The following is a 121,896-nucleotide window of genomic DNA, read 5'->3' on the forward strand; positions in this document are numbered from 1 at the left end:
TTAGGCAAATTTGCTGCAAAAGATCTTTTTAAAGTGTTGAAAAACAAAGATGTCACCTTGAAGACTAAGGTGAGCCTGACCCAAGCCATGGTGTTTTTGATCACCTCATATGCATGTGAAAGCTGGGCAATGAATAAGGAAGAGCAAAGAAGAACTGACGCCTTTGAATTATGGTGCTGACAAAGAATATTGAATATACCATGGACTGCCAGAAGAACAAACAGGTCTTTCTTGGGAGAAGTACAGCCAGAGCGCTGCTTGGAAGCAAAACTTCATCTCACATACTTTGGACATCTTATCAGGAGGGATCAGTCCCTGGAGAAGGACATAATGCTTGGTAAGGTAGAGGGTCAGCGAAAGAGAAAAAGACCCTCAATGAGATGATGGATTGACACAGTGGCTGCAACAATGGGGTCAAGCATGACAACTGTTGTGAGTTTGGCACAGGAACGGGCAGTGTTTTGTTTTGTCGTACATGGGGTCCCTATGCGTCGGAACTGGCTCCATAGCACCTACCAACAACAAAATATGCTTCACTGGTTTTACTCCTCTAGAAACCCTAGCCTAAAATACTCCTCAGGGGTAAGAAGAAAAGAAAACCAAACCTGTTGCTGTCGAATCAATTCTGACTCATAAGGACCCTATAGGACAGACAGAACTGGCCCATTGGGTTTCCAAGGCTGTAATCATAGGGTTGCTATGAGTTGAATCGACTCGATGGCAACTAGTCTTTTTTTTTTTTTTTTTACATAAGTAGACTGCCATATCTTTCTTTCAAGGAGCAGCTAGTGGGTTCAAACCACCAACCTTTCAGTTAGCAGCCGAGCTCTTAACCGCTGTGCCACTCCTTAGAAGATGAGAAAGAGGATTTAAATAGCAGCAACGGAGCTCAATGGACAGAGAAGCCCTGAGTTGCTGACCCCCTTCTCCGTCAGAGTAGAACTGTGCTTCACAGGGTTTTCAATGGCTGATTTTGGGGAAGAAATTCATCAGGCCTTTCTTCCGAGGCACCTCTGGGTAGACTCCAACCCCCATCCTTTCAGTTAGCAGCTGAGTGTTTCAACTATTTGTACTACCCAGGGAGTTGGTTGTCATTAGTTGGAGTTGACTCAGTGGCAGCTGGTTTACTTCACAAGAGTTGTGGGGTATTCAATAAGATAATATCAGTAAAGTATTTAGAGTAATGCTTGTCACTATTAGCTATGAACAGCTCAGTGGTCTAAGTCATTATTGACCAAGGATATTGAATCCATTAGGACGCTTTCAACTGTAAAACAGAAGATCCAACTAAAATTGGCTTACATAATGACATCCATTACAGCCCACTGCAAGAATCTGTAGAAGTATCTCCCCCACCCTCACTTCTTCTCACATTTCATTGCTAGAATTAACACATATGCCCATTATATAACCAGGAATCAAGCTTATCATCAAGGCAAACCTCCTCTTTCTCCATATTATCTTCATCATTTTATTTCTGACACTAGTTCATAGGTGTGTCAACTAGCTATTGCTGAGTAGTAAACAATCACTACAAGCTTTAGTGGCTGGCTCTGCAGATCTGAGCTAAGCTCACTCATGTGTCTTTAGGTTGGCTAATATACACTAGGCTTCACTGAGTGGCTCTGCTTCAAACCATAGGTCTGCAAGTCGACCAGGTATATCTGTGGCACCTGTCCCTCATCCTCCTTGGACCACCACTCGCTAGCTGGGACATGTTCTTCTCATGTCTATGACAGAGGCACAGGTGTCTAAAGTCTATGCTTGAAACTGGCCCATTCCAGCTTCTGCCCACACGCCATGGGTAAGTTACACAGCCAAATCCAAAGTCAAGAGGCAGGGCCATACACTCCACCATGAAGCTACAAAGGGGTGTTTGCTGGGAGAGGGTGAAGGAGGGACCAATCATTCATTCCTCCAGAATAAATAGGATTGTCAGAACAAATAACACGTAGGTACCCGAATGAATTCTCTGAATTCTATAGCATTTGTGTTTCGGCCATCAGTTCCTGCACTGTTCAGTTATACCTGACAATTTCATCTTGCAGTCCCATGTAAATAAGCTGTTGCAAATGAGCACGGAGAGAGCATTTGTCAAATGAAGGGGTTGCCCAAGGGCTTGGTGACCTTCCTGCTCTAAGCACCCTAGGATTTGAAGGTTGTAAGAAAACCTAGCAGAATATTAAAAACTTAAACAGAAGGTAGCAGTCTCACTAGGAACCTGCATCCCCGGTTCCCATGTTGACTTCTCAACTAAATTCTTAGATCCTGGAGAGCCCGCAGGTACCACTGAAACCAATTCGGGGCCTGAAATGGATAATGGTTCTTGGTGACTCCGACAGAGGGGACTGAACTGCATCTGGGGAATGTTCCTGTTGAACAAAGCGCAGAGGATGCGCGGGTCCTGCTGGAGGCGGGTCCCAGCCAGATGTGCATGGCCCGCCCTCCCTGGCTGGCTCGCCCGGGTCCGCTTCTCAGAGGAGCCCAAGCGCGCCTTCCCCGACGTCCCAGCCTCTCCTGAGACGCGCGCGCCTCGCCGGAGCGCCCGACCCGGGAGCTGCGGGAGGAGCGCAGCCCTGATCGGCCGCAGAGCGAGCAGGCGGTAGTCCCGCTGCGCCCGCATCCCGCGTCCGGGCACCCTCCTGAGGGGGTGCAGGAGGAGGAGCAGTTGACCGCAGCAAAGGAGGGAGGCCCCGCGCCAAGATGCGACCACCCTGGGGGCTCGCGCTCCTGCTGCTGCTCCCCTGGGTGGCAGGTGGATTAGGGAGTGCAGCCAGGTGAGTGGCTGGCTTGCGATCGGCCCCTTCTCTTTGTCCCGGGTTCCTCCAGGCATCCCCACGCGTGTGTGGGTGTGTGTGCATGCGTGTGTCTGTGCACTCTGAGACTGGATTTCTCGCAATGCTGCGAGGCCGGAGCGCACCCGGACTTTCCTCCAGCGCCCCTTTGGCTAATCTTTGCACCCAGTGCCCTTTGCATCAGCTGCGCCCCACCTGGCTGCGTCCAGCAGGTTACTGGAGGGAGGCCGGGCGCTGTGAGCGCAGACCTCTGGGCGGGTGTGGGTTTGGTGGTCTGCAGACATCGACTGTAGGTAGGGGCGGGTGTGTGAATATGCGTGAATGTGTGCGTGGCAGGCGGGGGGGGGGCCGAAGGTCTCGTGTGTGCAGTTATGTATTCTCCACTCTGTACGGAGGGTTCCAACTGGTTGTCCGTCTCTGCTTTTGCCGTGGAAGAAGGGAAAGAAACTGAGGGGCTAGAGAGTGAGCTTGGGCTGGGTTCCCGCTCACAGGACCTGTTGCGGGCGGACTCCTCCGCTCGCTGCCTTTTTGAGGGTTGATGAACTGGTAAGAGAAAACGGGGTCGTCATATGAAATCCCCTCGCTCTTCTTGATATACCAATTCAGAATCTGAAGCCATTTCCTTACTTTTCTAAGCCCTGAAACTGACTTTTCCAGGAACTTATTTTCCGAAACCCCTTAATAAACACCCACTTATGTGTTTTTACACAGTGCTCACTGTGGGCCTTGCATTGTTGTAAGCACTTTGAGAATATTAAACCATTTATACTTCCTAACAACCCTGAGGGGGAAGTACTAGTAGAGAAATAAGGCACAAAGAGGTTGAGTAATTTGCCCGAGGTGGCACAGCCAGTATGTGATGGAACTGGAATTCAAATTCAGGCAGTCTGGCCCAGAGTTCTTGATCTTAACCAGTACACTAGGGTGACCTCTTGAGAAACCTCAGCTGGAGAAGGCTTCCTGCTTCTCTGGCTCCTATGACTTTTTGCTACTTAGATGTCTACTGGGTCAGCACCAGGCACTATTGACCTTTGGAGCTAGATAATTTGTTGGGCTTGGGGCTGTCCTGTGCACTGAAGGATGTTCACGAGCATCCCTGGTCTCTACCAACTAGATGCCAGTAGCACCCATCCTCCAAATTGTGACAACCCAAAATGTCTGTGAACATTGCCCAGTGTCCCCTGGGGAGGGCAGAATCACCCCCAGGTGAGAACCCTTGAGCTAGAGAGACCTTTAGTTTATGATTCCCAGGCAGAGCAAGATGAGAGCTTCCTAAAGGGGAGCTGGACTCTCTTTGCTTGACTTACAGGAAAATATCTTTCATCAGAGTCAGCCAAGGTATTAAGGGATTCTGAAGTTCAAACAACAAACCAGGTTCTGAGAATGTAGGATTGCAAGTTTCAATTTCCTTTTCATGATAAAAACGTGAGCAGATGCAATTTGCTCATAATCACAGTTTCCTTGCACGTTGGAAGTTCTTGTATTGCTAGAAAGTCCACTTAAGACAGACCAAGTGCTATTTGGAGACAGGATTAATAGTTCTTTAGCAGTCAGCAAACAGACCTCCAGAGCTCCACTTTCAAAGTGCCACCAAATTAAAATAAAAGCCGAAAAGCTCCTGAATCAACCAAAGAATATTAAACTGGAGGATCCGTGTCAGGATTTTCCAATTCTGCAGTTTTCAAGATGTAAGAAGTGGTTTCCTTGCACAGTATCAGGTTCCTGAGCTGGTGTGGGTATTATCTGCTCCAGCATGCTCCCAACTGTTAAGTGGTCCACTCTTCAGGAACTGCGCGGGAACCACAGGTAATCAACTCCAGACTCCAAGCCACGCCAACACAGTTACAGAGAAGGCAACACACCCTGCAGAGATGTGTGCCACCTGGGTATTTCCTGGGGTTTCACAATTTATCCTAAAAACTGTGGCTACTATATAGAGATGTCTAATGTATGCACCCTGGTGACATAGTGTGGTTAAGAGCTACGGCTGCTAATGAAAAGGTCAGCAGTTCAAATCCACCAGGTGCTCCTTGGAAACCCTATGGGGCAGTTCTACTCTGTCCTATAGGGTCCCTATGAGTTGTAATCAACTCAGTGGCAACAGGTTTGGTTTTTGATTTTTGGAATGTATGCACTAGAGTCCCTGGGTGGCACAAACGGTAAAGTGCTCGACTACTAACCGATAGTTTACAAAGAGTCCAATGGAGTCCCTGGGTGGTGCAAACGGTTAACACACTCGACTGCAAACCGAAGGGTTGCAGGTTCTAGTCTACCCAGAGGCACTTTGGAAGAAAGGCCTGGCCATCTACTACTTTTTTTCCTCTCCCTCTTTTTTTTTTTGTATTGTACTTTAGACGAAGGTTTACAGAGCAAACAAGTTTCTCGTTAAACAATACACATATTGTTTTGTGACACTGGCTGGCCATCTACTTCTTAACCACCGTACCACCAGGGCTCCATACAGCGCACTAGATAAAACATATTCTTAAAATTAACATCACCTTTTAAAAATTTTTTTTAATGTGATTAGAAACAGTTGCTCTACTAGAAAATTTCAAATGCCATATGTGGCTATTATATTTCTATAAATATAGACAGCACTGGTCTAGACTATTTGTCCGAACTCCATCTTGTGTGTTCCAGGTTCTGACATGCAGGTTTCTTAAGGATTTTTTTGCCTTGAGCACGTAAGATAAATATATTAACTTTGCTATCCTTGAGAATCAAAATTGGAGGAAGTCCCTACTTCTAACAGATTCCTATTCTACATTTTTTTTCTCTATTGAATTCAAGTAAAAATCACATGACAGGTGAGGGAATGACTAGGTACATGGTGGCTCTGCATTCATTGAGAGGGGCCTGCTGACTGCAAACCACATGCTATGTTAGGAATTGATTCTTCTCAGAGCCCCATTTTAAGGCAATGTATTCATTTCCTGTTGCTGCTGTAACAAATTACCACAAACATAGTGGCTTAAAAAAACACAAAGTTATTCTCTTGCAGTTATGGAGGTCAAAAGTCTAAAATAAGTCTTGTTGTTGCTGCCTGCCTTGCAGTCAATTCTGACTCATAGTGACCCTAAAGGACAGGGTAGAATAGTCTCATAGGGTTTCCAAGGTTGTAATCTTTATGGAACAGATCACCAGGTCTTTTCTCCCATGGAGCCACTGGGTGAGTTCGAACTACCAACCAACTACCAGCACTTAACCATTGCACCACCAAAAAAACCCAGGGCTCCCTAAAATAAGTCTTATGGGACTAAAATCAAGGTGTTGGCAGGGCTGGCTCCTTCTGGAGGCTCCAGGGGAGAATCTGTTCCTTATCTGTTACAGCTTCTAGAGGCTGCCTGCAATCATTGGCTTATGGCTGCATCACTCCAGTCTCTTCCTCCCTTGTCACAATGCCTTCTCCCTGGCTCAGCCTCCTCCTGTGTCCCTCTTACAAGGTCACTGGTGATTACACCAGACCTACCAGGATAATCTCCCCATCTCAGTACCCTTAACGTGATCACATCTGCAAAGTCCCTTTTGCCATGTAAGGTAACAAACATCCGCAAGTTCCAGGCATTAGGATGTGGACTATTGGGTGGGGTGGGGGACATTATTCAGGCAGGCTACCACAGGAACCCTGAGTTTTCTGTCTGTTGTCCTTGGCTTTATGGGCTAGATCTTATTTTTTAACATGATTTTAGTGCTTTTTTTTTTTTTAGTGACTGGCATATCATTCTTTTTTTTTTTAAATCAGAATTAGTGGGACTATGCTCAAAACTCAAAAGCTCAATATTTCTAGGAAATAGTAATCATGGAACATCCAATGAACACAGAAATCATCTCAGAGACCTAACTGCAATATTGCCACTGGCTTGGAAGGCTTAAAGTCCTGTTTATATGTAATTTATGTGCATAAATCATGCAGATTTCTTAAGGTGCACTCAGAAAAGACTGAAACCATGTGGAACCAAAGAACATAAGTACACCTGGACTTGATTTTCAGTTGAATGAAGACTGTGAAAACTGTGCTTCACAAGCTATTTGATTTGGGGAGTTTTAAGGAGGAAATATCAGAATAGGAGTAACTGGTTTATTGAAGCTAGTGGTCATAGCAACATCGCTTTTTGATACTTTGATGTTGGCTGCAAATGACAGAAAATTCAAATAACCTTGGCTTAAAGAAGATAAACAGTTGTTGGTATAGTGCTCCATGGAATCAGGGACCCAGGCTCCTCCATCCTGTGTCTCTACCAGAAGGGACTCACCTCATGGTCTAAGGTGGCTTCTTGAGCTCCAGCAAACATGTCTACATTTCAGCCATTTCAGCCAAGAGGAAATAAATGAGAAGAACATCCCTCTTCCCTTTACAGCCACTTCCTAGAAGTTGCACATGCCACTTCTGCTTACATCCCATTGGCCAGAACTTAGACGAAGGCTGGAAAATGTAGTCTTTATTCTGGGTGGCCAGGTAATAGCAATCTTATGACTAAGGAAGAAGGGGAGAAGAAATATTGGGTGCCACTCACCATGTCCGCCATGTGTGGAATACAGATTACATCTCCAAATTTACAGATGAGTAAACTGAGTTTCAAAAGAATAAGTGATTTTTCAAGAATCTCACAGTGACCAAATGACAGATTTAAAGACTGTGGTTATCTCCCATGGAAAATTAAATCACTTTCCTTCAACTATTTTGTCGAGAGGGATCAGCAGTACTTCCAGTTTTATCAGTTAACTTGCCAGGTCCCAGTGTATGAGCTTCGATAACTAACCTGTTTTAAATCTAAAGACTTCATTTATGGAAAAAAAGAATTCTAAAAGGAGTTAAAATTAATGCATGTCAATTCACCAAACATTAACTGAACAGTTAACATGCCCAAGCATTCCCCTGAATGCTAGAGATGCATATCTATCAGCTACCCCCACTTGACAACTTGGTCTGGAAGCCAACGTCTTTTTATTTTATTTTGGGTGGGGGGCGGGGATTATAACTCCAGCTCCAAGCCCAGTGCCTGGCACATGGTAGGTGTTTACTAAAAATTTAGTGAATAAATGATCAAGGGAGGAGGATAGGGAAATAACGTATTATTTACATGTAAATAATATATATGTATTTTTATTCACATCTATATACATCTATTATGTATATTCAAAACACACATAAACATATAAGACACCCCACAGAATACAGATAACACAGGACTTGATTCTGCTAAGGAAAACTCAAGGCAGGGAATGACATTTAAGCTGTCTTTATAGAGACGATGTGAGTCCACCTGTATGAAACAAGGAGGAGAAGGAAAATAGCTCAGTGCTTAATGCATAGTATGTATTGCATAGTACTAAATGGATGGATGGATGGATACATACTTGCAGAAGGTCTAACCAGAGACAAGGCCCAAGGCCCAAGACACAGGAGAATATGTGAATTGGCCAGCATCAGAGGTCATGAACCCAGTGGCTGCCAAGAGGCAAGGAAGGCAAGGCAAGCCAGAACCAGGCTTCCAGGAACCCGGTATGTTGAGCCAAGAAGCTTGGACTTGATTCTGAGAGCAGAAGAGAGTGATGGAGGCCTTGCAGGCTCTGTGTGCTTAAAAGCCAACACAGTTGTGACCAGTTCATGCATTGCACAGAATTACCATTAAGACAATGAGCCACAGTTTAGTTTAATTGGCAGCATTTTTTTCCTAATGTATGTAATAGTGTGCTTATAATTAATGGCATCTCAGATTTGAAGAATACAAATGCAAAATTAAAAATCAAAATAGCAAGTATCTTTAAAACATCATGACCTTGCTCTTCAGTTATCAAGTATTATCAAGTCAGCTACCTCTGTTGGCAACTGAAGCATTGAACTGAAGCATTTATTCTCCATCAAATTCATTCATTCAGAGTAAGCATGGGGGAGAATCATACAAGATAAGGCTAGAGAAGTAGGCAAAGGCCAGATCAAGCAGGGACTTTTATGCCATTTTAAGTAGAATGGACTTTATTCTTAACCCAACGGAAAGCCGCAGAAAGATTTTATAGAGAAGGTTAACAGGATCTAATTGAAATTTTAAGATGAAAACTGAGGTGTGGGCTGGAAGGGACAAATGAAGAAGCAAAGGGAAGCTATGGTAGTGGTTCAGATGATGGCTGTGTGTCTGGGCGGCCAGGAGGGAGAGGAGGACATGGTCTGGAGCCCTGGTTAGGAACAAGACTCAGCACTGGGCTGATGTGAGCAGGAAGGAAGAGGGAGCTATCAGGAATGATGTGCAGGTTTTTGGCTTCAGCCAGTTTGGATGCTCTCTGCTCTGGGATGGGCAGGAAGGGGTGAGTTCTGCAGAGACAGTCAAGAGTTTAGTTGTTTTTTTTTTTTTAATTTTGCATTTGTATTTATCAAATCTGAGACACCATTGACTATAAGCACACTAGTATTATGTACATTAGGAAAGAAAAAATGCTGCCAAATAAATGAAGCTATGGCTCATTACCTTTATTGACCACCTTCCCTTCCTATCGCATTTCCCTGTGCATTTATCAATGTTCCCTTTGCCTCCTAAATAAACCACTTACATTCACATCATTGTCTAAAGGTCTGCTTCTGAGGGAGCGCAAACTAAGGCACTCCCCATCCCCAATCTCCACCCAACTCCTGAGCTTGGAAGATCAGTAGGAGAGAGGGAGAAAGCAATAAAAGTTCCAAGTTTTGCCGGATGTTTGCTACTACCCCTACCTGTTACGCCATGAGGCATCTGAAGATACATCAACATATACCGGTACAGGAGAGTTTGGTAGCCTGGGCCAGTTTTTGTTGGGCTCTTAAACTGCTACACGTTCGGGAAGGTGATAACTCTTCTGAGGAATCTCTGGGCCTGCTGAACTTAGGCTTTGTCCCCTGAGTATGGGTAGGAACCCAGAATTAATTTTAACTGGTTATGCACAAGGGACCTGCCATATTGAGCACTATGGTCAAAACAAAACCTCATGGCCGGACCTTACTATCCCTATGTAGAAAATGTTATTCTACTTGCTGGGCAATATTTAAACGTACTTAAACATCAGCAAAAGAGGTTTTACCTTCTCAATTTGTCTTGGAGAATATCATGAGTTTCCTGGAACTGGACCATAAACGAGCACACTAAGAATTCTGGCACAGTATATTTTTGCAGAAAATAAGGAATCCCACGAAGAAATACTATACCACTTACAGAGTCCCTGGAATGTTTTTAAATTAACTTCAGCTGTGGAGACAGTGATTTTCTGATGAGTTTCGTCAATGTCGACAGCAAGCTGTATAATGCATTAAAGGAACTCTGGGCAAGTCAGCATTTAGCTCAGACTCCCACCACTCGGGGCCTCCTCTCTGCAGAGATGTGGTCACTGGGCTGACACTTTCCTGCCTCGGGACTGGGTTCCCTGGGCCTTGTATATGACAAACATTGCTTAGGGAGAGACTTAAGAAAAAGAGTGAGAGGATGCGCGAGCAACTGGCAGGTCCACCCAGACCTCCCAAGGTGGCAGAGGATGTTGGTGGGATCGGTTTGGTTCAAGCCCAGGCCATTCCCTTTCCAGGCTCAGAAGTTTCTTCTTATCAATTACTCTCAATTTATCTGGCTCTAGGCAGCTGAGTTCCTCCAACTCAATGCATAAAAGCTCGTTTATATCCAGGCATCTTTAAATTCCAAAGAGTGATACTATGCCTTACCCATGCATCCTTGATATTCCAGAATGTACTGCCCAATTTTACACATTTAAAAAAATAGAAATGATTCACTAAATGTGATTCACATTGCTAGCTCTGTAAGGCTTTTTTGCTGTTGTTTTGTTATGAATGGATTCACATATAAAGAAAAAATGATGTGTACTAGATTTTAGTTTGGGAAAGGAAATGGCTTTCAAAATACTACTGTGTTGCTCAGTAGTTGGTGACTTCTGCATCAAACCATCTCACAATCTCAATGGCTGAACACAGTAAACATTTACTTCTTGCCCACCTCGCAGTACGAGGCAGGTTTGATAGACTGTACAGTGTGCCTTCACATGAGACTAGGCTCCATCCATCATGGCCACCATCTTTCTCCAAGTTGCAGACACTTCTTTATTCAATGGGCTGACAGGAAAGCAGAGCATCATGGGAGCCTCTGTGAGCCTGGCCTGGAGATAGCATGTCCCTCCCACTCATTGGCCAAAACCAGTCATGTGGCCCCACCTAATTGGCTAGCTGGCTAATAGGTACAGTGCAGCCTCCTGCACAGGAGACAAGCAGGTTGGGTGAGTACTTGGCCTCCTCTTCCACACTGGTTCAACTGCAGCTTATGCAATTACAGATATCTGGCCATTTTTTACTTCTAAAAATGGCAGTTTCATATGGTGTAACCTAATAGTTTATCTTCCATATCCAGGATACTTATAATTAGGTATCAAAGCAATAGAATTATTGAATTAGTGATGGGAAAGCTAGTAAAAAAAAAGTCAGCATGGAATTGGAGCAAAGAACAGGTAGAAGAGAGGATGCTGGGAAAGTAATCCGAATCATTTACTAACATTGACTTGGAACATCACAAGAAGTGTGTAGAAACTAAAAGTTAAAGCTTTTTTTTTTTAGCAGTTTAAAGGAGATCTTACAAGATAATGTGCTCTTCTTTTATAGTCAACATCATGCTTGCCTGTACTGGATTCTCTTCTCCCCCGGGATATTACTGTTTTGACTTAAACATAAATATTTTAATAATTTTCTTTTTTATCCATAAATTTTAAAAAGCTGTATATGTGCATTAAAAAAAAACTGGTAAATACAGACTGCAGAGCTGGCTTTTTGGTGTAATAAATCAATTTCCTCTGGCATCCACAAATCAGCAAGTAATTACTGGCAATTCTACCCACTAGTGAGTTTCCCCTTTTAAGCTATTTTTCCATTTTCATGACCAGACGTAGAATTCGATGATTAAACTAGTAAGAGCCCAGTTGTGGCGGGCCCTTTGAAGGTATTTCTCAAAACTGGTGGAATACGCGGACTGCACATCCACTAATTAAAAGGCATGTAGCTTGTTTATGGACCTGAATGGTTTTCTCCTGTTTCTTCCTGCATTTTTTTCTTTTTTATTGTTTAGCTGGTTTATGGACCTGCATGGTTTTCTCCTGTTTCTTCCTGCAAAGTTGTTTCAAGCTGCCTGCTCTCCTTTAGAAAATATGTACAGAACATGTAGAGCAGCTGGTGCAGAACTGGGTTTTTCTGATTTGTGTAGCTGTCAAAATAGGAGAACCCATTTTATAGTTCTCAATCATGAGTTGACTTGTAAACACACACACAAGGCTAGATTAGGTGACAAACTTCCGATATCTTCCAACAGAGCAGTAATACTAAGATGCATTTGTGGCTGGGGAAGGAATCCCTTACAGTGGATCAGTAATCTTACCTTATTAACTAGTTTTTGATGGCGCAAGTGTTAGTCATTAACATTTTGGAGCGTTTTACAAGTGGCGCTTTGTACAAAGCTAAAAATGATGACTTGGGAGAAATTAATGCACCTCAGATTTCTCAGTTTCACCTAAAGGCCACCATGTGTAAGCAATAAAGCTGGAGAAAAAGTAGATCTCTCTGGAGAGTTGTGGTAATGTGCAAACAGTATATGAATTTCATCTTCTGGTAACTTCCTTCTGTTGTTAGTTAACCCCAGGAAGTATTCTTCTCAAATAATTGACTTTAACCAACACATACGAAATGGGTTTGGCCATCTGAACAATGAACCCTGGGTTCTTTCAACAAAGTTTCGAATTAGGCTTTTTATATTTATATTTATATATATATATATATATATATATATATATATATATATATATATCATATTTCAACAAATTTCAATTCGCTTTTGTGAGTTTTCTCATCTGTTTCAGGGATCTTGTTGGGGCTTATTGAGTTCACCCTACTTCTATGGAGGCTGTTTTCTGTATTGCAAAATCTTGGATATTTCCAACAATTTAAAGTTCTTCTATAGGTCTCCAAAGGCTTCAGGATGGACAAAATGTTCCACGTGGACACAAGGCCTTTTCTATGTAGCCTTTGCTTATCTCCCCGCGCCTTCTCCATCCCACTATTCCTTCTGCGGCCCTTCCCATTCCCCTGCTCCAAATACACACCACTCTGTATGCTTGAATTTACAGGCCACCTACTCCCCATGCTCTTAGTGGTTCCATCCTTGACACAGACTATTTTCTCTGCCTGGAACACCCTCCCCACCAGACTGCCTCCTCCACTTCACCTGGGTACATTCCCCAGTTACCAGAATTCATATTAGACACCATTTCCTCCAGAATCTCCCTCACCCACCCATCCCAACCTAACCGCTCCAATATCTTCCCCTTTGTTACTGTTTGTTAGCTGCCCTCAAGTCAACTCCACCTCATGGCAACCTATGTATAACAGAACGAAACGTTGCCTGGTCCTGCATCATCCTCACAATCACCAGCATGTTCAAGCCCATCATTGTGACGATTGTGCCAATCCATCTCTCTGAGGGCCTCCCTTGCCTCCTCCAGCAATTGATCCTCCTGAGGATGTGTCCAAAACAAGCAAGTCGGACAATGTTCTATTGTGATCTATAAGGTTTTCTGAAGTAGATCTCCATACCTTTCTTCCTAGTCTGTCTTAGCCTGGAAGAGCCACTAAAGCCTGTCCACCATGGGTGACCCTGTTGGTATTTGAAATACTGGTGGCATAGATTCCAGAATCATAGCACCATGCAAGCCACAATGACAAACTGACGGATAGGAGCTGGATATCTTCCTCTTGTTCTTGAGAACTTAGCCTTTTGGTAGGGTTCATCTTGCCAGAGTTACTTGCCCATCTTCACTCAGACTATAAGTTCTTCATGGGTAGACGCTGTGCTCATACAGCTCTATAGTCTCGGTGTCCAGTACATTTTGGGGGGGGAAATGGATAGATGGGTGCATGAATAGTTTGGTGAAGTGTGTTCCTGTCTGGCTACTAATATCACTGAGAAGTCACCCAGTCTTTCATGGCCTTAGTTTCTTAATTTGTAAAATGGTAGGTTGAAACTGGATGCTATCTAAGGCCAGTTTCCTCAAGGTGAAATTCTACAATAATCTCCCCTTACAGTGAAAATCAGTTCCTACATACAAAAAAAATAAATAAAAGCAGTTGCTATCAAGTAATTTCTAACTCTTGGCAACCTCACGTGTGTCCAGTAGAACTGCGCTCCATAGGGTTTTCATTGGCTGATTTTTTGGAAATAGATAGCCAGTGGATCTTTCGAGGCACCTCTGAGTGAACTCAAACCTCCAACCTTTCAGTTAGCAGCTGAATGTGTTAACTGTTTGCACCACTCAGGGATTCCGAAGTCACATGGAAACTGTGGGGGCCACGAGATCTTATCTCACTGCCTTCTGACTTCAGGGAGTATAACTGACCAAGGGCCCAGTGCTCCAAAATCCATCACCGCACTTGGGTGATGGCCACGCCTCCCACGGGCTGCTCCTGCCAATGGTAGGGACACTAAAGCAGGCTCTTTTGTGGGAAACATGGCTCACTTCTGAAGGGCGACTTTGGCTTCAGGACTCTACCCACACCCCCACCCACCTCAGCTTGCTGAATGTTCCACCAACCTTTCTTCCCTGTCTCCTTCACTTGGGGTCAGACTTGCATGGTGGTGGCATGGCTATCCCAGCTTTCCCCCGTTCCCCCCTCAGAGAAACTGGACTGAAGCAGAAACCTAGTTCAAACTGAGATCGATTTAATTGGTTATGAGTCAACAGAAGTTTAAAACTCTAGACCTTATTCAACACATCTCATAATAATAACATTAATCCTGATACTAGTACTAATAAACACAACCACTTATGGAGCATTTACTGTGTCAGTCACCGTTTAAAGTCCTTTGTTGTTGTTAAGTGCTGTCAAGTGGACTCTGACTCACAGCGACCCTGTGTACAACAGAAGGAAATGCTGCCCGGTCCTGAGCCATCCTCGCAATTGTTGCTGTGTTTGAGCCCACTGTTACAGCCACTGTGTCAACCCATCTCACTGAGGGTCTTCCTCTTTCACACTGACCAAGCATGATGTCCTTTTCCAGGGGCTAGTCCCTCATGATAACATGCCCAAAGGACACAAGACGAAGTCTCGCCATCCTTGCTTCCACACAGCCCTCTGGATATACTTGTTCCAAGAGTACAACACATTGAATATAGTAAAATCCACCGAAGTGTACCCTTTAAACGGTTATATTATGTAAATTATGTCTCAATTTTAAAAATGCTAAAATAAAAAATATCTTAAGGACGTTACTCTGTGTGAATCAGCACTTGCCACTCACGCCACATTCTGCTCAGTAGTCCGTGGTTTCTTGTTTGGGAATTGTTAGTTACGTGCAGACTGGGTGGAGATTGTGGCATTACTTACAGAATTGTTAGTAATGTGAAGATTAGATTATGCCAGGCATTATTTCTCAGCCAAAACTCCCTCTCAGAGCATTGTAATGACACTTCCCACGCTGTTCTATACTGTCATCTCTCTGTTTCTAATAGATGGTGAACTCGTCAGCACAAAGACTGGGTCTTTTTCATCACTGTACTCTGTGCCTAAGACGGTGCTTAGAAAATAGAAAGTACTCTAAATCAGTGGTTCTCAATTAGGGAGGGGAGGCTTTTGCAGCCCAGAGGACATTTGGTAATACCCAGAGACATTTTTGGTTGTCACTACTTGGCGAGGGGAGGGGAAGGAGTGCTACTAATGGATAGTGGCAAGGGATGCTGCTTAACATCTTACAATGCACAGGACAGCCCCCCACAGTGGCTAATAGTGTCAAGGTTGAGAAACCCTGTTCTAAATGGTTGAGTGAATGACTGAGAACCCCCCCAAATTAATTACATTAAGGGTGAAAAAATGCCCCCTTTAAGAAAGAGTAAATAATAAAATCATCCTTGTATTTGGTGCTTTAGTTAATGAAATGTCCCAGACCATTCCTTCTGGCTTTTAACTGAATAACCAAGTTTGTGGGAGAGGCCGACCGTGAGGGAAACCTGCAAGGTTTAACTTCCCAACCTTGAATAAGATATTATTAACTTGCATACAACTCAGCCCTGCAACTTAAAGCACATGATAAATGGTGCATTCTTTGTTAAAAAGCGCAGGAAACATTTTACAGTGTATTTAATATGCATGAGGAAACAGTCAGTCATAGCCCTGCACAAAATATACAACAGCACAAGTCTTTTCTCTCAGAGTCTAGTAGCACCCTGTCGAACACCGGGACAGTTCGTAGGTAACGTGCAGGGATCTCCACTCATGGCCTCCCCATTTAAGGGTACTTGATGGGGAAGGTTCAGCATTCAGGCCTCTAGATCAGTGGTTGGCAAACCATAGCCAACAGGGCCAAATAGAGCTCAGTGGCTGTTTGTATGTGGCCTGTGAGCTAAGAAGGACTTTACATTTTCAAATGGTCGAAGAAAAATCCAAAGAATATTTTGTGACACATGAAAGGTATCTGAAATTCGCATTTCAGTGTCCTTAAATAAAGTCTTACTGGCACACAGCCAAACCCACCATTTCCATACTGTCTATGACTACACTGCACTATGGCAGAGTTAAGTAGTTAAGATAGACACTGTGTGGCCCCCAAAGCCTAAAACATTTACCATCTGACCCTTTATGAAAAATATTTGCCGACTCTTGCTCTACTGTTAAAGAGTTCAGCAAACTGTTTCCAGGAAGCCGTGTGGAACGAGAACGAGCCCTGGGCTGGGATCCCTGACACGTGGCTCTGCTGGGGATGAGACTCCATTGGGCTTGGGTTTCCTCTCCAGTAACATTAGAAAGCTTCTCAGAGGGATCCCTTGGGTACTTCCAGTTCTGAACAGTCTTGATTGTGCAGAGATTCTAGTTTGTTCAATGGTTCCCTGGTGGCCAACAGGGTGGACATGCAGTGCTCTTGTCTGGGACAAAGCCACAGGGCCAGGCAATAGCGTTACCACACTCAGCACTGAAACAGGGATGGAATTGGCTAGCCACTGTGTCTTTATGGGATGGATTTGAAAACTGGCATTCTATAAGTCTCAGAGGCATAAATTTTTGGCCATTTTCATGTACTCTAGTTTTATAGATTAAATCTTTTTAGTTGCTGTCAAGGTGGCTCTGACTCGTGGCAACCTTCCTTTATGTACAACAAAATGAAATGTTGCCTGATCCTATGCCATCTTCACGACCACTGGTATGCTGGAGTTCATTGTTGAGGCTATTGTGTCAATCCATCTCACGCAGGGTTTCCCTCATTTTCGCTGATCCTCCAGTTTACCAACCATGATGTCCATTACCAGCGATTAGTCTTTCCTGAGGATGTGTCCAAAGTAATCAAGCCGAAGTCTCACCAGCCTCGTTTCTAAGGGGCCTTCAGGTGATATTTCCTCTAAGACTGGCTTTTAATCTAAAACTACATTAAATAACCCCATTCTTTTAGTCTTGGGAAGGGAAGAACGAAATGGACAAAATCAGTTAGGGGGGAAGGCTGGCAAGGGATAGTAGCAGAGACTGGCAACCCATAAATTCAGGTTTTCAAAATCTCATTTAGTACTTACGATGTTTGTTGAAACTAACCGGGTAACTGTCATCTCTCCAGTTCGTTGAGTAGCAGGGAAGAGTCTCTATTGCCCTTTCTGCTTTCTCCATCCTAATGTCTGCTTCTTTATCCCCAGTCCAAGGAATCACGGGCTGTCGGCATGGGCGGGCCAGCCTGGGGTCTGTCACTATGCAGCTAAACTGGCCTGCTGCCACGGCTGGAGAAGGAACAGCAAAGGAGGCTGTGAAGGTAATTCTGCAAAAGTTCAGACTCACCCTGCCCTCGGGTACGATGTCAGAGCCCTTAGGTTTTTATCTGTGATACCATGAGCTACTGTCAAATTGCCAGCAGACTCCCCAGGGGACATAACTACAAAACACCCATGGTCTGGGTTCCCAACATATGAAGGATATTTTAAAGGCCAGGAAAAGAGGCCTATGAGATCTCCTCCTATCTAAAATGCATGTGACACCATCACCCTAAACCAGTTGCCACTGAGTCGATTCAGACTCATGGCAACTACATATGTGTCAAAGTAGAACTGTGCTAGAACAAAACTCATTTTTTTTAAAAGGCCAGACTTACTAGACTAGAGGAACCTCCGAGACTGTCACCTCTATATACCCTTTAAACATTGTACTGAAACCACACCTGGAGGTCACCTTTCAGCAAAATAACTGATTGGCTCATAAAACAAACAATATTACCCATGAGTACCATGCTCCTTTACAAAACATCATCTATATGAGACCTACTGGTCAACCTTTACCCTAAAGCAAAGATGAGAAGGTAAGGGGGGAGGGCAGGGAAGCTAGATTAATGGAAATGGAACAGCCAGAATAGAAATGAGAATGCTGACACATTGTGAAAAATGTAACCAATGTCACTGAACAATATGTATAAGAAAATGTTAAATGGGAACTTAATTTGCTATGTAAACTTTCACCAAAAACACCATAAAATATTATTTTTAAAAAGAGCAGAACTGGTTTTCAATGTTTGATTTTTTTAGAAGTAGATCACTACACCTTTCTTTTGAGGTGCCTCTGGGTGGACACGAACCTCCAACCTTTCGGTAAGCAACAGGGTGTGTTAACTGTTTACACTACCCAGGGACTCCACCATCACCCTAGCATGATCTATTTTAAGAGGGACCTACCTTGTCAATTATTTCCGTGTTATTATCTTAATGAGTATGGCTGGGTTGTCTGGGTTTTGGTTTTGTTTTTAATCTAAAGAAACAAAGATGGGCAAAAATAGGCCAATAAAGTCCTTCTCCGTATAAGGAGTCGCTGCACGGTGCAAGCGGTTCACGTGCTTACTCAGCTGCTAACCAAATGGTGGAGGATTGAGTCTACCCAGAGGCACCTCAGAAGAAAGGCCTGATGATCTACTTCAAAAAATCAGCCACTGAAAACTCAACGGAGCACACTTCTTCTCTAACATACATGGGGTCACCACGAGTTGGGGTCAACTTGATGGCCACTGGTTTTCTATTTATAAAATCAAGCCCCTCAAAGGTTTTTTTCCAACTGATTTATAATGAAATACATTTTTAAATTATGAATCACCCAACCAGTAGGCCTCAGTGCCAGTTTCCAAATGGTTTCAAGGGACACATACATCTATGCAAAAATTGTAAGTATTTTTCTGATTCTGTTGTATAAATTGCAGACTAAGGAACCATAATTGGCCATGGACATTGTTTCTCAGACCATGTGTTAGGAACTCTGAGAGAGGTGTTTGATAATTTCAGGAGGACTGGTAAGGACAGAGATGAGCACAGAGTTTTGTGTTCTTTGGGTTTTCATATGCCTTTCTGTAATGACCAACACTTGTAGGATAGAGGAATTCAATCTGCATTCTTGCTAGCTGACTGACTGAGCCGGCTGTGCTTTCCTTCGGGGCAGGAATCTGGTCTCGCTGTCCCTGAGTCCCCCGACCAGCTGCCATTTGCCTGAACCTCAGTCTCTTATCAGTTAAGTGGGACAATAACATGGCTACATGTCCCATATACTTTAGGTGTTGGTGCGGATCATATTGGATGATAAACAGTAAAGCACTAAAATGTTAGTTATTTTTAAGAGTAGCAGTGCTGCCTTATTTTTGCTGCTCTATTCCTGCTCCAACCTCCTCCTCTACAGCCAGTTCAAATGCATCTAGAGAGACCATAGGTGAGGGTAGAGCCGGATCATACCTAAAGTCCGTGAAACAATGGAAGATATTGATACTGCTGCACACACTCAATAGCATGACAAGCCTTCTGCCATCACAGTCTTACTGTGATGAAGTGACAAGAGCATACCAATACCAGAAAAACTATTTGAAAATCATTATTGCCAACCTAAGTCAAGAAGGTCAAAACATCCCTCCAGGACCTGTCAATTAAAAACAGAGGCAGGGGTGGATCCTCACACTGATCTAATTTATAATGTCACAATCAAGGGCATCTTGAGAACCAGATCTGGGTGACTTTGAGCAAGGTATGTAACCCTGCCTGGTTTCCTCCTCTGCAACACGGAGAGAATAATACCAACTTCAGAGGGTAAGGAGCACATGCGTTAAAGGGTGCTCATGACTTGGCACCCACAGGAAATACCTCATCCATTACCGTGGCTTCGGAAAGGACCAGTAACTCCTGGCCTGGACTTGTATCAGTGAAACCACCAAGTGGCAGGGGGATGAAAGGTGGCTTGATTCTTTTTCTAGACACAGCATAACACTTTGATTGGAAGTTGGTCAGGTGGAAAGGGGCAAAAACCACGTGGGACCCATGATTTGGAAACTCTCTTACAACAGCACAAACCTCAGCCCTGCTGCCATAAAACTTGGAACCCCTGGCGTGTCTCTGGTGGGTAAATGAGGGCCAGCTTGGACTTTCTGGAAGGGCTATTTTGAAGAGCTGAATCGGAGCAGTGAGGCACGCTGCATCCAGCCAATCACATTCTCTCTTCATGCTTTTGTGCGCTCTAATACCACAGGCACGAAAGAATTTCGAATGGAACATTAAAAGTGCAGAGGGTTCGAGCAAAATGCTTGCTATACAACTTTCGCAAACTGAAGAGTCTGTCAGCACCCCCACTGCCCTGGTCTTAAATTGCAGTGATTTTTCATATCTAAAACCTGTATCGTGTTTTATCCAGTTTGCATGGTTCTTCATAGTAAAGTTGTATATTCCTTGAAGCATCAAATAATAACGTAGTTTGTCCTTGATTGCCGGGTTTCTGATTTCTAAACCAGAGGGTGGTGTGTGTGGTGATGGTACAGAGGCGCATGTGTGCCGGCCTGAACAAGCAGAGCCCAGCCCCAGACTGTGAGCCCAGTTGCCCTGCCCTCCGCCTCCATTCATCCATTCGCCCTTCATTCCTTACGAGGCCCGGCCTCAACCCCCGAGCTCTCCAGCTCTTGGCCTCTGCCCTGACCAACTCATTCTCATTAACCTTAAACTGTGTGCCACTTACCAAGATGGAACAAAGAGTTGGATCTAAACAAATCCCTAATGAAAAGCTGCAGATGGAATTGAACAAGAGCATTTTACTTGGTCTAAAGCAAGCTTAAGTCTCAGGCCACTTTAGACTCAAGCTGAATTTCCCTTTGTTGTGGATCGGATGTTCAAATCACAGACCCAGAGTTGCTGTAAATTGAAAATATCTTTCTGGAGCTTCAACCTTATACCAGCCAGGATGTTACTCACCAATTCTTCTGTGTTCTATTTGGCATTTATCCTGGGCTTTCCTGTCTGGACCACACTGGAGGTCAGTTTCCAGGGGAACAAACAGAGGTCTTCAGGGCTTACCAAGAAGATTTATTTTTCTAACATCTGAACTTAACACTGTATCTCCAAGAACATATCCTTAACTAAATAGACACTGGAAGTCAAATTCCAGCCCCAAAGGTGGAAGGTTTTACTGGGGGAGTATTTTTTTCCCTACCTCCTCACTTATGATTTGCCCGGGACCACAAAACGTTCCCGTTATAAGTTCTACACCTATTACTTTATTCATTATTCAAAAATATTTGAGTATTGAACATGTTCACAACACTCTATTAAGCACTGCAGAAGAAACAAAGATGAATATTTTAAGTTCCTGTCCTGAAGATACTTAGAATCAAGTAGTAAATATAAGTTAAGAATAAAAGCCAAATAAATGTCTAACTCATTGCCATCAAGTCAATTCTGACTCATAGTGACCCTATATTGACTCTATAGGGCAGAGTAAACTGCCCCATAGGGTTTCCAAGGCTGTAATCTTTACAGAAGCGGACTGTCACATCTTCCTCCCATAGAGCAACTGGTGGGTTCGAACCTCAGACATTTCGGTTAGCAGCCAATCGCTTAACCACTGTGCCACCAGGGCTCCTTAAATAAATGTCTACTTATTTAATAAGATGGAGACTGGTCAGTTTCACAGGAGAGACCTGCCAAAGTTCTTGGAGTTCTCAAAGTTGAACAGAATTTACATATGGCTGGAGAAATCTGGGAAGGCTTCTAGAAGGAGGAGCCAGGCCAGGTGGTGAATTGCACCACTGCATCCTGCTCAGAGATAAGGGACTAGGCTGTTAGACCCCAGCATCAGTCAAGTAATGGTCACAGACCACGGTGGGGAAAAGGGGGGACAAAGGAGGGTATAGCGCAATCTCCTAGGTATCTCTGGGCAAGGCAGTTCCAATTAGCTAAATAAATACTTGTTCAATGAATGAACTGGTGGTGGAAACGGATAGGATGTTGTAACTGACTGGTTTGAGGACACGAGAAAAGAGAGATGACTGAGATTTTGAGTCTAGGTCACTGGGAGAGGAATGGTGACATTAACCAAAAATTGGGACTAGGGTTGAAGGGGAAGATGATGGGGTCTTTAACAGCAGATTTACTTAGAAGTAGACCTAAGAGCCAAGGGAAATGATGGATAGAGAAGCTAGCAGCATACCTGGGCACTTTCTGAGTCATTCTTTCATACTATGGCTATTTCTTGAGTGCCTACTAGATCCAGGAACTGCTCTGAGAGCCCCTGATGCACTACACACATCCTTTCTCTCTTAGTCATTTTTTCTCCCTTTCCCCTTCCCCTGGGTTTCCCCATCTTCCTTTCTCCCTGTCTGCTGCTTTTTCTCCCTATATTCTCCCCATCAAATGGAATCAAAATCCCCATCTTCATTGTCTATTTTCTTGCCTCAACCCAATCAGTTATGATATCCTATCCCTGTTGTTTCTATCACCACTTCAGTCATTGAACAAATATTTACTGAGTGCCTATATTGTGTCAGGTGTTGGAATACAGCAGTGAATTTTTATTCTCTTTTGAGAAAAATAAACTCTGCTCTCATCTTGCTTTTTCACACTGCCACCAACACCACCATCACCACCACCACATCATCATCATCACCACCATCATCACCGCCACCACCACCACCACCATCATCGCCACCACCACCACCACCACCATCATCACCACCACCATCACCACCACCACCACCATCACCACCATCACCACCACCATCACCATCATCACCACCACCACCATCACTATCATCACCACCACGATCATCACCACTATCATCACCACCACCATCACCACCACCACCACCATCACATCACCACCATCACCACCATCACCACCACCACCACCATCACATCACCACCATCACCACCACCACCATCACCACCACCACCATCATCACCACCACCACCACCATTACCACCATCACCACCACTACCATCATCACCACCACCATCACCACTATCATCACCACCACCATCACCACCACCATTACCACCACCACCATCACCACTATCATCACCACCACCACCACCACCACCACCATCAGCACCACTATCATCAGCACCACCACCAGCACCTCTACAAGCACATCATCACCACCATGACCACCACCATCACCACCATCACATCACCATCATCATCACCACATCACCACCACCACCACCACCATCACCACCATCACCACCACCACCATCATCACCACATCACCACCACCACCATCATCATCACCACATCACCACCATCATCACCACATCACCACCATCATCACCACCACCACCATGATCTCCACCACTAAATCATCACTACCACCACCATCACCACCATCATCATCATCACCACCACCACCACCACCATCATAATTACCATCACCATCATCATCTTTAGTTCCAATCCTTCGGGCTAAAGGTAGTGCCCCCACTCCTACCTGCCCCGGAATCCATGGGTTGTTCAGTTTGACTGCCAATGCACAGCATTACAAAGATTCTGATCACCTAAAAGAAAAAATAGAAAATACAGAAGAGAAAAAAGAGCCAAGCGACAGTAAGAAAGAGAAAGAACTTGGCAATTGGCCCAGGATTACTCTGGGGTCTCTCCCAGCTCAAATAGTATACTTCTTTTCTTAAATGTCTTGTGTTTACATGCAAAACTGGCTGACTGGGGTCCCGGACTCTTCATTTTTCTTTGATTCCTGCTGGAGGCATGCAGCATTGCTAAGCAAAGTTGCACACACGTGTTGGGGTGGAGGGGTGTGGGGAATGATCTAGTTCACAAACCAAACTTTCCAGATCCTAAAGGTGAAAACAGACTAGAGAGAAAGCAGACTGCCGTCTATAATGCCCCGTGGATTTCTCTGCAAAACAGGTGGCAGTGACATTTGACACTAGTGCATGCCACTGTACTAACTACCCCTGCTCTTGTATCATCAATATTTCTTCTCCTTCCACAGCTACGTGTGTCCATGGATGCAAGTTCGGGGAGTGTGTGGGACCAAACAAATGTAGATGCTTTCCAGGATATACTGGGAAAACCTGCAGTCAAGGTCAGTACGACAGACCAGGGTGACATTATAAACCTACACCAGACCTTTCAGAAGCAAATTAGACATTGTTGTGGGGCTTGTGACACAATACATTGTTGTTGTGAGCGGCTGTCAAGTTGGCCCACAACTCATGGGGACCCCATGCACAATGGGATTGGACTGTTGTGATCCACTGGCTGATTTTTAGAAGTGATTGCCGGGCCTTCCTCCCTAGTCCGTGTTAGTCTGGAAGCTCCACTGAAACCTGTTCAGCATCATAGCAACACACAAGCCTCTACTGACAGATGGGTGGTGGCTAAGCTTGAACTGCAGTAGCAGGGAATTGAACCCGGGTCTCCCTCATGGAGTTGACTCTGACTCATGGCGACCCCATGTGTGTCAAAGTAGAACTATGCTCCATTGGGCTTTCAATGGCTGATTTTTTCAAAACAGATTGCCAGTTCTTTCTTCTGAGGCACCTCTGGTTGGACCCAAACTTCCAACCTTTTGGTAAGCAGCTGAGCGTGTGAACCACCCAGCGACTGTGTGACACAATACAGTGCTCAGGATTTCTTAGGTTCTCACTCAAACCTTCAAACGACAGTGGCTTGAGCACTAGGTTTTTCAGTCAATCTTCTTGCCTTGGAAAATATAAAAGTCATTTTGATGTTTTTCAAGATGCTCAATAAAAGGCCTTTTTTTTTCTTTAAACAAATAAATATTCATATTTTTTACTTAAAAAAATCCAACGATGCAATAGGATATAAATTTAAAAGTGGGCATCTCCACCCGCAGTCCCTATTATAACCATAGTTCGCAGTTTATTCTACAGCCTCACATCCTTTGCTGTCAAAGTACAAACATAACTATTTCTCATGGGCACCTTACATGTCAGCACATACAGGGTTACCTCGGACTTTTAAAGGCTGGCTCATAGTCCACAGTATGAATACTTGAATCTTTTCTTGCAAAAAATTCTTTATTTACCCATTATCATTTAAGTCGTCTCCAATTTTTCACTATGGCAAACAATGCTAAATCAAACATCATTCTACAAAGATCCTTGCACCCTTTTCAGGATAAATATCTAAAAATGGAATGGCTGGGTTGAATGACACGCATATTTTATTGTAACTGAAATATTTTAAAAGGCAATTTATGGCTTTTATCATAGCCAGTTCATTTGAAGACATTCAAGAATTTAATTTTGACATCAAGAACAGTGCTTCTCAACTGAAATGACTTTGCTCCCTCCCCTCAGGAAGAGTTGCCAGATAAAATACGGACTCCTAGTTAAGTTTGAATTTCAAATAAACAAAAAGTAACATTTTAGTATATGCATGTCCTAAATACTGCATGGGACACAGTGTACTAAAAAAGGATTAGCTGTTTATCTGAAATTCACATTTAACTGGACAGCCTGTATTTTTATTTGCTAAATCTAGCAACCTTACCCCACCGAAACTCAAACTTGTTGCTGTGGAGTCAATTCCGACTCATAGTGACCCTATAGGATTGAGTTTCCAAGGGGCACCTGGTGGATTTGAACTGCCGACCTTTTGGTTAGCAGCCATAGCTCTTAAGCACTACGCCACCAGGGTGGGCACATAAACCAGAAAAAACAAACCTGTTGCCATTGAGTCGATTCCAACACATAATGACCCTATAGGAGAGAGTAAAACTGCCCCATAGGGTTCTCAAGGATCGGCTGATGGATTCGAACCGCTTTTTGGTTAGCAGCCGACCTCTTAGCCACTGCACCATTAGGGCTCCAGAGGGCATATGGCAACATCCAAAGACATTTGGAGGGGGTGTGCTACTGGCATCTAGTGGGTAGAGGCCAGGGATGCTGCTAAACCCAAATATGAATAGTTCTGAGGTTGAGAAACTGCTGCAAATATTATGGTGAATAAATATACTTCATTAGAGCAGGAGGTCTCAAGTGGGGTGAGTTTGTCCCCCAGGGGACACTTGGCAATATCTGGAGGTATTTTTGGTTGTCATTATTTGGTTAAAGCAGCCACTTCTTTATTTTTCAAGGATCTGATTTACCTATTGGTATGCTACTGGTATCTAGTTGGTGGAGACCAGGGATGCTGCTAAACATCCCACAATGCACAGGACAGCCCCCGACAACAAAGAATGATCTGGCCCCAAATGACAATAGTTCCAAGGCGAGAACCCTTGGCACGTGGAAACCCTGGCATAAGGAAACCTCCAATAATTTGAAAAAAGCATTCCCAGGCCCATAATGAAGTTGAGCCAAGAGCAGCAAATCAAGTTCAACTGCCCTTAAGGAAAGCTGCTCAGGTCCTAGAAGAAGGGAGAGCCAGAGTTTCAGAGACCGGGCAGGCTCCCACTCCCCAGCCCTGTGCTCCAGGTCCTGAGGTTAACTGCACACACTGAAATTGCCTTTCTTTGGGCCGCCAGCCCTGCAGCCTCAGACAGGAACCTCTGACTCTCCCATCCTACCACCAGCGTAGAGGTCTGAGCCCCTAAGGTGCTTCTGAGAACCAAATCCCACTGCATGAGAGGTGTGCCAAGAATTGCACTCTCATAAGCAATAATTCAGTCATATCCCTTACCAAGGGGTTCACCCCAGAAAACTTGTTTTTCCATATGTTTTGGATTGTGTATCAACATACCTTCTCAAGAGAGTTGGAAGAGCAGTATTTTTTATGCTAGTTTTCAAGTCCCAGTAAAATATTAACGTTGCAGGAGTGACCCAGTTGGCTCAAGTTGCAGGGCTGTCTGACTTTCCCCCCAGCCTCCCTAACCTGTGGCAGCCTCATCCAAGTTCATGGTTAGCCATTAATCGCCGCAGGCCCTAGCCTTCAACTGATGTCTTTCATAAAAATGCTACTTCCAAGAAATCAATGAGTCACCTCTGAGTTAGGGCCAAGCGATTGGGGTATTCCTGGGATTCCCATTATGTACAATCAGCATATTTCAGTCCCCCTTTTGAAACAGTTAGGATCCCTGAGGGAGATGGTAGGGGAGAGGGAATGGAGAAAGGGACTTCCAATGTCCAGCTCCTCCCATAGGAGGTATCTTTCAGAGGCAAAAGCAGCCACTTTTTTATTTTTCAAGGATCCGTTTTGCCTGTTGGCATGCTGAATTCTTGTCTTAGGTGGAGTCCCTGGGTGGTGCAAATAGTTAACATACTCAGCTGCTAATGGAAAGGTTACAGGTTTGTGTCTGCCCAGAGGCACCTCAGAAGAAAGGCCTGGCCATCCCTTTCTGTAGAAATCAGCCATTGGAAACCCTATGGAGCACAGTTCTACTCTGACACACATGGGGTTGCTATGAGTTGGGGTCAACTCCGTGGCAACTTTTTTTTTTAATATATTTTCCTTCGGGGAGTTAAGATATGAGGCCTCTGTGTGACCACATGTTCCAAGACAAAACCATCTACCATGTTCCCTTTAAAGTTTACTTTTCTACACTGTATAGTTTTTTATTTGACTAGCAAAGTTATTCACTCTTAATGTTAAGACTTTGTTTTAGAAAACACTGAAGAGCCCAGAGAAGAACGTCACCCTCAATCCGACCACCTGGAGAGAACCATTTTCAGCACTTAAACATATCCTCCCAGGTTTTTTCTTTCTATATATTTTTATTTTTATAATTTTGGGATCAAACCGTATACATACTTTTGCAACCTTTTTTCACTTAATAATAGCCTGTGCGTATCTTTACCTGGGATTTGATAGGGAGAAGCTTTATTTGGAAAGAAAAGGGGGAAAGGCACTCTCCCAATAGGGGGAGAGGTCTAGTGTAATAGAACATAAGATCAGCAAGCGTCTCAAGAGTTTGGGGAAAAGCGTTTTTCTTTTATAGAGACTGAGAGTAAACAAGGCTAGAAAAAACCCAGGTGTGGGGAAGTAGATGAGAGGGTGATGTCATCAGATAGTAAATCAGAGACTGCTTAGCTGAGGCCAGCCTATTCTCCAGGAGGGGTCCTGAAGGAGCGGCTGTGTGTTGGCTCATGCTGAGGGTGGGCCAAAGTTCAGAGACTTGGGGGAAGGAGAGGAGCTTCACCAAAGTTTGGTTGACAAGCACTTTGTTTCTGATTGCTCAGTGAGGACAGGCAATCCAGTTACTCATTCATGAGGCAAGGAATGGGGATTTGGAGGGCCTGTGTCTGGCCTTGTCCTAGGTAAAGAAGGAGACATCGTGAGTCTCATCTAAGTCCTACAGGAAGGGTGGTCATTTGCAATAAGCCATCTTCCTGAACACAAAGGCTAGGAGGATTTCTTTACCCGTCACTGTCTTGCAGTATCACAGGGTTCAGGTAAAATTCAACATTATCAGAATAAATAAAGCCCTACAACCTCACTGTTAGTAGCTGCTTGGCAGAGGTAGGGCTCCCTCTCGAACGGTGTGTTGTTTTTGGGTGCCGTCAAGTTGATTCTGATTCATGATGACCCTACAGGACACAGTAGAACTGCCCCTGGAGCGACTGGTGGGTTCGAAACACCGACTTTTTGGTTAGCGGCCAAGCATTTAACCACTGTGCCACCAGGGCTTCTTCTCAAAGGCTGTAAACGAGGGCCATTCGGCAGGTGCAGGGCCCACCCAAGAGAATCATATTTGAAGGGAGGCTGTGCTGTGGGTAGCTGTTTCTAAGGGCAGGCAGAAATATGTACATGGTTTGTCCTTAACTTTTAATTGAAATGTGATACACACAGAAATGTGCATATGTCAGAAAAAGTACAGTTCAATGACTTTTCACAAAGTAAGCACCCATGTAACCGGTACCCACATCACAAAACAGAAAGTTAGACCCCCAGAAGGCTCCTCACACTCTCTTCCAGTCGCTCAGGACCCTCCCCTCACTCCCCCTCTCCTGCATGGGAACCATCTCTTGAACTCTGAGCTGTGCCTTTTTTTTTAACTTTAAGTAAATGGAATCATACAGTAGAATGTCCTGTTTGTGTCCAGCCTCTTCCACTCGATATCACGTTTGTGAGATTCAACCATCATTGTGTGTAGCTCGTTGCTATACAGTATTCCATTGCATGAGTAGACAAGTCATTTGCCCATCCTTCTGTTGGGAGACATTTGGACTGTTTCCAGTTTGGAGCTATTATGAATAGTGTGTGTCTTTCAGTGAGCATATAGCCACATTTCTGTTGGGTATATACCCAGGAGTGAAATTGCTAGGTCATGGGTATGTATATATCTAGCTTCAGCAGGTTCTGCCAAATAGTTTTCCAAAGTGGTTGTACCAATTTTTTTTTCCAACAGTATATGATAATTCCATTTGCTTGATCTGTCTTAGTTTCCTAGGGCTGCAGAATACCACAAAATGCCATAAAGTGGGTGGTTTTGCACAATAGAAATTTATCGTCTCATAGTTCTGGAGGCTAGGAGTCTGAATTCAGGGTGTCAGCAGGGCCTTGATGTCTCTGAAGGCTCTAGGGGACAATCCTTCCTTGTCTTTTCCAACTCTGGTAGCCCCGGGAGTTTCTTGGCATTCCTTGGTTTGTAGATGCATCATTGCATGGCTGTTTTCCCCATGTGTGTCTTTGCGTCTGTTCTCCTCTTTATAAGGAGAGCACTCAGACTGGATTAAGATCCACCCTACTCCACTGTCTCAGTTATCTAAAAATAAAAAAAAGCCAAACCCGTTGCTGTCGAGTTGATTCCGACTCATAGTGACCCTATAGGACAGAGTAGAATTCCCCCATACGGTTTCCAAGGAGCGCCTGATGGATCTACTACTGCTATAACAGAAATACCACAGTGGATGGCTTTAACAAACAGAAGTTTATTCTCTCACACTCTAGGAAGCTACAAGTTTGAATTCAAGGTGCCAGCTCCAGGGGAAGGTTTTCTCTCTCTGTTGGTTCTGGGGAAAAGTCCTTGTCCTCAATCTTCCCCTGGTCTAGGAGCTTCTCAGCACAGGGACCCCAGGTTCAAAGAACACACTGCACTCCTGGAGCTTCTTTCTTGGTGGTATGAGGTCCCCCATCTCTCTGTTCACTTCTTTCTTTTATATCTCAAAAGAGATTGACTTAAGACATAACCTAATCTTGTGGATAGAGTCCTACCTCATTAACATAACTGCCTCTAATCCTGCCTCATTAATATCATAGAGGTAGGTTTTACCACATAGGAAAATCATATCAAATGACAAAATGGTAGACAATCACACAATACTGGGAATCATGGGCCTAGCCAAGTTAACACACATTTTGGGGGGACACCATTCAGTCCATAACGACATCCTCACAAACGCTTCAAAACAGAATCCTAATGATGGTCAGAGACCATGACCTCACACGTGGGGTCCAGGGAAGCCAGCCCAGTTGTCCTTTGAAATATTGAGGTTCAGTATCCCACATGCACATGTTCCCAATTCAGTTCACCTTTCTCTGTTTTCTAACTGACCCCTGCAGATGTGAACGAGTGTGGCTTCAACCCTCGGCCCTGCCCACACAGATGTGTGAACACCCACGGCAGCTACAAGTGTTTTTGCCTCAGTGGCTACATGCTGATGCCAGATGCCACATGTGCGAGTAAGTAACAGCCAGGCTGTTCTCAGGCAATGTTAACAGTTTGGCTTTGGCCATTTGATGTTTGGGGGAACGTTGACTCGGGTGCTTTAAAAAAAAGTCTCTATTATCACCTTGGGCTAAAACATCTTACTTTGTAAAATACACATAACGTGAACCGTGAAGGTCACCATTTTAATGTGTACGATTCAATGACATCTAAGGACACTGGCAATGTTGTGCAGCCATCACCACTATCTAGTTCCAGAACATTTTCATCACCCCAAAAGGAAACCCCCATAGCCATTAAGCAATCACTCCCCATTCCCGTCTCCCCAGCCCCTAGAAAGCACTAATCTGCTTTCTATCTCTATAGAGTTGCTATTCCAGGCACTTGCTTTTTAAATAAAAAGACTAAATGGGGGAAAGGGGAGTAGATATACACACAGAATCAGGGATGTGTTGGGTTTCTTCGTAAAAACCAGCATGTTGAACAAACTAAGCATATTGTTTTAGGGAGGTGATAAATCTCATGCAGGGACATCAAGTCTTCCCGCCAAATGACTACCTTTCTCACGCCCCTTGCTCCACTCCCAAAGATTAGTGACTCTTGTTGGAAATACATTCTGACTCACACTCCTGAAAAGAAAAGCCCTTCAGTGATAAAGAAAACCCATGTCCTGTGGGAGGGTGAGAGTCTCTCTCCATTCATTTGCTGAGAGGGAAGGCTTTTCAGGTTTTATATTGCAGCTGAAAGGCAACCCCACACTCCTGCCATCCCTTGTCCCCTCCTCCCCCTCCCATCTCTGTTTTCTCCACCCAGCAAAAAAGAAAAAAAAAAACAGTTGCCATCAGTCAACCCCGACTCATGGCAACCACATATATGTGTCAAAGTAGGACTGTAGAGCCAGGTTTGGGTGATTTTTCAGAAGTAGATGGCCAGGCTTTCTTCTGAGGTGCCTCTGGGTGGACTTGAATCTCCAACCTTTTTGCTAGCAGCCGAGCTCAAGGGTGTTAACCTTTTGCATCACCCAGGGGCTCTCCTCTGCCCAACACTCCCTAACAAGCTCAGAGCTCCCATGCCTCTTGCCACTTGGCCAGCTTCCTTTGGTGGCAAACGCAAGGCCGTTAGCCCAACCTGGGCTTCCCGGTGGTTATAAAATCTCGGCGAGTTAGTGCATGGCTCACTGCTCCCTGGCTCCTCCTCATCCTGTCTCTCCTTGGCCTAGGGCCCCAACACCACCAGTCATCCAGATCCTCCATTAGCAAGTAAGCTTAAGAGATAAAGCAGGCACTCAAAGGGCCTTTTTTAAAACCTTATTATTATAAATTAAATAGAAACCCACACGAAACAAATGCATAACTTAATGAATTCTTAGAAGGCGAGCACCCTTGTAACCACCACCAACTAGAACTTTGCCAGAACCTTCCCCCTCCGTACAAAGGGAACCACTATCTAGGCTTTTATAGTACTCACTTAAAATTTTCAAAAAGATATATGCTAATGGATGTTTCTGAAACATCCCATGGAAGCCTCATCACTGCCAAAAAAGATATCGTTCCCCAGACGGAAAGATAAAATTAGGTTAATCTTGAAGATTTGTTTTAAAAGAAGAAAACTAAAGAGAAGAGCAGAAGAAATAACCTAGAAATATAACCATCAGTAGATGTTTGTTATATTACCTTGACTTGGGTCTCTACCCCTGTACCCTATTTGCCGACGCCTCTCTGTTTGTAGCTCCAAGTATCCCGCTAGCCCTGGACCTCTCTACTGGAGGCTGATTCTATTCCACTTGGCCCCTTGCAGTCTCTCTCTTTTGTCCAGCTGGGTGATTGGCATGTTATGGGGACGTGGTGGATGGAGGGGGTATAAGCATCGTGCTTTCCTGATGTGGACATCGGGTTGGAATCATTTGAGCTGTTGAGTGCCTGTGCACTTCTGATCCACACATGCTGGACCCTTGCTAAGGAAATGCATTTCTGTGAGCTATTTAGGATATGTTCAGCAAGTGACCAAAATAATCCAACTAAGTTATTTTCTTAAAAAAAGCTGGAGGCAGATAGTTCAGAGACTCAAACTCTGTCATCCTCAAAGCATTAGTTTTATTCTCATGCTTATGGCCTCATGGTCACAACACGGCTGCCTCCATTCCGCAGATCACACCTATATTCAAGGTAGGCAAGACTAAGGGGGAAGAGGTGATGAGAATAAACACCTCTTTCATGCTTGTCCCTTTTATCATGAAGCAAAAATTTTTTTCCAGAACCCCACTCCCCCAAGCAGACTTTATATCTCTCTGGCCACAACTGCGTCACATAACTACCCTTTGCTACAAGTGAGGCTGGGCAGAAGACAAGTACCTGGCTTTCCAGCCTCAGTGGTGGGAAGTGGAAGAGAAAAGTGGGTTCAGAATGGTTTTCAGGCAGCCGATCAGTTGTATCTACCCCATGTTTTAATACAGGCACCTAAAAACCAAGTCTCATGACTCGGATGACTCATTGGAGAACTCACTAGAATGAATGCTTTATCCTAATTACTCAGGTTGATAATCTACATCAGAGGTTACATTTCAACCTAGAGAGGCCATTCAGGTGACATAAAGGAGTGACTGGAGCAGTGCACAAGAAGAGAGAGATGCAGGCTTCGGTAACAGAGGCGTGTGTGCCCTACCAAAAGACGGTCCAGTTCAACGCACTGGCCGCAAAATGAACCACAGGCAAGATTCAGGCCACGGCCTCCATTTGGACTGAGACAATGAAGCTTATCCTGCAATGCGGTCCCACTTGTCACATTTAACGTCCCTGCATTCAGAGACAGTTCCTTGGGAAGCACTTTCTAGCAGCTGTGAGGAAAAGGCTAATGCTCGCATGCTTTTTTCAGACTCTAGGACGTGTGCCATGACGAGCTGCCAGTACGGCTGTGAAGACACGGAGGGAGGGCCACGGTGCCTGTGTCCGTCCTCAGGACTCCGCCTGGCCCCCAATGGCAGAGTCTGCACAGGTAGAACCCCGGGAATCATCTCAGTGTCCACCACCCCTACCTTGGCCACCCTTTGCTAAAGTCTTTCTTTTTCATTCATCACAGTCTGCTTGTTGACTAGACACTGAAAGCTCTCAAAAGTGCAGATTTATATCCATTTCTGAGATGACATTTTTAGCTACACAACCTCTAGACACACTCTGGGGTGCCAGAAAGAACACTACTATTTATTTTGGATTGCCTAATGCCTTGGTGAGAAAAAAGATCAAGGTGATTTTATTTTAGTGTATGTACCCTAAACATTTTACTTCAGTTACCATCTATCTTAGTTACCTGGTCCCTGAGTGGCGCAGTTTGTGCTCAACCACTAATCGACAGATGAGCAGTTCAAGCCTACCCAGCAGTGCCACGGAAGAAAGAGCTGGTGATCCGCTTCTGTAAAGATTACAGCCAAGAAAACCCTAGGGAACAGTTCTATTCTGTACCATATGGGGTCATCATGAGGCAGAATCGACTAGATGGTAATGGCTTTGGTTTTTTTGTTTGTTTGTTTCTTTAGTTACCTAGTGCTGCTGTAACAGAAAATACCATAAATGGGTGGCTTTAAGGAACAGAAATTTATTTTCTCACAGTTCTGGAGGCTAGAAGTCCAAGTCAGGGTCCTGGGCACATCAGTTCCTCTGTGGGCCTCTCTCCTGGTTTCTGGCATTTGCCAACAATCCTTGGCACTCCTTTGCTTGTAGACGACCCTCGCATATCATCTGCCTTCCCCGTGTGTGTGTCTCTGACAATTCTGCTCTTTTTATAAGACACCATTCAGAAGTGACTAGGTTTAGGAGGCACAGTTCAGGAGTCTGATATGACATTATTAACAGAAGAAACCCCCTTTTTCCAAACAGAGTCACATTCACAGGTACAGGGGTTGAGACTTCAACATAACTTTTTGGGGGGCACAAGTCAAACCATAACACTATCCAACAGAGACTCAACCATTTTTATTTTTGTCATTCAATGAGTAAGATCCTAAGGGCCATTGGGCTTTAGTCTGGGTTGCTAATATTTGCCTGGAAAAAAAAAAGTATTTACTTATTTTTTTAAATATAAGATTATTGAAAATAGTATCTACCTTCTACATTGTTTAATAAATAACAAATGTCTCATTGTCTTTTAAGCATGCTCCAAATTATATGAACTAAGTGTTCCGAAATTAATTATTCTTGGACAAAATGAGCAGATTAAATCCATATGAGAGAACCAGATAAAACCTTTATTTATATCTTTGCATTTAGTCAGATTGATAGTTTAGAACTTTGGCCTCTTGCTCTCCCTTGTCTTACTCCGTGCCTTAATTTTGGGTCTAGTAGAAGCTGACTCTGAGAAAAGCGTTCAAGAGCAAGTAGTTTATTTGAAAGGTGATCCTAGAAAAACTGGTTGAGAAGTAGGGAAGTGGCCCAGGAAAGGGAAGCAACCTGAGCAGGGTGAGCTCGGTGAGCGAGTTAGGTGAACCACAAGCATCTCTGGGAGACCCTGGGGAGAGAGTTCTGAGTATTATCCACCAACTCCTTCCCTTCATTGATGGGGAGCTGCTCCCAGGGGCATTAACTCCCCAGCACTCCCAACCTGGCCTGGGTGGGGGTTGGAGCAGAGAGTCACAGGTACAGCAAACAGCCTTCGGCAAATATCGAATGCCAAGAGGCTATGTGCGCAGCACCCACAGGGCACCCACAGTGACTGGTACAACACTTCATTCTCTTTGTGCCTTGGTTCCCTTGTGGATTTGGATTATACTCAACCGCCAAATTGTATTAATCATAATAATTATATTGCACCAAATATACAAAAAATTAGAACAAATGAGCAAAGAACACTAATGTTGTTGTTGTTAGTTCCGACTCAGAGCGACCCTATAGGACAGAGTAGAACTGCCCCATAGGGTTTCCAAGGAGTGGCTGGTGGATTTGAACTGCCGGTCTTTAGGTTAGCAGCCGAGCTCTTAACTACTATGCCACCAGGGCTCCATAATATACATAGTTAGGAAAAATATCTATGCATTAAGCAACATTTAACGTATATGTGCCAAGTGACAGACACACAGTTTCTGCCCCAGAAGAGCCAGGGTCTAAGAAGAAAGAAGATGGAAATATTAGTAATGACACTACAGTGAGATTATCAGCCCCTCTAAAATAAGATGGACAAGGTAATATAAATACATGAAGGAAAGAGCCATGAGCGTGCCTAGAGGGATCCAGAACACTTCATGGAGGATGTGATGTTAGCACCGGAATAGACACAGCTTTCCAGGCAAAGAAACTGTGTGGCGGGGGGTGTGTGTGTGGGTATTTTGGGGAAGAGAGGGCACTTTTCTTGCTGTCACCAATATCTCCTGCTTCTACATCCTAGATATTGATGAATGTGCCTCTGGTAAAGCTGTCTGCCCCAACAATCGAAGATGTATGAACACATTTGGAAGCTACTACTGCAAATGCCATGTTGGTTTTGAACTGAGATACATCAGTGGACGATATGACTGTGTAGGTAAGATTTAGGCAGCACCTTGTCCTCCCTTCCTCTCGCCACCAAACCTGCAGGCTTTCTCTACAGGTCTTTGGAAGTCAAGTCAATCTATTAGTTGAACAAGCAATCTTCTATATATAAGACCAGCTTAACACCACATAAAGTTATCTTTTTAAGGTTTGTGGCATTTAGGGTACTCCAGTGGCATGAATTACATGAAATCAGGTCAATAAAAATGTAAAGTAAGAAACTTTATACTGCTCCATCATGGGGCAAAATATCTTGAGATGGTTTTCATGGGTTTTTTTTTTTTTCATTTGGTTGGTTTTTGTTTTGTTTGTATTTTTGGGTCTGTCTCTGGGTACACATCTAAAAATGGGAACAATAAAGCAGTACTGTATTTATTTTTCATAAAGGAAGAATAAGTAGGCCTCTCGAATCTTGATCTCTGTGCTTTGTTCATAACTTTCCACAGGGGTGGATGTAGAAAAATTCATGAAGGAGATGAAGGCTTATGCTGTCCCACCTCTTCTCCTGCAGTCCTTTCACACTCTGGAAAGTTCCCATTCCACGGCCACAGAAACCACTCTCCAATAAGATTGTGGTATTGGTTAGCTATTGGCCTAATGGGAACTGAATAAAACATTTTATCCCTCAGTAAAGGGATTGCAGGTCTCAATGAGCCAGTGAAATGCAGTCATCTTGGAGTCCTGGATGAATTTCCACTGACATAATGTAGGATAGGGCCTGGCCTACAGTAAAGGGAAATTCTGGCTCCCTCTATATTCCTGTCCACATAATGTGGGTAACAAAAGTATGCACATGATGGTCCCCAAACCCTCTGTTGGCACAGGACAGGAACCATCCCCAAAGACAACTCATCAGACATGAAAGGGACTGGACAGTGGGTAGGAGAGAGATGCTGATGAAGAGTGAGCTAATTATATCAGGTGGACACTTGAGACTGTGTTGGCATCTCCTGTCTGGAGGGGGGATGGGAGGATAGAGAGAGTTGGAAGCTGGCAAAATTGTCACGAAAGGAGAGACTGGAAGGGCTGATTCATTAGGGGGAGAGCAAGTGGGAGTACGGAGTAAGGTGTATATAAACTTATATGTGACAATCTGACTTGATTTGTAAACGTTCACTTGAAGCTCAATAAAAGTTAATAATAAAAAAAAAGTATGCACATGACATGAAAAGCTAGCAGTTGGAAAAAAAGAGTAGGATTTCTTTCAACCCTATACTCAGGTACTTCCCAGGACACATCCTGTGTAATCGTGTTGGGGCAACACTTGGTTCCTGCGTTTTCAACAGTCTTGTGATGCCTCCACAGCTTTTCTCTCAAATCTTCTCAAACACAAAGATGATTACAGACAGGCTCGTAAAATCCTTATTTCTTTGGGGCCCGACGGCTAGCTGTGGGATTGGTGCTCCATGCCCTCTTGCAGGCCCATCAAGCTCGGTAATCCAATGATGGGTTAACCAAAAAAACCCAAACCCGTTGCCATCGAGTCGATTCCGACTCATAGCGACTGTATAGGACAGAGTAGAACTGTCCCGTAGAGTTTCCAAGGAGCGCCTGGTGGATTCGAACAGCCAGTCTTTTAGTTAGCAGCCGTAGCACTTAACCACTACACCACCAGGGTTTTCCAATGATGGGCTAGGGGCACGTAATCCTGTTCCCTGGTACCTAAACAGAGGATCACGGGACAGGGTGAGAATTCACATGGACAATTTCAAAAGGAAATTAACCTTTCTGATTTTAAAAATGATTCAGATTAGCATCTCAGTGCCCTTTGTGGCTAAATTAAAAAGAATAGGCTATTTTGTATGCATATGTCTACAAATGCATAGTAGAACTCTGAGATGGAGAATAGGGTTGATGAACTTCTAACCTGAGTGGAATTTGACAAACTTACCAAGTCTAAATCCAGCAGCAAGATAAGACCAGCCTAACCCTTGTTCCCGGCAGTCTTTGGAACAAAATGCTTGTGCCTATAAGTTCAGATTATGTCAATGGTTCCTAGCACAGCTTGTCCCTTGTTTTGTTAGGGGCTCCAAGCTCTTCCAAATATAGAATTTATTTTCTGATATTGTTATTTAGTTTTAAATTAGACAGGTGGAAAAGTTAAGGAACAAACCTAAACAGCCTACAGATTTCAATAGCATCAATAAGGAGGAGATAGAAATTGCTGGAGGAAAGGTGAGCTGCAAACACACTTGGCACATGGCAGGCATCAGCCAAAGCCAGGGTTCTCAGCCAAAGGACCTGGAGTTTTGAATGCTTCTCATTCTTAGGCAATGTTTGGTCTGTTGGGGGTGTTGAGTGGTTGGCCCTGGAGTTGCTCAAGTATAAGGGAGGGTCTTTTGGCAGGCTCTGTGACCACTAAGCTGTTCACTGGAATGTTCACATTTTTAGATATAAATGAATGTGCTGCAAATACTCATACATGCAGCCTCCATGCCAATTGCCTCAATACCCAAGGATCCTTCAAGTGTAAATGCAAGCAGGGGTATAAAGGAAACGGACTTCAGTGTTCTGGTAAGTAGCATTTGGGCATGGCCTCTTAGCTAGTCCAAATAAAGCCTTCTCTCCATATCTCTTTCCTCCCTTCATTTCTTTGTGTGTGTGTGTGTGTGTGTGTGTGTGTGTGTGTGTGCGTGCGCAGTATTTGCATTTACCTGGACTCTGCCTCAGCCTTGTCTTCTTCGCTAATTGGACCACACCTTCAACCCTCCCTGAAGTTGTAGGCATTAAACTTAAAGAACAGCAACAGTTCTTGACTCTTTTCTGGTCACAACATACTTTCAAATACTGAAAATGGGATTTAAAGACAAAAGACACTCAGCAAATGTGTGAGGATAGGCTAGGTTATGGTGCAGCAACAAGCACTCCTTAAAATGTCAGTGGCTTGAAACCATTAAGGTTTTTCTAACCATGTGAATCACGATTTTTTCTAAAATGCACCACCAGAACAAAGGATGATGAAGCTGGCATTGTTCTATCTAGCATCCTCAAACCTGGATCCACATTTATTAATGTATAATAAGAGTTCCATTGTTCTTGCTGGTGAACTTTTTAATGCTTATGTGTTGTATCTTTATATTTATAAATCAAATGTAGAGCAAGAATATGTCACTGCTACTAGCAACTACAGCAACAATAAAGGTTTATGTCTCAAGCATGCTATACCCAGAGTGTCTTCTCAGTATAGTCGCCTAGTGACCCAGGCTGGCCGAGGCCCCACCATCTTGTGGCAGCCCTGTATCAAGCTGCGGCCTTAGGGTTTGTCACAGCCAAAAAAGCAGCTTGGGCAATCAGGCACTGACTCTTAATTAATTCCACCTGGAGGTGCTTAACTTCAAGGGGCAGAAAAATATAATCCTGTCATGTGCCCCGGAAGAGAAGAAAAGCGGAAATCACAGAGAGCACTCAGAATGTCTACCAAGGCAATTAGCATAGATTACAATTCAATTGCTACCTAGGTAAACAATGTTTTATGGTGTCTAAAAGTCATCCATGTTTATCCTCTGTTCACATCCCTTTGAGCACTGGCTCAGCACGTGACTAGACTTGTTGGCTGCCCTGATGCAACTCTCTCACATACCCTTTAGCCAAGTTCCCACATGTTCTAATCAATACGGCTGCCAGTTGTACCTTGACCTACGTCCCATCCCATGACCCCTCTGCTTGTTGCTCCTGGTGAAAAAAATGGCTGTAAGAGAATATCCATTCGGTCATGACTGAAAGAAACTTGACATATGTTGGTAGACATTTGGCAGCATACCTGTAAAAAGTTCACAATATGCCAGCATGCTATGGCTGAATGTCATTGGACGAGAATGTACTCAAAAGAATATAACCAAAGAAAACGAGTCTGGAAATGAATTCTATGAAGAAATGCTGAAAGAACTTGGCAGCGTTTAGTTTGGAAAAAACAGTGTGGAAAAAGCATACCTCATGCCTGTAAATATTTTAAGAAAAGTAAAATAAAAGTGGCTCCCCAAAGCAGACTAAGACCAGTGGGAGGATGTTAAATTCTATTAAAAATGACCACCATGGTGGGGCCAAGATGGCGGACTAGGTGGACGCTACCACGGATCCCTCTTGCAACAAAGACTCGGAAAAACAAGTGAATCGATCACATATATAACAATCTACGAACTCTGAACAACAAACACAGACTTAGAGACAGAGAATGAACAAATACGGGCAGACAGCGATCGTTTTCAGAACTAAGAGCCAGCGTACCAGGCAGGTGACCTTCGGAGCCTGGGCTGGGGCAGAGCCCAGGGGGGCAGACGGCACAGACAAGGGGCCCAGCCCTACCCCCCCTGAACCCATCCCAGGAGGGAGTCTAGCTGGTTGGTGCGGGGGGCGTAGCAGCGCAGCCGGTGGCAGAAACACCCGGGAGGCAGTGACTGATCTTGGAGCAGGGAGAGCAGCGTCCCAGTCTGGGAGCCGTCCCACTGGGAGTTTGGCGGGAGGCGGGCGAGGCGCGAGCGTGGGGATCACCTATATTTCCCTAAAACGACCCCGGGGGGGACGCCCAGACGTTCGTGAGGGCCACGTCCACCCAGTTCGCGCGAGCGGTGCGGCGCACCGGAGGGAGAAATCCCCGGGAGGAAGTGACTGGTCTTGGAGCGGGGAGAGCAGCGTCCCAGCCGGGGAGCCATCCCGCTGGGATCTTGGCCAGAGCGGGTGGGGTATGAGCGCATTCCCCTGAATAGCCCCCGGGGGCGGGCCCAGCTGTTCGTGAGGGCCACGCCCACCCAGTTCGCGTGAGCGGTGGGGTGCACCGGAGGGAGAAATCCCCGGGAGGAAGTGACTGGTCTTGGAGTGGGGAGAGCAGCGTCCCAGCCGGGGAGACGTCCTGCCGGGATTCTGGCGGACGGGGGCGGAGCGTGAACACGGGGATCAGCTCTATATTCCGTGGTGCTACACGCCTAGCTCTCTGATCCCTCCCCCGCCCTCCCCAGGCGGCTCCATTAACATCCGAATACCCTGAGCCAGAAGGAGAATTCAGATAGGGATCTGACTGCATTTTTTTTTAGCTGATTACCTGGAAAAACTAGTTTCCCAGTGATGGCTCGGAGACAGCAGTCCATATCAAACCACATAAAGAAACAGACCATGACAGCTTCTCCAACCCCCCAAACAAAAGAATCAAAATGTTTCCCAAATGAAGATACAATCCTGGAATTATCAGATACAGAATATAAAAAACTAATTTACAGAATGCTTAAAGATATCACAAATGAAATTAGGATAACTGCAGAAAAAGCCAAGGAACACACTGATAAAACTGTTGAAGAACTCAAAAAGGTTATTCAAGAACATAGTGGAAAAATTAATAAGTTGCAAGAATCCATAGAGAGACAGCATTCAGAAATCCAAAAGATTAACAATAAAATTACAGAATTAGACAACACAATAGAAAGTCAGAGGAGCAGACTCGAGCAATTAGAATGTAGACTGGGACTTCTGGAGGACCAGGGAATCAACTCCAACATAGCTGAAAAAAAATCAGATAAAAGAATTTAAAAAAATGAAGAAACCCTAAGAATCATGTGGGACTCTATCAAGAAGGATAACTTGCGAGTGATTGGAGTCCCAGAACAGGGAGGGGGGACAGAAAACACAGAGAAAATAGTTGAAGAACTCCTGACACAAAACTTCCCTGACATCATGAAAGACAAAAGGATATCTATCGAAGATGCTCATCAAACCCCATTTAAGATTGATCCAAAAAGAAAAACACCAAGACATATTATCATCAAACTTGCCAAAACCAAAGACAAACAGAAAATTTTAAAAGCAGCCAGGGAGAAAAGAAAGGTTTCCTTCAAGGGAGAATCAATAAGAATAAGTTCAGACTACTCAGCAGAAACCATGCAATCAAGAAGGGAATGGCACGACGTATACAGAGCACTGAAGGAGAAAAACTGCCAACCAAGGACCATATATCCAGCAAAACTCTCTCTGAAATATGAAGGAGAAATTAAGATATTTGCAGATAAATACAAGTTTAGAGAATTTGCAAAAACTAAACCAAGACTGCAAGAAATGCTAAAGGAGATTGTTTGGCCTGATGACCAATAATATCAGGTACCAGCACAATACAAGGTCACAAATCAGAACGTCCTGATATCAACGCAACTCAAATAGGGAGAGCACAAAAACAAAGTAAGATTAATTCTAAAAAATAAATAAATAAACAAAATAATACACATAACAGGAAATCATGGAAATCAATAGATAAACGATCACAATAATCAAAAAGAGGGACTAAATATAGGAGGCATTGAACTGCCAGATGGAGAGTGATACAAGGCGATATAGAATGATACAAGTTAGGTTTTTACTTAGAAAAATAGGGGTAAATAATAAGGTAACCACAAAAGGAATATCAATTCCATAACTCAAGAAAAATGTAACGACTCAACAAACATAAAGTTAAACATTATGAAAATGAGGATAGCACAATCTACTAAGAAAAACGTCTCAGCACAAAAAAGTATGTGGAAAAATGAAAAGGCCAACAACACACACGAAAAGGCATCAAAATGACAGCACTAAAAACTTATTTATCTATAATTATGCTGAATGTAAATGGACTAAATGCATCAATAAAGAGACAGAGAGTCACGGACTGGATAAAGAAACACGATCCATCTATATGCTGCCTACAAGAGACACACCTTAGACTTAGAGACACAAACAAACTAAAACTCAAAGGATGGAAAAAAATATATCAAGCAAATAATAAGCAAAAAAGAAGAGGAGTAGCAATATTAATTTCTGACAAAATAGACTTTAGACTTAAATCCGCCACAAAGGATAAAGAAGGACACTATATAATGATAAAAGGGACAATTGATCAGGAAGATATAACCATATTAAATATTTACGCACCCAATGACAGGGCTGCAAGATACATAAATCAAATTTTAACAGAATTGAAAAGCGAGATAGACACCTCCACATTTATAGTAGGGGACTTCAACACACCACTTTCGGAGAAGGACAGGACATCCAGTAAGAAGCTCAATAAAGACACGGAAGACCTACTTACAACAATCAACCAACTTGACCTCATAGACTTATACAGAACTCTCCACCCAACTGCTGCAAAATATACTTTTTTTTCTAGTGCATATGGAACATTCTCTAGAATAGACCACGTATTAGGTCACAAAACAAATCTTGGTAGAATCCAAAACATCGAAATATTACAAAGCATCTTCTCAGACCACAAGGCAATGAAGCTAGAAATCAATAACAGAAAAACTAGGGAAAAGAAATCAAATACTTGGAAAATGAACAATACCCTCCTGAAAAAAGACTGGGTTATAGAAGACATCAAGGAGGGAGTAAGGAAATTCTTAGAAAGCAACGAGAATGAAAATACTTCCTATCAAAACCTCTGGGACACAGCAAAAGCAGTGCTCAGAGGTCAATTTATATCAATAAATGCACACATACAAAAAGAAGAAAGAGACAAAATCAGAGAACTGTCCCGACAACTTGAACAAATAGAAAGTGAACAACAAAAGAACCCATCAGGCACCAGAAGAAAACAAATAATAAAAATTAGAGCTGAACTAAATGAATTAGAGAACAGAAAAACAATTAAAAAAATTAACAAAGCCAAAAGCCGGTTTTTTGAAAAAATTAACAAAATTGATAAACCATTGGCCAGACTGACTAAAGAAAAACAGGAAAGGAAACAAATAACCCGAATAAGAAACGAGAAGGACCACATCACAACAGAGCCAAATGAAATTAAAAGAATCATTTCAGTCAGCCTAATTGGACTGGACTAAAAGCAAAGAGGTTTCCGGGATAAAATGAAAGCTTCAAAGGTCAGCGGAGCAGGGGCTGGGGTCTGGGGAACTTGGTTTGAGGGGACTTCTAAGTCAATGGGCAAAATAATTCTATTACGAAAACATTCTGCATCCCACTTTGAATTGTGGCGCCTGGGGTCCTAAATGCCAACAAGTGGCCATCTAAGATACATCAATTGGTCTCAACCCACCTGGAGCAAAGGCAAAGGAAGAACACCAAGGCCACACGACAACTAAGAACCCAAGAGGCAGAAAGGGCCACACGAACCAGAGACCTACATTATCCTGAGACCAGAAGAACTAGTTGGTGCCCAGCCACAGTCGATGTCTGCCCTGTCAGGGCGCACAACAGACAACTCCTGAGGGAACAGGAGACCAATGGGATACAGACCCCAAATTCTCATGAAAAGACCGTGACTAGAGGAATCCCAGAGACAATGCTCCCCAGAACTTCTGATAGCACAGGACAGGAACCATCCCCGAAGACAAATCATCAGGCACGAAACGGACTCGTCAGCGGAGGGGAGAGAGATGCTGATGAAGAGTGAGCTAATTAAATCAGGTGGACACTGGAGAGTGTGTTGGCAACTCTTGACTGGAGGGGGGATGGGAAGATAGAGAGAGAGGGAAGATGGCAAAATTGGCACGAAACGAGAGACTGAAAGGGCTGACTCAATAGTGGGAGAGCAAGTGGGAGAAGGGAGTAAGATGTATGTAAACCTACATGTGACAGACTGATTGGAATGGTAAATGTTCACTTGAAGCTTAATAAAAATTAATTAAAAAAAAATGGCCACCATATATCTTACAGTGGAGCAGGCTATCCCACAGAGTAGGGCCCGTCCACTGCCACAGGCCTTCAGGCTGGGGGCTCTGGGACAGATTCCTGCACTGGACTAGAGACTCAATTAAACAACCACTTGTTCTCCAGCCACTTGATGCTGTGGTTTCTATCCCTCTATACGGAAGTGTCCGTGGGGTACCTGGGTAGTGCAAATGGTTAACGCACTCAGCTGCTACCCAAGAGGTGCCTCAGAAGAAAGGTCTGGTGATCTGCTTCTGAAAAATCAGCTATTGAAAACTTTATGGAGCACAGTTCTACTCTGACACACATGAGGTCACATGAGTGGGAATCAACTCAATGGCAACTGGTTTTAGAAGTGTGTATTATGTCCTTCTCCCTCTGAAACTTTATTCAGAAGGAGAGAGACTGACTGACCGTGGGGGACTGTGAATGGGAGGGTCTCAGGGAGAGAATGCCACACCTTCCTTGGGAGACCCCAGAAAGGAGACTGAATAAATCAACTTTCTGTATTGGATGAGTGGTCAAGGGGCTGGTGCCCAAGGCTCCTTCATGCCACCAAATTTGAACATGTGTATTCCCATGGGAAATCCTGGTGGCATAGTGGTTAAGTGCTACAGCTGCTAACCAAGAGGTTGGCAGTTCGAATCCACCAGGCGCTCCTTAGAAACTCTATGGGGCAGTTCCACTCTGTCCTATAGGGTCGCTATGAGCCAGAATCGACTAGATGGGAGCGGGTTTGGTTTGGTTTGGATATTCCAGTGTTTTAGTTTCCTAGTGCTGCCATAACAAAAATACCACAAATGGGTGGCTTTAAAGAACAGATATTTATTGTCTCATGGTTCTGCAGGCTAGAAGTCCAAATCAGGGTGTCTTAGGCTGGGTTCCCTAGAGAAGCAAAACCAGTGAAGCATATATATATAGAGAGAGAGATTTGTCTCAAGGAAATGGCTCACGCAGTTGTAGAGACTGGCATATCACAAGTCAGTGGGTCAGGCGTCAAGCTGGAGGGGAGGCTTCTGCTGATTCACGTAGTTGCAGGGGCTGACGAACCCAAGATAGACAGGTCAGATGGTAGGCTCTTGGCTCATGGACTGTGGAGGCTGACGAATCCCAAGATCGGCAGGCAATACGGTGGGCTGCTGGCTCAAGTCCCAAGAACCAGAGGTCAGGTGATGATGAGCCAGGTACAGGGTCCAGAGTAAGCGAGCAAACATTGTCAGAACATCCATATATATAGTGGATGCAGACCACACCGCTGAGGAAACTCCCCTTATAACTGATTGGTTGATCACATCAGAGCACATCATTACATGACTACATCATTACATAACTGCCAAACTTCACCATTACGTAACAAATTACATCATTACATAACTGCCAAACCACTGAGAATCATGGTCCAGCCAAGCTGACACAACCTGAAGCATCACACAGGGCACTGGCCATGTGGATTCCTTCTGAGGCTCTCAGCTTCTAGCAGCTTGTAGATTGATCTGCCTCCACTGCACATGGTCATCCTCCTCCTGGGTGACTTTCTCTGTATCTGTTTTACTCTTTTTATAAAACACCACTGAGAAGGGATTAGGACTAGGACCCACCTTACCCCCCAACCCATATTCCAGTATGGTCTCATTAAGATAACAAAAAAATTCCTCTTTCCAAGTAGGGTCACATTCACAGGTGCAGGGGTTAGGACTTCAACATAACTTTTGGGGGGTGTGATTCAATCCATAACATCCAAGCTCACTTGTCTCAGACCACGTAGTATAATAGTCAACAGCTCAGGCTTCCAGTTCCCACATCTTCTAGCTGTATGACTTTAAACCATTACTTAACTTCTTTTTGCCTCAGTTCCTCCATGTATAAAATTGGGTAAGATTAGAATTTTTTTTTGAGGTTTAAATGAGTGGTGCCACCACCACCAAATGAGTGAATATAGGGCAATGACTAAGATTAGTGCCTGACACACAGTATAAGGAGCTGCGGTTATTAGTTATCGCCACTATTATCATTTCAATCAGCCACTCTCTACACTGAAATTCTGTAAAGGTACATGCAGAAATACTGTGCATATACAAAAGAAGTTTCAGTAAGTGGGCAACTCACCTCTACATCCCCACCCCCACCCTCAGGCCTAAGAATCAAAGAGATTTGGAAGAACAGCCAAGAGTAAATTTGGAATCATCTTCCTTCCTCATCCTTTGACCCCTTTAAACCACCACGTCTTGTTAATGTCTAAATGGAGGCAACATCTTCAAACATGCGACTGGGTCGTGGCTTGTGGCCCATGTTTTCTATATTGTAACCCAGTGTTTCGAAATTATAGATCTTACATCACATTCACACAAACATTTTTTATATCAAGAAAACTTCTGCTTTTCTTCAGTCCTCCAACTTTAAGTATATTTTGAAGTCAAACAAATTTTTCTTTGAAACTTCCAACTCATCACGATGTTATATTTGATATCTGAAAACATGCATTTTGTTATTACCCTTTCTGCAGCTGAATTCTTTAGTCTTTCACTAGTATGTTTACTTAAAGGTGAAAACTATCTTTGGGTCATTTGCTATATTATTTGCCCAACTTTTTTTCGCTTGGCGTTAATTCTCTATAAAATAAACAGCTATGTTTCTGTTGAAAATTGATCTCCTTAACCAAAGCTTACCCCTATCTCTTAAAAAAGGATTGCCAAAAATCCACGTTTAGGTGCATGGAAAACTCATAAAAACAAAAATGAAAGAATCTCATCCAATTAGTATTCAGCACTATAAAATGTAACATTACAAAATATATTCAAAAGCACCTGGATAGTTATTGTAATGGTATTGTTGTAATGATACTGAATAATATTGATATAGCGATTTTTTGAGTTAATTGCTTTGCAAAAGTCCAGACTCTACACTGCAATACAGAAGAAGAGTTAGATTATCGTTACATAAGATGTGTGTACTTTTAACTGCTCTCATATATGCGAGTATTAGTAATACACTGCTAAGTAATTTGGTCTTAAGTTGATGGCAGCTATATCTCATTCTAAAAAAATCAAAATTTAGGTAATACTCAGTTTGGCAACCCATGGTTATTTTAGGAAAGGAAACTAAGTAGTTTAGTAACTAGGAGCACTACTGAACACAAATCATGTAACCTTTCAGTACCTCCATTTCCACATCTGCAAAACTGGAATAATAGTATCTATCCTTTTTTTCATCCCTTAGTATTGTTTTGAAGACTAAATGAAATAATTCACACATAATACATAAATGTCCACATACAGGGCTGAGCTCTGGCCTAGTATATATTAAGTTCTCAACAATCATGCACTAGTAGTAGGAGTAATGGTGAGAAAGGTTTCTTCACCAAAATTCAAAAACTGCTCCCATTAGAAAGCAACCTCCTTAAAAATATGCCTACGACTTCATTCAATTTATATACCGTGTATTCAAGAACACAGGTTTTGGTATAACCAGGGTGTTCTTTTTTTCTTTCAATTATAATAGAAACATGAGAAATTTGGAAGTATGACCAGTAACATTTTTTTTTAATCAGTAAAAGATTTTAAACATTCTGGTGATGAATTCTAAAAACAATAGCAAACACTTATATGTACCGTGTATACTGTGTGTCAGGCACTAATCTTAGTCATTGCCCTATATTCACTCATTTAAACCTCAAAAAAAAAATTCTAATCTTACCCAATTTTATAAATGGAGGAACTGAGGCAAAGAGAAGTTAAGTAATGGTTTAAAGTCATACAGCTAGAAGATGTGGGAACTGGAAGTCAAACCCAGGAACCTGGGCTTCAGGGGTTCTGTGCTTGAACATAGTGGTTAAGAGCTTGGCTGCTAACTAAAAGGGTGGCAGTTTGAATCCACTAGCAGCTCCTTGGAAACCCTATGGGGCAGTTTTACTCTGTCCGTTACGGTCCCCATGACTCAGAATTGACTCCACACAACGGGTTTGGTTTTGGTTTTGGTTTTGCATGACTGATCGCTAACCCTCTGTGATGAAGAACTCTCCTGTTCCCCTTCCTGACAAGCTCCACACTCAGCCTTTCTTCCATCCTATTTCCTGGGTTCCATGATACAGCACATTCCTCATCCATGGTTAAGCTTCTCCTCTAAGGACTGTGCCCAGAGCTCATGTTGTTGTTGTTATTAGATGCCATGGAGTCAGTTCCAACTCATAGCGGCCCTATGTACACCAGAATGAAACACTGCCTGGTCCTGTGCCATCCTCACCATCGTTGTTCTGCTTCAGCCCATTGTTGCAGCCGCTGTGTCAATTCATCTTATTAAGGGTCTTTCTCTTTTTTGCTGACTGTCTACCAAGTATGATGTCCTTTTTCAGGGACTGGTCCAAAGTACATGAGACAGTCTCACTATCCTTACTTCTAAGGAGCATTCTGCCTGTACTTTTTCCAAGACAGATTTGTTTCTGTGGTATACTCAATATTCCTCGCCAATACCACAATTCAAATACATCACTCCTTCAGTCATCCTTATTCACTGTCTGGCTTTCACACGCATACGAGGCGACGGAAAACACCAAGGCTTGGGCCAGGTGCACCTTAGTCCTTAAATTGACATCTTTGCTTTTCAACACTTTTTTTTTTAATAATTTTTATTGAGCTTTAAGTGAACATTTACAAATCAAGTCAGTCTGTCACATATAAGCTTATATACACCTTACTCCCACTTACCTTCCCCCTAATGAGTCAGCCCTTCCAGTATCTCCTTTTGTGACAATTTTGCCACTTTCGAACCCTCTCTACCCTCCCATCTCCCCTCCAGACAGGAGATGCCAACACAGTCTCAAGTGTCCACCTGATACAAGTAGCTCACTCTTCATCAGCATCTCTCTCCTACCCATTGCCCAGTCCCTTCCATGTCTGATGAGTTGTCTTCGGGAATGGTTCCTGTCCTGGGCCAACAGAAGGTTTGGGGACCATGACTGCTGGGATTCCTCTAGTCTCAGTCAGACCATTAAGTCTGGTCATTTTATGAGAATTTGGGGTCTGCATCCCACTGATCTCCTGCTCCCTCAGGGATTCTCCGTTGTGCTCCCTGTCAGGGCAGTCATCGATTGTGGCCGGGCACCATCTAGTTCTTCTGATCTCAGGATGATGTAAGTCTCTGGTTCCTGTGGCCCTTTCTGTCCCTTGGGCTCATAGTTATCGTGTGACTTTGGTGTTCTTCATTCTCCTTTGATCCAGGTGGGTTAAGACCAATTGATGCATCTTAGATGGCTGCTTGTTAGCATTTAAGACCCCAGACGCCACATTTCAAAGTGGGATGCAGAATGTTTTCATAATGGAATTATTTTGCCAATTGACTTAGAAGTCCCCTTAAGCCATAGTCCCCAAACCCCCGCCCTTGCTCCGCTGACCTTTGAAGCATTCAGTTTATCCCAGAAATTTCTTTGCTTTTGGTCCAGTCCAGTTGAGCTGACCTTCCGTGTATTGAGTATTGTCCATCCCTTCACCTAAAGTAGTTCTTATCTACTAACTAATCAGTAAATAACCCTCTCCCACCCTCCCTCCCTCCCCCCTTGTAACCACAAAAGTATGTGTTCTTCTCAGTTTATACTGTTTCTCAAGATCTTATAATAGTGGTCTCATACAATATTTGTCCTTTTGCCTCTGACTAATTTCGCTCAGCATAATGCCTTCCAGGTTCCTCCATGTTATGAAATGTTTCACAGATTCGTCACTGTTCTTTATCGATGCGTAGTATTCCATTGTGTGAATATACCACAATTTATTTAACCATTCATCCGTTGATGGACACCTTGGTTGCTTCCAGCTTTTTGCTATTGTAAACAGAGCTGCAATAAACATGGGTGTGCATATATCTGTTTGTGTGAAGGCTCTTGTATCTCTAGGGTATATTCCGAGGAGTGGGATTTCTGGGTTGTATGGTAGTTCTATTTCTAACTTTTTAAGAAAACGCCAGATAGATTTCCAAAGTGGTTGTATCATTTTACAGTCCCACCTGCAGTGTATAAGAGTTTCACTCTCTCCGCAGCCTCTCCAACATTTATTATTTTGTGTTTTTTGGATTAATGCCAGCCTTGTTGGAGTGAGATGGAATCTCATCGTAGTTTTAATTTGCATTTCTCTAATGGCTAATGATCGAGAGCATTTTCTCATGTATCTGTTGGCTGCCTGAATATCTTCTTTAGTGAAGTGTGTGTTCATATCCTTTGCCCACTTCTTGAATGGGTTGTTTGTCTTTTTGTGGTTGAGTTTTAACAGAATCATATAGATTTTAGAGATCAGGCGCTGGTCGAAGATGTCATAGCTGAAAATTCTTTCCCAGTCTATAGGTGGTCTTTTTACTCTTTTGGTGAAGTCTTTAGATGAGCATACGTGTTTCATTTTTAGGAGCTCCCAGTTATCTGGTTTCTCTTCGTAATTTTTGGTAATGTTTTGTATTCTGTTTATGCCTTGTATTAGGGCTCCTAACGTTGTCCCTATTTTTTCTTCCATGATCTTTATCATTTTAGTCTTTATGTTTAGGTCTTTGGTCCACTTGCAGTTAGTTTTTGTGCACGGTGTGAGGTATGGGTCCTGTTTCATTTTTTTGCAAATGGATATCCAGTTATGCCAGCACCATTTGTTAAAAAGACTATCTTTTCCCCAATTAACTGACACTGGGCCTTTGTCAAATATCAGCTGCTCATATGTGGATGGATTTATATCTGGGTTCTCAGTTCTGTTCCATTGGTCTATGTGCCTGTTGTTGTACCAGTACCAGGCTGTTTTGACTATTGTGGCTGTATAATAGGTTCTAAAATCAGGTAGAGTGAGGCCTCCCACTTTCTTCTTCTCTTTCAGTAATGCTTTACTTATCCAAGGCTTCTTTCCCTTCCAGATGAAGTGGGTGATTTGTTTCTCCATCACATTAAAAAATGTCATTGGAATTTGGATCGGAAGTGCATTGTATGTATAGATGGCTTTTGGTAGAATAGACATTTTTACTATGTTAAGTCTTCCTATCCATGAGCAAGGTATGTTTTTCCACTTAAATAGGTCCTTTTTAGTTTCTTGTAGTAGTACTTTGTAGTTTTCTTTATATAGGTCTTCTACATCTTTGGTAAGAATTATTCCTAAGTATTTTATCTTCTTGGGGGCTACTGTGAATGGTATTGATTTGGTTATTTCCTCCTCAATGTTCCTTTTGTTGATGTAGAGGAATCCAAGTGATTTTTCTATGTTTATCTTATAACCTGAGACTCTGCCAAACCCTTCTATTAGTTTCAGTAGTTTTCTGGAGGATTCCTTAGGGTTTTCTGTGTATAAGATCATGTCATCTGCAAATAGAGATAATTTTACTTTCTCCTTGCCAATCCAGATGCCCTTTATTTCTTTCTCTAGCCTAATTGCTCTGGCTAGGACTTCTAGCACAATGTTGAATAAGAGCGGTGATAAAGGGCATCCTTGTCTGGTTCCCGTTCTCAAGGGAAATGCTTTCAGTCTCTCTCCATTTAGAGTGATGTTGGCTGTTGGCTTTGTATAAAAAAAATAAAAAATGCCCTTTATTATGTTGAGGAATTTTCCTTCAATTCCTATTTTGCTGAGAGTTTTTATCATAAATGGGTGTTGGACTTCGTCAAATGCCTTTTCTGCATCAATTGATAAGATCATGTGGTTTTTGTCTTTTGTTTTATTTATATGGTGGATTACATTAATGGTTTTTCTAATAATATTAAACCAGCCTTGCATACCCAGTATAAATCCCACTTGGTCGTGATGGATTATTTTTTTGATATGTTGTTGAATTCTATTGGCTAGAATTTTGTTGAGGATTTTTGCATCTATGTTCATGAGGGATATAGGTCTGTAATTTTCTTTTTTTGTGATGTCTTACCTGGTTTTGGTATCAGGGATATGGTGGCTTCATAGAATGAGTTAGGCAGTATTCCATCATTTTCTGTGCTTTGAAATACCTTTAGTAGTAGTGGTGTTAACTCTTCTCTGAAAGTTTGGTAGAACTCTGCAGTAAAGCCATCCGGGCCAGGGCTTTTTTTTTGTTGGGAGTTTTTTGATTACCGTTTCAATCTCTTTTTTTGTTATGGGTCTATTTAGTTGTTCTACTTCTGATTGTGGTAGTTTAGGTAGGTAGTGTGTTTCCAGGAATTCATCCATTTCTTCTAGGTTTGCAAATTTGTTAGAGTACAATTTTTTGTAATAATCTGATATGATTCTTTTAATTTCAGTCGGGTCTGTTGTGATGTGGCCCATCTCATTTCTTATTCGGGTTATTTGTTTCCTTTCCTGTATTTCTTTAGTTAGTCTGGCCAATGGTTTATCAATTTTGTTAATTTTTTCAAAGAACCAGCTTTTGGCTTTGTTAATTCTTTCAATTGTTTCTCTGTTCTCTAATTCATTTAGTTCAGCTCTCATTTTTATTATTTGTTTTCTTCTGGTGCCTGATGGATTCTTTTGTTGCTCACTTTGTATTTGTTCAAGTTGTAGGGACAGTTCTCTGATTTTGGCCCTTTCTTCTTTTTGTACGTGTGCATTTATCAATATAAATTGGCCTCTGAGCACTACTTTTGCTGTGTCCCAGAGGTTTTGATACGAAGTGTTTTCATTCTCGTTGCATTCTATGAATTTCTTTATTCCCTCCTTAATATCTTCTATAACCCAGTCTTTTTTCAGCAGGGTATTGTTCAGTTTCCAAGTGTTTGATTTCTTTTCCCTAATTTTTCTGTTATTGATTTTCACTTTTATGGCCTTGTGGTCTGAGAAGATGCTTTGTAATATTTCGATGTTTTGGATTCTGCAAAGGTTTGTTTTATGACCTAATATGTGGTCTATTCTAGAGAATGTTCCATGTGCGCTAGAAAAAAAAGTATATTTTGCAGCAGTTGGGTGGAGAGTTCTGTATAAGTCAATGAGGTCAAGTTGGTTGATTGTAGTAATTAGGTCTTCCGTGTCTCTATTGACCTTCTTACTGGATGTCCCGTCCTTCTCCGAAAGTAGTGTGTTGAAGTCTCCTACTATAATTGTGGAGGTGTCTATCTCACTTTTCAGTTCTGTTAAAATTTGATTTATGTATCTTGCAGCCCTGTCATTGAGTGCAGAAATATTTAATATGGTTATATCTTCCAGGTCAATTGTCCCTTTTATCATTATGTAGTGTCCTTCTTTATCCTTTGTGATGGATTTAACTTTAAAATCTATTTTGTCAGAAATTAATATTGCTAATCCTGCTCTTTTTTGCTTATTGTTTGCTTGATATATTTTTTCCCATCCTTTGAGTTTTAGTTTGTTTGTGTCTCTAAGTCTAAGGTGTGTCTCTTTTAGGCAGCATATAGACGGGTCTTGTTTCTTTAACCAGTCAGAGACTCTCTGTCTCTTTATTGGTGCATTTAGTCCATTTACATTCAGCGTAATTATTTTTTTTATGCGTTTAGTGCTGTCATTTTGATGCCTTTTTATGTGTGTTGTTGACAATTTCATTTTTCCACTTACTTTTTTGTGCTGAGACGTTTTTCTTTGTAACTTGTGTGTTCCTCATTTTCATAGTATTTGACTTTATGTTTGCTGAGTCGTTACGTTTTTCTTGGTTTTTATTTTGAGTTATGGAGTTGTTATACCTCTTTGTGGTTACCTTAATATTTTTCTAAGTAAAAACCTAACTTGTATTGTCCTATATCACCTTGTTTCCCTCTCCATATGGCAGTTCTATGCCACCTGTATTTAGTCCCTCTTTTTGATTATTGTGATCTTTTACATATTAACTTCAATGATTCCCTGTTTTGAGCTTTTTTTTTAATTTTTTTTTAATTAATCTTAATTTGTTTTTGTGATTTCCCTATTTGAGTTGATATCAGGGTGCTCTGTTCTGTGAGCTTGTGTTGTGCTGGTATCTGATATTATTGGTTTTCTGACCAAACAATTTCCTTTAGTATTTCTTGTAGCTTTGGTTTGGTTTTTGAAAATTCTCTAAGCTTGTGTTTATCTGTAAATGTCTTAATTCGCCTTCATATTTCAGAGAGAGTTTAGCTGGATATATGATCCTTGGCTGGCAGTTTTTCTCCTTCAGTGCTCTGTATATGTCATCCCATTGCCTTCTTGCCTGCATGGTTTCTGCTGAGTAGTCTGAACTTATTCTTATTGATTCTCCTTTGTAGGAGACCTTTCTTTTATCCCTGGCTGCTTTTAAAATTTTCTCTTTATCTTTGGTTTTGGCAAGTTTGATGATAATATGTCTCGGTGATTTTCTTTTTGGATCAATCTTAAATGGAGTTCGATGAGCATCTTGGATAGATATCCTTTCGTCTTTCATGATGTCAGGGAAGTTTTCTGCCAACAGATCTTCAACTATTCTCTCTGTGTTTTCTGTTGTCCCTCCCTGTTCTGGGACTCCAATCACACCCAAGTTATCCTTCTTGATAGAGTCCCACATGATTCTTAGGGTTTCTTCATTTTTTTTTAATTCTTTTATCTGATTTTTTTTCAGCTATATTGGTGTTAATTCCCTGGTCCTCCAGATCTCTCAGTCTGCATTCTAATTGCTCGAGTCTGCTCCTCTGACTTCCTATTGCGTTGTCTAATTCTGTAATTTTATTGTTAATCTTTTGGATTTCTGAATGCTGTCTCTCTATGGATTCTTGCAACTTATTAATTTTTCCACTATGTTCTTGAATAATCTTTTTGAGTTCTTCAACTGCTTTATCAGTGTGTTTCTTGGCTTTTTCTGTAGATCGCCTTATTTCATTTCTGAGGTCATCCCTGATGTCTTGAAGCATTCTGTAAATTAGATTTTTATATTCTGTATCTGGCAATTCCAGGATTGTATCTTCATTTGGGAAAGATTTTGATTCTTTAGTTTGGGGAGTTGTAGAAGCAGTCATGGTCTACTTCTTTATGTGGTTTGATATCGACTGCTGTCTCCGAGCCATCACTAAGATATTGTAGTGATTTATTCTATATTTATTCACTGAGTCTTATCTTGTTTTGTTTTCTTTCAATATACCTAGATGGGCTACTAGATTGCGCTGTCTTGAGTGTTGTAGCCCTTGACTCACTTATGTCCTATTACCAGATGGTTTGGGCTGTTACCAGATATATATGCCTGAGTCCATTCACTATTCTTGTGCAGAATCTGATTTTGGGTCATCAAGTGTGTGCTGCACCCTAACACCTATCCACCTCGAGAAGTAGTGGTGATAGTTGTGTGCACCAGATTCTATTAGCAGCTGGGGTTCACACTCCAGGGGGGGCAGGATGCTGACAGGTTTCCCCCAAGTGTCAGTGAGGTAGGTGTGTCTCTATTCCTAAAGCACCTTGGTGGGTGGGCTCTGCAGCTGTACCTTAGGCCCCCAATGCAAGTACCTCTACAGATTGGTAGGTGTCACCCTCCTTAGACCCCTAAGGCAGGAGGCTAGGTGGTCTGCAGGGAGCTTCAGCCCTCAGTTCCCTGTTGTGGGTCAGTGAGGGCTCTGTTGAATAGGCAGAGATATCAGATCTGGGAAACTTGTCTTTCCAGTAAATCCGCTAAAACAATTGCAGTCAGATCCCTATCAGAAATGCCTTTGCATTATAACAGCTGCCTTGTTCCCTGTAGGGATGAAAGCCCGAGACTGCGGATCACATATGCTTGGCTAGAGCTGGTTCTGTGTTTTTAGTCCAATTAGGGAAGGATTTTTGGTCCCTGGGTTTTTTGTAGTTGCTTCTCTCAGGCCAGGAGAATGGGTTAGGAAAAGACAAAAACAAAACGAAAGAAAGAAAAACTGCAGAGCAGTTTACTTTCTGGCTCAGGAAATTCCAATGTTAATGAAGCTGCCTGGGAAGGGGAGGGGAGGGTTCAGATAAATAGGAGAGAGTAGCACCCCGGAATATAGACAAAGTTACTTATCTTGGTTGGGATGACTGTTTTATCTGAGATTCCCGAGGGGCACATCGTCGACTGTGTGCGCTGGCTGGGTAGAGATTGCCCCCGAGGGTCAGACCCGCTTCCCGTGCTTGCGCTGTCTCAGAAGCCACGGTTAGTTCCTCCGCTCCCAGTCCAAAGCCCAGCGCCAAGGTCCCCCGGCAGGGACACCGCACTTCCGGCTCCAAAACCAGTCGCTGCCTCCCGGTGACTTCTCCTCCTGTCAGCCGCGTCGCTGCGCTGCCTGCGTGCACTGGCTGGGCTTCCCCTGAGGTCAGTTCAGGGGGTTAGGGCTGCGCCCCGTGATTGTGCCCTCTCAGGATGCCGTGCTCAGCTCCCCTACGCCCAGTCCAAAGCCCGGCGCCAAGGTTTCCTGACTGGGACGCCGGCTCCAGGCTCCGAAAACAGTCGCTGCTTCCCCGTGGTTGTTCGTTCTCAGTCTCTGTCACTCAGGTCAACTCTTTAAATCTGTGTTTGTTGGTCAGGGTTCGTAGATCGTCATGTATGTGATCGATTCACTTGTTTTTCCGAGTCTTTGTTGCAAGAGGGATCTGAGGTAGCATCTACCTAGTCAGCCATCTTGGCCCCCTCCTCTCTTTTCAACACTTTAAAGAGGTCTTTTGCAGCAGATTTGCCCAGTGCAATACATCATTTGATTTCTTGACTGACCTCTGTTTCCACAGATGTTGACTGTAGATCCAAGTAAAACAAAATTCTTGATGACTTCAATCTTTTGTTTATCATGATGTTGCTTATCGATCCAGTTGTGAGGATTTTTGTTTTCTTTATGTTGAGATATAATCCATACTGAAGACCATAGTCTTTGATCTTCGTCTGTAAGTGCCTCAAGTCCTCTTCACTTTCAGCAAGCAAGGTTGTGTCATCTGCATAACTCAGGTTCTTAATGAGTTTTTCTCCAATCCTGATGTCCCGTTCTTCTTCATATAGTCCAGCTTCTCGGATTATTTGCTCAGCATACAGATTGAATAAGTATGGTGAAAGAATACAACCCTGACACACACCTTTCCTGACTTTAAACCATGCAGTAACCCCTTGTTCTGTTCGAACGACTGCCTCTTGGTCTATGCACAGGTTCTTTGTGAACGAGATTAAGTGTTCTGGAATTCCCATTCTCCATGATGTTATCCATAATTTGTTATGATCCACAGAATCAAATGCCTTTGCATAGTCAATAAAACACAGGTAAACATCTTTCTGGTATTCTCTGCTTTCAGCCGAGGTCCATCTGACATCAACAATGATATCCCTGGTTCTACACCCTCTTATGAATCTAGCTTGAATTTCTGGCAGTTCCCTGTTGATGTACTGGTACAACCACTTTTGAATGATTGTCAGCAAAATTTTACTTGTGCATGATATTAATGGTATTGTTGGATAATTTCCACATTCTGTTGGATCACCTTTCTTTGAAAGGGGCACATGTATGGATCTCTTCCAGTCGGTTGGCCAGGTAGCTATCCTCCAAATTTCTTGGCATATACAAGTGAGCACTTTCCCCCTTCCATCCATTTGTTGAAATATCTCACTTGGTATTCCCTCAATTCCTGGAGCCTTGTTTTTCACCAGTGTCTTCAGTACAGCTTGGACTTCTTCCTTCAATACCATCGGTTCTTGATCATATGCTACCTCCTGAAATGTTTCAATATTGACCAATTCTTTTTGGTACAGTGACTCTGTGTATTCCTTCCATCTTCTTTCTATGCTTCCTACGTTGTTCCATATTTTGCCCATAGAATTCTTCAACATTGCAACATGAGGCTTGAATTTTTTCTTCAGTTCTTTCAGCTTGAGAAATGCTGAACGTGTTCTTCCCTTTTGATTTTCTAACTACAGGTCTTTATACTTGTCATTATAATACTTTATCTTCTCAAGCCACCCTTTCAAATTGTCTGTTCAATTCTTTTACTTCATCATTTCTTCCATTTGCTTTAGCTACTGGATGTTCAAGAGCAAATTTCAGAGTCTCTTCTGACATCCATTTTGGTCTTTTCTTTCTTTCCTGGCTTTTTAATGGCCTCTTGCTTTCTTCATGTATGATGTCCTTGATGTCATTCTACAGCTCATCTGGTCTTCGGTCATTAGTGTTCAACGCGTCAAATCTATTCTTGAGATGGTCTGTAAATTCAGGTGCGATATACTCAAGGTTGTACGTTGGCTCTTGTGGAGTTGTTCCAATTTCCTTCAGCTTCAACTTGAAATTGCATAGGAGGAATTGATGGTCTGTTCCCAAGTCGGCCCCTGGCCTGGTTCTGACTGATATTGAGCTTCTTCATTGTCTCTTTCCACAGGTGTAGTTGATTTGATTCCTGTGTATTCCATTTGGCAAGGTCCATGTGTACAGTCTCTGTTTATGTTATTGAAAAAAGGTATTTGTGAAGAATAAGTCATTGGTTTTGCAAAATTCTATCATGTGATCTCCAGCATCGTTTCTATCACCAAGGCCATATTTTCCAACTACCGTTCCTTCCTTGTTTTCAACTTTCCCATTCCAATCACCAGTAATTATAAATGCATCTTGACTGCATGTTGGATCAATGTCAGACTGCAGTAGTTGGTAAAAATCTTCAATTTCTTCGTCTTTGGCTTTAGTGGTTGGTGCGTAAATTTGAATAATAGTTGTATTAACTGGTCGTCCTCGTAGGTGTATGAAGCACTGTGTTTCAGGATAGATCTTGAAATGCTCTTTTTGACGATGAATGCAATGCCATGCAATGCCATTCCTCTTCGAGTTGTCGTTCCCAGCGTAGTGGACCATATGATTGTCTGATTCAAAATGGCCAATGCCAGTTTATTTTAGCTCACTAATGCCTAGGATAGCGATGTTTATGTGTTCCATTTCATTTTTGACTAGTTCCAACTTTTCTAGATTCATACTTCGTACATTCCACGTTCCTATTATTAATGGATGTTTGCAGCTGTTCTTCTCATTTTGAGTCGCGCCACATCAGCAAATAAAGGTCCTAAAGGCTTGACTCCATCCACGTCATTAAGGTCGACTCTAAGAGGGCGCCTCTTCCCCAGTCGTATTTTGAGTGCCTTCCAACCTAGGGGGCTCATCTTCTGGCACTATATCAAACAATGTTCTGCTGCTATTCATAAGGTTTTCACTGGCTATTTTTTTTCAGAAGTAGACTGCCGGGTCCTTCTTCCTAGTCTGTCTTAGGCTGGAAGCTCAGCTGAAACCTGTCTGCCACGGGTGATCCTGCTGGTATTTGAATACCAGTGGCGTAGCTTCCAGCATCAAAGCAACACGCAAGCTACCACAGTCCAACAAGCTTACAGACGCGAGCTCATATTAGTAGAGCGCTTCTCCTGCCAGATGATAGGAAATCATCTGATTAACTAAGCATAGGCAAATGAATATTAAAACCATATTTCCTCCTGGGTAAGATATTCCCACATAATACTGATCTTCTAGAAATAAAGTCTTATCCCAAAGAAATGAAATTCAAATTAGGATTTTCAAGTAGGCTGTTCTTTAACATAGAAGTTTTTGGCAAAGTGGGCCTTTAAAGAAATCTCAAATCTCTCCCAAGAGAAACTGCTAACTTCATCTATACAGAAGACCAACCTGTGAACCTGAAGTATGTATGAGATCCCCAAACATGCCAAAGACCCTCTAACTGCAACTTCCTCCCATGTTTTTTATATTCTGGAAAAGATAATGCAATAATAAGGAAGAGTATTAAATGAAAATAATCATTAGTTATGTCAAATTTGAAACAAAAATACCTAGACAGTCAAAGCCAAATCTATTCTTTCATAGACACACATATGCATCAATTGACTGCATTTTTATCCTTATCCCAGCCTTCTCTTTACATTCTAAGGTCGTGAAATCATTGACACCACAAAGGTTATGATGTTTTGATTTTTTTGTCTGGTTGTTTTTGTTTTCAACAGGAAAATGTCAAAGCAGAAATTGAAAGCAGATGTTTAGGTTTGCCTGATGTGGACTGAAATCCACTCTCATTATTTATTAAAGTCCATAGTTTTGGTACTGATTGCATAAAGGAAATTTACAGAGGATGCATGTTTCCTGTTAATTTTTCATGCTAGGTACTGGGAAAAAATTCAGGGAACCATAGATAGAAGGACATAGTGGGGCCTCCAGAGAAGGATCAGCACATTACAATCAAAATTTGGCATGCAACCTTTGGCAAAGTAGCTAAAATAGGCCATCTGAAGGTCAGGAAAATGAGTGATGATGCATTACTTGTATTAGCACCAGTTAATTTTGTACCTATAACTACAGACTGTCACAGTGATAAATAACTAGAATATTCCATTGAAAAGGGAAATGTATCTCTTTTGTCATAACAGCCTTAGATTGAAAAGTAAAAGCTACATAGTTAATTAGCAGCATAGGTATTTTCAAAGCTTTTTTCTAACTCCTTTTGGTTACCCAAAATATTGTAGACTTTTGTTTATTTTTCTAGTACCTTGGTACAGATTGAATCAGCCAAGAAGCTGAACAGAAGGAGATTAAAACACTGCCAAGAAATATACTCTAATAAAATCCGAACCCAATTTCTTTTTATAATACGCTTTTGGGGACCCAACTTGATATCTACTCCCTTATTTCATTTCTCTCTAAACTATATCCAAGTAGTAGAATTGAGTGAATTGATTCAGGTGTTGTTAGAACCTGTTTTGCTTAGTCTCAGACTAGCACATGCCTAGATATTTTATAATAGAAAAATACATTTGATTTTAAAGATCAGTTTTTTTCATTAATAAAAATTAATGACTTTTTTACATTAGTTGGATAATCTTAATTATCATGACTATATCCCTCAAAAAAAGACATCCAACTTTGGATTCTAGATCTCGAGGAATTTAAACCAGTCTAGAGAAACGCGACCCTTGACCTTCAAGCAGTAATAAACCTGTCAAGGAAACAGAACTGGAAAAGGAGTCATTCATAAACTTTACCCTCAAATCCTAGCTCTGCCTCTAGGTAGCTCAGTGATTTGGGACAAATTACCCAGTTTCCATATCTACAAAACAAAGACGTTAGGGTAAATTACATTTCTCTACCTCTGGAGTTCTACACTCACCCCCCCGCCGCCGCCCCCGGCCTTGAGGGTCACTGATTCACTGGGGATGGGAGGAATCAATCTAGAAGTTAATTTTTCTTTTTAATTTAATTTAGCAGTGAGAAATCAGAAATAAATGTGAAACAGGAACTAGAGAAGCCTCTATAAATACTGAATAAATAAAATCACTTAGCTTTGGATAGTAGTTGATTGAGGTGAAGAAATTCAAAGGGAAGAGAAAAAAAGGAAGGAAATTATGTATGTATACACTGAAGCATACGTTGCCATTTATACACATCACAAATGGACCATTACTGACAATTTCATATGGTTCAATGTATATAGCCATGGCTAGAATCTTTGAACGTCAAATTGGGACAAATAAATAGGGTTACTGGGACAACACCAGCTTTGGGGACTATCAGCATGAAAGCAGAAATATTAGAGACCTGGCAAATCCATCACTTGGGATCTGTAGCCCAACTGGGTAGCCAATAACCAATAACCAGGTGCTATTGAGTCAGTCCTGACTCATGATGACCCCACATGTGTCAGCGTAGAACTGTTGTTCCACAGGGTTTTTAATGGCTGGTTTTTTGGAAGTAGATCACCAGGCGTTTGTTCTGAGGTACCTCGGGATAGACTTGAACCTCAGCGTTTTGGCTAGCAGCTGAGCATGTTAACCATTTGCACCACCCAGGGACTCCAGCCTAACTGGGTAATAGCAGGTTATTTCACTAGTCTCTGAAGCAAAACGAAGGTGTGTCCTCTAACTCTCTCCTCTCACTATCATAACGTCAAAACTGCTAAAAGCAGATGCAAATATAGTTTTTCCTAAAATGTTAATCAAGAGAGCCTTAAATGGATTGGTTCTGGAAGCAACCTTATGGCACTTTAACACTTTTTAAATGCTCCATTTGTAATAAGTGATCAAATCATCAACCAATTTGGAACTTTCCACCTTTTTTGTTTGTTTTAGTTATCCCTGAGAATTCTGTAAAGGAAATCCACAGAGCACCTGGTATCATCAAAGACACAATCAAGAAGCTGCTTGCTCACAAGAAGAGCATGAGAAAGAAGGGAAAAATTAAAAATGTGATCCCAGAATGTACTGGGACTCCTGCCCCTAAGGTTAACTTGCAGCCATTCAACCATGAAGAAAGTGTTTACCGGAGTGGGAGCTCTAATGGAGAAAAAAAAGGACCTGAAAAGAGAAAGGACGAGGAAGAGAAAAGAGATGAGAAGGCCCTGAAGAACCATGTGGAGGGGGAGCATAGCCTTCGTGGAGATGTGTTTTGTGAGTATCACTGTAATTTTGTACATCTTATGGAAAATGACTTGTAGTTTCTCCTACCAAATGAAAGATGAAAAGACAGTTTCATGACCTAATTACAATGCTGTTGTTGTTAGCTGACATCAAGTTGCTTCCAACTCATGGTGACCTTATGAACAACAGAACATTACATTGTCCGCTCCTGCACCATCTTCATGATGGTTGGTATGTTTGAGTCCACTGTTGTGACTATTAAGTACAAGAGGTTTGGCCTTAAATCCTGAAACAGAGGGCTTTCCATAAGGTTTGGAAATGTTAACATATTACTCAGATAGTAAATCAAAGAAGCTGCTCTGGAAAGCCGGTAGGGTACATCGTTTTCCCTCTGGGGGGGGGGGTTCTTGTTTGATTACGACTCTCCTTCCCACTTTCAGCCAAGTAAAGTACTTGTCCCTGAAACACAGTTCTCTGGCTGCCAAGCTATCCATGCAGACTCATGGCGGCCACATGTGTGTCAGAGTAGAACTGTGTTCCATAGAGTTTTCAATGGCTGACTTTTCAGAAATAGATCGCCAGGCCTTTCTTCTGAGGCACTTCTGGGTGGACTGGAACTTCTACCCTTTCAGTTAGCAGCAAACCATGTTAACAGTTTGCACCACCGGGGACTCCTAGCCATGCAGGGCACCTCCCCATCAGAGGGACCCTCCCACACGGCTCTCTTTTTACTTCTTGAAGGTGTTTTTTACAGGCTCGCCCTATGAAAAACTGCGCAAAAGGGGAACTTCACAGTTCCGTAGTTATGATTTAAAAAGCCAAAATTACTGGCGGGTAGGGGGGGCCATAATGAAGCCTAAGATTTCTGCCTTAACTAGATAACTGTCACATCCTCCTTTTTCCTTGGCTGCTAAGCAGAACCCACTGGAAGTCTCAGCACCTCCAAGAAATTTTCCATATGAACCCACCCTGGGTCCCCCATACTGAGACTCTTCCAGCTCATTCTTACAGGGCATTCATTTCTCCCTCTGTATTTTGCTTTGTCTGGTCTTGGTTCCCGGAGCCCTGGTGGTGAAGTGGTTAAGAGCTCAGCTGCTAACCAAAAGGTCTGCAGTTTGAATCCACTAGCCACTCCTTGGAAACCCTATGGGCAGTTCTACTCTGTTCTCTAGGGTTGCTATGTGTTGGAACCGACTCAATGGCAATGGGTTTCATCTTGGCTCTATGACTGGGGATCATATATACAAATGCCAGCTGAATTTAACCAAATGAAAAGTAGACACAGACCACTCATCCAAGAAAGTATATTTCTAAAATCTGGTGAGAAATCAGAAATTTTAAAACCATATACTCAGCAACAATTTTCCAGAATTCTCTTTCATGTTTCCCAAACTATAAACCAAAAAACCAAACCCACGGCCATCGAGTCGATTCCGACTCATAGCGACCCTATAGGACAGAGTAGAACTGCCTGATAAGAGTTTCCAAGGAGTACCTGACGGATTCGAACTGCCGACCTCTTGGTTAGCAGCCGTAGCGCTTAACTACTATGCCACCAGGGTTTCCATCTCGAACTATAGTGAAGGTGAAAACAGCTCTTTTTTCCTCTTTTCTGACTTTTTTTTCTTTTTTGGACAATTCTCAGGGAATATTTATTGTATTCTGTTTAATTTTATTACAATAAAAGAAAACTTGTTTCTTGTGAGGCAAATCTACTTACAGAAACGTATTAAACGCATATGTACAGATTACTTCTTTTAAGTATAAAAACTAAGCATCCTCTTTGTTGGCATAGCAGTGCCATTTTAGAATATAAACAGTTGCTTTGGCCATTCCCTCTGGTTTCAAGATGTGCAGAGAAGATGAGCTGGAGGATGGAGGGCTCCCCGAGATTCATGGACTCTTGAACCACCCCAGGGGCCTTCCCTCCTCCATCAGTCTGGGGCGGGGGGCTTTGCTTTGAGAGGTGAGCTTCTGTGCAGAGAATTTCATTGGTCCAGACAAGGGTCTGAGAATGACAGCTTTGTCTGGGGGCGGTGGCAAGACCACAGATGTGCCCTCCCAAGTCTATTAACCCCAGCTTGCCTGGCTGTGGGAAAAGGCTATGCAAACCCAGGGTGGGGGCAAGTGTCCTAACCACAGACCCCATCGGGAATTAGCAGCTCTCTTCCCACTGCCTGTCCACCTGACACCTGCCTTAGGACTATTTACTTGGCACTGGACTGAGCCTGGAATCCCTGGGTCATGCAAATGGTTAACTCACTTGATTACTAACTGAAAGATTGGAGGTTCAAGTTCACCCAGAGGTACCTCGGAAGAAAGGCCTGGCAATCCACTTCCCAAAAATCAGCCATAGAAAACCCTATGGAACATAGTTCTACTCTAACACACACGGGGTCACCAGGAGTCGGGATCAACTCCACGGCAACAACTGGTGGTAGTGGTGGTGCTGGACTTAGCCCAGGGTGCAGCGGAGGAGTGAGGAGAGGGGATAGATTTACCATGAGACTAATAAAGTTTATAATTCACAGGTCCTTCCAAGTTGTATGAGGAGGTCAATTGGACTAGAAAGCTCTTCTTTTTTCACCTCTCATTTTTATTTATTGAAAAGATAATATAATAACATTAAAATAAATTTCACAAGAAAAAATTTACCCAGAATTCCAGTTTCCCAAAACCTTTTTTCTCCATATTCGCTACCATTTCTGGTCCAGATATTAAGTTGAACCATATGAAATTGCATTAGTTGGAAAAGGTAAAATACCTGCAATGGCTCAACTGAACATATCCATCATTTTTATAGTTGGAAGGCAGGATTCCTGGGGGGCACAAACAGTTAAGCACTCAACTACTAGCTGAAAGGTTTGAATACACTCAGGCCTGACAATCTGCATCTGAAAGGTCACAGCTTGCACACGTGGGGTGGCCAGGAGTGGGGACCCACTCGATGGCAACTAGCAACGATGATCATAATGCCTCTACAATTTTATATCAGGGTTTTTCCATGTATCATGACATCTTAGATATCTGCCGGGTTGTCATATAATCTTCACGATTATTATTTAAATGTCATTCTTTTCACATTTTATTACCCAGCTGTTGTCACAACATAAAATTGAGAACGGAATCATCTCTAATCATACACCCTATCAAAGACAAATTTTTCTTTTTTTTCACATGCATTTTGACACGTTCTCTATTAGTATACATGATACTAGGTATTACATTCTCCTGTTTTCACTTAATAGTATATCATAAGCAAGAGCTTGGCTGCTAACCAAAAGGTTGGCAATTTGAATCCACCAGCCGCTCCTTGGAAACCCTATGGGGCAGTTCTACTTTGTCCTATAGGGTTGCTATGAGTTGGAATCGACTTGACGGCAACGGGTTGTTTTTTTAAAAAATAATATAATATCATAATCTATTTTGTATGTCACAATGGCTACATTATAATTTCACGTTTCCAGCACTAGAATTTCCCTAACATTCTCAAATCATTTAGATTGGTCCCAGTTTCTCAAAGTAAGTGACAAAACTACAAAAATTAAATAAATGAATAAATAAACATCAGTATTGCTGGGAACAGGTTGTTTGATTGCTTGTTTTTTCTTAATATAAGCTCTCAATGGAGTCACAGGCCAAAAGCTCATCTTTCTAGAGTGATCTAATACCTAGATAGGGAGTCACAGACTCTCAATAAATACTCAGTTTTCTACTCTTGTGCCTCTCATAATTCAAAATACCATCTTTAGACCTTGGAACAAGGGTTTCACAGCCCAGCCCAGGACTGGGATGGAGGTAATCTTTAGGCTCTTTGAGTCTCATTTCGTCCGACATCGATCACAGAGTGTATAGTAGGGATACTGAAAGATTGGAATTATTAAGATTTTTTTTTTTAACAATTTAATCAAAAAGACGTACTTACGGAAGTAAACTTCAATTGTCCCTGGCTAGGAAACTGGGTTGCCTCCAAGTGCAATTAACTTGGGGTCAGTCCTTATAGCATTTTTTTAATAGCACTTTTGCATGAGTTAGAAAAAAGTGTCCTACCATACTAAAACCACCATAATAATAATTGATTCAGGCTCGAAGCCTCCATGGGTGCTAAAGTCATTGGATAAAAGACTGTTGGGGAATAAGATAGTCATAAACTCTTAAAGTATCTCAAAATCTCACTCATAGATTACTTATTAATTGGAAAAGGGAAGTGGTACTCTGGTAATGAAGAAACTGGCAGACGCTGCCTAAACCAAATGCTTGATCTTGACATCACCAATGATAGACACACTGACAACCATAAAATAAAACATTAATTCCTTAATTTATGTAGGGTAGGCCTGCATGCGTTCTTAAATATATGGTGTTTTTGGTTTCTTCGAACTGAGTGTTCTTTATTAGCCCCTAAGGTTAATGGGGTGGGTGAATTTGGTCTGGTTCTGGTCCGAAGAAAAACTCTAATGTCCACATTGGAACACACAGGTAAGTAACACTTTCCCCAAGTATATGTTGTTTCATGCTGTCTCGGGTTATGTTCATTTCTTCATAGGATGAGACAATTGTTTATGAATTCCTGACTCATTGATAAACACCCAAGGGAAAGCTCATGGCATCAGGACACACAGTGACAATATTAAAATTATAAGTCCTTGTGTGATTGATAGCAACGATTACAATATAGTAAGGCTACTTTTTTCTCTTCACCACCCTCACCCTGACACTGGAGATTTCTGCTGGTTCACAGGGCTGCAGGGGCTGACGAGTTCAAAATCCGCAGGTCAGGCGGCAGGGTGGAGACCTCTCTCTGCTGGCTCACAGGGTTGCAGGGGCTGGCGAATCCAAAATCTGCAGGTCAGGAGGCAGCCTGGAGACCTCTGTTGGCTTACATACCAAGAACCTAGGTCAGGCGATGAAAAGAGTGCAGGTTCAAGAGAGCTTTGCCAGAACATCCATTTAGATACTGGAGGCAGGCCATACCTGCCTAAGGAAACTCCCCTTTCAACAAATTGGCTGACCACATCAGATCATATCATAGGAGATGATTAGATTACATTATATTACATTACATTATGGAAGAGCAACCAGTCCAGTGACTGCCAAACTGCTGAGAATCATGGCCTAGCCAAGCTGACACATAACATTAACCATCACAGGCAGGATTCCAAAAAAGAAAGTGGAGGCACGCAGGGCCTTTGAGGTCTCAGCCCAGAACTGGTACAATATCACTTCCACCATATTCTGTTAGCCAAAGCAAGTCGCAAGGCCAGGCTAGACTTAAGGAGTGAGGAAGGAACTGCAAAGTCATGCTGCAAAAAGCACTGCTACAGAGAGGGGTACAAAAATTGGGGCCAATTGTGTGATCAGTCTACCAAAGCTGCACAATCTGGAATTCCATGGCCATAATCCCAAACTCCCTCCCATTTTATTTTGCCTTGTCTCTACCCATGACAAATTATACGTGGTGTCTCTGCACAGACATCAGGGAAAAGCCTACTTAGATATTTATCCCTTCCACTTATGTAAGTATAAAAGTCTCGATCTTCTCTTTCCTTCTCAAACTTTCTTTTACTTGCCACTATAATGTCATAATCTCGTGCTAATTTGATTCTCGTTTGTGCTTCCCCTAGGAGTACATTCTCCAGTTCTAGCCCTTTGATTTACAGGACAGTCTCTCTGATGAAGCAAGTGCCTCCTCTAGTCTGTTTCTCCAAATGTGATCTGAAAAGCTTCTACTAAACCTCTCCAAGGGCTAGTGCTGCACCCATGGCCCAGCTCCTACAGGCTTCCTGTTTTCCTCCATATTTCTCCTAGAGGTTTTATTTTTTTTTTCTCTGCATTAACCGTCTTACTGTCCATTTTCCTCATTAGAAGAAAATGTTTCATAGCTCAGAGGATAAGTGGTGCTCTCCAGGTGCTCACTAGCTCCGCCCCAGCTGCTTTCATTTCCATTTGCTACATGACATTAATGAATGACTTGAGTCCTCTTTGGTTCCCCAAACGGACTCGGCTCTTCCTCTGAAGGAATATTTCTTATGTTTTCTTCCATGATCCTTAGTGAATTACAGAGAGTTTAACGTTTTGCACATGAACTCTGTGATTTCAAGAATCCTTGAGTGAGGTGTTCTGGAGAGCTCAGTCCTAATCAGAAGACTCGGGTGGCCACCCCAACTCTTCCACTTGTGGTTTGCCTTGGGCAAATCACTTTGTCTTGTGGTGCTTCACTGCTTTCACACGTAAAGCTGGAATAACATTCCTCTTTTAAGGTGCTGTCTTGGGCTGGGTTTCCCGAGGAGCAGACCAGAGACAAGAATATATGTGAAAGACCTTTATGTGGGAGGTGGTCCCAGGAGACAGTGGTAGAGGAGCGAGGAAGTGAGACAGAGAAGGGAAGGAGCCAATAAAGGGCACATTATCAAGCAATTTTCAAGTTTCCACTGTGGGCAACTGGAGCTCAATCCCACTGGGGAACTCTGGGAGACAGTTTCAAACATATCGCAGAATTATCCTACTGGAGGGGCAAGGGAGCCGGGGTATTTATACACCAACTCCTATCTGACATTGATTGAGGGCTGCTCCCAGGAGTGGTGTTAATTTCCTGGCGATCCTGGCCTGTCATGAAGGCAGGGAAGGGCACCACTGTGGCAACTGGACTCCTGTCCCACTTGGACCCTCTGCAAGACTGCAGAACCTGGATTCCCATCTGACTTCAACATCCAATTCCATCACTTCACAGTCCCACCCAATAGCAAAGAAACTGAGGTATCCTCCATGACCTTCTGTTCAGCATTGGTTGAGGGCTCTCCCAGAGAAATAACTCCCCAGTATTCTGACCTGCCCTGCTTGGGCCAAGCAGGCTCCAGCCAGAGAGCACCCTCACATAGAGAATTGCAGGTGCTTGCAGTAAAAAGCTGTGTACCTGCAAGGGAACATAACTGCAGACAGATATTGGTGGGGCACCAATAGCATCTGCTACAGGGGTAGGTGAAGATTAAACTTCATATAGTCATTGAAAACACTTTGCAAACCATAAAGTGCTATACAAATGCACGGTCTCAGAATATTGTGCTCATGCATCCAAAGCCTTGAGTTTTATCTCTTTATAAACTAGTTTGCTATGTACTACCCCATTGCCACAGTTTACATTCCCAGTAGCTTGTGCAGTGAGGAAGAGGAAGGAGACCAAAAACACAAACCCATTCACTGCTGTCAGGTCAATTCCTACTCACAATAGCCCTATAGGACGGAGTAGGACTGCCCCATAGGGTTTCCAAGCCTATAAATCTTTAAGGAAGGAGATCTCCAGGTCTTTCTCCCTCAGAGTGGCTGATGAGTTCAAGCCGCCGACCTTATAGTAAGCAGCCAAGCGCTTAACCACTGCACCATGGGAGCTCCTTAGACGAAGGAAAGTTTGGGTCAAATGTGCCACCACAATTATAAACCAACTGAAAAAACATACATTCTGTTTGTGGGTTTGTACTCTGTCCTATAGGGTCACTATGAGTCAGAATCAACTCGACGGCACTGGTTTTTTTTTTTTTAACATCAACGTATTATACAGGTAATAACACTCATTAAGGAATATCGAAGACTGGAAGCAAGTATTCCTCAGCATCTTTTAATTTTATAAAGCTAGGGGGTAAGAAGAAAGGAAAATGAGAAAAGGGGCAGTGTGTTTGTGCTTAGGAATTGTGCAGGTGGACAGACCTGGATTTCAGTCTGATCTGGGGTTCAAGTTCAATTCCAGCACTTAGTGTATGAAGGACTCTGGACAAATCGCTTATGAGCCTCAATTTATTTGCCTGAAAATGGGCCTGAATTTTCTGTGACAATCAAATCAAATAACATAATATATATGAAAATATTTTGCAAATTGTAATGATTCAAGTATCAATTGCTGCCACTTTGCTCTCTAGCTTATATCCCCTTTCCTTGTCATTCCCTTATTCCTCACAGCTAAGCAGCTAACACCCCAACATCAGAGCCTCCAGAAGCTGTAGTTAGTTATAAATCAGGAGTATCTCAATCTTCCCCCTCTTTTCCAGTGGTATTTTTTACTATCTGCAGCAGGGGTCAGGAAACTTTTTCTGTAAAGAACAAGATACTAAATATTTTAGGCTTTGTGGGCCATACTCTGTCAAAACTGCTCAAATGCCATCTTAGCTCAAAAGCAGCCACAGACGATATGTAAATGAATGGGCATGGCTGCATTTCAATAAAACTTTATTTACAAAAGCATGCCATAGGCCAGAAGCTAGTTGCTGATCCCTGATCTACATAAAAGTAACCAGAGGCACTGGTTCAAAATTTATATTAGCAATTCAACTATTATATTTCTCTGACACAGCTAAACAAGGCAGTCATTCTATCATAAGGTACACAATAGCAATTTAGAAACTGGCTCTTGTGTCAGCTTATCTGATCCAATATAATGGCAAATTCCTAATGGTAATGTTGGAAGCACAAAATAAAGAAAAGAATGTTTAGTTACTCACATACTAAATGAATCTTGGTAAGTCATGGACCGTATGAAACTTAATATTCCACAGATCATCTAGAAAGTTCTGGCAGGGTCTTCACTGATTTATTTGGGCAGCAGAGGTTTTATTTTCTGGACTGAATTTTACAAACACTTGCTTAAATTCTCTGTTTTACTGTGCTTACGGGGATCTTGCCAATTATTTCTTAAAAACAGGTTTGGCTTTTATGTGTTGTTTTTTTAAGATCACAATAGAATTTGTTCAGAATGACTTCATAGGTTTAAGTGAAAACAGGGCATCTGGTATGATGCTATCCTAAAGGGTGTTTCAGTTGCCAGGATCTGTACTCTGTGCAAATGAAAACGCAGTAACGTGCGTTACCTTCCAAAGCTCCAAAAGTCAGACATTTTTCTGATGTTCTTAATGGTTATGAATACGCTCTTTTTCTTAGCAGATTTAAATAACTCAGCTGACTGCAGCTTTGATCATGGGGTCTGTGACTGGAAACAGGATATAGAAGATGATTTTGACTGGAATCCTGCTGATCGAGATAATGGTATTTTGATTTCCGTTATTATTTCATATTCTGCAATATGATGAAGGTAAAGAAGAGTGATTACTTTTGTCACTCATTGGGTCAGGGTTGCCTGGCATCTGTGGAAACCTTTACACCTTCTAAGATCTCCCATGTGGATGACTAACTTGCTTCAGCAAATATTCTCCTCCTAAATCCCTCTTCCATCCACCCGACCCCCTAAAGGATGCTCCAGTAAACCTCTTCCATAGGCACTCTTCTGCCGCTGAGAAAGAGGTACTGGAATGCATGTAAGGTTTGGAAGGGTTGGGGAAAAGGAAGAAAGAAGTTGCTCCTTTTTTCCAGTTTACCAGCCATGATGTTCTATAGTTTTCATTTTGTTTTGGGGGGGAAATAAATCTTGAAAGGAGAGATGACCTTCACCTATATCTGGAGTTGGAGTAAGTCACCCCTCAAACATCAAAACAATACTGAGGCTCAAGTCAGTGACCTGAACTCTTGGAAGGAGTTTTCCCTCCTATTGTTTGAGGATTGCCTTTGGGCCGCCTGACCTTGCGTTTTCTTAACCTCAGCTCTGGGCTGCAGATTTCAAGCCCTTTCCACTGCCTACTTGAACGCTACTGATGGGACTCAAGTTTTCCCCCAGGAGCCCCAGTGGCACAGTGGTTAAGCACTCGGTTGCTAACCAAAAGGTCAGTGTTCAAACCCACTAGCTGCTCCATGGGAGAAAGATGTGGCAGTCTGCTTCCGTAAAGATTACAGCCTTGGAAACCCTATGGGACAGTTCTACTTTGTCCTATAGGGCGGCTATTAGTCACATCGCTAGGAGGTTTGGTTTTTTTTGACGTTTCCCCCAGGGTAGAAGGACTGGCTTGCAGATCCCATTTTGAGTGTAAATCCAAGCCCTAGCTCCTGAGGGCTGATGACATAATTAGGGACAGCTGTTAAACCTTCCCGGACTAAAGTCCCTTACCAATAAAATGATTTCTTGGGAGTGTACAGGCTCAAAACCAAACCCGTTGTCACTGCCGTTGAGTCAATTCCAACTCATAGCGACCTTATAGGACAGAGTAGAACTGCCCCACAGGATTTCCAACGAGCAGCTGGTGGACTTGAACTGCCAACCTTCTGGTTAACAGCCAAGCTCTTAACCACTGTGCAACCAGGGCTTTATAGATCTCTAGTGCAGGTAATGTCTAACTGACAGAGAGCCTGTGTTCCAGAAGTCCATTTCCCCCTTGGCTGTTTGGAATGTATTTTTCCACTGAGTCAGTCCAAGTGTGGTATTTAATCCCACACATGCCAGCATTTGTACTGATGGTTTCATGAAGCCTAACCACCACATGTAACATAGCAACTCCAAGTTCCGAAGGCTGGTCTTTCCCTCCAGAGTTAAATATAAAAAGGAAACATGGGATGAATCAGCAATATAACAGGTCAAAGTGGGCTTTAGTCAGGAGATGAGGGGAAAGCTGCCACAGTGGGTCAGAGAAGAAGAAAGTGTTCTTAGCTGGTAGGCTTGCCAGATAAACTAAAGTGTAAAGTTAAATTTAAATTTCAGACAAACAGCACATACTATTTTAGTGTATCTGTGACATGTTGTTTATCTGAAATTCAGATTTAACCGGGCATCCGCTGTTTTGCTGAATCTGGTAACTCTGTGAGTTGGGGAGGAAGACAGGACAGTCTCTGGGTCCAGTGCAAACTAAGGCAATGGCAACCTGGGTCCTGCAAGTGCCTGTGGTGATTGCACTAGCAGAAAACCCCACCCCTCCCCACTGTCTTTCTCCCAGTCTCTGTAGAAATTCTTCCTTCTTCTCAACTTTTTCAGACTCTACTCTGCGAAAGTCTTTGTCCAAGTTCATCAAAGCCAAAACCACAAGACTGGAGGTGAGCAAAAGCCCAATACCACTGGTTAAAGGATACTTAGAAGATGGCAGGAGTAGATGCTGATGTGCTCCTGTCATCCTAAATTGGAATTTGGAGTGATAAGTTACACATGGTGGTTGGCCTCCACAAAACCATCAGTACAAATGCAGGCGTGTGTAGATTAAATACCATGCTGTGGACCAACCCTAGCCATCATACATGTCATTGACTCAGTGGAAAAATGCACTCTAAGGTTCAGACAACCAAGGTGGAAATGAACTTCTGGAATATAAGCTCTGTCATTTGGAAATTACCAGTAGTACTAAAGGCCGTTTTAATTAGATTCTTCCACTGTATTGGCCACTACCAAGCTTTGTGAACATGGACAAATTCCTTAGTTTCTGTCTGTACAACAAAGGATTTCAACTGTATGATCTCTAAAATCCATTTTGGCACGAAACTGTTTTTCCTATGCTCAAAACGAAAAGGACATCAATTTTCCCCCTAGGAGACTATGGTTCATTTTTATACCTATTTTCTATATTATAGCCAAACCCTTTCTAATAACCTTGGAAACTGTGCATTTTCTTCTCTTAAAGCTGTTGGCTATTACATGGTAGTTCCGGCCTTGGTGGGGCACAAGAAGGACATTGGCCGATTGAAACTTCTCCTCCCCAACCTGCAGCCCCAAAGCAACTTCTGTTTGCTCTTTGATTACCGGCTAGCTGGAGACAAAGTGGGGAAGCTTCGGGTATTTGTGAAAAACAGTAACAATGCCCTGGCATGGGAGGAGACCAAGAGTGAAGATGAAAGGTGGAAGACAGGGAAAATTCAGTTGTATCAAGAGACGGATACTACCAAAAGTGTAAGTGGCAAAAATGATTAAACTAGATATTTACATTCCTTTTTAATGACTGAACACACACCCTACCCAAACCCACTGCCTTCAAGTTGATTCCGACTCATAGCGACCCTATAGAACAGAGTAGAACTGCCCCATAGGGTTTCCAAGGCTGTAAAAGTTTACAGAAGCAGACTGCCACATCTTTCTCCTGCAGAGCAGCTGGTGGGTTCGAACTGACAACCTTTGGGCAGCCAAGTGCTTAACCACTGCACCACCAAGGCTCCTTTAACACAAACACATATACACAAACACATATACACAAACACTTACTGAAGTGCCTAGGCACTAGGGATAGATACAAAGATGAATAAGGCTTGTTCCCTACACTTGAAGAGCTCACATTCTGGAGTGATGTAGGCAAGGTAATGAATAACTAGCATAACTAATGATAATACTTGTCAGGTACATATCACATTCTATGGAAATGATCTGTTTGTGTGTCAGGCTCCTCTCACCAACTTTTCCCCAAAGCAGACTATAAACTCCTTAATCGGTAAAAGAACAGTTTGTTCATTTGTCTTATGTCCAGCACTTACCACAATGCACGGCAGCTAGAAGGAGATTTTTAAAATGTTTTTTAACTGAACTGAACTGTGTTGTCGGTGTCCCCAAGATCTCCCTCAAGTTCAATGATTCGCTAGAAGGACTCCAAGAACTCAGAAAAGCTGTTATAATTACACTTTATTATAGTGAAAGGTTACAGATTAAAATCAGCAAAGGGAAAAGGCACATAGGGCAACATCCAGGAGAGAGCAAGTATAAGCTTCCAGCTGTCCTCTCCCAGTGGAGTTGTGTGAATAGCTCTTAATGCTCCCAGCAACAATCAATGCATGGCAACACACCAGGAGTACTGCCAACCAGAGAAGCTCACCTGAGCCTTGGTGTCCAGGGTTTTTGTTGGCGGTAGGTCATTTAGACCCCACTATAAATCACATTGTTAGCATAAACTATTTGGCATGGCCCAAGGCCTCGGATAAACAAAGACACTCTTATCAGGCAGGCTATTCCAAGGGCTTAGAGGTTATCTCCAGGAGCCACTTAAAAGCCAGTCCTTTCTTTGGAATGTGCAGGGTTTGGACAACTGAGTTAATCCTTTAGTGCAAAGCAGGCTTAATGAAGGAAAAGGGAACAAAGAGTTTTAAGAGGAAGCTGGTCAATGGGATCAAATATTCAGAAAGAACAAACAAGATAAAAATGGCAAAGTCTATCAAATTTGAGCATCGGGATATAGCTTGTGAGCTCTGCAGGAGTTATTTCTTTGGAGGAGAAGGAGCAAAAGCCACACTGCAGAGCAAGGAGGAGGGAAGGGAGCAGAGCTGTGAAGACAGCCACTGTGGACCCTTGTGAAAAGTTGGGTCACGGTGGGAAAGGAAAAGGGTGAACACTAGAAGGAGATACATGAGAAGATGAGTGCCAGCAAATAATAACAAGATGGGAAGAACAATTAGTAAGTCATTGAATCGGGATTCCACTTATACTTTGTTTGATCCTATTTCTTGGTCCTAGGTGACGGACCAGAGAGCCTAGTCCTTAGTGTCAAATGGTAATAACACTTTTTCATTTACTTGTCACACTTTCATCAAAGCAGAACACCTTACTTAAAATACATCATAAGACATGGCTATGAATAAAAAAAAAATTTTTTTTAATGAATAAAGTATAAATTGGGCCCTAGTTAATGAAACGCCTAACCATTCTTTCCCTCTATGGTAAAAGCAGTCACACACACATTAATTCTAGTATATTCCCACTGCAATGCATTTGAATCAGTACAAATGCAATCCACATGTTTACACTGTTGTATTTGTAGCATGGTTTCGGGATGATGGCACTGAACCATGCTATGTATGAAAGACATCCTCTGTTGGAGAACTGAAGTATGCCTCTGCACAACATTCAAAATTAACTCCAGGTTGACTGAAATTATGTGCTGGGGAAATCTGTTTTATAGAATATGGTAGCTTGGTGGTGGTAGTAGAGCATATGCCATCAAAACAGTGCTTTGTAAGAACGCACATTTTTAAAAACACAGCCCCAAACATCCTGGTTAGCAATCACACTATAATACAATACTGCTATAAAGAGTGATGCCAAGACCCAGCAGGGGCCTGATGCAAGTGTGTATGCCCTGAACTTTTCCAGTACCTGGGGAAACACTGATGGGGATATTGGAGGGTGGGGATGCCAAATAGTCCAGACTAAAGCACATCTTCCAGTTTATCAACATAATAATGGCTGTGGATATTTGTAGCAGATATGAATCACACTCCACAAACTCAGGCGTACAAGATAAGTCACATTTCTTTCTCTAAATCAACTTACCTCTGAATACAAAGCCCCATTCTAATAGGCTGAGAGGAAGTACACCCTCAGCTATTTGGCCAAGTAGAATTATAGGCAGAGGCCCCCTCCCTAGCATAACCTGAGTTTCTGGCAGGCTCAGAGTGGCACAGTTATTAAGAGGGGAGTAAAGCATCTTCCCTTCATCATGGTGGCCACCAATTCCCACACTGTCTGTACCTATGCGAAGTCACTCATCTCTTCAGCTTCCACGCTAGGCTGGGACACAGAAACCTTTGCTGAGGCTGGAGTCTCGTTGCTGAGAATCAGCCTCGAGGCAGCCACTGCCCTTCCAGGGCCCTGCCAGGAGAGCGGTGGTGCAGCTTCCTAATCCTGGAGAATCTCAATTCTCCCTTCACGGCTTCTGCTTCTCTCAGAGGCACTTTTCCACCTTCTATTAGCACAATCCCCTCAAGGAGGGTAAGCTTGTAGGGCACAGACATCAGGAAGGGGATTGCCGTCTAGAAAATCCTGCTTTCAATCACTGTATCCTCAAATTTCCTTGGCAAAAGGGAACATAAAAGGCCTGCTCAATTTTTTGTACCAAGTTAGGGAAAAATACAGTGAAAAAACAAACACAAATTAATGTCTGAATTAATTATCCTTCCACTTCTTTTTAGTTACCCTGGTAGTATCATTCAGAGATTTTAATGATGGAGAAGTTTCCATATCCCAAGAGCTAGATATACCTGTGCCCATTCCCTGCTATCCCTCCCACTGCAGCTTCTGTAAAGGGCTACTTTTTGGCTCACCATTGCCTTTTTAAATTACCCAAAATTTTTTTTTTAATATCTTCTGAAAGCAGTTCCCTCCCAAAAAGAGACTCACCAAAAACTAAACCTGTTGCTGGTTGAGTTTATTAAAAAGCTTCTATACCCAGTTGTGTTTATTACTCACTGCACAGTGATAGCTTCTCTCCAACAGTTCTCAAGAAAATAACCACAGGGAGCTTACAAGGAAAATGTAGCCGCCTGGGGAGTGTGTAGTCACAGGCTCTCTTCACTCTCATATGTCCCTCTGAGGTTCTCCCTCTTCCCTTTGGTTGTTGCTAGTTGCCGTGGAGTCAACTCCGACTCATGGCGACCTTATGTATAACAGAATGCTGCCCAGTCCTGGGCCATCTTCGTGATCACAGGTACGTTTGAGTCTACCGTTGCAGCTATTGTATAGGACCTTCCAACCTAGGGGGCCCATCTCCCAGCACTGTATCGGACAGTGTTCTGTTGTGATCCATAGAGTTTCCACTGGCTGATTTTCAGAAGTAGATTGCCAGGCCTTTCTTCCTAGTCTGTCTTGGTCTGGAAGCTCTGCTGAAATCCGTCCACCATGGGTGACCCTGCTAGTATTTGAAATACCAGTGGCATAGCTTCCAGCATCATAGCAACACACAGTATAACAAACTGACAGACAGTGGTGGCTCCCCTTTGGACAGCCAGAGAAAGCCAAATACAGTGATGACAGAAAGCCTGAAGTAACTTCAACTCTGTGGTCTTGAAAACTAATCTGTGACTATTTATGAAGCATAAAAGAGATGCTGTTGGGGATGGTGAACAGTTGCACAATGGCACTGTTATGAGCATGATTCTTAACAGATTTTTCTTTAGAACGCCAAATTTGCTGTACATTTGAATTTACCAAAAAAAGTTTTGAAAAGACAAAATTACTAAATTGAAACAAAGTAAAAATTCATCATCATTTCACGGTAACACGAATACATACTTTTAATCTATTTATGACCGCAGTATGCATATGCAAATGTTGAATTCCACTTTAATGGAATATGTGTGTGTCATTTTATAGAAGAACAATAACATGTTCCAAATTAAATACCCCTTTCTCTCTAAAGAAAACCCTGGTGGCGTAGTGGTTAAGTGCTACAGCTACTAACCAAAGGGTTGGCAGTTCAAACCCACCAGGTGCTCCTTGGAAACTCTATGGGGCAGTTCTACTCTGTCCTATAGGGTCGCTATGAGTCGGAATCGACTTGACGGCACTGGGTTTGGTTTGGTTTTCTCTCTAAGATTTGTATTCCAGGATGTCTTAGTCAATGTTCTGTAGAGAAACAGAACCAGTAAGATAAATATTATTTTTATATGTATACATGTATACAGAGAAAGAAAAAGAGATTTTAAGGAATTCGCTCATGCAGTTGTGGGGGCTGGCAAGTCCCAAATCTGCAGGTCAGGCAACAGGCTGGAGATTCCTACAGTCTATGGGGCTCTTGAGACTCCTTTAGGTATTTCAATGATCATGTTTCTCGGAGCGTAACTCCCTTGGTTTGGACACCTGTCATCTGGAAAGCATTATCTTACTATACGTATATTCAACATAGACACCTCTACCTACACAATAGGTGGGAACCCGGGTGGCACGAGCAGTTTGTGATCGGCTGCTATCCTAAAGGTTGAGGGTTCAAATTCACCCAGCAGCACCATGGAAGAAAGGCCTGGCAATCTGCTTCTGTAAAGATTACAGCCAAGAAAACCCCACGGAGCAGTTCTACTCTGTAACTGGTTGGGACCCCTGCTGAGAATCTGCATTTCTTACAAGTGCCCTGCTCAGAGTTTGCATTTCCACCCCAGATACACTGAATCAGAATCTACAGTTTAACAAAATCCCCAGGTGATTCTTATGTATAACTTCCTGGGAACTTGTTAGAAATTGCAACTGGGTGGAAGCCTTGTCTGTAACACGTGGGGTCACCCTGAGTTGGGGGCCAACTCAATGGCAGGTAACAACAACAACATGCAACAGGAACACATGAATTTTGTCCTCTTGAACAGCTAGTCTATCTTTGTTTTGAATATTCTGAAGTAATTTTTTATTTTCTTTCCATATTAGATCATTTTCGAAGCAGAACGTGGCAAGGGAAAAACCGGTGAAATCGCAGTGGATGGTGTCTTGCTGGTTTCGGGCTTCTGTCCAGATGGCCATCTAGCTGTGGACGGTTGAATGTTCCCGGTGCCCTTTATATTTTTATATATTTACCTTTATATATTTGCCTTTTTATGTCAGTTCTCTGCTTTTTGATAGCACATCATAGACCCCATTTTAGAAACACAAACCAAAAAATGGAAACACGCCACAAGAAATGTCACTGTGAGACGCCTTTCTTGTATAAGATGTGCCAGTATGTGCTTTAAATATAGTGCCACTGTGTCTTCTAGTTCATTTCTGAATTTATAAAATGTGGACATGCCAGCTGAGCTCCGCCCCCCCATAAATCTGATTTCTCTACATGAGTTGATCAACTTCTTTATACAATGTTTTCAGAACTACCAAAAAAAAAGCACAAAGAATGCTTAACTATTTGATTTTTATGGCACTACTTGGAAACTTAGCTTGACCTTTCATAGCCAAGTTTGTATATTTAAATTCTGTGTAATAATAATATCCAAATAATCATCTTGTGTCGTCATTTAAATTTTTATCAGTAAGAAAACATGTTTTTTACGTGATGTTTAATTGTGTATAATTATTTGCTTTGCGGGGAAACGTGGTTTTTGTTTTTATGTATGGATACTCTTTATATGCTTTAAAAAATTATTTCCTATTATGGGAAAACATGACTGATTAACTAGGCCTCACAACTGCAACGCAAATGAGCATTAAGTTGTTGAACTCAAGGCCTGAGAGAATCACCTAAAACTAAATTAGCAGGTACCAGACCAAACCGAAGCAGCTGCCTTCGAGCCAGTTCTGACTCAGGGTGACCCCATGTGTGTCAGAGTACAACAGTGCTCCATAAGGCTTCCAATGGCTGATTTTTCAGAAGTAGATCTTCAGGCCTTTCTTCTGAGGCACCTCTGAATGGACTCACACCTCCAACCTTCTGGTGAGTAGCCAAGCACTTAACCATTTGCACCACCCAGGAACAAATTGGCAGGTAGCGGGGCTCAAAAAAAAGAATTCCTCTTCTGTGTCTTTTCTTCCGAATTCAAGAAAAACTTTGCTTGGTAATGAATCTGAGTATACTCTCTGAGGATGGCACTATATTCTGTTTTAAGATTATGGGTTAGAAGCAAGTAGGAGACTCCTCTTCAACAGAAGGTTCCCCAGATATTTGCTCGCCACCACCTAAGGAAATTAAGGCAGTAAGCAGTGGGAGGAAAGAGAGAAGGCAGCCCACTTGCTGATCTTTAAAGTTTGTGGCCTCACTGCTGAAGTTCTTTTATATTGAAACCACAGTCGGATTACCCAATAAGCAAGGTACACATGGGCCCAACTGTGCCATCCCACAAATCTGCAGTGCACACAATTTCACCTGTCCCCCACCGCAGCAACGATGTGAAACCCATGTGAAATTGCTCACCACAGATTAGCAAGAAAATACAGTCAAGCCCGTGTGTGTACCTTGCTCAATCCAAGCAGATGCATACCCTGCTTACTGGTTAATCGACCCCTGATTGAAACCCTTAGTAATCCTTCTTCAATATTCTCTTTAAAACAACTAACACATCAACCTTTTAAAGATGTTGGGGGAAGAAAATAACAACCAACACATTGTTTTCCTTTAAAAAAAAAAAAAACCCCACTGCCGTCAAGTCCGACTCATAGCGACCCTATAGGACAGAGTAAAACTGCCCCATAGAGTTTCCAAGGAGTGCCTGGTGGATTCGAACTGCTGACCTCTTGGTTAGCAGCTGCAGCACTTAACCACTACGCCACTAGGGTTTCCTGTTTTCCTTTAGTGGGAGTGAATTTTGGCATACAAAAGCTATACAGGACTGTAGCTGTATGTTAGGATAACTACGACTAATAGAAGCAAACAAACAAATCCTGTTTCCAGTGAGATCAGATTAAGAACCCGCCCAGCTGAGGCAAATCAGCCCACAGGCTCATAACAGGTAATAAAGTGTTTAAAGTCACAGTGGTTGTTTTCGGATGGTTTGTTACACAGCAAGTAGGCCTAGTGGTGCGATGGTTAAGTGCTAGGCTGCTAACCGAAAGGTTAGCAGTTCGAACCCACCAGCTGCTCTGCAGGAGAAAGACGTGGCAGTCTGCTTCCGTAAAGATTTACACCCTTGGAAACCCTATGGGGCAGTTCTACTCTGTTCTGTAGGGTCACTGTGAATCGGAATGGACTTGACAGCAACAGGTTTTTCGGGTTTTGTTACACAGCAAAAGCTAACTGCTACAACTTGATTCCGACTCGCAGGGACCCTATAGGGTTACTATGAACTGCTACAGGTGATACCAATATTGTAGTAGAAACTTGATAAAGACTTTCCATCTCTTCAGTGGACAAGGAAATTTGAAAGCACAGCTGTGGCTTCGAATAAAGGAAGTTGGAGGGGAGAACTTACAATGAAGGACAGTACCCCAGTGATCCGGTTAAAGGGAGAGATACTGAACCAGAAATGAAACAGGGAGGCCTGAGAACCATGCTACATTTGGATGAAAAATCAACGCACAAAGCTGAGTTAAGTTAAACTGAATAATAATATTCCATATCTGTGACAGAGACTTCTAGTTGCCTCTCCAACAGCCATTTTCACCTTTTTTCCTTACTAGCATAGCCATAGATCTTTTGGGGGGATGGGGGGTGGTGAGGGGCAACGTGCTCACCTAAAAGACTGCATATCCCAGTCTCTCCTACAGATGGGGGCACCATTGAGATGTAAGCTGAAATCATTGGTGGGGCTTCTGAGAAGAATTATTAAAAGGGACTCTCTTAGCTGGCAATCCCCTTTGCCATCTCTCTTCCTCCCTCATCCTACCTGCAATGAGGTTGTGAAAGCAGGTGCTCCATGAGCCACCTTGTGATCATGAAGGCAAGGACCACATCCTACCAATGGTAGCTGGAGGAAGCCTGGGTCCCTGATGACACTGTGGAGTCTCTACCCCAGTCCCAGAATGCTCACTGCTGGACTTTTTATTACATGAGAGAAAAATAAATTCTCTCTTGGTCTATCTCGGATTTCTCAAACAAAGCACAGGGTAGATCCAGGTGGCCACTCCCTCCGACCCCTCGGAGCTGCCTCTGACATTTCCACCACAAGACAATCTTCTTAGGTACTAATTTTTTAGGCCCTTAAACACCAATTGTTTTGAATTCTGTTCAGTGGCCTACAGTGCCACGGGGCTGTCGCTTCCACCAGCACCGACTCGATTTCCTTTGGGGAACCTACGATCAGCTAATTCAGCCATGGCTCCCATACCTGTCGTCCTTGGCCACCACCCAAGGTGCAAACTCCTCTAGTCATTTATCCCACTTTCTCCTCCCCAACCCATTTGGGCTTCCTTCTCCTGACACAGACTCCCACTGTTTCTCCCCCCATCACATAGACTCCATTGTCTGATAAGCCCGCAGATCTTGTCCTCCATCTCTCAACCTTAGATGAAAACATGCTCTCTCCTGAAGACACCTGTCCCCTGCAGCCTTATCCAACGAAAGCAGTTCATCTTCCCACACTCCATATAGGCCCCAGTCTGGAGTTGAGGCTGGTGTCCTCCTTGTTTCACTCTTGTTCACAATCTCTTATTTCTCTACTTTTGTGTAAAAGCTGCTACTCCTTCTGAGGTATTATGAAAGTAGGGTAGTCCTAAACCTAATCACTTCTAAGTGGTGTCTTATAAAAAGAGCAGAATAGACACAGAGACACACAGGAGGATGACAGATGCCAAGGAATGCCAAGGAACTCTGGGGCTATTGACAAGGACAGCCCCTCCCCTAGGGCCCATGCCATGATTTGGACTTTTAGCCTCCCAAACTGTGAGATAATAAATTTCTGTTCTCTAAAGCCATCCACCTTGTGGTATTTTTGTTACAGCAGCCTTAGAAAACTAAGACACCTGGTCAGGAAACAAATCTGCCCCCTGTAAAGAAGACCCTATCTCTATCCTCCCAGGCTGTTCACTATACAAACATCCTTGAAAAAGATAGTCCAGAACAAAAGCTGTCAATGCCTTTGCAGAGCAGATGGGTGGAAACACAAGAGACCCATGGAGAAGTGCCTCCCAACATCAGACTCTTACCTTTCTGGGATCAGTTAGATGAGAGGATGACAGAAAAGCTGGGTGGGAGTGCTGGCTCCTTACAACAAATGCACATTACCAATAACATTCTCGCTCTTGAAACAGGCACAGCTCACCTTTCCTGAGCGAAAGGAGATACTGCTTTCTGGAACTTACTTTCTCAGTACTATTTAAATCATGTTACAATCAGACCATAAGACATCAGGTGATTAAATTTTTGTAAAGTAAATAAACATGACTGAAAGCATTCTACATTTTGAGGGAGAACAATCAAATTTTGGAACATGTTATAATTTGATACTCACCTCCAAGAGTGATTATTTGTTTTTAGTCAAATATTCTTGCTATCAAGTATTCTTTTAGAACATTTAAAATTGCTTGGAAACCTGATAGAGTGAATTGGATAATAACTATTTAGCATCGTTTTTGAGTAAATGCAATTCCTGTGGAAGGTTGAAAGCTACCAAACTGACAGTCCAAACCACTGAACACTTCCCCTCCAAGTCAGAGTAAGAGGAAGTGGTAGTGGCTAGACATATGTTTGTATTTTAAACACTGGCTTTTACTAAATATTGGTGACTGTATCTCAGTACACTGGTTTTAAGGGGAACTTTTTAAAACTCCCTCGACAATTCTGAGGCCTTCCAAAAACGTCAAGAAGGCTTAGACTGGATCAATATACAAAAAGTCAGTGCAAATAAATTCAACTTTTTTCTTCTTTAATTCAGTCAGACAGTGGCTGCAAATGTGAAATAGCTGTGCTCTTTCTCTGTTCAGTGCTGTGGCACTGGGTAGATGCGACTTCATTCTATCCGGTCAGGGAATACCAAGGTAGCATGCACTTTGGGATTTTCGAACATGTCAAAGGGAGAAATTAATAGCAGGTATCTTGCTTTGATTTGGGGGTTTTCTTACCCACGAAACCAAATATTCACATTAAAGAAATTCCTGACCAAAATTAATCCACCAGCAGCATTTCTTTCACCCCAAATTGCAAATAACTTTCTTTCCTGTTGGAAGCCCAGGTTGCTTAATTTGAATTTCAAAAGATATCATTAGGTGGAGGCCAGAGACCATCTTGTGACCTGATATCAGTTGATCTCAGTAAAAGGGAGAGGGCAGGGTTTTATCAATCATGTTAAGATGAGCCAATGGTTGATTTTCTTTATTTCTCCCTCCTCTTTATAAGCTCCATTATACCTAGCTTCTTCGAGCCATTTGCTTTTTCTGGAATCAAAATGGTCTCCCTACATGCATACAGAATAACTGCTCAGAATAAACCTTATGTTCAAATTTTGTTGGGTTTTGGTTTTTTTTTACAATGTGAATAAATAATATGGAGAACGGATTTCATACAGATTGGAGTAGTTATTTATGACAGTTTTGGAATTCTTATGTTTTTCAATGTCATATCTGCTTCATAAAAATTCTATTGTTAATGTGCACATGAAAAAAAAAATTCCTCAAGATGGTTTCTAAATGGATGGACGTCTTCAGAGGTGGCAGTGCTGGTATGGTGGTGAGAGCTGTCCTGGAGCCAGGAGGGTTGCCCAGCTGAGACCACGGGCAACTCAGGTTCTTAGGTTCCTCAACTTCAAAATGGGGGTGTTAGAAGGGACAGTGTCTGTGGTCCTTTAACACTCTAAATTTGAAAGTTGTTTTTGCTGTTATACCGATCTTTCTAAGTGGGCTTAAGATAGTTTTAAAAAACCAAACCCTTGCCAGTGAGTCGATTCCTTACATAAGCATAGTTTTGACCAAAACAAAAAATTCTCCTGTGTATACCTTTAATCAATTTGGGAGCTGTCTTAGTTACCTAGTGCTGTCATAACAGAAATACCACAAGTGGGTGGCTTGAAAGAACAAAAATTTATTTTCTCACAGTTCTGGAGGCTAGAAGTCCAAATCAGGGTCTCAGCCATGTTGATTCCTTCTGTAAGCCTCTCTCCTGGTTTCTGGTGTCTACTGGCAATCCTTGGTGTTCCTTGGCTTCTGTCTTCCACTTCTGTATGTGTCTGTGTGTCTATTCTGCTTTTTTTATAACTCGGAAGTGATTAGGTTTAGGATCTACCCTACAATGGTATGACCTCATTAACAAAAGCAAAACCCTATTTCCAAACAGGATTACATCCACAGGTACAAGAGCCAGGAATTCAGCACATATTTTGGGGGGAGGGGGGACACAATTTAATCCATAACAGAACCATAACATAAGTTGTTTTCCATTTCTAAGTTGTTCTGTTAGTTTGTTTGCTTGTTATGGTTTCCCCCATCCTGTAGCTGCTTTTCAGAGTGTAAAGAGTGCTGGAATAAAGGTAAGTAGGCAAGGGTTAATTATACTTTCCTGCTCAGTAATTTCTTTGAGAGCCTATATACATACTTCATTGACAATGTGACTCAAAACACAATTGGAATTGGTTTTTCCAGGTACAAAAAAAATCACACGAGAAAATTGGAATCATCAATGCATCATTTATGACCAAAACCATTACTACCATCCGTGAATTCCACTCAGAGTAGAACTGCCCCATAGGGTTTCCAAGGAGCAGCTGATGGAATCAAACCGTCGACCTATTGGTTAGCAACCAAGCTCTTAACCACTGCGCCACCAGGGCTCCAATGGAAATGCATAGCAGCACTATTTCTAACAGTCCCAATCGAACAATCCAACTCTTCATTGGAAGTAGAATGGATAAATTGTGGTACGTTCCTTCAATGAAATACTATAAAGAAATGAGAATGAACACACTAATGCTATTCATGACAACAGATAAATTTCAAGAACATCATTAAGCAAAAGAAGCCAGAAAGTATACTGTGGGGTTCCCTTTATATAAGGTTCAAAATCAGGCAAAATTAACCTATGGTGTAGAAGTCAGGATTGTGTTTACTCTGAGCGAGTGGGTGCTGAAGGGAGCCCAAAGGGGGCTTCTGGGGGTGCTGGCGATGTTATTTCTTGATCTGGATGCTTTTTGAATGGGCCTGTTCACTTTGTGAAAATCATCGAGCTGTACACTTATGGTTATGCACTTACTTTTCTATATTTGTTATGCTCCAATAAAAATTTACTTTAAGAAGTATTATCCACCTTTAGGATGAATTGCATCTATGTGACAGTGGGCCAACTGACTTGGGACACCTAGAGTGTATTCAACTCTCAGTGCTAGGCAGGTTGTGACTGAAGTCACACAAGAATCACATATAATCCAGCCACCAATTGACTCCTTTATGTCGAGGATGTCCCCTGGTCTGCCACCCAGGCTACCGATAGCCCCTAGATGTCAGCAGGCTCCTGGGGGTGAATGGTACTGGAGTCTTGGCAGGTACGGAGGCCTGAGAAATAGTCTTCCTGTCTGGAACCTCACCATCCCCACATCTACAGATCTTTCTGGACACTGACAAAATTTTTCTATAACCTTTTCTATTCCTATCACTGTCCTTTTTAAAACCTTTACTTTTCTAAGACATGTCCAAGCTACAGTCACGCAGCTCTCCTGACGAACAGGAGAGACACTTTCCTAACTAGCCTCTTTCATGTTTTATAACCTCTCTACCCTGGTGGTGTAGTGGTTAAGTGCTACAGCTGCCAACCAAAAGGTCAGCAGTTGGAATCCACCAGGTGCTCCTTAGAAACTCTATGGGGCAGTTCTACTCTGTCTTATAGGGTAGCTATGAGTCAGAATCGACTCCATGGCAATGGGTTTGGTTTTGGGGGTTTTTTGGGGGGGGAGTTCTAGCAGCACCCCCTTGTGGCAGCCAATGCACATGTGTATGGCTGCCTCCAAGCAAACAGCAAAGATGACCGTCTTCAGGATCGCCTGCTCCCTCTTCACTCCTTTTCCCCTCCCCAGAGTCTTGTGCATTCCTATTTCTCAGCACCCAGCACTTTCCAATTCAGCCACCCCTCACACCTTGAAGACTAGAGTTCCAGCCTTAGAATGGACTGGAGGGCTAGAGGCAGAACTATGGGAAAGGATCCATTGCAGGAATGGGCTATTATAAATGAGCCAAAGGTGGCTTCTGTATACTGATTTCAGCCCCATGTTGTTTACTTCTTCACAGCAGGCTGGGATCTGTTAGCTCAACGCCTGCTGCAGATGCCAAACTCAAATTTTTACACATTCAATTACTTTAAAAAATACCCCCAAATAAGTGGTTTTAGCCATTTAGAGCTTGCCTGGAGTCCCTGGGTGGTACAAACTCCTGAAAAGGTTGGAGGTTTGAGAGGCACCATGGAAGAAAGGCCTGGCAATCTACTTCTATTGAAAAATCTATGGAGCACAGTTCTACTCTGACACACATGGGGTAGCCATAAGTTGGAATGGACTCGATGGCAACTGTTTTTTTTTTTTTAATGGCACACGTCAAGAAGTGACCAAGCCAGACTTGTTGGTCCTTCATCGTTTCTCTGTTAATCTGTGGCCATAAGCCTATGGTAAAATAAGTCACACTCTAGAGAAACCAGCAAAATAGACAAATGGTGTGGAAAAGGAGAACAAGAGGCACGGAAATGACTGAAAAATTACCACAGGAACAAAAGGATGTTAAAGGACTTTTCCTGACTCAGAGCTTCTTCCATGGCCCCAAAGCTGGGCATGGTATTAAGTGCCCACTGGTTCTAAAGACAAGCCAGACTATCTGTGCAAGGCTTACTAAGTGGTGAGTGCCAAACTGCTTTGCCACCCATGGCCCCTCACCTGTCTTCAGCAAGAAGAAGCAAGAGTGATCCAAGAAGAGAATCATAAGAGTCCTTGAAGCTTCCTTTCCTCCACTCAACGCAAGTGGGCAGGGATTTTGAGAGAACCACTCAGAGACATTGGCAGGTGTTTCCTGTCGTGAAAGGGCACAGGGAATGGTGTCTGACTCTCCCAAAAATCTCAATAGGCAAGGAGCCTGCTAGAGCTGCTGGTGACGGCAAAGAGAGGGGCTGCTGAGGGAGCGGCCTCTGCTTCTGAGCCTTGCTGGAAAGCAGACTGCTGGCTTGTTCCCATGGGCCAAGAGCACATCAAGCCAGTGGCTGGCCTTGGGTTGTCCTGGAGGGATCCTGTCCAAGAGGCCTGCCTGCAGGTGAGGTGACCCAACAGAAAAAGGCTGTGTGAGACATGCCACCAGAAGCAGGTGCTGTGGGGTCAACCAGACAGTGTATCATGCGCACCAGGAAATGGGTGAGTAAGGAGCCCCCACAAAGGAGTCTCCAGGAAAAAAAAGTGGATCCACAAAAAGAACAAGAGAGGCAGCATTTGGACTTTAAGACACGGAAGGCTCCAATATCAGGTAACAACGGTACTAGCCAAATAAGACCTTCTGACCACTCCTTCCTCCTCCTGCCTTGACCCTGCAGAGACCAGAAATAGTAGAGGCAAGGGTCCCACCCCTTCTACTGAACACAAAGAGAGAAGAAAGTGATCCACTTGTCTTTCTCCTTGCCGGTCCCTAGACCAGGGATCACACATGAGCAGAGGGAGGGTCACAGCCTTGCATTAGATGAGTAGTTGACATTTTGATGTTATATTAGACCGGCTTTTTTAACAACCTAACAATAAAATTGTTTCTTTATACCTGAGATGGACTGGAAAAGCCATGGAGTTTGATCAAGTCTCGAACTCCAGTCCAGGAACAGACAAGAGGAGGGGGGAAAAGATCCAACAGAGCTTGTTTCAAGGAAATAGTGAGAAAAAATCAAGTTTCTTCCTGCTGACACCCTACAGAGCCCTGTCAGTTCAACGAACTAAATTTAAAGGTGTCTCTCTTTGTTCTTGTGATAGAAATGATCTTACAGCTAAAGCCTTTTGAGACAAAAATCTATTAGATTCTATTTACATTATATTATAGATCATATCCAATACTATGTGCAATATTCCAACAGTTTTTAAAAACAAGTGAACAACAAAAGGGAAGGGCACTCCTTGGCCTCATTGGTCTTAACACTGAGGTCTTGGTCCAGAATCAATGAGCCCAAACTGTATCCTTCAATAAATTAAGTTTTGGGCAAAGGATCTGAAAAAACAATTGTCTAAAGAAGATATACAAATGGCCAATAAATACATAAAAAGATGCTCAACACCATCAGTCATCAGAGAAATGCAAATCAAAACCACAATGAGATACCAACTTCATACCCACTGGGATGGCTAGAATGCAAAAGACAGACAATAACAAGTGTTGACAAAGATGTGGAGCAATCAGAGCCTCCATACGCTGCTGGTGGAAATGTAAATTGGTGCAGCCACTGTGGAACACAGTCTGGCAGTTCCTCAAAAAGTTAAACGTAGAGTTACCATCTGTCCCAGCAATTCCACTCTTAGGTCTATACCCAAAAGAACTAAAAACAGGCATTCAAACAAAAATGTGATGTGACATAACGTGAGAAGGCATGGCCACACACACCACTAACAAGGTAGGTTAGGTAATGTTTGCTGGGTAACTTATAGGCAGGGAAGCAACAACACACATGCAATCCTCAGATCTGTCATCATTATCCCAGAGAGGCCCACTTGCACCATGAGCTGGACTCACAAAAGTTCTCCAGCAGAAGACACCTGGCCTGTTCCACCTCATCTATATTTATACATGAGTTGGAAAGGGAGCTTCTGGTTGAGGAAATGGCCTTAGTGGACAGAAGGAGCTTCCAGAGCTCAGTTAGGGGAAGTGGCATAACAAGATCGCTGAGATTGGCGTGCTTTTCCATAGGGCTAATTCAGACCTGCTAAGCCAGCTTCTTGCTAAGGTTCCAAAAGGAGGAGTGGGCATAAGCATCCAGGGCCTTCTGGGTCTGGCTTTCCTCATGTGTCACTGACAGAAACAGAGTTGTTATATAAGAATATGTACCTCATTTTCATTCCCTAAAGAACTTAATGCATTTAATTTACACTGCTAAGGATATGTTAAATCGGTGATTCTCAAAAAAAAAAAAAGTTTGGGGTGAAGTTAAGGATAGTGTCAGAATAACATAACACAGTGGCTTTCAGTCTTGGCTGCCCATTGGAAGCACTCAAGGAGCTTTCAAATGTGCTGATACCTGGATCCCAAGCCAAGATTCTAATTTAATTGGTCTGGGGCACAGCCTGACCACTAAGAGTTTTGAAAGTTTTCTCATGTGCAGCCAAGGTTGAGACCACTGACCTAGACAGGTCCTCTTAGAATGGCTAAAACCAAAAGGACTGACAACCCGCATGCTGGCAAAGGCCTGGGGCAACTGATATCATTCGTTGCTGTTGGGGGCATCAATTAGAACAAACACCTTGGAAAATGGTTTGGAGGTGTCTACTAAAGCTAAACATACACTTACCTGATGGCATACCAATTCCACTCCTGGGTTTATTTTCAAGAGAAATTAGTGCTAAGATAATGTGTACCAAAAGACCTGGGTAAGAATGTTCACAGCAGCTTTGTTCATAATAGCCCCCAAGTGAAAAGAACCCAAAGATCCATCAACGGTAAAATGGATAAATCATGGTAGAGGCATACAATGTAATACTACACAGAATGGAAACCCACAACATGGGTGACTTCCACAGACATAAAGTTAAGTGAAAGAAGCTAGGTACAAACGAGTACATATTGTGTTAGTCCATTTTGATGAAATTCAAAAACAGATAAAACTAATCTACAGTGACTGATTTCAAAATAGAGGTTACTCATGGTAGTGGGAGGGGCAGAAGAAAGCCTGCTAAGGGCTGGAAATATTTTATATCTTGTGGTTAAGTGCTCAGCTGCTAATCGAAAGGTCAGAGGTTCAAACCCATCAGCTGCTCCTCAGAAGAAAGATGTGGCAGTCTGCTTCTGTAAAGATTACAGCCTTGGAAACCCTGTGGGGCAGTTCACTTTGTCCTATTTGGTTGATGTGAGTCGAAATCAACTCAAAGGCAATGTTGTTGGTTTTTTTTTTTTTAATATCAATGAAGGAAGTCCTTAAGATTTTTTTTTTTTTTTTTAATGACGAATGTCTGGACTAGGGAAACTTCTTTTTTTTGCAACCAGGAGTCCTGTCTCCCTCTCCACCCTACCCCTATGCTGGCCTGCATGGCTTGGACAAAGGCTGGCTGATTTGTTTGACAAAACTATCCCCTGGCCCTTCTGATACTTCCCCCACTGCCACCCCTGGTTTAATCAACCTGTGCCCCACCAGCCAGACATTGTCTGACATGAACAGGAACCTTCTGGTAGCCCCCAGGGATTTTCAGCTGAGATACTATGTTCACGCCTTCCCTGTCATTTCACCTATGCAAGTGTGAAGTTATGTGGCTCGCAGAACTTAAACACAATGTTTCTGTTTCTGTAACCTGTGCCTTGTTATACACTTCCTGACATTCCTTAACTCCTGAGAGTTGAAGGGAACAGTTCACTGCTTGTACCCCCTGCATTACGTTCTGTGACTTATACAACCATCCCCAGATCAGCCCTGTGTCTGGCCCTGGTGTTTTATCAGGAAATGAGCATCTGTCCGCACCTCAGAGCCCATGGAAAACAGCCATAAGTGTTGCCTCAGCTGTGTAACATTAACCTTTGGGAAAGAACCATAAAGGACTGTGCTGTTCCTGGGGAATGTGCAGAAAAGGGCTGTGTGTATGAGCTCACCAAAACCAAAGCCAAACCCAGTGCTGTCAAGTCAATTCCAACTCATAGCGACCCTATAGGACAGAGTAGAACTGCCCCATAGAGTTTCCAAGGAGCACCTGGTAGATTCGAACTGCTGACCCTTTGGTTAGCAGCCGTAGCACTTAACCACTACACCACCAGGGTTTCCACAGAGTAAAACTGCCCCATAGAGTTTCCAAGGAGCGCCTGGTAGGTTCGAACTGCCAACCCTTTGGTTAGCAGCTGTAGCACTTAACCACTACACCACCAGGGTTTTTTGTATGCGCTCAGAATATCTGTATTGCCATTCAGAGACTTCATGAGGATTGAAAAGGGGTTTCCACAGCACTAAAGAAAATTTTATCAAAGAGAATTCCGGAACCTCAAAACAGCTGAAAGATGATTTTTTTAAACAAAGGCCTGAAAACTACGTATGATAAATTATCGTAGATAGGAGTACTTTTAGAGATCTTCTATTTAAAAATTGGTCAAAAAAATGAACTTCTTAGCAAGTCTTTCAGTATCCATTGCTATTGTTGTTGCTGTTAGGTGCAGCTGAATTGCCTCCGACTCATGGCAACCCCATGTGACAGAGCAGAACTGCCTCACAGGGTTTTCTATGGGAGGAGATCACCAGATCCTTCTCCCGTCGAGCTGCTGAGTAGGTTTGAACCACCAACCTTTAGGTTAGCCACCAAGTGGGGCTCCTATTGCTATGGTAGGTTAATTCAAATCGAACTCAGCCAGCACTGCCCAATGGAACTTGGACACGTCTGATGGAATACAGCTGCACTGCCCAACACAGGATCCGCTAGCCACACGCGGCTATCGAGAACTTAACATTTGGCTACTGTGACTGAGGAACTGATTTTCAATTATAACTAAATGTCAATAGTCACATGTGATTACAGGCAGTGCCCGGGTTACAAACGAGATCTGTTCCGAAGTCTGTCTTTACGCTGAATTTGTAGGTTAGTCAGAACCGGTACATACAGTTCTTACTTTGCGTCAGTTAGTCAAATGTTTGTCTTAGTATATAGTATGTATTTTATCTTTCTATGCATATAAAACACTTTAAAAACTCTTCCAAACCGCACAATGTTTTCATGAGCATCACAAAGTAGTGCGTACATTCATTATTATGAACCACTGTATATATTTAACTCAAATTTTTAATATAATAGGCTTTATGGCAGTCCACTCTTAGGAGTTGTCCGTAAATCAGATGTTCGTAACCCAAGGATTCCCTGTACTGTGGTAGACAGAGCAGGACTGTACAATAATTACAGTCTGCCTCTTAAATGATTTTTTTTTCCTCCTCACCAGAGGAAAATCTGTTTTTATTTTTCACACTTTTGACTAATTTCTATTTTTTTCATTCAGTGCACAGTCCATGAAAAATAGGTTAAAACACCCCCCCCCCAAGTCTTTAATAAATGGTGTTGGAACAACTGGATTTTTACATAAGAATGAAGCTGGACTCATATACACAAAAATTAACTCAAAATGGAATAAGGACCTAAATGTGAGAAAATCATAAAATCTTAGAAGAAAACATAGGGGTAATGCTTTGGGACCTAGTTTTTAACAATGGATTCTTGCATGACACCAAAAGCATGGGCAGCAAAAGACAAAGTAGGAAAATTGGACAACATACTTTGGGTGCAATTGTTTTGACAAACTTCAGTTATTTTAATAATTAAGTGTTCTAAATTTTATAACCAAGAAAGTATTCCTCCTGGGCCACTGTTTAAAACTAGGGATTGTTGCTATAGACACCTGCAGTACTTCATATTTTTAAGTGGGTGTTCCCAAGAGGGGGCAAGAGTACTCAAAAAAGGAACCACAAAAGTAACAATGGGAAAAGAAGAGAAATACCAGTAAGTGAAAATTACACTGACGTTTACAGTAGCAAACATTTTAACCCTGCAGGATTTTCAAGGATGGGGAGAAAGAGAAAAACAGCCCTGACAGCTATGTGCTGGCCGGGTACTCACAGGACCTTGGCATTGCTACGAACTGGCTGGGTGCTCATAGTTGGGCCTTTGTGTTCTCCTGTTGAAAATAAATAATTTCACAGAACACAAACATCAGAAAAATCCACTCTCTGACTGTGATGGATCAAGACAAAAACAAGACTCTTCTGTAATTGTGCGTGAATACAGAACTAGCATGAACATTGTTCAAATCACAAAAATGACCAAACATCCTCCTATCCTGCCCAATATGACCACTGCTGCTGCTTTACTAGTTACAGTTTTAGTCTTGGTCTACTCTTCCTACTTCTAGTTAAGATTATGTTACTCTTTTTGATATAGGACCCAATAGATGGGTCCTGTTCAAAAGGAAGAAAAGCACAGAACTTCAAACTCAGATGGAAACCAGACTTACTGGATCCATTGAGACTGGAGGATCCCCCAAATCTGCCTGGAAATAATCTTTAAAACTTGATGCAACACTATCCCATGAAGCCATCGTTACAGTGAACAGTTTAGCCCGATTAGTAAAAAGTTTTGCCTCGAGCATAGCACTCTTGTAAAGAATTATCTGAGTGTAAACTGACAAGAGTTAACCTAAAGCACAGATGAGAACTTTAAGGGGCAGAGTCTAAATTAATGGTGATGAAACAATATGAGTAGAGATAGTGAGAATGGTGACACAATGTGAAGTATGTAACCACTAATGCCCTGTTCCTGTAGAAACTGTGAATGTTTGGTTGTGTATATTGCCACCAAAAATAATTTTTTTTAAATCATTACTCATAGAATCACCCTGCTTCCTGACAGCATCCAATCCAGAGAAAAGCCCTACTTCCTGGAATCTTTCCCCAAATTACCTTATAGGAGGGGATCAGCAGAGGAGGCTGCCGCATTCCCTGCTTCAACCATCACTTTGGTTTTACTCTCCCCTTGCAGGGCAAAAAATCTGCACAGGTGAGGAGTCTGGGATGCACATGGCTACTTAATAAATGTCTACTATTTTCACATTGACTTTTCATGCTGCTGTTCTTGTTAGTTGTCATCGAGTTGGCTCCGACTCAACAGAATGAAAAAGTTGCCTGGTCCTGTACCATCTTCATGGTCATAAGTTTTGCTATCCGTAAGGTTTTCTTTGGCTAATTTTCAAGTCGATTGCCAGGCCTTTCTTCCTAGTCTTAGTCTGGAAGCGCCACTGAAACCAGTCCACCATGGAGACCCCGGTGGTATTTGGAATACCAGTGGCATAGCCTCCAGCATCACAGCAACACACAAGCCACCACAGTACAACAAACTCACAGACGGGTGGTGGCATTCATGCTGGGGTGCAATAAATTCTAGTTGAATTAACCACTGCGTTAAATAAAAAGGTAATTCACAATTATGTCCAAAGTTATACCAACGGCTGAGCACTGTCTTGACTGGAAGGACAAAGGGTAAGTTTTAGGCTACATCAACACATTTGCTGCTAAAAAAAAAAAAAAAAAATCAGCGTGGCTATTTTCTTAAAATTCGCTGAGCGATGGAACGCCAGCCAGCTGCCGAGAGGCGGCCCCTCTACCTCCCATCCCTCTGCGCAGGCGCCATTTCCTAGCACGCACGCGCGTGTTCCCCGCTCCGCGAGCTTGGAATGGTTGACCCTTTGTTGGTCCCGCCCCGCCCGTAGTGGAGAACGGAAGTTGTTTCGGGACGCCGTGATCTCTGAGTGCCCCCGGGCTTCACCTGCACTTTTTGGTGAGCTGCGCCCCACGTCCTTGGGGCCTCTGCCCCGCAAAACGGCGAGCCCTGGTTTCCCGTGGAAGCCCACCCTCCCTCCCCGTTCGGGGCGGCTCTTCGGGGCGCCCTGGGTCGGGTAGGCCCAAAGGTGCCCCCTCTCTTGTCCTCTCTCCTCCAGCGGAAGTCGCCGAAGTGGGCAGAACCTTCGAGGCCGCTGCTGCTTGTGCGCCAGTTGCTTGCTGCGAGCGTTCCCTTCGGGCCGCAAGTGTTTAAACGCCACCCACCGGAACCCAAACCGGGGCTTGACCAGGCTCTTGGGCTGGTCAGTTTCCCTCGTTTTGCCTAACTAGTGATCAGCATAAGGTGAAAGGGCCCTAGTGCAGTGTTGAGCGGCTATTCAGAAAGTGCAACGATCCTACCAACAGTTGGCATCATTTCTGTCCTAAGAGGGAGGGGCTTCCTCTACCCCGACTCCCCCAAACCTGAAGAGGTGTGTGGGATAGGGCTAGAAACTTAAAATTGTCTTTAGATCTCAAATTAGGTTACTGCTGATTTTTTCACCAGCTTCTGGAAATGTCTTTCCATTTCATCTTTCCCCCGCTTCTCAGGGTTAGGCAGTTTCAGTGTAGATCTGTGCACCTTGCCCATACAATGTTAGTTGAAATTCGCCAACTTTTTTATGTATTCTTTCAACAAGGGCCTGCTTTTGCTGGCACTATATAAACTTTTTGATATGGAGAAGCTAGGAGTATAGTTGTGTGTCTAATCATCTGTATTAGTATTTGCTCTAGAGCTGTACTGTTCAAAAAGGTAGCCGCTAACAACCATATTGAGCGCTTGAACTGTGGCTAGTCTGAATTGAGATGTGCTGTAAGCAGCGAATTTTAGAGAATTAGTAAGAAAAAAAGAATGCAAAATATCTCAGTAACTTGTTTCTGTTGGTTGCATGTTGAAAGGGCAGTATTTTAGTACAGTTAAGTAAAATGAATTGATTTCACCTGTTTGCTTTTCTTTTTGAATGTGGCTGCTATAAATTTTAAATTCTATACGTGGTTTACTTTATATTGTTTGGGCAGCACTGCTCTAGAAAAGAGTCAGCAAACTGTGACTTGTGGGCCTAATCCAGCCTGCCTGTTTTTATAAGTGAAATTTTATTGGAACACAGCCACAGCCATTCCTTTAAGTGTTGTCTATGGCTGCTGTTCCTGCTACAAGAACAGAGTTGAATAGTCCCTACAGAGATTGTATGGCCCGCAAAGCCTAAAATTATTCACCAGCTGGCCTTATACAAAAAAAAATTTGCTGATCCCCTGCTCTAGGACAATGCCTGCTATGTTAGATACTTTTCAACATTATCATTGTAGACCAGTATACTTGTTAGAAGGAGCCCTGGTCGCGCAGCGATGAAGTGCTTGGCTGCTAACCGGAAGGTTGGCGGTTCGAATCCACCAGCTACTCTGAGAGAGAAAGATGTGGCAGCCTGCTCCTATAAAGTTTATAACCTTGGAAACCCTACGGGGCAGTTGTGCTCTGTCCTGTAGGGTCGCTATGACTTGGAATTGACTCGACGGCAACAGGGTATGTAGGTTTATAATGTTGTACTTGTCAGTCAGGCTTACTGTGTGACAGGCATAGTTCTAAGCACTTTATAAGGATTTTTTAATTCTCATATTTATCCTAGGACATTGGATTTTTCCCCGTTTTGTAGATAAGGAAATTGAAGTACAGGGTGGCCAAGAAACCTCCCCAAGAAGTGAGGTTGCTCAACACCCCTCACTTCCGAGAACTGTACTTCCCTGACCATCTTTATCCCCAAAGGACTCGACCCCTCTGAGAGCCCACTTGGTCAGCCCTCAATAGGCTCCGTTACTCCATGATCTTTTGCAGTAGAACTGAGATGGAGTCGGTCTCCCATGAAAGAAACGGGTACAGAGCTCAGGTGCAATGAGAACAAGCAAGCTGGCCTGTAGTGAAAGGGAATGAAGCTGGCAAGCAGAGGGGAGAACATCCCAGATGCTTTTTACTCATTTACCAAAAAATATTTGTTGAGGAATAGAAAGCACTGACCAGCTATCTGCCAGGTGTGTATTGGTGATTAAAACAGAGGTGATTTCTTCTCTTATGGTTCCAGCCTTGTGGGGAGGACAGACGCTAAATAATTAAACATGATTAAAGAAGAAAAAAGTGGCCGTTGAGTCAACTCCGACTCATGGTGACTCCATGTGTGTCAGAGTAGAACTGTGCTCCATAGGCTTTTCAATGACTGAGTTTTCAGAAGCAGATCACCAGGCCGTTCTGAGGCGCCTCCAGCCTTTCAGTTAGCAGCCAGGCGCATTAACTGAAACAGTGTATCTGTCTTGGAGAGTTATTGTCAGGATTGAGATGACATTATATGAGTGTGTGTGGCACATGGAGTTGCTCAGGAAATGTACATTGCCTTTCATTGTTACCAAAAACCAAACCCGTTGCTGTCAAGTCGATTCCAACTCATCATGACCCTATAGGACACAATAGAACTACCCCGTAGGGTTTCCAACACTGTAATCTTTACGGGAGCAGACTCCTGCAGAGTAGCTGGTGAGCTCAAACCACCAGCCTTTTGGTTAGCAGCTGAACACTTAACCACTGTGCTACTGTTAAGAGGTAAATTTCTTAAAAGAATGAGTATTGGAAATCGAGTGTACCATTATACTTCGAACAGTTACAATCACCTGTTGTAATTTGTAGAGACAGTTCTGAGGTGAGTTGTACACAGTGGGTGTTGTTCATATTTTCTGAAATCAGAGACTCTCGGTTCAGTCCAGGACCAGGAATGGAGATGTCTTTCGGACTGATGGTGGCCTCATTGGGAGAGGCTTGCTGCAGGAGGGGAGGGGAGGGCTGTGTGTGTGTATGCATGGAGCAATGGTGTCCACTCTGGTTGAAGTTGGAATCACCTAGAGAGCTTGAACACTTGAGTGTTGAACACTCGAGAGCTTGAATATGCAGCCAGGGTTGAGAACCACTGATGGTCAGAGATAGGCCAGGCTCAGGGATCTCCTGGAACTGAGGCACTGAGCTCTGAAATGGATGGCGGCCATCGGGCTCAGAATATCGGGGGAGGCCTTCCATCACACGCCAAGGAGCTTATACTCTAACCTGAGAGTGAGGGGAACCTCCCAAAGGCTTCCAGCAGAGAAATGAGGGAGTATCTTGCTGAGAGTTCTACTAGAGTATGACCCCTCTAACCAAGTGTCATGAATCGGAGTAAAGGCAGCTGGCCAGATGATGGAGAGCCATGATTTAGGGTTCTATGGCTTATGTGTTTACCCTAGCAACCAGGGGTTATCCTTGTGGGAACACCACCTGTGTTGTTGTTGGCCAGTTACTTTTCAGGATTCCTTCCACTAGGCTGTTGGCTCCTGTCTCTGTGCTCAGCCTGTACCCAGTGCCGTCCAGTCGATTCCAACTCATAGCGACCCTAGAGGACAGAGTAGAACTACCCCATAGAGTTTCCAAGGAGCGCCTGGCCAATTCGAACTGCCAACCTTTTGGTTAGCAGCCGTAGCACTTAACCACTACGCCACCAGGGTTTCCACTCAGCCTGTAGCACATGGTATTGTCCGTTGCTGTGGAGTTGGCTCAAACTCATGGCGACCCCATGTACAACAGATTGAAACATTGCTCAGCCCTGTGTCATCTTCACAATCAGTATGCTCAAGTCCATTGTTGTGGCCGCTGTGCGTTCTGGGTGCCTGCAACCTAGGGGGCCCCATCTTCCTGCACTGTATCACACACTGTTCTGTTGTGATCCATAGGGTTTTCATTGGCTGATTTTTAGAAGTAGATCGCCAAGCCTTTCTTCCTAGTCTTAGTCTGGAAGCTCCCCCTGAAACCTGTCCGCTGTGAGTGACCCTGCTGGTCTCTGAGATACCTGTGGCATAGCTTCCAGCATCATAGCAACATGCAGGCCACCACAGTACGACACACTGACAGACGGGTGGTGGCCTCTAGCACATACTAAACCAAAACCAAACCAAACCCAGTGCCGTCGAGTTGATTCCGACTCATAGCGACCCTATAGGACAGAGTAGAACCGCCCCGTGGAGTTTCCGAGGAGCTCCTGGTGGATTCAAACTGCCGACCCTTTAGTTAGCAGCCGTAGCTCTTAACCATTACACCACCAGGGTTTCCAGCACATACTAGATACATAGTATTTGTTGAATGTACTATTTAGAACTCTAAACTGTATACACAGCTTACATTGTCTTTATGGTCTTTCTCAAAATTTTGCATCCAAGTTGATTATACATCCTACCACCAGGGCTATAAAAAGCTTTATATCCACATCATAATCCCCCAGGGGGAATGGAACATTTGACAGGATTTAAATGCTGTTAAAAATTTGGAGGCGAGAGGAATCAAAGGACATAGGAAGAGCCCAGTGCCTTTTAGTTTCTCCCACATGAATACGTTAACTTCTGTAGATTTATATGAGTAAAGAAAAAGGTTGGCTGGTGCTAGCTTTCACCACGTTGAAACCTTGAAGCTACAGTTAAAACAGTTCCCTTTCAGAATCCCCTCGAAATTCTGAGCTGGGTTGAGAAATTCTGACCTGAGTTAAATATTGCTTAACGTCCTAGTGGGCACACTATACCTGTCTTTTATTAACCACCTCTCTAACAGCCAGAAATCCCAATCCTGATGGTAATGTATGTAGAATGAATATAAAATGCAGACAGAATGGATATATATTAATGAGCACGAGCTCAAGGGTTTTGAGCAACTTGAAACGTTACCATTGTGACACAATGGCTCGCCTTCCAACACATCGCAAGCTGACAGTTCTGAGATCAAGGTTGAGCAATTGAGGGTGCTTGTTTACTATTGTTTTTTATTTTCTTCTGTGCTATCTTGCCTGTCCTCTATTTACTGAGCCTTTAGGAAGACCTCTTCTGCTGTTTTCACTCTTTAAAGGTGGATCTTTAAAAAGGGGCAAAGAATCCCCTTTAAGTGCTGATTCTGGATAATTAGAAAAACAGCCGCTTAAGATCCTGAATTGATGGGCCCACTGAGTGATTGTTGAACTGACTTAAAAACCCGGCTGCCCAGGTTTTCTGCATTCCAGCTCCCCCTGGTGGTCAAAATGCCAGACTCGGAATGGAGAAGGCGCGTACTAGGCTTTCAGCAGGGAAATGCCAATCTGCACCATGCTGTTGTCTTCAGGGCTCCTGAGCTCTGTGTATCTTGAGACAGGGTTTGAGGGGAGATTCCACTGTTTTAGATTCAGCTATAGATTTTTGAGAAAAATGTGAATGCTAATCTCAATGCAAAGCCACAGGTGATGTAGCACCTTGAAGAGACAATCTGCTGATTCCAGACGGAAGATAAAAGATTGATCCTTTTACTGTACCATTTTTCAGTAGGCAAATATTTTAAGTATATGTTTTTTATCATGAAATTATATTAGACTAATAACTTCTGATTCTGCAAATAATACATGCTCATTGTAGAAAATACAGAAAAGAATAAAAGAGCAAATAAAAATCACCTAACATCTTACCATTCAGAAAATACTACTGTTTATAAAATTCGTGTGTCTCTTTTTAGCCTTATCTCTTTACGTGTAATTTTATATAAAATTCAGATCAGACTTTATATGGTTTTCTTTTAAATAACAGCTTTATTGAGATAATTCACATACAATTCAATTCATCTATTTAAAGTATACAATTCATTTTTTTTTTTTTTGGTATTTCCAGATTTTTACCAACCTCCCTCCCCAAAAAAACTTACACACATTAGCAGCCATTCCCTTTTTCTCCCACTTCACTGTCTCCCTCCTCCCCCCAGCATCACTAATCTACTTTCTGTATTAATACCTATTCTAGATGTTTTATGTAACTATGAATGAATAATTTCTTTTATAAGGATCAGCACAAAGCTGGTTCTTTTGAGGCGGAGGTTAAAGATGTCCCAAATGTCTAACTTCTCCAAGCTGCTGTCCCACTCCATCATCTCTAACACCAGCTACTCCCCCTCCCCTCAGTACTCTTCTTGCCTTCTTTGGGTTCCATAATTCGCTGCAACATCTTACAGGACTCACAAACTGTACTAATGATTATGGAGTTTATTAGGGAAGTAACAGGTTACAATTCAGGATCAGGATCAGCTTGCCCTGCTGCCACCGGGCCCTGGTCCTTGCCGCTCCTGCCACTGCCGCTCTCATCACACCTTGTCTCATCATCTTCACTGTTGCAATCCCTTTTTCTCTCTCCATGTCTCTGTCTCAACCCTCTGGGGAGCTGGTTATATAGCAAGCTCCTTATCAATTTCAAGGCATTCCCAGCCCCCTCGCCCAGCAAAACCACAAACTGACCAATCCCCTACAAGGGCTCCATGTACCCTATTTGCATAGTCCCACCCTTGCAAAAAGTTCCATGCACCTTATTAGCATTAGCAAAAACTGCCCAATGCACTTGGTGGGCCACAAGTACCTTATTTGCAGAGTCCCACCCAGTCATTTTCTGGAAGTTACATGACCATGGCTAGACGGGTGATATAAAAGCAATCCATCACACCGCAAAATGGAATCATGTAATATGTGTTCTTGTGTGACTGGCTTCTTTAATTTAGCATCATGTTTTCAGAGTTCACCTATGTTGTAACATGTATCAGTACTTCATTTTTTTATGGGTAAATATTTCATTGCATGGAGAGACCACATTTTGTTTACCCATTCATCCACTGATAGACATCTGGGTGTTTCCATTTTTTGGCTATAATCAATAATGCTGCTGTGAACATTCATGTGGAAGTTTTTTTGTGGACATGTGTTTCCAGTTCTTCTGGGTGTATACTCAGGAGTAGAATTGCTGGGTCATATGGCATCTCTGTGTTAGCCTTTTGTCTATATTGTTTTCCATCCTGCTTCTTTTCACTTAATGTTATGTTCTGACCATTTTCCCATGTTATTAACTATTCTTAAAAAACTTGATTTTAAATGGTTGTATTATTATATCATCCTAAAAGAAGATGGAAGGAATACAGAGTCATTATACCAAAAAACATTAGTCGATATTCAACCATTTCAACAGGTGGCATATGATCAGGAACTGACGGTACTGAAGGAAGAAGTCCAAGCTGCTCTGAAGGCACTGGCGAAAAACAAGGCTCCAGGTATTGATGGAATATCAATTGAGATGTTTCAACAAACAGATTCAGCGCTGGAGGTGCTCGCTCGTCTATGTCAAGAAATATGGAAGACAGCTTCCTGGCCAACTGATTGGAAGAGATCCATATTTATGTCCATTCCCAAGAAAGGTGATCCAACCAAATGTGGAAATTATAGAACAATATGATTAATATCACACCCAAGCAAAATTTTGCTGAAGATCTTTCAAAAATGGCTGCAGCAGTATATCGACAGGGAACTGCCAGAAATTCAGGCCGATTTCAGAAGAGGACATGGAACCAGGGATATCATTGCTGATGTCAGATGGATCCTGGCTGAAAGCAGAGAATACCACAGGGACGTTTACCTGTGTTTTATTGATTACGCAAAGGCATTTGACTGTGTGGATCATAACAAACTATGGATAACACTGAGAAGAATGGGAATTCCAGAACACTTAATTGTGCTCATGAGGAACCTTTACATAGATCAAGAGGCAGTTGTTCAGACAGAACAAGGGGATACTGATTGGTTTAAAGTCAGGAAAGGTGTGCGTCAGGGTTGTATTCTTTCACCATACCTATTTAATCTGTATGCTGAACAAATAATAAGAGAAGCTGGACTATATGAAAAAGAACAGGGCATCAAGATTGGAGGAAGACTTATTAACAACCTGCATTATGCAGATGACACAACCTTGCTTGCTGAAAGTGAAGAGGACTTGAAGCACTTACTAATGAAGATCAAAGACCACACCCTTGAGTGTGGATTACAGCTCAACATAAAGAAAACAATGAGCAACATCATGATAAATGGAGAAAAGATTGAAGTTGTCAAGGATTTCATTTGACTTGGATCCTCAATCAACAGCCATGGAAGCAGCAGTCAAGAAATCAAAAGACACATTGCATTGGGCAAATCTGCTGCAAAGGACCTCTTCAAAGTACTGAAGAGCAAAGATGTCACCCTGAAGACTAAGGTGCGCCTGACCCAAGCCATGGTATTTTCCATCACATCATATGCATGCGAAAGCTGGACAATGATTAAGGAAGACTGAAGAAGAGTTGACGCCTTTGAATTGTGGTGTTGGTGAAGAATATTGAATATACCATGGAGTGCCAAAAGAAGGAATAAATCTGTCTTGGAAGAAGTGCGGCCAGAATGCTCCTTAGAGGCAAGGATGGTGAGACTGCGTCTTACATACTTTGGACATGTTGTCAGGAGGGATCAGTCCCTGGAGAAGGACATCATGCTTGGCAGAGTACAGGGTCAGTGGAAAAGAGGAAGACCCTCAACGAGGTGGATCAACACAGTGGCTGTAACAATGAGCTCAAGCATAATAACGATTGTAAGGATGGCATGGGACCGGGCGGTGTTTCATTGTGTTGTGCATAGGGTTGCTATGAGTTGAAACCGACTCGATGGCACCTAACAACAACAACAGGAGTGTGCCACAATTTTTTAATCATTCTCCTGTTTGGGGAACTTTCTATTGTTTCTCAGTTTAAAGAAAATTCTTACATATACAGCTTCTATATCTCTAATCTCTTTAAAGTAAATTCACAGATGTCAGATTACTGTCATAGTTATCTAGAACTGCTATAACAAATACCACAAGTGGGTGGCTTTAACAAACAAAAATTTATTTTCTCACAGTTTAGGAGACTGGAGGTCTGCATTCAGGGTACTGGCTCTAGGTGAAAGTCTCTCTGTTGGCTCTGGAGGAAGGCCCTTGTCTCTTTGAACTTCTGCTCCTGGGCAGTCTCCATGGGGCTTGGCATCTCTCTTCCCCCATCTCTGCTGCTTTCACTTTCTTGCTTAATCTCTTATATGTCAAAATAGATTGATTTAAGACACACCCTACACTAATACCACCTCATTAACATAACAAAGACAACCCATTCCTAAGTGGGATTATAACCATAAGCATGGAGCTTAGGATTTACAACACATATTTTGGGGGGGACACAATTCAACCCATAACATTCCACCCTTCGGCCCCCCCAAATTCATGTCCTTGCCACATGCAAACACATTCACTCCATCACATTGTGCAAAAGCCAGACACATTGCCGTCGAGTTGATTCCGACTCAGTGATCAACTCCAAGTCCAAATTCCATCCTCGGGCATAATTCCTCTTCAGCTGTGAACATATAAAATCTAGAATGCAAGTTATCTGCTTCCAAAGTACAGTGATGGAACAGTCACAAGGATTCTCCCTCCAGGGATTTGGACGGAAAAATAGATTGGTTCGAAAAAGTAAATATTTGTCTGCCCAGGGTAAGATTCACACAGATGTAGCCATCCAGCAAATTTTGACAGTTAAAAGTTAAGGACACCCTGGATGGTGCCTGGCTACCACTACTGAACATTTTGATCAAAGATTCTAAAGAAGAATCCTAATCAAAGGGGGGGAAATACAGAATAATTTCAAATTCTCCTGGAATCCAGACTTTCTGGAGCCATGGGGGCTGGATAAATTCCTGAAACTATTACCCTGAGATAATCTTTAAACCTTAAACCAAAAATATCCCCTGAAGTATTCTTAGTACCAAACAATAGCTTACGTACAGCATTGTGCTCTTTTAAAGAAAGAACTATGTATATGGGATCAAATTGACAAGAGCAGCTGGAAAGATTAAATAGGAAACTTAGGGGGCAGTGAGTTTATGTTATTGGGGGAAGAGCAACTCAGAAAAGGAGGGTGAGAATGGTTGCACAGCTCAATGTAATCAATGTCACTGAAATACATGTAGAAATTGTTGAATTTGTGTGTGTTCTGTGTATATCCTCAACAACAACAACAAAAATAAAATTACTATTTTTTAAGTTAATGACACCAAACTCTGGCTTAAGGACCTGTTAGTCCAAAGTTGTAACCTTTTACCATGTGCTTAAAAAAAATTTTTTTTTTCAGAAGACTGATGTCATCATGCGCTGGCCTGTTGACTTTGGGGCCCAGCACCGTGGATATCATGATACCAGGCTCCACAGATTCTTTTCCAGACTTGGTTCCGGCTGACCCCCAGCCTTGAACCTTCATGCTCCTTGAGACTTTAGTGTCCCCTTTTTGCTCTGTTCCTCATTCTTTCATATTCAGAAAAATACTAGGTAAAGATGATAAAATCAGCAAGTGGTTCAGTTAAGTAGCTGAATGTGGGGAAAATCTGCCCAGCATTGCTCAGCATCACCACATTGATGCTGACACGGCATGACTGTATCCCCATCACGGTCACTAACATCTGTCCACATTAACTGACTCATCTTGATCTAGAAGGATCACTGCTTGGTAACGTTGGAGATGGGAAGCTTATAACCCATCATCCAACAAGCCTCTTCTAAGCCAATGGGAGTACAGAAGCTCTTTGTGGTGCTGGTTTTTGTGTTTTTATTGTGGTAAAAATACATATAACCAAACAGTTGGCAATTCCACAATCTTTACATGAACACTTCAGTGACATTGACTCCTTTCGTCATGTTGTGCCACCACTGCCACTATCCTATTCCAAATTATTCCAGGACCATTAACAAAAACTCAATGCCCCCTAAGCAGTGACTCACCTTTCCCCTTTCCTTCCACCCCTGGTAACCACTAATAAACTTTGGTCTCTATGCCTTTGCCTATTTAGATATTTCTTGTAAGTAGGATGATATAGTATTTGTCCATTTGTGCCTGGCTTATTTCACTCAGCATAATTTTTTTATTAACTTTTATTGAGCTTCAAGTGAATGTTTACAAATCAAGTCAAACTGTCACATATAAGTTTATATACACCTTACTCTGTACTCCCACTTGCTCTCCCCCTAATGAGCCAGCCCTTCCAGTCTCTCCTTTCGTGACAATTTTGCCAGCTTCCAACTCTCTTTATCCTCCCATCCCCCTTTCAGACAGGAGATGCCAACACAGTCTCAAGTGTCCACCTGATACAGATAGCTCACTCTTCATCAGCACCTCTCTGCTACCCACTGTCCAGTCCCTTTCATGTCTGATGAGTTGTCTTCGGGAATGGTTCCTGTCCTGGGCCAACAGAAGGTTTGGGGACCATGACCACCGGGGTTCCTCTAGTCTCAGTCAGACCATTAAGTCTGGTCTTTTTGTGAGAATTTGGGGTCTGCATCCCACTGATCTCCTGCTCCCTCAGGGGTTCTCTGTTGTGCTCCCTGTCAGGGCAGTCATCGGTTGTGGCCGGGCACCAACTAGTTCTTCTGGTCTCAGGAGGATGTAGGTCTCTGGTTCATGTGGCTCTTTCTGTCTCTTGGGCTCTTAGTTATCGTGTGACCTTGGTGTTCTTCATTCTCCTTTGCTCCAGGTGGGTTGAGACCAATTGATGCATCTTAGATGGCCACTTATTAGCATTTAAGACCCCAGACACCACATTTCGAAGTGGGATGCAGAATGTTTTCATAATAGAATTATTTTGCCAATTGACTTAGAAGTCCCCTTAAACCATAGTCCCCAAACCCCCGCCCTTGCTCCGCTGACCTTTGAAGCCTTCAGTTTATCCCAGAAACTTCTTTGCTTTTGGTCCAGTCCAGTTGAGCTGACCGTCCATGTATTGAGTGTTGTCCTTCCCTTCACCTAAAGCAGTTCTTATCTACTAACTAATCAGTAAAAAACCCTCTCTCACCCTCCCTCCCCTCCTCGTAACCACAAAAGTATGTGTTCTCATCCCCGAAGACAACTCATCAGACATGAAAGGGACTGGACAGTGGGTAGGAGAGAGATGCTGATGAAGAGTGAGCTAATTATATCAGGTGGACACTTGAGACTGTGTTGGCATCTCCTGTCAGGAGGGGGGATGGGAGGATAGAGAGAGTTGGAAGCTGGCAAAATTGTCACAAAGGAGAGACTGGAAGGGCTGACTCATTAGGGGGAGAGCAAGTGGGAGTACGGAGTAAGATGTATATAAACTTATATGTGACAATCTGACTTGATTTGTAAACGTTCACTTGAAGCTCAATAAAAGTTAATTAAAAAAAAAGTATGTGTTCTTCTCAGTTTATACTATTTCTCAAGATCTCGTAATAGTGGTCTTACACAATATTTGTCCTTTTGCCTCTGACTAATTTCACTCAGCATAATGCCTTCCAGGTTCCTCCATGTTATGAAATGTTTCACAGATTCGTCACTGTTCTTTATCGATGCGTAGTATTCCATTGTGTGAATATACCACAATTTATTTATCCATTCATCCGTTGATGGACACCTTGGTTCCTTCCAGCTTTTTGCTATTGTAAACAGAGACTCAACATAATGTTTTAAAGGTTCATCCGTGTTATCACATATATCAGGACTTTTATATATTTTTATGGCTGAGTAATTGCTTTTTTCATTTTTTTACTACCGTTGTAACCGAACTCCACTCGGGTTCTTGTCCTATCTAATTAGCCAATTGCAATAAGATGGACACTAATTGCAAGGGAAACAAAGTGGCAAGTTTATTGTCTGTGCATACAAGGAGCACATGGGGTCTGGTGACCTTAAGGCCATGTGCTTGCCAGTCTAAGGGACTGGGGAGCTTTTTGTGTCCAGTGGCCTTGGGGGTTGGGCTTGGTACCCGGAACTTTCTGCCTTTAGCCCTCCCATGCCCATATTTGGGGGTCTGGATATTAAATCATCTTCTGTCGGATGTGCGTGTAGTGGGACCCCTCGCTTCGAAAATGCAATCGAGTGAAATCATGGGCTGAGAAGTATCGTTCCTTCTGGTGACAATCGGGTCCGGGGGTCGGTTGAAGGACGTGATCTCTTCAATCTGCGCATGCTTCAAGGTGTAGCTCAGGCTAGTTCAGTGGATGGAGCCACTACCTGCTGCGACTTCCTGAAAAATGTTTCTCAAAATAAGCTTGTGGTTAGCAAGACAAAGAAAGGGCCAGGGGAAGGGGTGTTGATCGGGGTTTTCACTGTGACTGGAACTTTTGCAACTAGGAGCACACCACATTTCAGATTCCATTTTCTAACATGCTGGAACCTTTTATATTATACAACTTTCAGAAAACACTGTGGAGGTAGCAGGCAGAAAGTGCTGTTTTGTTATCAGGAAGCTGGCTGGTCAAAGCAAGCCTCAGAAAACTGAAACTTCTTTTCCCTTTTCTTTGCAGCTGTAAGGATGTCTGCCAAGAACCAGATAGCTGCCAGAGCTGCACTTATTGAGCAACTCATAGCTAAGAGGAATTTTGAGGATATTGGCAACCACCTGACTGAACTAGAAATGATTCATGTGACTAAGGAGCATCTCCAGGAAACAGATGTGGTCAGAGTTGTGTACAGAGTCCTCAAACACTGCCCCACGGTGACTTTGAAGAAGAAAGCCAAGTGTCTGCTGTCAAAGTGGAGAGCACTTTATAGGATGACTCACTGCAAGCCAATAGACAACCCTCAGTTATCTCCCATGAGTGGTAATAAGGAAGAGAACTCAGGACATTCTCATGACCCAAGTCAAGATGAGATCATGGACGTCTCTAGTTCTAATCCTTGGCCATCATTCCAAGATGTTGCGGAAGCCATTGAAATGATCGTGCCAGCAAATAGTGCTGTTCACGTGGTACCTAAGGAAGGGCACTGCAGTGGTTGTGACCTGACACCCACTGGCAAGGAATCCAGTGAGTCGCTGGTTGGTCCCACAACGCCTTTGAGAACCAAAAGCATAGAACTTCTTTACAAAGCTTTAACTAGTTCTTCCACAGATCTGCCAAAAGCTGATTTGTGGCAAAAATTTGCAAGAGAAATTGAAGAGCACATTTTTGCCCTTTATTCGGGAAATCTCAAGAAATATAAAACTTGTATCAGAAGCAAAGTTTCCAATTTGAAGAACCCCAGAAATTCTCATTTGCAACAAAACTTGCTGTCTGGGACCATGTCTCCCAGAGAATTTGCTGCAATGACCGTCCTGGAAATGGCCAACCAGGAGCTGAAGGACCTGAGAGCTGCCTACACAGAATCTTCTATACAGGAACATCGTCTTCCCCAAGAACTCGATGGCACACCAACAAATAAAATCAAATGCAGACGATGTGAGAAATACAACTGCAAGGTCACTGTAATTGCCCGAGGAGCACTTTTCCTTCCAAGTTGGGTGAGGAATTCCAACCCTGATGAACAAATGATGACCTACGTTATTTGTAATGAATGCGGAGAGCAGTGGTACCACAGCAAGTGGGTGTGCTTATAATTGTCAATAAATGTTCTCTTAGCAACACATAACCCAAGTGATGCCTTTTATTTATACAACTCTTTCATGCTTGTTTTTAAAATCTTATACACTAGTCTTAAAACGATCCTAAGAAGAAAGAAAGTAGTTTGCTGACGCTCATACCGCTATTGCCAAAAGTTGATAGTTTGGGGGAAGTGTATGGCAATTTAATTTCCATTGTGTCTTGCAGCCGTTTGTTGTTAGCTGCCCTGACCCTTGACTCATGGCATCCCCACGCACAGTGAAACAAAATCCCAACCCATGATGGATTGGGGATTGGATCGTTAGCATCCATAGGGTTGCAAAGGAAGTGCATTGGCTGGGAATTGAAACCAGGTCTCTGGCTTCTACATGAGAATTCTACCACTGAACCACCAGTGCCCCCAATTTGCAGGCATTTAGTGTCTCTCTATTCAGAGTATGGTGGGGGACCAACAGCTCAACACAGGAGCCTGTTAGAAATGCAGGTTCTCAGTCTGCACACTATTGAATCAAAATCTGCATTTTGGCAGGATCTCCCCCTCCTTCCCCCGCCCCCAGGACCCTGTTCATTCTAGTCGGAGAAGCTCTGCTTGAGCAAGAGGCCTATTGTTTACAGCAATGGCTGCTTATTAGAATCACCTGGGAGCGGCAGCAATCCGCAGGCTGATTCCAAGGCCCCACCCTAGAGCAATTATCTGAATCTTCCAGATGGGGCCTAGGTGTCAACTTTTTTTTTTTTTTTAATTCCTTGAGTTATTTTAAGATGCAGCCAGGGTTGAGAAGTACTGATAAATAGGCTCTCACCTGATGCGTTTTACAGCTCTGGAAGGAGGGTGTTATTCTGTACACTTTACAGGTGAGGAAGTAAGTCCACAGAGGTGCTGTGACTTGAGCGAGCTAAAAAAAAAAAAAAACCCAAACCCACAGGACCTTAAATAGCCCTCCTCAAACTAATCCCAGAACCTCTTTACAAAGAAGTTTTTTACAAAGCTTTAATGAGTTCTTCCACAGATCTGCCAAAAACTGATTTGTGGCAAAAATTTATGTGGTGAAATGAGTTCCTTTATGTGGCCTTTTGCTTTGGTTCTTTGGAAAAACAGCTTGAGAGGTTTTTCCTCTAAGCCCTGAGGAGTTACCTTTGCCCTAGTTTTCTACCCTAGGTGGTTTGTCACTTTTGTCCTGGTCCATCACAATTTCCTGGGTAAGTTGTAAACAACTTGGTTTGATGCTTTCTGCCTGGCCCTGGGGTGAAGCCTGTCCTATGATTGGTTGGTACCTTGCAGGGATTGGTCAGTAACAATGCAAATGAGGTGAGTTGCAGCCTAGTCCAGCCTACTATGCAAATGAAGTATCTGTGGCCTAGCAAGAGGGGATTGGTCAGTTTGTAGCCCTGGTGGGAGGGCCATGCCTTGAAATTTATGAGGAGGCGTTTGTATATATATACAGCCAACCCCACGGAGGTTTTGTAGACAGAGGCAAGAAGAGAAGCAGAGGGAAGAAAGAAGCAAAGAGAGAGGAGGCAAGGCTCCTCCTAAGAAGAGATGTACTACTGATCAAGGGCTGTAACACTGAAGACAGTGAGAGGCCCAAGAAGGGGCCCAGTGGCAGAGCTGGTGAAGGGGCTCAGAAGGGGCCCAGTGGCAGAGCCAATGGTGACAGACGGCAGGGCTGAGAGGAGCCTATCTTCAGTGGGCCTAGAAGAACTGGGAGGGCTGTCCTGCACTGAAGAAGGGAGACCCTGCCTACATGCTTCCTGATCCTGATCCTGAGTTGTACCCTGTTCCTTAATAAACCACATAACTGTAAGTACGGTTCGTGACTTCTATGAGACGTTGCCCTGAATTGCCAAACCCATATGGGGGAGGGAAGAGTCCTGAGGGGAGGGAGAGTGGCCAGTGTCAGAAACGGATGGTACAGCAGCTTGAAGAATGTGGAATTCTGAGGTATATTTAACCTTTGCCTCATAGAAATTGGCTCCGTGCCGATTCTTACATTTGAAGTTACTTGTACAATTTGGGAGATAAATTGAAGAGCACGTTTTTGCCCATTACTCAAGAAATCTCAAAAAATACAAAACTTATAACAGAAACAAAGTTTCCAATTTGAAGAACCCCAGAAATTCTCATTTGCAACAAAACTTGCTCTCTGGGACCATGTCTCCAAGAGAATTTGCTACAGTGACCGTCCTGGAAATGGCCAACCAGGAGCTGAAGAAAGTTAAAGCTGCCTACACAGAATCTTGTATACAGATTGTGTATTTTTCATATTGTATGTTTTCTTCCTCTAAATTCACTGGGATTGCGTCGATATTGACTTCTGAGATCTGTGAGCCTAAATGAAGAGTGTCTTTGAGCGCTAACATCTGGTGACTAGTGTGTCATTCTTTTCCCTTCTCTTTTCTTACGTCACAAGTCTCCCTAGGACCAAGAATGTCACTCCAATACTCATCCCACAGTTAGAATTATGTTTCAAGTCCTTCTTGCTTAGCTCAAGGAGTTGAGTTGGTTTTTTTTTGTTGTTGTTGTTGTTGTTGATATTGTTTGTTTTTCTTTGCACATATCGTGCAGGGCATATAAACTCTTTTGACTATGACATTTGGTTTCTCTTCGGATTCTTCATGTCCTAAAGGGCATGTGTGTGTGGCCTGAAGCGCAAAGCCTGCTCATCAAAATGGGTGTCCGTCTCTCAGAAGAGGCCTACCACTGCAGCCTTTGAGACCACGCACATTCATGGAATGAATGGATTGAAGAGGAATGGCTTGTTTAAGGCCTTTGCAAACAGTGTTTCACCAATTTGTATAATTGCTTAAACATAACCCACCTCTGTGATTACAGCTGAGTTTTCCCTTTAAAAAAAATCCTACAATGTTCATGGTTTTTACAATTTTGAAAAATTTACTTTCACGTTATCTAGAAACCTACTCGTTTTCACCAGTTCTTTTCTCCATTTCTCCTAACTTGTTAGGGCTTTGAAGGTCTATCTCTATGTACACTCTACCTGCTCCATGACAGAATTTCCCCAAAGGTGCAGAACACTGAAATATGTTTTTGTTTTCAAATGATTTTGAAGAAATAGGCTTGTGGCAATCAAGTATAAATACTCTTTTGATATTTTTTCTCAGTGTGGTCTCTCAGTGGCTATGCTGCTTATTGTGATACAACACATTGGTTGTTGTTAGTTGCCATCCACTTGACTCCAACTCATGGTGACCTTATGTATAACAGAATGGAATGTTGCCCAGTCCTGCATCATCTTCATGATCGCTGGTGTGTTTGAGTCCATTGTCATGGCTATTGCGCCAGTGTATCTCATGGAGGGTGTCTTAGTTATCTAGTGTTGCTATAACACAAATACCACAAGTGGATGGCTTTAACAAGCAGAAGTTTATTCTCTCACAGTCTGAGAGACTAGAAGTCCAAATTCAGGACACCAGCTCCAGGGAAGGATTTCTCTCTCTGTTGGCTCTCAGGGAAGGCCCTTGCCATCAATCTTCCCCTAGGTCTAGGATTTTCTCAGCATAAGGACCCCAGGTCCAAAGGACATGCTCTGCTCCTGGCACTACTTTTTTGGTGGTATGAGGTCCTTCTGTCTCTCTGCTCACTTCTCTTTTTTATATTTCAAAAGAGATTGACTCAAGATACAACCTAATATTACAGATTGAATCCTGCCTCATTAACATAACTGCCTGTAATCCTGCCTCGTTAACATTCTAGAGGTAGGATTTACAGCACAGGAAAATCACGTCAGATGACAAAATGGTGGACAATCACACAATGCTGGAAATCATGGCTTAGCCAAGTTGACACACATTTTGGGGGGACACAATTCAATCCATAACAGAGGGTTGCCCTCATTTTCACTGACCCTCTACTTCACCAACCATGATGTCCTTTTCTAGCAATTGGTTTTTCCTGATGATGTGTCCAAAGTAAGTGAGGCGAAGTCTTGCCATCCTTGCTTCTAAGGAACATTTTGGTTGTATTTCTTCAAAGACTGATTTATTCGTTGTTCTGACAGCCCACAGAGTTTTCAATATTCTTTGACAACACTACAATTCAAATGCATCAATTCTTTCTCTGTCTTCCTTTTTCATTGTCCAGCTTCCCCACGCCTGTGAGTCAACATGTTAGTCCTTTAAAATACAGGCAGTCCGCAGGTTAGGAACATTGGACTTAATGGACAACTCCAACTTGCCCTTTAATGTTATGTAAATTTGTCCTCACTTTGAAAGGATCAAACCAACCCCCGACTCCAACAAATTCTTCCTCACAATCACCTTCACTTGCTTTTAAGTCACTGAGAAGGCTTTGAGCCTTTTCTTGCACTAAGCCAAACCCTTTACCCGTCAAGTCAATTCCAACTCATAGCAACCCTATAAGACAGAGTAAAACTCTCCCATACGGTTTCCAAGGCTGTAATCTTGAAGGAAGTAGATTGCCACATCTTTTTTCCCCGGAGCAGCTGGTGAGTTTGAACCATCAACCTTTCGATTAGCAGCTGAGCACTTAAACACTGTGACACCAGGGCTTTCACTAAAGTAAGTCTACATAAGAACCGTATTAACTTATGTACACATTCTTAAAGACACGTTTGGAAACATATCTCGTCATAACCCAGGGACTGCCTGTAATTCAGAGAATCTTGCAAAGTCATCTACAACCCTCAAGTTTCACAAAGTGTGGTTTCCTATGACTTGGAATGATCTTCAAAACTATTCAATGGTCATGTAAGAACATAGCACATGAAAACCAAATCCAATTAGTTCATGTCAGTATTTGTTGGGTTTTTCTTTTTTGGTAGAAGTTTTTATTTTTACTTGAGTTTTGCAGATGAATAAAAGCACTTGAAATGGAAATTGCTTCTCTCCCCAAATTTTGGAAGTCTGGGTGGTCTTCCTCATTTTGTATCAATTTTGGTGGTGAATTTTGCAACTAAAGTTAGGAAAATAGTAATCTGGGTTTTTTTTCATTCAGTGATGAGACAGCACTATACTTTAAAAGTACCCATAACCATTTTTTCACATCCTACCTTTGGTCCCCCAAAAAGAAAGGGTTTTTCTTTAAAATTACACATGGGGCGAGTAACCTTGAAAATATTATATGGAGTGAAATAGGTCAGTCACAAAAGAGCAAATATCGTATGATCCCACCTATGTGAAGTATCAGAATAGGCAAATGTATAGAGATCAAAGTTTATTAATGGTTACCAGAGGTAAGTTCGAGGGAGTGGGGAGAAAGACACAATGCTTAAGGAGCACTAAGAAGGGTCATGAAAAAAATCAGAAACAGTTAATGGTCGAACAATGTAATGAATATAATTTAATGTCACTGAACTGTACGTATGAAGAGTATAGAAATGACAAATGTTTTGTTACCTATGTATTTACCACAATAAAAAGAATTACATGTGGGGTAAAAATTCACTCCTTAAATACTTAATTTAAAACCACTTTTATAGAAACAGCAAGTGCAAAGGCCCTGAGACAGGAAGGTGCTTGATACAGTCAAGGCAGGGCAAGCGCTCACCAGAGCTAAGGTGCATTGAGCAGGAGGAAGGAGGAGAATGAAGTCAGAAGGGCTGTCGGGTCCACGAGAGGCCTTGTTGGTCATGGTAAGGACTTTAGATTTTTTTCTAAGTATGTCGGGAAGCCACTGAAACTAGGGATTGGTAGTGATTTGGTTGCTATGATATGAATGACATTTAGGAAGGTTCACTCTGGCTGTCATGTTGAGCTAGATGGGGTGGGGGAACAAAGATGGATGCAAAGACACCAGCTAGGTGGCCATTGCAATGGTCCAAATATATAAAAGACTTCAAACAAGAGTACACAAAGACTGGTCTCCTTGCATCCATATAGTTGACAAAGTGCTTGTTGATTTTGCACATGGATGTTCCTTAAAATACACCCATCCAAAATTTCCTACCCATGCCACATAATAAAGAATAACAAACAGCACAGAATTTGGCCCAAGTGTAGCCTGGATCCTGGTTGCCATGGTGACCAGAAGTCAGTCTGCAGGGGGTATAACCATTAGTTGTTATGCGTGAAGGTAGAAGGGCTCTTGATGGGTTTTCCCACATCACTCTCTTTTTGCCCATGCTGCTTTTTTTAGATAAAATGTTGAAGACAATCACAGCCCTGTCTCTTCCCTGAGCACTTCCTGTGATGAAAGGCTCCTTTCAGTCCCTATGACCATCTCTAAATACCAGTCAGGAAGCCTGCAGCTGGCCTGCTCCACTGCCTTTGCAGGGGCTGGGCCTCGGAGTTTTTTGGGACAGATTGCTTTGTTATTTATAATGTCCCAGGAAATGCAAATTATTTCACTGAAATATGTCTTTATGTCTCTCAGAGGCACTTACCGTAAGTACCTAGGTTATAGAAGGTGACTTCTTGATTTCAAAAGAGAGCTCCACAATGCAAAGGGAGACCAATGACAATTTTGTATCATGGCATTTGCGTTATTGTTTAAAATTCGGTTTGCAGAGATGTTACCGAGCGTTGTCAGAAAGATCATGCAGTAACGACTGCACCTCGCTTCACACTTTGCCAGGTACTGGGGACGAAGACAGGATCAAGACATGGTCCCAGGCCTAAAGCTCCACAAAATGCCAGGGAAGGGACAGATGAGGTAGCCAACAGTCATTTGACATTATAAGAACTGTGAGAGAGGCACCAACCCAAGTGGCAGGGTGCAGAGGACCCAGGAGGGATCCACTAGCCCAGCCTGGGAGGAGCAGGAGAAGGCTTCACAGAGGCTGCGATCCCAGGGTAAGACTTGAGATGGAGTTAGCTAGGCAGAGGAAGGGAGAAAGGATGTTCCGTCATCGTTTTCTAGATTCCTGGCACTTTAGGTGTATTGTATCGTTTAATCATCACAACTACTGTCGTAGTCTCCTAGTGCTGCTGTAACACAAATACCACAAGTGGGTGGCTTTAAAGAACAGAAATTTACTTTCTCACGGTTCTGAAGGCTGTTGATTCCTTCCTTGTGAGTAGCCCTGGGTGTTTCTTGGTGCTTTGCTGATCCTCATGTAACATCTGACTTCCCACCATGTGTGCGTTTTTTGAAATAATTTAATAATCTTTTTTTATCATCTACAACATAATTTATAATCCACTCTTTTTATGATTTTGAAGTGATTAGATTTAGAACTGACCCTTCCCGCACTCGGGTATGGTCTAATTAACATACCAAAGAAAACCCTGGTAGATTCCAACACAGATTTTTTTGGGGGGTGGGGGGTGGTGGCGTAGTGGTTAAGAGCTACAGCTGCTAACCAAAAGGTCGGCAGCTCAAATCCACCAGGCGCTCCTTGGAAACTGTATGGGGAAGTTCTACTCTGTCCTATAGGGTCACTATGAGTCAGATTTGACTCAATGGCAATGGGTTTGGTTTTTTGTTTTTGAGGGGGGGAAACACAATTCAATCCATAACAACTACACTGCCCTGCAGGTACTGTTACCATTTCAGAGTTTAGGAAACTGAGGCTAGGAAAGATTAAGTAACTTGCCCAAGGGCACACAGGGACAAAGCCAGGACTATGGCATAGGAAAGCAGGGTTTTTTTGGCAGATCAGCTTGCTCCCAGAAACGTTAGGCTCCCCATTATTTCCACAGAAGGTGTGGCTGGTTTTTGATGCAGTTTGGTGTTTCAGCGACAGGAGCATGAAGCGCCTGCACTCCACCTGGGCCAGGTGCTCTGCACTCCTCCCTCCAGTGGGGAGTGCTTCCTGAACCTTTCTGGTGGCATCCATGTGGTTCCTCTTGTTTTGAAAAAGTGATTACTTTTAGAAATCCTTTAATTTAAAACACTACAAAAAACATGTAGCTTTCTTGAGGACATTTACACTTTCATATTCCTTTATGAATTTGAAGGCTTATGAATATATAAATGCAGTTTCAAAGACCATTTCTTATCAAATACAGTGGCCTTTATAGCTTCATTCTCTATATGAGTTACACAACAGAGATAATGATCAGTTATGATAAAATTGCCAAGCAAGTTTGCATTCTTTGTTAAGTTATTCTAAGTGCCCTACAGGACAATAAAAAAAATTAAAATTTTTCTTTTAAAATCTGAACAAGGTACAAATAAAAGTAGTCATTAATCTTTTTCAAATGACACCTATTTTTAAAAACTCTAACAACCTTCAAAAAGTTACAGTTGCTAATTCATAAGCAAGTTAAAATATTACATACTCAAAAACATCTTTACTTTTTATTTTTGGACTATATTCTCTTTCGAGATGTGTATAAACATAGCTAGCTCCCCAGCTGCTGCTTTCAAATCATCAAAATGGTATCAAAACTTACTAACTGTACGTTTGTAGACTGAAGCAAAATATTACGAAATTTCCAAGTGATCCCCTGAGTCACCAGGCTAGATGTCACTTAACGTGCCTCTCTACAAACAACTTCAGACCTCAAGCTACAAAACCAGTTTCAATTGTCTTTTCCAAATCACGTCTCAGCCAGGCGCTTGTCCACTAATGTCTTCTTAGCTCGTACTCACTGCCGGTGAAACCACCCGCACCTGTCTCAGAAACGCGAAGTCACTGTGCACCGGTGTCTAACAGGAAAGACCCTAAAGGTTTAGGTTGACTGTTGGGCGCTTCAGAAGTCCACCAGGCTGGCTTGTTTGTTCTCGTCTTGAGTGCATTTGCAGACCAAGGACTTCTACTTCTGCAGTTTTATTTTCATTCATCAGATGGACTTTTATACCCTCAGCTTTGAGAAATCTCACAAATTGCTGAGCAGAAAGTTGCCAGACATTTTAGTGGACTGACTTATTTTAAATGATTTTTTAAGATCATTTTAAAATGAGACCAACTTAGTGGTGATGGTTACACAACATGATGAATGTACTTAGTGTCACTGAATTATACATGTAAGAAGTGTTGAATCGACAACTGTTTTGTTTTATATATATGTATTTGTCACACACATACACACACACATACACACACAAAGACCAGCTGAGGGAGGGACTGCAGACAGGGTCTCTATTGTATCCCGTGAGTCATCCTGAGCCTTTTTGTTGCTGTTACTGTTTGCATGTATGAGGCCCCGGGTTCAATCCCCAGCATTTCCAGAGTAGAATTCTGGGAGCCCTAGTGGTGCAATGGTTAAGCGCTTGGCTGCTAATTGACAGGTGGGCGATTTGAACCTACCAGCTGCTCCGTGGGAGAAAGATGTGGTAGCCTGCTTCCATAAAGATGACAGCCTTGGAAACTCTGTGGGGCATTTCTACTCTGTCCTATAGGGTCACTATGAGTTGGAGTCAACTCGACAGCAATGGGTAATCTTTATGGATGTCAGGTCTTTCTCTGGCTGAGCCACTGGGTGGATTCAAACCACCAACTTTTCCGTTAAGCAGTCAATCCCAAACTGCTTGTGCCACCTAGGGTCCTAGTTTGCTCATACATAAAATGGAAGGATAATGGCACACTTCCTCAAAAAGAGCTTTCAGGAGGCACCCCTGAAGTTCGCTGACAGGATAAAGAGAGTCATTGAGTGGCCCCTGAGGCTGTCAGGGCAGTTGGCTAGGCCATCCATCTCCATGAGACAAAGTCCTTACAGTGGCCTTTCAAGTCTTATCTTTGTGGCACTCAGGTTACCCTTTTGAACTCTTCACTTACTACTTCCCTCCTTGCTGGTCCTTGACTATGCCAGGTACACTCCTGCCACAGGGCCTTTGCTTCTGGCTAGAATGCTCTTGCCCCCGATTCCTAATGTTTCCCCTCACCTCTCTCAAGCCCTAGCCAAAGGTCACCTTGGGCAGTGAGTGAGGCCTTCCCTGGCCATGTGCTACATTCTCTTGAGCACCCTTTCTCATTTCTTTTTTCCGTAAAACCTCACCATTTAAATACAATGCCTTGCTTATATATTTTGTTCTCTGTCTCCTCTCAGTAAATGGTAAACTCATGGGGTCAGGGATTTTTGTCTCTTTGGTTCACAGTCTCTTCCCAGCCCCAAGAACAGTTCCTGGCACATAGAAGGCCCTCAGCAAATATTTGCCAAGCCAGAAGAGCCAGGAATACGACATATCACTACCTACATATACTTATGTAAAGGATGAAAAACAACTTTAGAGAGAGAGAGCAATTGCAGTCGATGACAGGCAAAATGACGTGAGGGTGGAAAGAATGGAGAATGGGAAAAGAGAATATTGTTTTCCTCGGAATAATTTGGCACCTTTGTTCCCCATCTAGTATCTTAAGGAGGCCTGATAGCTCAGTGGTTAAGCTTCTGGCTGCTAACAGAAAGGTAGGTGGTTCAAACCTACCAGTGGCTCCGCGGAGAAAAGACCTGATGATCTGCTTCTGTAAAGATTAAACCAGAAACCAAACCCGTTGCCATCAAGTCGATTTCCAGCTCATAGCTACGCTGTAGGACAGAGCAGAACTGCCCCATAGGGTTTCCGAGGCTGTAATCTTTATGGAAGCAGACTGCCACATCTCTTTCCTGCAGAGCAGCTGATGGGTTCAAACCACTGACCTTTTATTAGCCAATGAGCGCTTAACCACTGTGCCACCAGGGCTTCTCCCAAAATATATATATTTGTAGATGAAACATATATGTATATAAAACATATATAAACACTATTTGCACTATTAAAGTTGTTTTTATTAAGCTCATGTGCATTTTTTTGTTAAGTTGTGCCACTGCCACCACTAATCCCCAAGCATTTTCATTAGCCCAGAAAGAAAACCTGTACCTGCCAGCAGGCACTTGCCATTCCCTCCATCAGCCCCTGGCAACCACTCATCTAATTTCTGTCACTATGAATTTGCCTATTCGGGAGATTTCACATAAATGGATTCATACGGTATGTGGCCTTTTGTGTCTGATTTCTTTCAGATGTTTTTTTTTTTTTAACTCAAAAGTAGGCCATATCTTACTAACCAAAGGAACCCATGCTGACCTTTATTTAAAGTGCATCTTTAACTGAATTCACATGAATAATTTAACATTTACATGTCACAATTACAGTTCAAAGCTTTGTGTCAATAATTACTTTTGATTAACCCGTGCACAATTTGACATTTTGAATGCAAAAAACCCCCCAGCCTTATCTACAAGACATTCAAAGGTCATGTTTTTTTCTTTTAGAAAAAGGAAGGATGGATGTTTTCCCCTAGTTTCTTGATTTAGTTGGCAAAGAAGAGTTTAATTAATCAGATTTTTATCACCATAACCATTGTGT

The 121,896-nt window shown here is 42.8% G+C and overlaps 2 protein-coding genes across 4 annotated transcripts; both read left to right on the top strand.

The window, feature by feature from the left end:
* The first annotated feature begins 8,234 nt into the window (after positions 1 to 8,234).
* EGFL6 (EGF like domain multiple 6) lies at positions 8,235 to 80,295 on the top strand. Its single transcript, XM_064278046.1, has 12 exons — positions 8,235 to 8,301; positions 17,411 to 17,587; positions 24,065 to 24,157; positions 30,541 to 30,660; positions 33,518 to 33,637; positions 36,017 to 36,151; positions 38,551 to 38,673; positions 62,707 to 63,024; positions 67,393 to 67,473; positions 71,920 to 72,024; positions 74,472 to 74,737; positions 79,958 to 80,295. The coding sequence occupies exons 1-12, from the start codon at positions 8,235 to 8,237 to the stop codon at positions 80,066 to 80,068; spliced, it is 1,716 nt and encodes a 571-aa protein (XP_064134116.1). The 3' UTR covers positions 80,069 to 80,295.
* A 15,856-nt stretch (positions 80,296 to 96,151) lies between these two features.
* Positions 96,152 to 116,238, top strand: TCEANC (transcription elongation factor A N-terminal and central domain containing). 3 transcript variants are annotated; one of them, XM_023555217.2, is made up of 3 exons: positions 96,321 to 96,381; positions 96,542 to 96,685; positions 109,617 to 116,238. In XM_023555217.2, exon 3 carries the CDS (start codon positions 109,625 to 109,627, stop codon positions 110,684 to 110,686), a length of 1,062 nt encoding a protein of 353 aa, XP_023410985.1. In that variant the 5' UTR covers positions 96,321 to 96,381; positions 96,542 to 96,685; positions 109,617 to 109,624; the 3' UTR covers positions 110,687 to 116,238. The 3 variants fall into 3 exon arrangements, with proteins under 3 accessions (XP_023410984.1, XP_023410985.1, XP_064134053.1); XM_023555216.2 differs by lacking the exon at positions 96,542 to 96,685 and having other exon boundaries at positions 96,152 to 96,381; XM_064277983.1 differs by lacking the exon at positions 96,321 to 96,381 and having other exon boundaries at positions 96,404 to 96,685.
* Positions 116,239 to 121,896: the final 5,658 nt, after the last annotated feature.

The sequence above is a fragment of the Loxodonta africana genome, chromosome X (genome assembly GCF_030014295.1).
Source record: "Loxodonta africana isolate mLoxAfr1 chromosome X, mLoxAfr1.hap2, whole genome shotgun sequence".
NCBI classification, from domain to species: domain Eukaryota; kingdom Metazoa; phylum Chordata; class Mammalia; order Proboscidea; family Elephantidae; genus Loxodonta; species Loxodonta africana.

What these genes read in the sequence shown, in the direction of transcription:
- EGFL6 (XM_064278046.1), top strand. Translation starts at nt 8,235, where the DNA reads ATGAACCCAGTGGCTGCCAAGAGGCAAGGAAGGCAAGGCAAGCCAGAA. An exon ending in ACCAGGCTTCCAGGAACCCG is followed by an intron (nt 8,302 to 17,410) that starts GTATGTTGAGCC and finishes TTCGTTGAGTAG; the next exon opens with CAGGGAAGAGTCTCTATTGC. An exon ending in GCCAGATGCCACATGTGCGA is followed by an intron (nt 30,661 to 33,517) that starts GTAAGTAACAGC and finishes TGCTTTTTTCAG; the next exon opens with ACTCTAGGACGTGTGCCATG.
- TCEANC (XM_023555216.2), top strand. Translation starts at nt 109,625, where the DNA reads ATGTCTGCCAAGAACCAGATAGCTGCCAGAGCTGCACTTATTGAGCAA.